The 135,509-nt window shown below is 39.1% G+C and overlaps 3 protein-coding genes across 3 annotated transcripts; 2 read left to right on the top strand and 1 right to left on the bottom strand.

Moving 5' to 3' along the window:
- The first annotated feature begins 35,680 nt into the window (after positions 1-35,680).
- Positions 35,681-51,314, top strand: LOC140241754 (coiled-coil domain-containing protein 142-like). The gene is made up of 6 exons (XM_072321503.1): positions 35,681-35,830; positions 38,273-38,452; positions 39,201-39,315; positions 44,371-44,548; positions 46,436-46,641; positions 49,918-51,314. The coding sequence occupies exons 1-6, from the start codon at positions 35,789-35,791 to the stop codon at positions 50,262-50,264; spliced, it is 1,068 nt and encodes a 355-aa protein (XP_072177604.1). The 5' UTR covers positions 35,681-35,788; the 3' UTR covers positions 50,265-51,314.
- An 11,240-nt stretch (positions 51,315-62,554) lies between these two features.
- On the top strand, positions 62,555-86,936 carry LOC140241758 (retinol dehydrogenase 8-like). Its single transcript, XM_072321509.1, has 6 exons — positions 62,555-62,804; positions 64,254-64,528; positions 82,955-83,134; positions 84,334-84,427; positions 84,717-84,972; positions 85,580-86,936. Exons 1-6 carry the CDS (start codon positions 62,704-62,706, stop codon positions 85,682-85,684), a joined length of 1,011 nt encoding a protein of 336 aa, XP_072177610.1. The 5' UTR covers positions 62,555-62,703; the 3' UTR covers positions 85,685-86,936.
- A 6,284-nt stretch (positions 86,937-93,220) lies between these two features.
- LOC140242034 (5-hydroxytryptamine receptor 1D-like) lies at positions 93,221-94,354 on the bottom strand. The gene has a single exon (XM_072321784.1). The coding sequence runs from the start codon at positions 94,352-94,354 to the stop codon at positions 93,221-93,223; it is 1,134 nt and encodes a 377-aa protein (XP_072177885.1).
- Positions 94,355-135,509: the final 41,155 nt, after the last annotated feature.

Below are 135,509 nucleotides of genomic sequence, written 5' to 3'. Positions count from 1 at the left end.
ATGGCACATTAAGAGTTAAATATATTTACGTGTATGGCTCCAGTGTAAATCATCTTTGATAGTCTAAGAATGTCCCAAAACTATATGCCGCATCTTTTGCGAGTCTAATTTTTCACAAATCGGGACTTCCCCGCGAGTGGTTAAATTTGCAATTGTGGAGTACAGTACTGAACAGAAAAATAATGTATGCCTGTACATCACATTCAAGTCGGGATGAGCGTTGATATTTTGGTGTGTTTTTTAATTCGCGAATAGCACCGACACGCAAAATTCATGAAAATAAAAACCTCGCGAAATATATTCAACATATACAGTATATGTCAACAGATTGGAGTAAGAAAAAAGTATGTCAATTAGGTTGTCATGTTTTGAGTCAAAGTATCCCAATAGCCACTTTTTCTATCTACTATATGATAGACCAAGTTAGAGTAAAGAAGGAACTGGTGTGAGATATGAACCCCTCTGCAGTACCAGTTCAGGTCAGACTCAACTTGTAGTCTGCAGATATTTTGTCAGGCATTTTAACACAACTGTCAGTGAGAGGAGGAGATAGCTGATACAGGTTAACTTTGCTATTTTATCTACAGTAGTTCATAAATCATATTTTGTTAGTCTACATGTGTTACAATTCTTTTTCTTCTTCTTTTGATGTGAAACTAGTTCACTGTATGACTTTTGAGAAGACTTCTAGGCCTTAGTTGCAAAATTGAAATCAAGAGGAAGATGATTTGTATTGAAAAAATGATAATATTTTATTTGAAAGCATGGTTGTCTTGAATCTCTGTTGTATTATTGGTGACCTCTGGATAAGTCCCAGTACTCCTATAACAATTATGTATTGCTCTTTCAGTTTCATCACGTGTCCTGGTGCCAATTGTTGCTATTATAGTGTGGAACCTGTATATGAAATATTGTCACACATGCGAAAGAAATAGCCATTTTTACCATTTACAGTTTGCAGTGCAAATTATATGGAATGGAGAAAATTGATGCAAGTAAATGCTTCCTGTTAGTGCCAAGACTTTTTCTGAGCTGGATTTTTCTCTGTTTGTTGGTCTGGATGTGTCCATGACATACGACGGTATGCATTCTGTTAGTGGTTTGCATTGTGAAAAGAATGTACATGTAACATCCATTCTCTGGATGATGCTCGCAGAGAATCCTGAGTCCTATTTTTGGCCTTTTAAAAAGGGCCGGTAATTGTATGCACGGTGGTGTCAGGTACCACCCATTGTTGTGTCTCATTTAGAGTGATGTGCGGGCACCAGATGACAACTTATCAACATCTGACTGAGGAGAGTATGAAGCTCGCTCTCTACAAATGTCAACAGCTCGGAGAGGGGGACAAGTCAAATTGAAGTAAAGTGACTCCAGAGGTGGAAAACACTTTCCCAATACTGTCCAAATTTCAATCCAATGAGGGAAAAAAATTAGGGTTTTAGATATCAGTTTGTGGAGAAGTGTTTTCCACGATGGCATATGGTGTTACACTGATTATGATAGTGGTGAGATGCAGTGTACAATGTAGATATTCTGTGCAGTGAGATGCACTGTCTAGATTGTTTAGGATCCATTGGATGAGTAGAATCAAAATGAAATGAGAAACACAGACTGAGGATGATTTCCTTTGAGATGTACAAGTTTGCTTGTAGTATACCTGTTAGACTTCTGTGTGGTAACCAGAGGGCAAGGTTTACATCTTATCAAGATGTTGATTCAAATTGTTTTCTTGTCAATCCTTGCTCATGTGCAGGTTCTGGTAGAGGTTATCTCTACCATGTGAAGGAAAAAATGCAATTTTGATGTGTACATCTGTGGTGTGTTATAAATGGATTGAATTTTTGATATTATCGTAGAACTTCTGTTTTGCTGTTTGACCCATGACCTAAGTCGAGCCCAGCATACACACATTTAACTGTACATATTTTCATCCATAATTTGTATACTAACAATTCTCAGGATTAATAGATATATCAAATACGTGTTTGTATTTGAAAATCAGACAAAGAAGCTGAAATATGAATGCAGTGGCATGGATTTTTTAAAGTAGAATGGGGATTGAAATATTCATGATATTAAGGAATTATACGGAATTACCATTGTTTGAAAATGTGCCATCACTCATTCAACTGAATTATGAAGTATGAAGCTTTAATAGTAACATTTGTGCTAATGTCTCTTTCTGATCTGACATGTTTTTATCAATAGTGAATAGAAAGATAATGTTTTGAACTTTGTCGTCATATATGATTTCGTCCTGTAACTTCGCATAGCTGCATATTCCTTTGCACTGGTTGATGTTGCTTATATATGTACATGTATCTCTTATCCTTTTTGTGATTATGCTTTTCAGTGAGAGCCATGACAGTTGTAAGAAACTTTGCAAATGCATGCAAAAAAAGTTACATGCAAGCCTGCCATGCACATAAATACATCCACGAAAAGGAAGGAAGAGCACATTGGTTACGTTGTATGAATACATGTTGCAAAAACGGCCCTTTTTCTGTAATGCAGTCTTGTGCATCTTATAATGTTCTGCCAGAGGAATTTGCAACGTACACATTGTACGTTGCAGTCAGTGAATGTGCTTGAACACATTGAATGCATAATGATGGCCTGTGCACATGCCACAGTGTGTGTTTTAAATGACTACATGATTTCAGAGTGTCAGAATGTATGACTAGTCTCTCACGAGGTAAACTGCCCTCTGAATGAGATAATGAGGGCGCTCTAATTTACTGCCTACGTGATCGTCATTTCGTCTCACTACTTCTGTGACACTTGCCTTCCAGTCGAATCTAGCTGTCCAATTTATTATCTCTCTTTTTGCGGGCGGAGTCCGGCTACCTCTGCTTCGCGCATCTTCTCGGCAGACGCCCTTATTCACCCGAGTCTTATTAACAATGATCAGAGGATTGCCCTTTACCCAGACAGCTAAGATAGGCATCTCTGGTCTGCGACAGTCTGCCAGATGTAGGTTACTCCCTTTGTGCATTCTTGGGAAGTATCCCCTAAAATCTGTCGCTGCCTTTCCTCCCGCATGCTTTTCTTCCTGTCTCCCCTTTATGCATAGGAAATGGAGGGGCAGCCTATGAGTGCTTTTGCGATGCACTCTTGTGACAGGGGCTGAGGACTTGAGATACATTTCAGGAATGTATTTCTGCCGAAAAATAGAATTGAGTGTCGTACCATTCCTTCCTATTTCTGTCTTCCTCCACACTGTATTTACGAATAAATTTCAAGCAGGGAAAAAAGAAATAATCAAGAGGAAAAATCCCACCATGTGATTGCTCCCAGTTTGGTCCTGTACAATGAAGAGTTGCAATCCACTTTGCACAATTCTTGTGAAGTAGACATTTTGACATCAAATTACTGTAGACGTCAGTCTTGCCATAAGTGGTAGCTCTTCATCTCGTTATACCCTTGTCAATCTTCAGTCATGACTGTCACATGTTCAGTCAAAGGGATGGGGAGTGGGGTGGTCGGAAATGAATAACAGTCACATTCTTTCTTCTAACGACAAATATTTGAACTCAATGAAGGTAAGAGAAAATACAGTGCTACACTTTCTAATCAATGCCATGCCGTTCTTTGTGCTGTCACAGCGAGGCTACATCATTTGAGATCTGAAGCAAGTACGGTATAGAGTCCCACTCCACTAGTATTAATGTTTGAAGGCCCTGCATTGTGACTCTTGTGTTTCATATGACTGCCATCATCTCTCTCCTCTCATTATGGTTTGCCAGACTCAAGATTAGCTGAGTCTATTTCTGGATCCCCGATGATAGATTTGCATGCCATAATCGAGATGAGATCTTGAAAAAAAAAAATGGATTTGGTGCCCACCTGTTCGATAAAATAGCAATGAAATCTAAGATATATATAAATATCATTCTTAACTCTTCCAGAGCTAATTAGTTTAACCCACTGAGGACAGACTGTTTTTGCCATAGCACACATTTTCCATAGACCTGCCTGAGTATTCTTGGGACTCGTCTTCAATGGGTTAACATGCTAATCAAACACATACAGTCACAGCATACCTCTGTGGTTTCGGGAGTGTGATATCTTTGTTCCATATTCCAAGATGAGAAAATCCAATAGAGAATTGAGGCCAGTCATAATTGATTTGTTAAGTGCCAATCCATAATAGATTAATCTTCCTTGACTGTGGAAATACCACAGTAATTCTCACAATGGAGGAGTTTTACATTGACCTTGAACACAAACAAAGATGACATTTAAGACAGATCTCATATTCGCTGTCCAGAGATGTCATTCTTAATGGCATCCTCCATTACCATGGCAACTCTGCTTGTGAGTTAGAGAAGACGTGAAAGGCTGCATCTATTTGTGAGAAAATAAACAGATCTATGCTAATTGTTTGTATTATCTGGAGGAAAGCTGTTATTTGCAATCTTTGTGTGGTGAATTTGTGAGTATGGCAGCATTTATTAGTGATTTCAAGAAAAAGAAAGTCCCACATGTATGTGAAAGATGAGATTTCTGTTGTAGTAATGTAAAAGAAAACAACAAAGATTTCATTTAAGATTGTCCTCATAATCATACTGGTGAATTTTGTATCTATTCATTTTTTATGTCCTTCAAATTCAATTTGATGTCATGAATTCTCTCTCGTTTTATAATAAATCAAGAAAGAATTGCACAGCTAGCTGTAGTTGCTCGGAAAAAAACAAAAACAAAAATGTATTTCCCCATACAAGTTTATAGCTGAGAGAAAAACACCAATCCAGTGTAAGAGATTGGATTTTTATGGTAACAAAAATATTTTTATCAAATTATGAAAAATGCCAAGGACATCTACTACTGTTGAAAGTATTTTTTTTAACCTGCTTTCTGCAACATTCTGAGTGTAATCACACTTGTAGAGGAAAATTCTCAAGATACTGTTGGCTATGTTGTGAGCTTTGTAGGTTTCAGCCACCGGTTTCTTTGTGTTATTTTGATAGACCTACGCTTTCCACATAATGTACACACAAAGATGTGAAATGCATATTATAAGTAAATTTGTTTATATTGTCATTTAGATATTTACAAGAGCATGTGCCTTTGAAATATAAAGTGAAGACGTCACATAGGATAGAGTGGAACTGAGATAAATGTTCAGGGTAAATCCATTAGCATAGTGATCAATTGTATGCCAATGTGAGGCGTGTGCTTGTCTCTCGCTAGGCTCGCAAACTGTTCTATTCAACATGAGGAGGAAATGGTGCCGAGTAGCCCTACTACCGTGCATTCTGCCGAAAGGGGTGATTTGAGGCGTTCGTGCTCCTTTTCGCTTGTTTGCATTGGATCAGGCAGCACCCTGAAGCGTTGAGAGCAAGCCAGCCGCAAACTGGATGTCTTCCATGCTGAAATTGGATATTCTTTGTCTGTTCACGCTGAGTGAGCAATGAATGACCTTGGAAGAGCTTTAACCTCGGTTCTATCAGAATTGATGAGAATCATTTATACGTAGGTGGTAATGATTGATTAATCATCTATACCACCGAGATGATTGATAAAAAAAGAAGCAACTACCTAATATCTTCAAATGCAAGTTACATGTATCTGCATGAGTGTAAGATGCATTATGTTTAGGGCTGTTCCATAGAAGATCAAAGTCATTTTTAAAGTGTTCATTTACATGCACTACTTACTGATTACCATTCATAGAACTTGGGAATGTAATGTAGACTATTGTCAATTCAGTGGATTTTCTCAAAGAATCATGATAGCCTGATGCAGAAGAGCTACATGCTAGATCTTACAGTCAAATGTTGAAATCCCAGACATTATAAAGTTGTTGTTTTTTTTTAATTCTGATGTAAAAGTCAGATGGATATCATTGAGTTTTTTAATCTTTTATCTATAGCCTTTCCTTTTTCTATTACAGAGAGAGTAAATGCATACATGTTTTTTTTTTTTTTAATGTCATATGAGGAAATCCTACTTTAAAAGATATTTATTTTTAGCTGCTTACACTACTATCAATTATTATGTGTACACAAACCTGTACATGTAGTTGTCCTATTGACCAAGCATGTCACAGTCTACGGGATAGACTCATTTTCATGTAGGCATGTTTGCAATTTCCCCCTGACTAATAAGATTAATGATTGTTAACACATTCGGCCTTGTCTCCCCCAGCAACTCCACGTCACTGTGTCACACAGTAATGCCGGGTGACTTTTAGATGAACGCTGGCCCCAATTTATCTAATAATGAGGAAGACAATTAGTTTCCTCTAGCATCAAAATCAATTCATTGGGAAGAGGTGCACTTCATAACTCAATTCATAACTCTAAATCGTACACAGGTCGACCTCACGGTATCACAGTCCTGATTGAGACAGGAAATGAGAATGAAACATGACAAAACAAAATGAAAACAAAATCAGACATGCATTTGTGCAAAATGCAGAGAGAGAGAGAGAGGGAGAGAGAGAGAGAGAGATAATGAGAGAGGAAGATGGGAGTAAAATGAATCAGGTGAGTTGCAGAGAGTCGCTAGTGTAATATTTTTTACCTTTGCAGCACATATAACAAGAAAATAATGACCTAAGGAGAGTTTTTTAGTTAAGGTCAAATGTTGAAAGGAGGAGTTCTTCACCTCATGAAAATGCTCAAAATTGGATGTTCCTATACCATGGAAATAAGTGATAAAAATGTCAACCTCTGGGAAAATCACTTCCGAAAGGTTTTTAAAGTTAATGGGCCATTTAAAGTACAATGACCTACTCCATATTCAGTGTAGGACATAGGAAAGGAGCTGTACAGCTCTAATAGAGACTCTTAGGAAGGGATTATCAAATCAACTTCAGATATTACACACATCAGTTTACTCTGGTAGTAATTCACAATATTAGCACCACTTCTGACCATTTTAATGAAAAGTTTTTGGAGGGTATTCATGCACTAATATCATCTGTTGTTGACCACATATTTCATATGTGATATATTGGTAAATTTTGGTTCTTATTATTGCACTATAAAAGTTAAGAAGTTGCAGAGAAGATGGCTTGAATTGGTTCAGCATTGAACTTAGGTGCTTTTATCAAGGAAAGCATAACACTAGATGATGTAAGCCACGGCCGTGTAGTGGTGCGTAAATCATTAGCTTTTTAGGTTGCCCTTGAATCCAGCCGTCAAAATGTCAAAACAAGATAACTGAAAAAATAGATAGAAGGGATGAGAATACCCGTCAAGAGGATCACATATTGATGATAGAAAGTTGAAATTATTTGGAGTTTTTATTCAGCTAGATAGAATAGGAAATATTGAGGATGGTGATTTTGCAAGACATGAGATGACTCAAGAATGTGCCTAATTGAAAATATGCTATGACCCTCAAGTGAAAGCCTTGCCAGGTTTTTGTCATTTTTTATTTGTTTGTTTTCTTTAGACTGACTCAAATCTCATAATTCTTCCCGTACCAAAAGACTTTTACAATGGTGTTTAAATAGAAATAAAGCACGATGAGCTAACCATTACTCTTTCTTCACTTGGATCCTTCATTCAGAACAACAACTGTCATAAGAAAACAATTTGCCAGTGATGCAATTTCATGCACAAGCTGTTCTTTCAATATGTGTTTTCATTTTGACTTGCATGAAAGGATTTTTAGGTTCTTTGAACAAAATGTAGCTTGTGTGGATCTAGTGCAACTCTCTAGGCCTACTTAATATGAAGGAAAAGGGAGTGATGGTATTGTCCTCAAAATGAACAGAGCAGTATTAATTACTGAGTTTGGCATGTGCGCAACAGCTTGTTTGTGTGACTCCAATGAAAGAAATTGAATTAACATGTCATAAACACGTGAAACCACTCCTAGTTGACTTGACATTGGTAGTAATACAAAGGATGATTTGCAGCACAGAACCTCAAATGCACGTCATGAGATGCAAGTTTGCTCTCATGTATTAACCCGTTCCATACGGGAACCTGGTGGCCTGTGTATTAAGTCTATGGGGATTTCAGAATTCAGTATGGAATGGGTTAATGGGAGTAGGGCGTGTGCTTGTAGTCTTTGAGCAGACTGCATAATGGATGCTAATTGTAGCATATAAAACTTGACAGCGGTGATAACAAATACAACTAGGATTTGTATGATATTCATCTCACCAAAAGTACAGGGTGGAGAAAGGTCAATGAGAATTTCTGCACAGCAAAGCAGAAGTGGAATGAATACATAAGTCAATATCTTCTCTTGGCTGAACTTTGTTATTTGCTGCAAACGTGGATTAGAATATCCTGATGAATAAATATCCTCCTCGGGAGATTATTTCAGCGAATTGAGGCTTTACTCCAGTATTTCAATGAGTCTGGCGTTGATGAGATCGTAGCTTTCTGAGGGAAATTTGCGCGGCTCAGGAGAGGATGTCTGAGGGAATTTTACATGCTGGGGGAAAGAGGAAAGTTCAAGTAGAGGGTGATGTACCTGAGCGTCGTGTTGAGGTAGGAAGACATGATACACGGGACGTTTAGCATAGCGTGAAGAGGGATTGTGAGTTGTGGCGTGTTCATGATGCTCCATCTCACAGACACCCACCCTCATGCTTGGCCAATCTCTGTACTGGTCACCTGCTGAGCATATAGCAGTGGCAAAAACTAAGGTGTCATCTGTCCCTACCTATCTTATATGTCAGCACTCTTGTGTTTTAGCAAGATTTGATGCCGAAGCTCTGCCATTAGCATGCTGACTCAGTGGTAGTAAAATCACGTGTAAGATATTAAAATATGTGATGAATGGTGTGGAAAATTATGATCTCATTGATCGAGAGCTGTGTGTTGATTGTTACTTTCTGCTTGCTGCCTCACGGAGGACAGCCACCGTAAACATATCAAAGTACTGTGCACTTGTAACCAGTGTACACGCACTTATAGCAAAGGTTCGCACACTCAATAAGAGAAGCTTATATTGGCTTGAAAACCATGCATCAAGTAATGACTGGATGCATGGAGTTTGAAATAATGGATGCATAATTTGCAGGCTTTTGTCTATGACAAGCCAAAAGGAAATGCATCCAGTAAATTTGCTATCAGGAAACATGATCAAAAAATGGATTTCTGGCAAGAAAATTATCCCCATTCTATAACACAGATGATGCACATCGTATTCATTTCATGCGTCAGTCGGATTAGTGTGCATACAGTAACTATGGAAATTAGCCGAAACCCACTCGGCTTTGCCTTGTGGGTTGAGCATTCCATAGTTACCTTATGTACACAATTGCGACTGACACACTCCGACCTGTGCATCATTTGTATATTATCTCATTCATAACAAATTTGTCATGTACCATAAAAAAGAAGGGACATGGCGGTCTTGATTTATGCAATATCCAAATTGGAGTAATAATAATCATAGAAATAATGAAGAAAAACAGAATATTTCACTGAACTGCCTCTGTCTTTTAGCAAGTTATTGCCATCAATTTCTTGGTGCATATATCCCAAGAAACTAGGTATAGTTGCAGTGGAGCAACTCGAAGTGACAGAGGACGGAGCTATATATTGCCTGTGTAGGAATGAAAAGCATCCGTCCTGACGTATATGTAGTTTTTTGTTGTTGTTGTTGTAAAGTTCAGGTTGCTGCTGTGATTGAAGATCTTCCGTCCAATCAAGACGGCTTGCCATTTGATCCCTAAACAAAAGATTGGCAATAAGCATGCCCCCTGGGGCAGGCTGAGACAGGGACTGAGAAGGAGGGTTCAGAGACATTTGTCTTCTGCTTGGAATGAGAGATTAACCCCTTTAAAGGATCTAAACAGACATGGCCTCCAGTCATTGGAGAGAGAAAAAAAAGAGAATGGATATAATGCGCTCACCTTTCTTGCTCTCTGGATATAATGCGCTCACCTTTCTTGCTCTCCATTGAGCATGGTGTAAGTCAGTAATGGTTTATCTCTGCTTTGTCTCAACAGTTCTGTACTCTGTCTAGGATTTTTACAGCATTGTGTCATTGTGGTTTTTTTCTAAAAGAATATCAGGAGCCTGATATAGCAATACTAAATACAGGTGAACACTGCTTCAAGTAAAATGAGATTTTATTAAAACTATATATTATTTTCCTTGTACTTTTTTTTTTTTTAGTAGGCATGTCTATGGCACAATTGACTCAGTATATTGAGCTGATGATGGAAACAGCCTCAAAAGATGTCAGTTTGAGAAGATTTTCCAGTAAAACAGTTTACATGTATTTCCTTCACTTTTCTTTTCCTTTTTAATATGTTGTTTAGATTACAATATTTGATTAATCCAGGCAAATTGAATGTTGGTAGGAACTGAGTTTGATGTACCCTAAGTTTTTTACTTTGAAGGGCAATTTAAGTTTTATGAGTTTATTTTGGAGACAACTCCAAATTCACCTAATATGTTATATTTTACTTTTGAAGAGATACCACAGGCTTATTGGAAAGTTCAGTAAATACTGTGGTAGTAGAGGTTTTTGTTAACACACACACACACACACACACACACGTACAAATTAACTCTTGCAGTAAAAATTGCAGTGCAAAAATTGGTCCAGCTTGATTTTTTTAAAGCTCACGTGATAATTTACACTCTGCCACATTTGTGAAAGGCAAGCAAAGAAACCAATATTGCTAATCCGATAGCAACCCTACACTGTAGCTCCCACTCAACACACAAGGTTCGCACACTTATTTTAATGCGTAATAGTACCCAGATCGCAGAATTCCCACAAATAACCCCAGGAAAACAGGTACGGTATGAAGTCTCATTTATAAAGATTGTCTTTTTATGAGTTTGAGGTGACAAAAAATGATTTCAAGTATCAAAACTAAATGCAGTCGTAAAATTCGCTTTGTGTTTGCTCTGTATTGTGGGCTGCTCAGGTACAGCCCTGTCGCGATTTATACAGCGACTGGGCTGTGTATACGTGTAGTTAGTGTACAGCTAGTGTATTTACATATATGTATGCACAGCCCTGTACAGTGTATTTACATAATATGTGTATGCACAGCCCTGTCACATCATTATCACAGCAAGTCAAGACTGGTACTCTTTGTGGTCTCAGTCTGGTGGCCCCTGGCATCCTGTACCCCCAACCTCCAGCCTCCTGTACCCCCTTAGGCTCCTGGCCTCGGCCCGGCCTTGGGCCCCTGGGCCACTGGGCCTGGGCCCACTTGGGCTATGGGCCCCTGGGCCTGGGCCCACTTGGGCTCTGGGCCCCTGGTTCCGGGCTAAGGCCCGTGGCCTTGGGTCCGGCCTTAGGCCCCGCCTTTGGCCCGGCTGTACTTTGTACATGGTCTATGGAAATCAAGCTTGTCTATAACTGTATAATTACAAATAATTACAAATAATCACAAATAATCAATCAGGTCCGTACTACATACAGGATTATATGAATATATAAATATATGAACATATGAATATATGAATATATAAAGATATGAACATATGAATATATATGCATATATAATATATGAATATATAAATATAAATATAAATAAATAAATATAAATGCATGTATAAATGGCATACATTCATGTGTACAGTATGCTACTTGATTGAACCAGCCAATGGAGAAGGATCACACCATTGAACAATACTTGAAAGACATGTACAGTTCAATGATTCAATGCTTGTTATTATGAACTCTGTAGAGGTATGCAGCCCTCTTCAGATGGAAAACATACAGTTGGCTATCAAACACAGCTTGCAAAACCATCAACAATTCATAGAGGGGGATTTGTGTGTGTGTGTGTGTGTGTGTGTGTGTGTGTGTGATAGAGCTATTTGGCTTGTTTCCTTTGCATGCATCATCACAAATTCCCAAAGTCTGAATAAAGTGAAACCAAGACCTTCATATAGATGTGCTGAATTGTACGGTGCTGGATCAGAGCACTACCATAAGATTGACACCATGGCGGGAATGGTGCTAACAGTGTACTATCCTTCCTGTGCATTTATGTTAAAGTGTACCAATACCCTGAAAATCAAATTTGTGTACAGCTAGAATACACATACAGACTATATGTGGTAGTATTTCTGGTAAATTACTGACATGCAAAGTCAAAAGTATATCAAAATGGTGGTCATGGTAAGGTATGCCATGCAGGGAACTCCAAGGATAGTTCGTATATACAGTATACAAATAATGACTGCTATGAGGGGCACAGTTAAAATTATGGGCCCAAGGTGATGTCAAAACCGTAACTATGCCCGAAGCGAAGCTGAGGGCATGGTTATGGTTTTCACATCACCGAGGGCTTACATAATTTTAACTGTGCCCCGAATATCAAGCAGTCATTATTTGTTTTATATACCGAAAATAGTTTGAAAATTCAAAACACTCAATTTACAACCAAGTGATTTTTGTAGTTGTTTTGCGTGAATGGTTTGCAAATCAAATCAATGTTTGAATTGCTATGCAAAAAACCTGAACTCCTGTGTGTGACTGCAAGTAGCAAATCTTGAATCATTACACCACCAGTTGCGGAAGAGCCTCAAGCTGCAATTGACCCTGTAAATATGACCCTAGTATTTCGGTCTAGTAGTGATGGGCAACGCTATGAAAACATCTGTGTCATGGGAAACCCAGCGAGGTGGTGGGGTTATTCATCACAGCGCAATTTGTGTTGTCATTGCAGTGCTCAGCTTCTTGTTTGTTTTTATGTTTGTTTGTTTTTATGTGTGTTATTATATGTATTGGGAAAATACTTAGTGCTATAAACATGCTCTAATTCTACCTCATAAACAGATAAGACATATCATGCTTATTAGTCGAAACTACAAAAACATGGACAGACATACAGGTTCTGTGCTACACAGTGCATGTGCACATGATCAAAGTTGAACAAGGACATTTGTGGAGCCTGAGCTCAGGCCCTCTGTAATCAACACCTGCAGCATGATTTATTAGCAGCTTTCACCTGCCGCACAAATTAGGGGCAGCAAATTCCATCTCCCAGGGAAGACTGAAGTAAGATCCTAGTTCAATGGATGAAACTAAAGTCAGAGGGGGGGGGGGGGGGTGGTGGAGAGATGGCTTCAGCGAGAAGGAGGGAAAGAGGGAGGAGTCATGGAGAAAAAGAGTGAGGCTCATTTCACAAAATATAATATCTGAAAGTTTTGTTTGTTTATTCCGTCTTCATTAAGCATGGATGTTTTGGATGGACATGCAGTTGAGAGATAATTGTTTGTTTCGTGCTTTGTTTCTGCATTTTTTTTTTTTGCTATGAAATTATAACTACAAACACAAACACAACAATCCAACAAATTAATGTTATGTTTTAACGTCAGACGTGTGATCTCATGAGAGTTTTCCTGGTAGAGGTACTATAAAAGTATATATTTTTGCGTGACTAATTTTTTGCGCTCGGACAGTTATGGAGAGTTGCGCATGTTTTTAACTTGCAGAATCAAGACATTCACTACTGGAACATTATGGCAAGCAAAAATATTAGTATGCTTTTATTTTCACACTAGCTTCTGGTTGTGCGAAATGCACGAAAATTTCTACTTTTACAATTAGTGCCCTCACAGGGCATGATTTCTATTAAATTTTAATTCTATTATCTATTTGTTTTTCTTTTGATGGCATGTGCATTTGCTATTAATTCAGAATGAAGTGCCAAAACATATTCAGGAACAGATGAATGATTTTCACCATCCTAATCAACAAAATTTGTATGAAACAGATCCATTTTATATCTACTTCTCAACTTCCCTGACAGACCTTTAGTTTACCTTGAAACTCTGAAAAATATTCATAAGAATGATAACCTTGCAGAACCGGATATTCAGTATTCATGGGAGAAAATTTCTTGGGAGTACTGCTTTACGTCACATGACGTGACTTCTCTTTACTGACTCTGTAAAAGTGTATCAACTCGTCCTTGCTCCTACATTTGTACATCAAGGAAGTTATCAATTCTAGTCATCTGTCATAACATTTTTTGTTTTGGTAGAATGCTGGTCGTATCAAGGGTACATTGTTTTTGTCTTCGTATTATTTGTTGTTGTTGAACTAAATGAACTTCTACTACTCTGTTTGTTTCTTGTTTGCTCAACCTACAAGAGTAACCTTTCAAACAAAGTAAACATAAGAATGCATGTCACTTCAGGCATACTGCCTTCTGCTTGCCATATTCATAGCTGTTATGTTATTAGACAACTTTTGTTTGTAGTTTGTTACAATGGCAACATTCTTTTTTTTTTTGCAAGTAATTTGTAATCTTGAAATCATGGTCCAATGCAATATGTGTAATGTATGAATTGGTTTAACCTATCGCAAATGTAATGACAATTTTGAAAAACAATATCAACAGTTTCTACAGCAGTTTGCTTCAGTAGTGTGTAGAGCTTTTTTTTTTTTTTTTTGATTTTCTCCTTTTTTTGGCATATATATATTTTCCTTCACAGAAGAGAGAGGAGCAGTATGATGAACATACTTTAAAACATGATATTTTCGCAGCATGAAATTTTTGTGAATTGGAGTCGACGGTCTTTTTCGCGGCATGACATTTTCATGAGTTGCCTCTAACATTCAGTGCATATAGTGTAGACAAGAACTTTCGTGTGCATTTTAATTTCGCGAATCTTGGCTCTCACGAAATTTGCGAAATTAAAATGCACACGAACATTCTTTGTTTTACAGTACATGCTTGGGGGGATTTTTTTTTTTTCTTTTTTGGCCTCATTGATTTGCATGTAGTGTATAGCCAGTGTATGTGCCTGACTGCTAGGGAAGAAATGTGTATATTTCCATGCAATAGGGAGAATTATGTAGACCCTGGCTTCATGGAAATTCTGCACACCAGTTCTTATTAAAACAAACAAACAAACAAGAAACAATACCATATGACCCACTCCGCTATAGATGAAGATGTACAATATATATTTTTCGGTTCCCCCACCCTTCTCCCTAGAAAGACTTGTTCACAGATGAAGTCGTCTGAACTGTACACTGTTTTTTGAGTTTTGCGTAGAGGCCCTAATTGGATATTTTATAGGTAAGGATTTTCATGCAACAGGGATAAAACCAGCCAGGTCACACTACTTTGTATTTTGGGCTTGTTATTTCTTGGAATGCATGAGCAGAAGTGGATATGTGTGACTTTCCAATCTTTTTAATTTCATACTTTTATCCTTAGACTTTATCCTTAGACTTTCATACTTTTATCCTCACACCCGCACCCCACTCCCCATGATCACATACTTTTCTGTGTGGTGCTAATAATTTTAAGTGTGAAATTCTAGATAGATTTGATTTTGAAATTACGTTATTTATCATGGCAAGGGTATTGTGTATCCTAAATGATAAACTGATGGAGATGAATAATCTATTGCACGTTAAACACAAAACCTTGTAGGCCTACATCACTGACATTTTATGCCTGAAACAGCAGTAGCTCTGCAGCGACAGAGGTAGAGCAATGTTTCCGTGGCGACAGGTTGCTGCAGAAGTATTGCCAGAGAGGAATAAAATACCTGCATTATGTAGACTTGTGTAACAATGGAGTTGCGTGACATTAGCAGCCGAGTGTTGATTACACCTCCCCCTGAATTCACTCTGAAAGAGGGCTCTGTGAAGGAGGAGAGTGGAGTCCTAGCTTGCAGGAAGATGTGGAAGAGTCAGCAAGTGAAACAGATATGTGTGCTGGAATTGCAACATGAGAGATATATGACTGAAAGGGAAGCCTGGCGATCATAGACCAAAAATTGCCTTTATGGAGGTGCCGACACAGCTTCCCTTTTTTTTCCCCCATCTTCTTTTTGGATAACAGCTAGGCATCTCTAACATGTGATAGCAAAATGAGGGCAAGTCATACAGTGGAGTGTGGCAGAAGGAGTATCCGTATAGCAGAACCAACAAAAGGCAGATATTTGCAATTCTGCATGCCAACATACTGCATCTAGACAATTTTTTACATACCCCAACGAGGAATCATATACAGATATGAACAAACAGAATATTTGAAACAAAAAAGGAATGAAGAGAGAATGAAGTATCTTTCATTCATAATGCTCTTGTGTATGACCCCAGTTTAACATTTACCAGTGGAATAAAAACAGGTGCATGCTTGCATATTTTTACCAAGAAGCAAGATTGCCCAGTGCATCCCTTTTTGACCACACCCTAGCCTGGACCATCAGTCCCCCCCCCCCCCCACACACACACACACCTCCAACCCTTAATGTTATTAGTAATAAAAGTAACAATAGTAGTGATGATAATAATGATAATTATAATAATGATAGATCATATTTATAACATGCTTAATGCAATGTTTGTGAGCCCCTCCCCCTAAAAGGATTCTAGCTACACTCCAGTTGTTAAATGTACTATTTTAAAGGAATGACAATATCTGCTTTGAAGATTATCCAGATTACATTAACCTTAGAGGCTGTTAGAATGTTATATGAAATCTGGTAATCTAATTTATCAATCCATTTTAAGAGTTAAGTCATTGATATGCACTGTAATTACCCTAAGTGATATACATAGATAAATATAGCTCAAATCGAAAAATGCTCGCATGACCTAAATAGAAAGTGGAAAAGAAAGCTGAGAAGTGATCAAACTCATTTCGTATATGCAGAGCAGTGACGGTGGTCTTCTATTCAGTCTGACCCTACGCCGCTAATGAGGGGGATTCTATGTTGGCCGTATTTGAAGAGTCGTAGTGATGTTGATAATGGTGCAGGTGTTTGCATAAGCTCCCTCCTTCCACTCCTGACATGCAGCAGCATTGGACAGCGACTGTCTACAAATGTCTCCTACAAGATGGCCCTGCTCTCAGGCATCGCATTAGAATTGAACAAGGAGTCATGATATTAATTAGAATGAAAAAAAAAAGGTGTAGAGAATGGAGGGAAGAAATGGCGATATCTGAATCTGTGTTCGTACAGCCTGACTATGGGTGTTGCCAGCAACATATGTTGTTTGAGGTCAAGAGAGGATGGAGAAAGGGCTGGAATTATCCTGAGGGTATTATGACTGTAATGAAGTCCTCTGGTCCTGTTTTCACTTCACCGATGCCACAGGTATCTCCAACATGGGCAAAATGCATTCCATCTCCCAAACCAGGTCATCCTTCAAAACCACTTCCCTGCTTGCACTAATGAGCCATACCAGGGTTTAGTCTCCACAAAGCAGACTCACTCTGATTTTGTTTTTCTTAATACAAACCATTTGTCATTTACTGTGTTAATATGCAAAAAAAGCTGAGAGACATTTCTTCGTCAAACAGTTACCTTGAACTACAGAAATTAGTTTATTCACTTTAGTTATGATGTCTGTGTATGCAATTATTAGAATGCAATAGAAAAGATTGTCTAGTGTTGAGTAAGTGCACAAAAAGACATTCTGTTGAGACTATAGTGGATGGGTGTAAGGCAAAATGCACAATTCTCTTCATTAGGCAGAATTCAAGTAAATGAGTAATGAAATTCTCCCAGCAAGCATGAACAATCATTTCATTGAGAACTCAGTGTACCATTATATAATGAAAAAGGAATACACACAGACAGACAAACACACACATGCCTACACACATGTACATTTATTTTTTAATCAATTTTTATTCCATTTCTCTTTTTTTTTTTGGACATAGACTGGTCAGCTGAGTAGAGTTTGTATAAAAAGTGCACCATTATCTCCTCAGATTTGGATGTGTGGCTCCACGCGATATCACTATTTGGTGTAAACAAGTAAAAAATCTAATTTTCATCTTCTTGTTTTGGGTTTATATTATGATGAAACTATAATACCATATGTTTATGTGAGTGTGCTTCCATATTGAAGTCAACTTGGACTGAGGTGTGGAATAGCACTATAAAATCACTTGGTGGTAGTCTATCCTGCCAGACACAGTGCAACAGATTGTGCATGGACCTCCTTCACTAGTGTGCAAAATGTATGTATTTGCATCCATGACCATCACAAGGTGAACGCATTCCAAATACAAGTTTACCAAGTTTTATTGCCGATGGTTGCACAAACATGAATTTGTATAGTGGTTTAAAGCAAGCCTGTTAGATGCATACACATTTACTACACATTTTTTAATAGAGAGTGCAAAGAAGAAGAAGAAGAAGAGGACTAGAATGAGAGAGAATAGATAGCAGGTACATTGTACATCAAGAGATAGTGACCAGGTACAGATGAAAGAAAGAATGTACTGTATAAGTGATTATTTTTGAGAGGGTTTAATTTTTGCGAATTTCGCGAATCACAGTTGGATCGCGAAATTAACGACACGCGAAAATGTCGCCATGCACTAGAGTAACAGTACATGCAAGATAGCATTGGTATCAATTCGCGAAATCAACATCTCGCGAAAATGTCTGTCACCTTCTAATTCGCGAAAATATCTGTTCGCGAAAATAGCAACTTACACAGTAATCTACTATCAGCGGTAGATGTGAAAACACAGCATTTACCTATATGCCATAATAGGAGATAGCGGATACAAACTGTTTTCTTAATCTCTTTCACAGACCATACTTATCAAGAAATGAAAGAATGAAATAGGATTTCTATTGTTTTCTGTGGGTTTTTTTCTCATATCAGTGCATGAGAGTATCAAAACAGAATAGAAAAACTTTGCTCTTACTCAATCTTATGTACGTAGAGCGAAATATTTATTTCAGTAGAGACTGCTCATTACATGAAACAGTGCTGTGATATTTCTTATTTCCTTTGCTTTTGAGAACTGCAGAGCATCACAAATTATTTTCACCATTCAAGATACTGTTGTGGGCAAATGGTTGTTTAAGTATAGACATACCAGAGAAGTAGACATTCTTGAGACTTGACTTAAGACTACCAGCCTCTATTTGAATTCACCGCTGGGCTGTAGTAAGGGTGGGCAGCTCATTTTGTGAAGTTATTATCTACGGGACTTTCTCCTTCTTCTTCTTCTTTTGTGTAGAATCTCAAAAAGAAAGAAACATCAATTGAAATCAAATCAGTGGATAAATCAATCAAATTGTGTCTGCGTTTCTGGTCAGATGCGTCGCACTAAAAGCTGCCGGAGCATTCATAAACTTGTCTGGTGTGATGTCAAATTACATTTGTCCATTATTATGTGCACAATTCATGGCTGGAGTGCACGGATATTGCAAATTTGTTTGACTTGCTGTCAGGACTTTTTCTCAATGTAGCAAGCAGGCATGTGAAGAATGCGTGATGCCTGTGACGTGTGCAAGATTTCAGTGGAGATTTAAAAACAAACGAACAGAAAAAAAAAACAAAGTGGGAGGGGGGTGGTTAGGAAGGGTGGCATGGTTTATTTCCTCTGTTCAGAAGTTCATTCCCACTTCTCACCCATCAGTGATGTGATGCAGTGTTCATTGGCCAATTCTGATTCCCTTTCTCCCCAATCTTAAATAGTATTGTGAGTTGTATTTTGCTTGTTTGAAGAGCTTTCTTTCTCTGTGTATGCTTGTTTTGCTTTGTTTTTGTCCTGTTTTGTTTTTGCCTATATATGTCCAAATTATGCGAAGGTAAAAGCTGTTGTGCAGAGAATGGCAGATGAACTTTAATGTTAGAGTATGCAAAAGTTTATATTGTGGTTCTAAAGCATCTTTAGGGCTTCATATATGTTTAAGTTTCTGTTGGTTGTATTTAATGAAACATCACAGAATTTTTTTATGCACATTGTGAATCTATCTTTTTTTTCTATTTTTTTTTTTTTTTTTTACATTCCTTTGGTTTGATGTGTTGTGCTGGAACTTTTTGTCCAGCAAGTCCAGTTAAAGACATGAGACAGTTATGCCTAGTCAGCATTTCACATCACATGGATTATAAATGCTAGTTGTAATGTATGAATATCAATTCTTTCATATGATTTTCATGTTAAAGTAGCACCATGCTGTGAGTGATTCTCTCCCTCCAACTATCTTGAATAGATTCCCTCTCTACGGCAACAAGGTTGGGTTTTTTTTTCGCTTAATTAAAATGGGTTGGAGAGCCCTATTTTTTCGTTTGTATCAGCAGTACACCATTTTACACCTTTTATCATTTTTTTTTGAAAGAGGAATATGACAAATGTGAATTTTGTTGATTGTGTTGATGGTTTTGAGGTAGACCGTGACATTTTACATGATACACAAGAAAGGTCTTGATTGTGTCTACATGCAAAAGTGAACATACAGCAGTGAGAGGGTGACTTCTAGTTGCTAATATCTTGTGCAGTGCAGAACAAGATGGTGGGTAGAAAAGGGATACATAGAGGAGATGAGAGAGGGAAATGTTATGGGGGAGATTCTTGTTGATCAGGAAGGAAAACCTGTCGCTTGTTGAGATGGTATCAATCATTGCAAAGGACTAGGAATTCAGAAAATGCATAAGATATACCATTTTTTTCCAAATGATGATGTTTCCTGCACTGCATTGTTAGTCTCCAGTCTGCAGCAGGCAAAGAAAGAAAACCAGACACAATTGCAGAAGAAAGTGTGATGAATGAGTAAACTCTTCCCAGTGGCTGCTGTCTTCAAGACTAGTGACTGAATCACCCAAGCCTCATAATCAGCACCTTATTGTCAAACTGCAATTTCCAGAGAACATGTTTTTTGTTAGCTCCTCATAAGAACTTAAGATCTTTGACTGCTACGATTGAAAAAAAATGACTGTTCCATGAAGATAGTGAATGGAATACTGTGATGCAATTTCCATTAGGATTAGATTAAAAAAAGCAGAATGAAGCTAATGTATTTTTTTGCCAAGATTACCCCATGCTATGCATGAAGAGTTGTGAATAGTACTCTTAGAGGGAATCATCTTTGCATTATGAGAGTTTCATTTGTGACATGCAGTACGGGGCCCCTAATCGCCCATCTGATAAGATGAGAGTAGTCGTCATCACTCGACACCACCGATAATGGACGTTTTCATAAATACCACAAACATTTCAAATGTGACACACCGACTGACGGCAAAGATCCTTATAGAGCCTGCTCAATTCCTTCCTTCCTCCTTCCAGGGGGAACTCTTCATCTCCTTCCTTTATCTCATTCAGTTTTTAATATGACATGTCAAAGGTTACCTTATGCATTCCAAGATAAGGTTATGATCAAGTTGATCCTGTTATGAATTTGTGTCTGCCTTGTTTATATTCAGGTAGTGCGCTCATATAATTGACTTGCTGAAACACCCCCCACATGTTGTAGAATTCTGATGATCATAATCAACATCTCCCATGGCTTGTTGGGTAGTGAAAGTCAAGGAGTGCTTCCCCTTCTATGATAGGAAAAAGTGATCAAGATGTTAGGATGCTACAGCTGAAAACAAGCAAAAGGATGCTGCAGCTGAAAGCAAGCAAAAGAAAGCCAGGTCATGCTTTTGCATTTCAAATCATCTGGAATGTACTTAAAAACCATAATCTAAGCTTGCCATTTAAGAGGAATAATTTTGGACTAAATTGCCCAGGTGGAGGAGGGGGAAGGGGTGGTGAATTTTTAATCATTGTTATATTAGGAGACCTGGCACAAATGTGTTATCATACACACATCTCAGGTCTTCATGTAAGAAATGGAATTTTTAGGCTTGTATGGCAAGGAGGTTATTCTAAAACCCAGAAGAATGAATAAAGTTCAGGGATACCTCCGTGTGTTGCGGCAAAATGGAAGGATACAGTTCCGGCGACAACTTGATGAATGCTATGCTGAAACCAAGTATCGCCGTCATCATCATCATCGTCAGACGATGCGGCTCTGGGGTTCGGGGGAGAAGCGACTCCCTTTGAAGCGAGCAGAGCAGCAGAATTATATTTTCACTAGGGATGTGTTGTAGCAAGGGTTAGAGTCTTCACACTGAGATCTGGCAGCCATGTGCCCCTTGCAGCAATTTATTCTAATTTAAGGAAGCCATGGCTCTCATCCATCACCTTCAGTTATTTGCTTTCCTTTCTAGCCTCCAGTATTTGTCTGGCAATAAAGAACCCCCCCCCCCCCCCACACACACTTTCTTTTCTCTTTCCCTCTCAGTGCCTTCTAGATGTCATGCTGACTCTTTGTCAAATAGAAATGAGACGAATGTGTTTCTGAAAATGACAGATATGATAATGAGGGGTCTTTAAAGGTTTCAGTCAGCTATCTCACAGAGCATTAATGTCCTGGTGTAAATACCATTGTCTTGTTTTGTATCACTTGTATGAAGAGGTTTCGCACAGAATGCCAAACTAGTGCCTGTCAGCAAGAATTCATACTCAAGATGGTGCCATGTAGCCGGGGAGGGGGTAAGAAATGGGGGAGATGTAGCTTTGAAAGGTTCATTGAAAAATTCAAATGAGAATCTTTCTGTATTAAGTATAGATGTTCGCAGACAAGATGACAGTTTGGTTACACCAGATGATTTAATGTAAGCTCTTAGAACAAATCGTATCCAGCAAAGATTATAACCCAAGTCATTGAAAATTCAGCTGGCTCACCATGGAAGAAAGACAAATGTACAAACAACAAACAAACTAATGAAGTGCCTCAGTTATAAGACAGTACATGTACTTTCAACAAAGAGGGCAATGGGAGACTGATTATGGCTAGCAGCCTCGTCCAAATGTGGGCCAGGTTGAATATTTCATGAATGTGGTGGAGCGAAAATTATGAGACGTACAGCTTTTGGAACTCCGCAGCGATGGCGTAATGATGCAGGTTGGGGAAAGGAGTTCCCCCCGTCTCGTTAATGGCATGCGGTTTAAATGGGAATGTTGTGCATTGGGACTGAACATCCTCTATGCAACATCACAGGGATGGATTTTAGATTGTGAGAATTCGTAAATATTGCTTGTATGCTCACGTTCAGAGGTTGATACCCTTTATATCCTTAGCCTGCTGAACATGAGTGTGTGGCTAGAATTAAGAAAAAGCAGGTGATTAATGCCAAGTTTAAGAGCACTGCTCTTCATCATGATTAAAATGTGCACCTGTTGATGTCAAGCTCATAAAGATAATACTGACATGCAAAATTATGACAATACTCCAGAGTTTTGATGAGTTTTTCTTTAGTGAGAAAAGTCCTCAAAAAAAAAAAAAAAGGGAAATGAATTTACAAAGAATAAGCTTAAACCCTTCAGGTACTCAGTAGCAGCCCCTTCCCTGTATGAAACATGCGTGTAAGGACAGCAACTTCTGTATACAAATCAGGATAAACACTGAAATGAGTTTATCCACAAATAAATGGTGGGGATCGTATTTACATTTATATTGAGCTCCCGATGTTGTCAAGGTATGTAGATTATGACAAGTCAAGCTTCTTATGATAGGGGCATCATGATGTGTCAGTCATACTGATATTGTTGCCCACACAATATTAAAGCACAACCCTATCTGACTCCACATCTAAAACTTACATTTATGTATCTAGTTTAATATATTTCCTTGTTTTGAAGTATATTTCTCTTTAAGGGAAAATGAAGATTGGCTGATACTATTGATGCATTATGGTTATAATCAATTCATCAGGGAAAAAATGCAAATATTAAATCAGGAATTAAAAATCACTTCACTATCTATAACAAGTAGCACATGGGCATCGAAATTAGATGCAGTTGAAAGTATTGATGCCAGTGATTACTTGTATGTATGAGAAAATCTGGAATCAGGATTGAACAATTTCTGTTTAATCTTGACCTGAGTTTACATTGCATACAGTTAAACTAGAAAAAAAAGTGAACACAAATGTAGCAAATTGATATAATGTTCAGAAAATTATGCAGCATGCTAGTGATGCTAATGTAATTCTAAGCAGAATGCTGCCAAAATGTCTGTATTACACTAAATGTTGACAGTTTAGTGTTTTTCATGTATATTTTGTTTCAACATTTTTTTATTTTTTTTTACATTCGTTTTGTGTGAGTTTTTCCCTCTATGTGTTGCTGCATGCATGCACTGCTTAGATTACAGTTTGCAGCTCAATAAAAAAACAGGAGGAAAGAGAGAAAAGCAAAGCCTCCATCTATTTAGTCTGCCACCCTGTCATGTTTAGAGATCCCGGCAGCAGTGGCGATCAATAAATTAGAGATCACAATGTTAGTTGGCGCGTGTCTTCAGTACTTCTGCTATTACATGCTGCCGCACTCGTGAGGTTACGGTCTCCAAAATATGTACATATCTCCGTGTTACCTCGTAGGATGTAGTTCTTATCATGATGCTTATGTTGGATGCTACACACAGTTTGGTGGTGTGTAGTCTCACAGTTCAGACTCGCCTGTTGCATGACAGGCAACTACTTGTAGTGTGACATGTTAAATTGTAGCACTACGCGTAGTTACCATTGGCTTAATTCATTGCCTGATATCAGTCTTCAAAAAAGTTTGAACACAGAGTACATGTGAAGCTTTTGGCTATGGTGTGTGGAGTGATAGCTAAGTGAGGTAACATTTTGTCCTTTCATGAGTGATGATTGGCAAAGTGATGAATTAAGGTTCACAATACAACCCAAGACACAACTCTCTGTGCTCTTTGTTCACTGAGGAATAAATGTTACTTGCTTAATCTGTATACCTAAGAAAACCATAATGAAAGCGCATGATTATCAAGCAGAAGGGTGAAGACGTGATATGATTTATCATCAGTTTGCCTCCCTCTGTACAAATGAAAGTTGTTAGATCACAACTGCTGATTTACATTTCAGACGTGTCCATTAAAAATGTAGATCAGCAGTTGCAATCTTACAAATTCATATGTACAGAGGGAGACAAATTGAAGGAAGATCATACCACAAAACCAGAATGTTCAGCAAATTTGCAGATAGAGAAAAACTTGAACTTGAGAAAAATTTGAGGCTTGGGATGGAAAAAGAATACTGGCTCTGGTATTTCCTATTACGGCATGCATATTGGGGCAAACCCTGACTCTAAGGGCATCACTTTGACTCAAAACTTCCCTGGGATGGAGACACAATCTGCTGCTCAATCATTAGCTGTTGAAACTCGCCTAGTCTACAGCCATAGGCTGCTTGGTGTGATGACGATTTCACAATGCTGTGTAACCATGGCAACTGTTTAGGTTAATCATTACCCTAGATATGTAGAATCTTCAGGATATATGAGTGTTAGTGAGCAAGTGACTGATTTGATCCTACAAGGTTGGCATTTTTCTTGACGAGTAACTGTGATGTATGTGCTGTCTTTGTTTTTAAAATACAAGTAGTAAACTGGATAGGCCTCTACACATTTTGTGCATTATTCAGCATGCATTTCAGATCAGCATCTTGACTGAGAGTAGTGGCCAAAATGCAGGAATGTACGTCAGAGGGACAATGGCCATAGGGACTGATTATTTGCCATTGGGGTCATACAGTTGGCTGTTCAAATACTGGGCAGAGAGGTATGTCCACTAGCTCGTGATGGTACTTTCAATAGAAGCGCATGTGCCTGCATTTTCAACTCCCCAAATAGCTCATAATGTGCACGGATGCCTGGTACGATTGCTGGGGTACAATTGCTGAAATGAAGGTAGCAATAAGTTGATCTGAGTGAGCATAATCACATCACATGACAAAGCTTTGGAAGTTATCAATGGACGTGGAAAGCCCCAAATTTTACTTGTCAGTTAAAAAATTTGAGATGCAATTTGCATTCACTGACGGGAAGGCAATCCAATTCTCTCTCACTCTCTTCTTTCTTCACCTATTCGATAGAGACCTGCCGAATATTTTTGTTTGTAAGACGATGTCTACTTTGTCCTTGTAGACATTTGGAGGAGTCTTTTGCCCCCATGCTGCCCCCAAGAACTTGGTGCAGTGATGTTTTATTATTCCTACAATTTAGTAGCTTTCAACCTTCACTAGCAGAGGGATCTTGGCCTTATGGCTCTGCACCTGAGGGATGTCAGGTGAAGGGGGGAGGGGGGAGAGTGGGATTGGGGTGGAGCAAAAAGAAAATGCTCCACTTTTTCAAACTCCTGGGATTGATAGCAATAATTCATGGTTTCTTTTATGATGATGATGTGTGGAGTAACAGTGTTGTGTGAAATTCTCGTTTGTGTGGCAGTGGAATTTTTAGCTCAACTGTGTCAGTCTATTCAAGAAGTGAAATTTTCTTGCCAAGTTCTTGTCTGCACATTGAATCTCTCCCCCCCCCCCCCCACACACACACACATTAGGTCTTAAATGGTTTGTTTTTTTACCACATTCCATGCCTTTGTTCAAATCAATTTGGAAGAAGGGAGGAATGCTAGTGTAATAGGAGAGACCATGCCAAACAGTGTTGTATGCACACAATATGCTTCTGATTTGATTATCACCAATCACAATGGGCAGCGGTTTAGGTGAATGCACTCTTTTTTTTTTCTTTTCTTTTTCTTTTTAACCAGGATGGTTAGCCTTTCTTCAACCCTGCTCCAGGTATATCCATAGAGTGGAAGCTCACTTTGTACAACCATAAATTGCCATAATCTTAATTTGCATTGTCTCTGTATTCATACAGTTGTTGTTGTTGTTTTGGTTTTTTTTTTTTTTTAACACTCCAGTGCATCTGTAAGCCTGCAGTGTGGGTGATTTATTGCTTGGCAAGATGTGACTATTTTTATAATTATCCAATTAATGATAATGCATTCTTGTTCACATGACATTGCAAGTAAAGTTTCAATTATCTGTGACACAGCACTGCAAAATTCATGGTCAATATTCACTCTATAGTATTAATCAATCATTGTATATTTATTGCATGAATTTTTAAAGTTTTAGTGTTATACTGTTTTACTGTTATAGGCTTCTCATCCAGCAGTGGCGACACTGAACTTTGATAATTAATAACCTTTGAAGAGATTGAACTTTCACCGATGTGTTCTACTGATATTACTGCATTCACTCAATCCACACATATATTTGAGTGAACTTGTCCTTTAACAGTGGAAGGAGTCATGAGTGTAAAACAATCTACAAAGATCAATAGCAACAGAGACAAGGGACTGTATGCTGATTGCAGGATGTAAGGTATCCATGTGTGGCACTTAGTCTGGAGGCAAGAATACATTAATGTGGGCACATTAACCCTTAATGTGCCCAGGTTTTTAGCTTATCTTGCCAAGCTCTTCCATCAGCATTCTACAGCCCATCCAAACTTTACCTAGTTGTGAAGTTATATGCCCACTCAGGTGTAACAATGTGCCTCTTTTCACAACAGAATGGCCATAGTGACACAGTAGGAATTAGGGAGATTATGCAATCTGCCTGCATAAAAAAAAAAAAAAAAATTACTTTCCAGATGTCTGTGCCAATTGGCACAGAAAGTCACTCTAACCAAGCAGCAAACAAACCACATTAAGGGTTAAAAATGTGTACCCATTGTTTAACCTGTGTATCCGAGGCCCTAATCTAAAGTAGATGTGGTATTAGCCACACAAGACTCTGTTGGTATCCAAAGGACTAAATTGAGGGAACTAAGGTCATGCCACTTCTCTCTGATTGATGAAAAGAAGCAGTAATTAGGTGATCCGAGTATCCTCTCGGATCACCTTCTGTATCTGTACAGATTCTTTATTTCTTTATTTCTGGACAAAAGTTGTGCAGAGGTTAGCTCAGAAAGTGCATTGCCTATCAATGTCAAACTTATACCATATATGTATCGTGTCCCAAAGACGACAAATCTAGTAAAATCACAGTGATCAGTCCACCGTGACGTCACTATGACGTCATTATATGAAAACACATTTTCATTCATATCTCATTAATGGAATGGAAATTTTCAATGAAATTTACGTCACATATGTTTCAAGTCCAGCGCATTCTACTCATATTATCAAAATTCATATTTATTATTAAAACGTGCGCGTACGTTGAAATATTTGTATGCTTCAATCGAGCTCAAAATCTTTTTGCACACGTTTCAGACCATTTGGAGCATTTTTTGAAAAATTGAAAAAATCGGACGGATGCGTACGCGCGCGCACATATACGCACGCACAGCTCATATGCAATAGAAATTTCCCGTTTTTTCACACTTATCGCCTGCCTGAAATGTCAGGGAATATGTCTACCAAGTTTCAAGTCAATCCGACTCAATATGACGTCATACGGGCCCGTCAAAGTTGAAATTCCGCGCGCGCGTCAATGGCGATATACAGTGCAACAATGCCAAAAAACCGCCAATTTTAAATCCGATTTTACTCGTCAGGATGGACGGTGACCCCCCATTTTCGTTACATATTCTGAAAGCTGATGAGTTGTACATGTCATTTCATGCGTTGGCGATACTGAAAAAATGATTAAAAGATATCAAATTTCTTAATAAAGTAAAAAAAGTAAATTTTCAAAATGACGTCATCAAATTTCAAGTTCACTCGAGCATATCTCACTTATCCTTTGCCAATTTTCACCCAGTTTTCAGTATGTTGTAGCTTATTAAATGTACTTTCATATTTGTAACTACAAAATTTTGATTGGATGACGCCATCACCTCGTAAAAATGGATTGAATGTATCCTTGCAAAATTTGACCAGTTTACGTGTTATCTCTATGGGAGTGCTGTTTTTCTGGAAATGAAAACTGACATGACTATCTTTATCGAGCACTAGCTCACTTATGCTTCGGTGAATTTCTCCCAGATTTTAATATGTTGTAGCTGGGACTTTGGGCTATCGCTAATGTCCCCTTTATTTTTTCATGCGATGTCGAAATCACGTCAAAAAACTTGGTTGAAATTAAAGCTTATCTTAGATTATTGAAATATTTCGTTCTTTCTGCAACTTTCTTTGCAATAACTTAGGAAAACATACCCTATCACCACCATATTTTGCGTATGTTTAGTTCATGTCACGAACATTATTTCACAAAATAACAACTACTTGATCAGACGCCATCTTGGGTATGTAAATTAGGGTCAAAGGTCATAAATGTTTCCTCATGTATCTTGGTAAATATATGTCCTATCTTTCCCATATTTTGCACACGTAAAGACCATGTTACAAGGATCATTTCACAAAATAACCACTAATTGCTCAGATGCCATCTTGGGTGTGCAAAGTGGGGTCAAAAGTCATATGTACTTCTTTCTCAATCTTCGCTATTACGTGTTATCTCTATGGGAGAGAGTTTTTCTAGATGTGAAAATTGACATGACTATCTTTATCAAGCACTATCTCACTTATGCTTTAGTGAATTTCCCCTAGATTTTAATATGTTGTAGCTGAAACTTTGTGCTATAAGTGCCGTTTGTTTTTTCACACGATGTCGGTATCACGTCAAAATACTTGGTTGAAATTAAAGCTCATCAACGAAGTATTGAAATATTTCTTTCTTTGCGCAACTTTCTTTGCAAAAACTCAAGAAAAACATGCTCTATCACCACCATATTTTGCACATGTTTAGTTCATGTCACCTGCATTATTTCATAAAATAACGACTTCTTGATCAGACGCCATCTTGGGTATGTAAATAAGGGTCAAAGGTCATAACTGTTTCATCTTGTATCTTCGTGAATACCTCTCCTATCTTTCCCATATTTTGCACACTTATAGACGATGTCGCAAGAATCATTTCACAAATTAACCACTTTTTCCTCAGGTGCCATCTTTGGAGTGTAAAGGTGGGTCAAAGGTCATATGTATTTGTTGCTGTATCTTCGTTATCTAGTGTATACAGAATTTAGTACCAAGGATGGCAGATATGACTCTCTTTTCTAAATGAGAATCCAAACATCACACGGCCAATGTCTCTAAACACAGATGAAACCTGTATGGTCATGCGTATTGCGATCAGGACTCGAATCATTGATAAAAAAAAAATCGGATCACCTTAATTTGTCAGTAATGACAAATTACAATCTCTAGTTTTTCATTGTTTCAGATCCAGCCTCTCACTGCATTTATTTACATCAATACAAATAGATTTGAAAATTAGATTAGATTTAATGAACATGAGTTCTCTTTGCATCTAGACTTTAAAAAAGAGATCTTTTCTTGAGAAGATCCCATCCTTTGTGGAAAACTGATTTTATCAGGGATATCTCAACATTACCCTCACATAAGAACAACAACAGTGAAACAAGACATTGAGAGATGGGGGTCAATCGTATGCAATAAACATTGTCAGTCTTGACTCAAATAATTATATCTCATTTACCTGATTGGTATTCCTATGTAACTTCCAAGGCATGCCATTGCTTTAGTGGGTTTGGAAGACCATCCCGTAATATATCATCCAATTGTACTAATGCATGTGACCTAGATGCTGATTATGGAGAGGATGTATGGTATGACTTGTCTTGATAAGGGTTTCACATACATGTAACTGACACATTCCCCACTTCTCTCTCTGGTATAAGAGGCACCGATCATAATAAACCAATGTGGTTAGCCTCAAAGGCCCCATTCACCCTATTAAAGAGAGAGAGAGAAAAAAAAATGTGGTTTAACTGGTCTATCTTCAAAAAGACTACTTGAACATGAGTACTCGGATATAACCCTCTTCTGGGTCAGCTTATTGAGCTTGTGTGATTTGCTGGGCTTCGAAGTCTTCTTGTTTTTTGAAATATAGACTTTCGCACTCCACTCTGTCCCTCAAAGATGAAATATGAATATCATTCAATGAAAAATGAATTCTATTGTCCTTTTCAAAACATATCATTCTGTTTTATGGATATCATGATGATCAAATTTTTAAGGATATAATGTGCATGTTTTATCAATTTAGATTTCATTCATTTTTAATGATAACTTTCCAGCAGTTTTGAATGTTGGAATCATGTAATAATGTGTGTTTTAGTCTCGGTAAGTCTCATAAATGAAATATTGATCGTTAATAGATCTCCAATCATGTATTGTGTCACAAATCTATGTGGTTTCTGCTCAGCTCTGCAACTGCTTGTTTTTTGAAATTTCAACAGAATAACAACAAAATATCATTCCTAGTGGCCATGAGCAGGATTTCCTTGATGCAAAACCCCAGTTTATCACCATCCAAGTAGTCATAGGGCACTAATTTAACGATGCTAGCAACCAGCCCACCTACGTCTGTAGACTTGCAGAGAAGAATTGGAAGAGGGGAACTGAATGAAAAGGCCAGGGAAGGAAATTGCTTGGACTTTCTCTCAATTATTCTTAGAGAGTGAATTGGGTCGAGGGATGGTTGATGGGAACTGAAGTGACAGAAGTTGGAGGTAAACAGTGTCTCTGATCTTTCTGGAATGATTGATAAACAAAGGGACAAAACATGCATCATTTGTTTACAAACTGATGCTGAAATCTGCAGTAAACGCTGTCAGAATTGTATGAGTTAAAATTTGGCAAGATACGCTATCATCAACTCCTTTTTTTTTTTCCTTTTTTCTTTTGCTGCAGAATATTCTAGTTAAGTTTAGTTGCAAAGATCTGCAAATACAATGTATTTTGTGAAAGCATGCAGCTATCAGAAATCATAGAGGAATTTTAGATAATCATAGAGAAAATTATAGAAGTTTTGTGCTAACTTGCTTTCATTAAAATCCAACTCATGTGGTGATGCAGGCTTATGAAAAAAGACTCTCAAATGCTATGCATTTCCTATGCCTTTGAGTTGTTCACTCAGGTGGATGGTGCATTTAAATGCTAGATTATCATTGTGATTGTTGAGTATCAGTATTTTTATACAAGCTGTTGCTATTTAGTTCTTGTTGTCTCCAGGTGACCAAACAATGTCATTTGTGCCCAAAGAACGTTAATAATTATAATGTTCTGTTCTGCTTGTTGTAAATTTCAACCAATATTTTGTGTCCTACCATGCTCTGCAGCCAATGTGTCTTGAAACAATGTATGGCCTGATCTGTAGAGTTTGCCATAGAGGGCCAACTACCCCAGTACCCCCATGCCTACTATAAACAGCCCTAGTGCATCGGGAATGCACAGATGTCATGTCTTGTCACTGTTGGTTTTTCTGCAAAGATCACATCCATCAGGGAAAGCATCACACTGGAAAATGTCGGCAAGAAAAAGGTGAAGCAAGCTTGTATGGCCTTGTGTAATCAGCTGTCAATCACACAGCCATGGGGTGTGGCTAACTGTCTGCTGGGGGCGAGGATGTGTTAGTTGAATTAAAGGGAAGGGAAGATACCTATAGACTGGTGATACCCAGTACTCCTTTCTCCAGAGCAACATTGCCTGTGTATGACACTCCTGGAGATTTTTGTGTAGAGTGAAAATTTTGTCCCAGTCTAAATGATTCAACCAACAACAACAAAAAAGGCATTGTGTTTGTACTGGTTAGATTTGGAGGGAGTCAAATCTGTGATATTAAAGTTAAGTGGTCTTGATGTGATTTTAATTTGATGAGTCTGTTATTTCCCTTTGATTTTTGTTATCAAAATATAGAAAGAGGTGAGTTATGAAATTTTGTTGCATCATTACAGGTTAGACATGGAGCTGCAACTACCTGTATGGTTTAGAATAGCAGGAGCTTTGAACAAAAGTTGATTTTATTCAGACACTCAAACAAACATAGCAGAATAAATTCTATATATTCACCTAGAGCACACCTCACTTATTCTCGATAATTCTCGATCTCGATGCTGAAGCTTTCTGGTTGTGTCCTAAAAATCTTTGCCCTATTTTGCCCTATGTTTCATTGGTATATGCAGAGCCACACAGTCAAACATGGCCGTAGTTCAAACATCACAACATGCAGTTGATGACATGTTGAGGAACAGACGGCGCATGTTCGAGCTCTAATCCCAAAAACATATTCCTCGGGCAGAGCAGGAATTGGCAGTCTTGTGTTTGAAAGCTGTCAGTATGGGGGATGTAGTCTAAACATACTTGAGACAAATGACTCCTGAGACATGGATCATCAGACAGCAAAGGAGAGTGGGGGAGGGAGTGGGGATTTGAGAGAATAGTAGAGAGGTGAACAGAAAAAAATAGAACAGAGATCTGTAAAGACCAAGCGTTTAGAGACACGAACATATAGAATGAAATTAATATTAGGATAGACATGGAGAAGCCATAATGCTGCTAGAAATAAGAGATCATGAGCTTTGTGGTGAAGAGTGAGCCTTTGTAAGCTATGTCATCAGTAAGCGGTTTGCTGTTGAAAAGAAACATTACATGATTTGAAGTGAGTGGTTCTGTTGGATCAAAAGACAGGAAATTAGTTCCTGCAGTAATTTGAGACCAGTCATTAGAGGGTTAGATGAGAGAAGACCGGTATACTAAGATGAGATGTTGAGAAGACAGCATCATTGCTCATCATGTCAGTGTCACTGATTCTATATAAATCTAAGTATGCTGGGGAAAATTTGATCATCAGTACAAACGGTAAGAGGCAGATGGTCAGAGAAAGACTGACATATTAAAGTCATATTCACAGCATCAGTCAAAGATAATCTGGGCTGCATTTCATGAAGAGATGTTAGGATAGCAACTCTTGCTGGAATGGCAAATGTCATGGTAATGACAAGAATCCAGCGTCCTGATTCACAGATTGGCTGTTGCTACGGGAAGATGCTATTCTAGCAAGACTTGCCATCATAACATCTTTTATTGAACAGGGCCCAGGGCTCCACCCAAGAGCGACTGACTGCTGAAGGTAATCCTAGTGGGATATTCTCAGTTAATCATAATGTGACATTCAGCAGTGTAATGTGGGTATAGTCAAATACAAGAAACTGTTGAGTGTTCATGTGAAAGTGGACTATATAAAATGTTACTCCATAGGCAGAACATTATTGGCGATGTATTCTCATCCATGGGCAGAACATGTATGTGTACACATATGACAATAAATTGCAAACAAAGGAAGCAGTCAATAAAAATTGTGCCTTGCTGGCTAGTTGTTGGCTTGTTGGCAGTGCTGCAAAAATAGCTACTGAATATTCAAGTTGAAGGCAGGTAATTCTCTCAAAGTACTTGGACAAACCCATAGTTATATAATAGGTGATGACTAAATTGTTGTTGGGAATATACAGAAAGTTTCATATCTCAAGGATTTTAAATCTTATTTTGGAAAGGTTGTAGGTCCTTTAACTTTGTTTCAAGACCTACAATGTATAACCTCTTCCAGTAGCAGGTCTGATCCTTCTGATGGATTATTTTCTATCTTCCTTCCTATGCAAGTCTTCATCTATGCAAACTTTGACCTCTCTTTTTGACAAGAAGGGACTTTCTTTTAAAGAATCTGCCAACACACACGAAAACATCAGTATATAGATCTAAACTCATTCAGTCTATTCTTTACATAACAATAAGGAAAACCCAACCACATGTCTGTGTGATTCTTATTGCATAAATTTTCATTTTGCTTATTTATAAGATTTCATAATGCTGTTTACTATATCTCAGAGTGATACAAGCCAAATATTGAAAAACCTTAGAATGTTGTTTGAAGGATTTATTGATAACAACTCCATCCCTGCCCTTTGTCTAATGAAGATTGTTTGAAATATGATATTTCCCTAAAGTTTTTTTTAAATATTATTTCAACCACATTACCAAATTTTATTCCTCAATCTCATTTCAAACATTCACATAGGTAATCTTATATGATTACATTTTATTACCTTTTAATTCTTTTAAGGAGGTTGAATATTATTCCAACAGAAGGATTTTGCTCAATGGATTCATCAAATGCACACGTTAGTATGGTTTACAGTATTCTGGTGTAGATGCTTGTCATGTCAAACTTAAACTAAGGATCACCCTTTCATTACCGCTACTGACTAATGGGAATCCTTAACTTCTCATGTTATGGTGATAGCTGTCTTCCATATTGCCTTCAGACAATTCAAACGGAGGATGCAGCAATAATAGCTCTTGCTGTGCCATAGTGAAGTATCTGCATGGACGTCGGAGAAAGAAGATGTCCTTGTTTCCATACTGTACTTACTGTGTCCATATCGAGAATGAAGAGTTATTTCTGTCTTGTCTCTCAATCGATTGCCGTAAATAAAAATGTAATTCCCATTATTTCAACTCCTCCACATGGTTGTCAGGGAGAGGTCTAGGTTTCTTGAGTAATCCCTTTAGCTTGCCTCCTGCCGTATTTAATGTCTGAACGCTGTATGAGGACGAAGTCATGTAGAGTATGGCACGCTCTGTCTAAGATACCTTCTTGACATTTTGTGCTGAGGGTATGTATAATAGGAAAGATGTAAGATGGTAATTGCTTGGTTTTTTGAAGGCAGACTTTTGCATTGTCTGAGCTTACCTTTGGAATCTATTTAATTACCTCTAGATGTACAAAGTGTACAGTATGTTGTATTTGAGCTTACTACGGAAAAATATGGTTGTAGGAGTTTGCAATAATTCTACAAAACCTACAGTATGAAATGAGCTCCATAATGTCATGGAGACCTTGCCTTACTTGTAATGCCCTACTCATGCGACATGGCTTCATGGTACAAGTATCAATGAATTAAATTTCACACAAAGTATGCACTTGAACTCGTTCATGATGAAGATGTCTAGTTTTAGCAATCTTTTCCATTAGTCAGATTTTGAAACCAGTCCATCAAATCTGTGCTGCAGATGATAAAACTTCTTTATAACTTTTATCTTAACCCCCTCCCTCTCTCTCTCTCTCTCTCTCTCTTTCTTGCTTCACTCTCTGTCCCTTTCCATCCTTATCTCTTTTCCTTTTTTTCTGTGTCTTCTGTCTCATCCCTCTCTGTCCCTTCCTTATTTCTTCTTTTTCTATCATTCCTTCCTCTTTCACTTCATCGCTCTCCACCCCTCTATGGTTGACTACTACTCCAGGCAAGAATGGACTAAACCTGTTAGCCCATGGGGCCCAGTCCCAGGTGTCCCACTGCCAGGCAGGTGTGGTCCAAGCCCTTACCCGACTGGCGGACAGTCTTGGCACGGCTGCCCAGTGGTGCCAGCTCAAGAGCCAGGACTTCCTTGTCAACGGGATGGTAGGGCCGTTTCTGCTCATCTGCTATGGGGATCTCAGGGTGAGTCGGTCTGTGTCTCTGTGTGAGCATGATGGAGCAAAAAGTTGAATTTCATGTATTTACTGGCCCATTTTATAAAACAAATGATGCACAGGCCTTTTTCGTGGATCAGTGACAATTGGATGCTCTTGTTTAAAGGCATAATTTACCATTTGCAGATGAAACAAAAACCCAGCATTAGTGATTTAACATAGTTTAAAAATGTGAGTTAGGGATAGAAACAACCACTGTAAAAATTTTAATCCATATAATTGATGTTAAGTATTGTTAAATACACAAAATATGAACAGTAGTTACAGTAAAAATGTTTCCAGACTAAACCGTCTACAGTTATGGTCTATTGAGAAAAGTACTGATATCTCCTTATATTTTAGGCTTTATTACAAAAATTTTATATGGTAGGATGTTTTGTGATACAACAGACCTACACATATGCATCAAATGTATTGTCTTGAACATTTTTTAAATCACTGCTTCCAAAGGTAAACAGGACGTTTCACTTCGGAGGGTAAACAGTTCCAAAGTTAAATTCGTGCATCTACGGTAATTCTCACCGATCCACCCTGTCCCATGCATCATTTGTATATTATCCAACTGATAGTAACTTTGGACAAGTTTTTGGACTGTTCAAATGGTATGTAGGATGGATAATTTTAGTAATGCCCAACTAAAGTAACGCACATTATTTGTTTTATAGAATGGAGATCTGATTGAAATGCTGTGGCAAGATCCCTAAAGGCCAGTGCCTGCTCCAGGCTAAGTGAATAGCACACACAAGCAATTCATTACGATGGGTTTGTAATTCAGGCAATGCAGCTGAGTGCAATTGAGGGATTGTTAGTGCTGGTCATTAGTATACTATTAAAAGGTCAGTTGAAAGGTCAAGTTGGGCCTTTAGGCAAAACTGAAGACTATTCACGTAATAGCTCTCAGCCCATCATTTGATTCGGGTCCATACCTCCATTTTGCAATGTGTTCTAATAACAATCACCAGTGATTTCCCCACTGGCTTGCCATGGACTCACTTTAAAGGCATAATTTACCATTTGCAGATGAAACAGTGCTTTAAAATGGTTCTAGAATGTGAGTTAGGGATAGAAGCAACCGCTGTGAAAATTTGAATCTGTAAAATCGATGTAAAGTATTGTTAAATATATACAAAATGTGAACAATAATTATAATATAAATGTTTCCAGACTAAACTGTCTACAGTTACGGTTTATTGAGAAAAATACTGATATCTCATTATATTTTAAGTTTTATCGCAAAAATTTTATATGATAGGATGTTTTGTGGTACAGCAGACCTACACACATGCATTAAATGTCATATCTTGAACATTTTTAAAATCACTGTTCCCAAAGGTAAACAGGACCTTTAAGCATATATATCTTCAGTTTCTGAACAGGAGTGTAAGGCTACAGATCATGGAAAAACAAATTTGATATTGATCAATATTTGTGAGGCTGCAATGTGATCTATGGTTCATACATGCAATCTTCAGATGTGAAAACTTTAAGGTTCAAAATCTCTTAAAGAGTGGTTGGATTTGGGATGGCCCAGTGAGTTGTCAGTGGTAGATTCAGTTATTGTCAGCTGCAATTGCCTCAAATCCCTCTTGATTGAAATACAAGTGAGCTGACATGGTGGAAGTGAATATCACAAACAATTTAACTCCAACACAAATCATGCATACTGTGAGTGTGTTAAAAGAATATTGCTGTCTGTAGAAGAGTACTGACCAGCACTTGCAGGGGAATTCCACCCAGAAACTTATTTGTGTGAATACCAAGTAGAAGCAGAAAATAAGAGGAATAGGAGAGTTAAAGTTTGGGCAAGTTCCAGTCAAAAACAAACAAACAAACAAACAAACAAACAAACCTAAAGAAAGGTGTTCAAGTTATGATCAATCAAGTGCAAATTAGCAACTCCTTGATGTAGCATATGACCTCACCTTCCACTTGCCCTCTACAAAAATTTTATAAAAGCTCTTTTTTTATGTTCGTGGTGACAGACTATGTTTGCATGCAGGTGTAAAAAAAAAATATATATATATATATATTTACAATGATTTCATGAAGGGTGCATGTATAATTTAAAATCTACTTGATGGGGAAATGAAAATTTCTTATTGAATATTACATATTTGAGGGGTGAGTTTGCATGTGACATCACAGTGTTGTCAATTTGTGTTTGATGATCACAACTTTAAAAAAAAATCATAACTTTCTCAGTTTGGATTGGAATTTGCTCAAACTTTCACTGTCATGTGTCAGTAATATTTCTGCTTCTATTCACACAAACTGATTTTCATGTAGTAATTACCCTTATTTGAGCCTTTGATGATCATTACTTTAGTACATGTATGCCATAAGCTTTTTTCAGTGGAATGTATATAGGTATCAGTGGAAATGACAATGTTAAACCTCTGACCCTGAGCAGGTGGTGAGTGACCACGCCATGTCTGCCCTCAAGCTCCTACCCACCCTCCGTGCTGGACTGACCACAACGCAGGGTCCGGTCAGCCCTCGGCGCCAGCAGCCCCAGATAGCCATCGCCACCTTCCATGCCAATATGGAGGCCTTGCAGCTTAGACTCAACGGTGAACTCAGCCGTCTACAGGTAATCATGCTAACCAACAACCTTGTGTACCTATGCCATGAAAAAGAAAAGCCCTTTACAGCAAGATGTGTTGTATGTTGAAGGACTTTTCAAAAGAATGAAACATGTTAGGATCAAGCAGGTTGTTGATTTTGTGTAGCATATTATGAAAAGTTTTAATTTCAGCTATTTCCTGAAGTGCGTGGGTTGACTTTTACTGAATTACCGATGAATCTGTGTGATTTGGTTCACGTGTTGGTACCGTAAATATCCTCCAAGGAGCTGTGGCAGTAATGATGTTTTCCAGAAGAGTCAATTCGACCCTCAAACCCACCTCACACTGTGCGATATCCTGCTATATGATGGCAGAAGATTTCCAGATGGCGCACAGTGTGGGGAGATTTGCGATACAACAGCTGGTGATTTTTTAACATTTTGCAACAGAGAGCAATGATGCTCAATATTGTTCAGTGTTGTGTTGAAACATATTGCAAGTTATCAGTAATCAAAGTCACACATTGTGAGGCAGGTCTTGCTAATCAAATTTCAGACCTTTGCAATAGTTTTGCCACAGAGATTAAAAAATTGCTGAAACTATATTCCTGTTCATGATTTAATGAAAACATATGATTGGACATCGCAAAAGAGAACGCTTGAGGAATTGTTTGCAGTCTGCATTACAGCCAAAGTGATGATATGCTGTTTCCATAGCAACCCTTGCATCATCCCTTGTTTTTCCTCCTTTTGCTCCTAACTCTCAAACCTTCAGGGGTTGTCGAGTCACTGCAGTAGGCAGTTCTGCAAGGATTGTTTGAGGATCAGCGATGAGTTCTGGCCCAAGAGCATGCCTATGGGCAAGGTTTGGCGGAAGAAGACTACCGATGGTGAGAAATGACAGGAATTTGCAAATGGATTTTACTGGGAGGAGAGTCATTTCCCTGTTGTTATTATTAGAAAGTCATTACATTTGGTAGCAGGAATCATATATGCTAAAGTTGAAGTGTTTATCTCAATGTCACATGCTTGCCTACTGTTCCCATTTAATAGGAACATTAATATTTCTTAGGAAAGAAGAAGCTTCATTTACCCTTGTGTTCCTATTTTTGTCAACACCTACTGATAGTTGCCCATATGAGATTGATGAAAATTCCTTTTTTGCATTATTTTCTCCCAGTTATACCTAGTTCCGGAATTTTAGGTTTGGCAGGTATGCACAAACACTTCAAACAAATATTCAGAGTGAACTTGTAAATGTTTCATGGTTCCAAGTTGATGTTTCAGTTCTGACTTGAGTTTATTTCCATTCTTCTGGGAAAAATATGAGTGAAACTGTAAGCAAGAATGTACCGCATGGTAATACAGAAATTATTATGATAATGATATTGATAAAAAAAAACATTAAACATTGACACAGCTTTTTCACCATGTTGAAAGAAACTGCCAATAGTAGGGTGGTTAAGCCCTCAAAATCATGAGAATTGTGCAAGATTTTACTAAAGCAAGAAACTTTCACCAGTGTTAGCACATGCCATAAGATTCATTTTAAGATTGGGAGGTAAGTCTGATTTGACCTCTGATGACCTCCAGAGGTCAACAAACTTTTAATATCAGAATACTAAAGTTTGGAGACATTTGTGAATGATATACTGTATATGTTTAGGATGCACTAGATGTGCATTTATACTACAAAGGAACTGTCTTCCGATTCCACCGAGCATTGACAGATTTCTACCTTTTACCTCTGATGACCTTTAGAGGTCAATGACCTCAAAATATCATAATATTGTTCTGTGATGTCATTAGTTAATGATAAACATGGTTAAGGTGTACAAAAGAAGCATATCTGTTTTACAATGAAATTTGTCTTCATATTCCAAAGAGCACAGACAGGTCTCTACCTTTGACATCTGGTGACCTTTCGAGGACCATGACCTCAGAGTATCATAATATTAATCTATGATGTCATTATTTTTATGATAAACATGGTTAAGATGTACAAACGAGCATATCTGTTTAACAATGATGAAATTGTCTTCATATATTCCAGAGAGTTAAGACAGGTTTCTACCTTTGACCTCTGATGACCTTGAGAGGTCAATGACCTCAAAGTATCAGAATATTGATGTTTGGCATCGTTGAGTAATGGTAAACATGATGATGTTCTAGAGAGCATTGGTAGGCCCTATTTATTAACAAGCTATTACCTTTGACCTATGGAAAACACATAGGGTCAAAGACCTCCAGATATGAGAATAATATTGATATTGCGATAGTTAATTGTTTGTAATGTAGGGCCTACAAACCATGTATTTCTGTTGCAAAAAAAAACAGCAACAACAACAAAACGTGACTCATTCCACAGAACTTTGGTAATTACTGACAACAGGTATGTGCACATAGCAATTAAGGGGTGTCAATCTGTTTTCACTTGGAGGGGGGTGAAACTTGGAAAATATGTGCAAGGGAACAGAGCGGAGGGGGAGGGTGTGGGTGGGGGGTCGGATTTTACATTTATAGACCTGAAATTTAGCAATTTGGTACAGCTCGTGTTTAGCATGTGTGTCATCACTTATATGGGAGTTGACAGGGTGTGGGAGGGGGCATCCCCCCCCCCCCCCCCCCCCCCGACGGAAGTTTTTCAATTGTTAGAATCTGATGCATACTTTTGGTGGAATATTCGGAAAATATTGATCCCCAAAGTGTACCAAGTCTATATAAAAGGGAACCCAGCATGGGCAGGGTTGGAGAGGATATGGTATTCCACTCCCAATCGAGAGAGCTTTTGCATTTTTAGAATTGAGATTCAATGAACTGGCACACATACACTTTTGGAGGAATATCTCGAAATCTGTATCAGAGAGGTGTGGTACATCAGCCATCTATGGAGAGAGACCAATTGAGGGAAGGATATGGGTGGAGGTATCCCCCTCCCGCGTTATGGAGCTTTTGCATTGTTGTGTTTGCAATTATCAATCCCCAAAGTGTGCTACATCTATGGAAGGAACCAAGCAGAGGGAAGGAGGCTATTGGATGGAGATATGCGTTCTTGGTAATTCTTTTGCAGGCAAAATGTGTACATGAAAATTCCAATGTTAAAAGCATGTGATGGGAAATGTAAACAGCATGTGCGAACGCTTCTATGTTTCCTACTAAACTTATTTGTTAGTGGGGAAAAGAAAAGAAAAAAGAAGTCTCGCTTCAAGAGAGATGTTAAGATCCTGCTCTACACCACAAAGCCTACGGATGTCTAGGCTGGAGGTGGGTTGGAATGTCTTGTATAGAGCACCAACCATATGTGGAGATTAATTGGCACGCTATCTTTTGAAGAGAGACAATACTTTGTTTCACACATGATGATAGCAGAAAGACAATTGATAATCATCCGCTCATGTGAAATCAAGCAGAAGCTTTTCAAAACATTTCAAGAGGCATCTTAGTGAGTTACAGTCTGTTAAACATGTCAACATACTGTGAAAAACAAATTGAAGGCCACCTTCAATACAACCTCACATTTCCGACATCGCACCAACTTTGATCAACACAAGCCATGTTTACTCGTGATGGAGAGGGAAAATAGTAAACAACAACATTACAAGATTGATGCATTTCTGCATTGTTATAGCAAAGCATCATATCCTTATAGACCCAACCCTCCACGCCCAGACAATGTAAACCACCCCAAGGACTTACTTTGCCAACAGAGACAGCCAAACCTTTGCAATGCCAACTAAGATCTACCATGACACTGATTTGTATTGGCTCTGCATCATTGACAGAAAATCTCTTCTTCTTCTTCTTCTTCTTCTTCTTCTTCTTCTTCTTCTTCTTCACTAGTACAGGCCACCGTCGGGTGTACTCTTTTAATATTTTGCCGTGAAGGCTTGCCTTAATTGGTTAAGAAGGTTTATGCAGCAAGAAATAAGAAAAATAAGAAAAAAACAACAAAAAGACAGACATCTGTATCTTAAAAGACCTGAATTTTGGGTATCTCTCTCCTGGAGTGTTATAAAGAGATATAAGAAGCAGTGGCGTAGGGTAGAGATTTCCAAGGCCTGGTTGCATCTTGGAAAAAAAAAAGAAAGAAAAAGAAAAAAACTTCTTTGGGAGTAGGCCTACTTAAAGGAAACCCAAACCCAAAGAGAAATGTGGATTGAGTGAAAGCAGCGACACTAGTAGAACATATCAGTGAAAGTTTGAGGAAAATCAGACAATCGATGCAAAAGTTATTAATTTTCAAAGTTTTGGTGTTGGAAAAGGTGGATGATTAGACTACTGGAGATTATGACGTATGTGTGGACAACAATATGAACCAATGCTCTGTGGAATATGCATACATACTTTGATTACAACGTCAAGGCGTGATTTGTACATGATTAATCATTTAGGATTAAACCAATGAAGCCAAACATCAATATATGTAATCCTACACAAATTCTGATATTCTAAAAGGTCATTGACCTCACATTGTCCTGAGAGGTCAAAATTGGACATACACAGGATAATGACCAATGTTCTGTGGAATGAGAAGACACTTCTATTGTAGCATAAATGCTAATAGCAAAATGCATGATTGCACACCAGGTATACAGTTAACCATTGAATGTACATCAAATATTCTGATATTTTGAGGTCATTGATCTGTCACAGTCGTCTGAGGTCAAAGGCAGAGACATGTAAATAGTTTCCTTTGATCTGAGGAATAGGAAAACAATACAGTTGTAACACAAATTAATTTTTAGGACATCGTTATCATGTTTATCATCAGTCAATTGCACCAAATATCATATCCGATATTTTGAGGTCATTGACCTCTGGAGGTCATCAGAGGTCAAAGATAGAAACCTGTCAAGGCTCTGTGGAACATTGAGGCAATTCCACTGTAACAAAAATGAGTTTTTAGTATATCATTGCAGTGTTTATCATCAACCAGTGACGCAAAATATCAATATTCTGATATTTTGAGTTCATTGACCTCTGGAGGTCATCAGAGGTCAAAGGTAGAAACCTCTCAGGCCTCTGTGGAACATGAAGACAATTCCACTGTGACAAAAAATAGTTTTAAGGACATTATTACCATGTTCAACATTAATCAATGACACAAAATATTAATTTTCTGAAATTTTGAGGTCATCAGAGGTCAATTCAGACTTTTCAGACTTACCTCCTGATCTTAAAAAATGAATCTTCTAGCATGTACTAACACTGGTGAAGTTTTCATACTTTAGTCAAATTTTGCACAGTTTTTTGGCTTATCTGCTCTACTACAAAATACTTTTTGAATAAGAGCATACACATCAACCCATATGCTCATGATGACATGAAATAGCAACATTCAAGGATGCTAGAAAACTAAACACAGATATATAGTATGTGTGCTAGTGGTTTGATTGTCAAAATGTTATTCTTCAAATACCCACATACATAGTCTGTGAGCCTTTTAGAATCTTGTGAGGAACAAGTTACAAGTTTGTAAGATACTTTAAACCAAAAACATTGGTGGGTTGAACTTTCGTGAATTGCTGATCATGAAAAACGTTACAAGTATACTAGAAATGCAGGGTTTTGTTGAACACACAATGCTGGTCAATATTAAAATGCACAACAAAACTGAATGCACACTACTAAACTCACTAGGATAGCAGTTTTACAGGTCAACTTACATATTTGTACTGTATATGGCATTGTACCGACTTTCTGTGCATTGTGTCGAGAAAAAAAAAAAAACTTTCGCGTGCACTTTACTTTTCCAAATTTTGGCTCCTTTCAAAATTCAAAAAGTGTCATGCACACCAAAATTTCTGGTTTTACAGTATTTGAAGTGTTACTAAAAATGGTGATACAGCTTAGCAAAACCTGTAGATTTTTGGTGGATTTCATGAATGTAGAAGACACGGAAGGTAGGGTTGACCCGTTATTCACACCATGTTGCCAATTTGCAGAACTCCCCAGCGTTCACAATCCCTACGCCGCCAACATCGTGGACATCCTGCTGATGCCCATCGCGGAGGGTGTGACCAAGCTGAAGACGACGGCCCAGATCACCATCATGTCCATCGCCGTCAAGACGATGCTAGAGAGCTGGATGTCCTTCATCCTCAAGGAGAAACCAAAGTTCAGGTTAGGGTGGCATCTTGGTGTCCTAAGACAGTCATCAATCTGAAGACGTGCTAACATTTCCGTATTCTGTATTTGTGCACTCTCAAGGGGAGTGACTGTCCCTGATATAAAAACTCTGATTTTAGATGGGTGAGGCAACATCTCTCTCGGGGGAGGGGGGAGGGGGAGTGCATGAGGGTGCATTAACATTCTTCAAAGCTAATTTGATAATCATGTATTTGGTTTTTGATAAGCTCAATTATTTGCTCACAAGATATGATCTTTTTTTTTACGCAAGCAAAACAGCGCTGCAAATTTCACAAAATACCGTAATCAGAAAATCACTAAATGAATTTATGAATGTTGATGACTTCAGATAGATTAAAAGACAACTTATAAATCAATTTAGTTTTAGAGATAGAATCAGAATGAAGACTATCATTACAGAACACTAAAGAGGTATGGTGTATATGTGAAAGTTTTTATTTTTCCTCAGACGATGTGTGTCTATGTGTGTGTTGATTAAGAGGGGGGGGGGGGGTGGTGGTCAAGAAAAGGCGTCTCCCATGTAGTTGAACGGATAAATGGTACCCACTTATTTACAAGATGCCTTACTAAATGGGATGTTTCTTCACCATTGTCTGGCTGATGTCTCCTTACCTTCATCACTGTCTTATCTTTGGAGTGTTTTCTATCATTCTGTAAATATTTAACTGACGCATTGAACAGAAGTGTGGAATTTTGAGTGAGGCGCGTTTCGGCTTGGAGGACATAAAAGCGTTAGAGATTGATGAGAGTGGCGTGTTTAGATAAGCATGATGCTTATGTGACATTTACTGCCGGAGTATAGGGTAAACATCCTGACACAACTGAGAAAAACGCATCAACCGTCATGCCATAAACTTTGCTACTCAATGAATATTAATGGCTGATTGGATCTCGTCGCACCACCCATGCCCCCCCCCCCCCCAGCAGGCACACACACACACACACACACACACACACACACACACACAGTCAAATGTTCATCTCACTTCTCAATGGATCAAGCTGTTCATAAAGACAGAATAAAGGAAGAGGCTTGTTTAAACCTTGTATGAAGGTGAGCATGTACGTTGGATGTTTGTTGATTGGCACATACGTCTTGTTGTTAACCTTGAATGAATGTTGATTATATAACCACCTACTCTGTCTAGCGAGACTTCATTGAGGTGATTTGCTTTTGAGCGACAGACATGTCACCTTCATTTGCTCCATCCCCCCTCCCCCCCACAAAAGAAGAAGGAAGAACCAAAGAAAGAGCAAAAACTCACAAAACATCAAACCAAGCTAGGAACAGTGTAATAACAAAACCAGCTCATCCTCAACAGGTTGATAGAAGTGATATTTTTATGAAAAGGAGGGTCAGAATTTCCTGCTAACATTTTGCCATTTAAAGGCATAATTTACTGTTTCAAATGAAACAAAACCTCAGCTTTAGTGCTTCAAAATAGTTATAAAATGTGAGTTAGGGATAGCAACAACCAATGTAAAAATTTGAATCAGTATAATTAATGTTAAGTATCGTTGAATATACAAAATATGAACAATAGTTATAATAAAAATGTTTCTAGGCTAAACTGTCTACAGTTATGTTTTATTGAGAAAAATAGTGATGACTCCTTATATTTCAAGCTTTATTGCAAAACTTTTACATGATAGGATGTTTTGTGATACAGCTGACCTCCACATATGCATCAAATGTGATATCTCGAACATTTTTTAAATCATTGCTCCCAAAGATAAACTGTACCTTTAATGTGGATATGTTTAATCAATCTGCCAAGAAAAACAAAAACAAAAACATAAGATATGTGAAAAAATTGTCAAGTCTCCTAATGATGCCTTTTTCCACCTGTTTGGTTACAGTGTCCATGGCGCCCATCAGCTGGAGCAGGACTTTGGCTATGTCCACCAATGGCTCTCTTCGAGTGCCAGCAAGCTTGGACCAGAGAGCAAGCAGAGCGTCCTCTCACTCGATGCCATTCGCAACTTTGAAGGCGCCATCCTCCTCCTCAAGCAACAGCCAATGAGAAAGTCCGCCATGGCCAACGCCTCCTCCAAGGATGAAATCAGTGAGTGCCGTAGGAGGAAATGATGAATTCAAGTCTTGGTTTGTGGTTCACGTTGTCATCTGTGTCTGCAAGTTAGACCAGCTATTACCTTTTGTAATATTTGAGTCAAAATTCTTTATAAACTGAAGAATAGAAAATAGAAAAGCACTCGGAGAGCACAGACCTCCGCCAAGCCAGCAACTCATTTTCACCCTTACACGCATGCAATTTCCCAGAATGGAAGCCTTTTGATTAAGTCAGTGCACGGCGCTTCGCTTACGTGAGCAGAGCACAGGCTTTAGTGTGCGTATGTAAATCTTCAGTATGCGCAGTTTGAACCCCAAGTTTGTTGACCTTAATGCTAAAAGATGGAAAATTCTTTAAAAATCCATAAAAATTTCTGGATCACTACCAAAATTGAGTGAGGTGTCCCTTGTGCCAATATCGACCTTTCACGCAAGTTTCATTTTAATCCGTACACAACTTTTTGAGTTATTTTGCAAACAGGCAAACCAACGCTGATGATCACTTAACCTCCTCCTTCCTTGGCAGAGGTAAAAATTGTGTTTATTTACCGGTAAGGGCAACTCCTGTTATAACAAAGTACTCAGGACCAGCAGATTTCTTTCATTGTATTGAAATTTCATTATAGCAGGACAAATTAAGTAGTGAAAGATGTAGAGATTATGATTTTGGGACCTGAATGTTTACTGCACTATAATAAAATTTCTCTACGACCAAGTTCCTTATAATGGAAGTGCACTGTAGTATTTATTAGCTCACCTGAGCCGAAGGCTCAAGGGAGCTATTGCGATCGCTCTTCGTCCGGCGTCCGTCGTCCGTAAACTTTTTACATTTGTGACCGTGCACCTCAAAACGAACATAAAGTCGCACACACTGATTTTGCGTGAGGACTGAAAATAAATGAAATGGCTCAACCTAGCCGAACTTGACTTTTTCATATTTTCTGAAAGAGCGGGTCTTCTTTTACATTATGCTAAAATTTGGTATCATAAAACGGGCAGGAAAGTGTGTTTTTTTAGCACTTTATCTCGAACATTTTTGGTTGAATAGTGTGATTAGGTGTGTCTGTAGAATCCCTTTTTCATTTCTGAAAAACCTTGTCCTTACTCTTCACTTTCAACTCTAATAACTTTTGAAAGGATAGTGCCACTGCTTTGAAAGTTGGCATTAATTACGGACAGAATGTGTTAATGAGGCATGCTTAATTTCAGTTTAATCTGATAATCCCTTCATTGTTGTTACTCTGGTGGTTTACTTCCTGTTTTTTGTCCCATTCATCGCACAGCCAGCACGGTTTGGTAAAGATTAAGCGCTTGAGTAGACACTGTACTTCAGAGCCTCTTTTCTCAGTTCACACTTTTCCTGAGTTTGTGCTTTCTTCCCAATATTTAGATAGGTTAGGAGAGTCCATTTGATTTGAGTAATACATCATTTTAAAGCTTAAAGTCTGCTCTTTCAAAATATGGTCTAAACTGAAAATTCATGTCTGGCGACTTTTTGTTTGTTTTGAGGTGCAGGGTCACATTTTCATCTTCTTCTTGAGATCCCCATGACCGATTTTCACCAGACTTGGCAGGTAGCATCCCTAGAGGGATAGGATCTCAATTTGTTCAAATGGGCACCATGGCCTGCCTGGGGGCCCAGACCCCCTAAAATTAAGGAATCTTTAAAAATCTTCTTCTCTAGAACCAGAAGTGATAGGGCTTAGTTAATACTATGAGTTAGTACATTGATGACTGTAGTTTCAAGTTTGTTCGTGGGGGAATCAGGAGTGCCCCCCCCCCCCCCTTGGGACCCAGGGGAGGGGGTGGGGAGGGGTCCTTATGGGACCTAAATTGTACATTTTCATCTTCACTTTGAGATCCCCATGTCTGATTTTCACCAAACTTGGTAGCTAGCATCCTGAGGGGAATAGGATCTCAATTTGTTCAAATGGGGCACCATGGCCCACCTGGGGGCCCCCCCTAAACACCCTAAAATTAAGGAATCTTTAAAAATCTTCTCTAGAACCAGAAGTGATAGGGCTAAGATAATACTATGAGTTAGTACATTGATAACTGTAGTTTCAAGTTTGTTCATGGGATTTGCGGAATCAGGGGTGCCCCCCCCCCCCCTCCCCCTTGGGACCCAGGAGAGGGGATGGGGATGGGTCCTAATTAATGGGGCGTGAATTTTACATGTTCATCTTCTTTTTGAAAACCTCATGATGAATTTTGACCAAACTTAGCAGGTAACATCCCTAGGGGGATAGAATCTCAATTCCTTCAAATGGGCACCATGTCCCTCTTGGGGGCCCCTAGGGGGCCCACCCCCCCCCCCCCCCCTCACATTAAGGAATATTTAAAATCTTCTACTCTACATGTAGAATCAGAAATGATAAAGCAAAGGTAATTTCATGAGTTTGTACACTGATGACTTTAGTTCCAAGTTTGTTCATTGCAGATTCAGGGCTGCCTGTCCCCCCCCCCCCCCCCCTCCCTTCCACCCTGGAGTTGGAGGGGGGATCCATATATGCAGACCTAAGTTTCCAATGTTCTCAGGTAAGAGTGTGCAAGAATGCATGAAAGGTGAAATTGCGATACTCAGGTGAGCACGTGATCCCCAAGTCTGTTGTTTCTTCCTGTACCATTGCTTTGTTGGTGTGTACGGCAAGACAGAGCATTTAGTATTATGATTCACAATCAGTGAAGTAGTGTAAGAAAATTATGTGGAACAACAATGTTTTTCCTCAGGTAAGTGTTTATTACAGATTACTGAGGGACACATGTCTGCTTCTTAAGAATACTGGAACCTACCTTAACCATAGCATATCCCAAAATATAATGCTCTCAAGTGCAGGGCCTGACAGCCATCTTAGATGTGACAACCATCTCAGATCTAGGACCTGTTTTATCAAAAGATATAATCTATTTTGATTTTCCTTAGTACACAGGCTGCCATAGACTTATGATAGAAATCAACTTTATAATCAATTTGAACTCTTCATAAAACAGGGCCCTGATGACATTTTGAGCTCAAGATGTTATCAAGCTTTGTTGATACCCTCACCACACAAATATCATTGTTTGAGCAGTCCTGAAGAGGGCTCCAACTTCTCTCTTCTACAATAATTTCTTGATTGTATTCTTCTTTGTCTGTCAAACGTTCCAGATATAGTATGAATGGCCTGGTTGATAAGTGTGTGAGTACTGTCCTTTCATCCATTGTCAAAAGACTTCAAGCATTTCCCAATTCTCTCTCTCTCTGTCTTCAATCTCCTGTGTGTCTAAACAGACTCAGAGTACAGTACTAGCACAGCTCAGAGTACCGAGTCTCGTCGGGGAAGTTTTGGCAGCATGTCGGACTCTCCCCTCACTACTCAGAACCTGAATCCTCTCCCCCACCCCCAGCAGCAGGCTCCGCTTCCCCACCCCACCAATCTCCCCCTGGGTGGGGACTACAGCACCCAGACCACCGGCTCGGACAGGGGCTACGCTACCGACTCGGCCGACGGGGGTGCAGAGGAGGAGACCTACCACATCCCCCACCGCAAGGAGTGGTTGAGTCTGCGTGTGCACACAGGGAATCGCTGGAAGAGTCCATTTAGCTGCCTGAACTCACCGGCAGGGATGGAGAGCTGAATGGAGGAGTGAGGGAGAAGAATATTGGCATATGAAGTGGAGTGAATGGGTTGTGGAAGAGCCTTGAGAAAAAAGACACCAGTACTGGTACAAGCTAATTATTTACATAGAAAGGGGTGCAGGATACTGTCTTGACGGAGGAAAAATAACTAATGTAGTTTTTACAAAACTTTTGAACTGAAGTGACTTTATAGACAGCTGTGGCCAGTGAGAAAAAGAAGAAGAAATTGCTGCATATTTTTTCTGGATAAAGTTAAGAATGGATGGAAGTATTATTCATTTAAATGCAGAAGTCCCATTACTAGTTTGGACATCTTCCTTTGCAGAGTATTTTGTAGTATTTATTTAATGCAGGGAAAGGCTGATGTACTGGTTTATATGCATGAAAGTGTACCTGTACAGATGTAACTATAATCAGTGGTCTAAGATGTTGACCAAGTGCAACTGAAGTTTGAATATGGATGTTTCTGTGGTAATGGAATTATGTATATATCTTCACCTTTTTAGTACTTTGTCCTTTTGACTCACACACAGAGCATCTATGGTGCACCACACAGAAAATGAGTGGCAAATGCCAAATAGAATCAACATCTCGGTTTTTATCTTTCTGCTAACAAATTTATGACTACCTTACGAGTTTCAGTGCTCTTTGATTTGCAGAACCGACAAAGTGTTCTGTTTCTAGTTATGACTTTTATTTTATTTTCTCTTAAGCTGTGTATTTGACAACTCGGCCTAAATGCGAGGTGACATAAGCCTTCATATTAGCTTTATTCTAAATGTAGTCTTAATCAATCTCATTTAGTTTGCTGTCTCTATCACACTTGTGTACCCTGAGAGAGAATAATATTTCAGGATAGCTCACAATTATTAGTTATAAGTGGAACAAAGTGACTGGAGGTGTACTATTCTTGTGTATTTATCCAAGTGATACCAAATTACTCAATGTTCCCCTAGAGAAAAATATGCAATAACATCCATGATCACAAAGATGGTAGCAAAGATGACATGGACATTGTTTTATTAGAATAAAATATCCACTCACTGTTCCGTGGGATACACCAAGTGGTTTAACATCCTACCCCCCCCCCCCAAAAAAAAAAAAGACTACTGTATAAGTGGTTATTTTCGCAAGGATTTGATTTTCACGAATTTCGCGAATCACAGTTGGATCGCGAATTTAGCAACACGCGAAAATGTCGCCATACACTAGAGTAAAAGTTCATGCAAGATAGCGTTGGTGTCAATTCGCGAAAACAACATCTCGCGAAAATATCTGTACGCGAAAATAACAGCTTACAGTATATCATTCAAAAAATGGATGGGAACGGGGGGATATATAAGGTACAAAGAGCTATGCAAAGGAAAACACAATTCAGATATAGGGGGAACTTGCCATCCAAAAAAAAAAATAATAAAAGTCAGTAAAAAATCTTCCTAAACTTATCCCTTTCCCTTTGTCATGTGTAAACCCCTGTGAAGTTTATCCCTCTTTGAACATCATTTACATTCTGTGCAAGCATAAATGAAAAAAAAAACAACAACAACAACAACAACTGAATTGAGCCACTGAGTCTCTGGACAAAGTGGAAACACCCAAAGTGACATGAGCACATTGATAAAATGTTGCTTTCATGTCATTGCGGCTGCTGATGTGTCAGAGGCTAATCAGAGGCAGTGTTTGTGTGTTTTTGTCTCTTGTAGACCGAGCTTTATCATTGGGGATAATCTACAAAGAAGAAGCCAAACGTTTGGGTCTGAAATACTTATATAAGGGTCAAAGGTCAAGTAAAAATCCTCCTGTCCCAAATACTTGCTCTCTTAAACAGTTTACCCCATCATCCAGTTATTAAAACCTAATTCAAAGAAAATGAACACTCTACACATTTGTGACAAGCATGTCATTTTAATCTTTTGCCTAACTATGTGAAACTGTTGTCTCACATTGACAAGACGTACTAGACCTATGTTGTATTGGGAGAGCCATGCATTATGGCGGAGGTATACCACTCGCCATAGCACGACATTTCTATTTTGTTTCTGGATTTGGTTTGGAATTCAGATGGATTTATGTGACATATCCTGACCTGTGTGGTGTTTGAATCTGTACGAATGACATGTGTACTGTTATGCAGCGTAAAAGAGTTGACTGTATTCTTACCTTATCTGAAAATGACCAAATGATTCTAAATAGCTCTGTGGTTTTACACAGGTATATGATCATATTGTTGTAATGCATGAAGGTGAAAGTAGGAATTGACAAATTAGTGCTGTCTAGATTTCATCACATGATAAACTGTGGACCAATCAATTGTGGTGACCTTGTGAAAAAAAGATGTGGTTGATGTATTTTTGTAGATTGACATTCTTAAGATGCAGAAAAGAAAAAGAAAAGTGTTATTGGTATGCTTTAGAAACTGCCCCCCCCCCCCAAAAAAAAAGGGGGTAGGAAGTTAACCTGATATGTACTATTTCAGAGGTCAAGGCAAGTATGAAGTGCAATAACTGCCTGGTTCTAATTTTCTGCTTTATTTCAGGGTGTGTGTGGAAGTCCCTGGTTTTAAATTCTTTACTTACTTTCTTATTCGGCAATGATTTAAACAGCAAATAACAGAATAATTACAGAGCACTGCAGTTAATTCCCTTTAAGCAGAATAGCTATACCTCTATTGACGGGATGTACTAGTCATTGTGTATGTGTGTAGCACCAAGAAATTTGAAGTTCCATGTAGTACCCAAATTTGAGACTCACAATACTGAGTAATTCTTGCTGAAAATAGTTAAATCTATTTTTGAGAGTTATGAATATTGTGCTTCTTGCTGGTAAACTGTGTCAATCAATTTTGATTTTATTGTATAGTGCTGAGTCAACTATTGCTATTGTCATATTGTAAGATCATGTAATTGAATAAAGCAGAAAATATGTGGCTTTGATTACTTGTTCCAGTAGGATTAAGGATTCTAGAAATTTTGTGCCATTTCATGTGCCACAGATATAATGCTTTATAGTATCAGCCCTGTCCCATGTTTGAATCTGTTAAACCTATGCCAACTATGTTCCAAGATATATGATGTTGTTTCTTATATGTTTGTTTACATTTTTTTTTTCAGATGGTGCAGTGGTACCCTTGCAATTGTTAAAAAGACTTTCTCAAAATGGCAATGTCGGTCATAATTCTATTTTCCAGTGGCAGTGTATGTTCTATGATGTATGTTTGCTTTAGAGGCAGCATATAATTTTGTGTGTCATATCTATATGATGATATATTAGTTTGTGAAACTTTTTCTGATGGATGCTATAGGATATATTCATATACATTAGAAATATTGTGGTCAAATGATGCTATATGTTTTGTGTGCAAGTAGTGAATACTCTTCCCTTTTATTTTTTATTTGTTGAATTGTAGTTCTGTTACTATATGTAGCTAAGAATGTTGATGATATTAGGGACAATTGTTGAATGTACCTTATTCTGGAGCTGTCTTTTCCTGCTTGAAAAGAAGAATGATTATCACAATGACATGGTGCATGAGGTATGATATTGTGTTGATATTGACTGATCATATCACATTTATATTTTCATCTGCAGAAAAAGGAATGTTATCATTTACAGAATAGCGTGCCAAATCGTGGGGATACTTCTGAGATAGTCATTAGCATTGTATCATTACTTATAAAGCAGCAGGACAGTTAGAAACTCTCGTTATCACTTGATGGAGTTTTATAGAAGTGAAAGGTCCCAGTGGGTTTTAGCAGTGTTTTCTCCTGGCTAATACTCCTTTACACAGTGTGGTATTGGTAACCTTTGACCCAATACCTAGTCATGCTGTCTTGGTGGTTTGTGCAGAATATGTTTAACAGTTCTTAAGTGACCCAATGTAATACCTGGATATGACAGTAGGCCTACTGCCCACCGAATCTGTATGGTTTCGTTCAAAGATATCGCAAATGCTAAATAATCGTTCGAATGTTTGCAAAGTTGCAGTTCCCTTATCTTTTGTAATGTGACTGCCATATGTAATGTCACAAATTAGAGTGACGTTGAGTCTGCATGTAGTGCTCATATGAGGTTTCTTGGTATTTGTGTGGCTTAAGATAGTCACTCATGAAAAGTTCACCAAGAAAAGTACTTTGTAGGTGTGGAACGAGGGAGTGAGTTTTATATCAGCAACCTTGCCATGAGTTGGATCAATTCTCCTCAAAGCCGTCCCGGTTGAAGTTTTATCACTCCTTCCTTACTCCTACAACCCACAACCTTGAAAAGCTGTGAGATGTTTTGGGTGTTAAAGAGTTATTATGAATGTTAGATACATACAAGGTGTTTATCTACTGGTATTTAAGACCCAAATAGGTTACACATCATGTCCTATTGCTCATGGTGGCATACTCTTGCGGTGTAGCATGTACATGGACAAGGCAACTTGAAACATTCAGGCTTTATGGTGGATTGAGCATCAACTTATACCAGTGAGGACAGATGTAGTCTGTTATTCTATACACCTGTGCTATGTAGTACATTAATTAACTGAATTGGGTGAGTGATGATGAAATCTCTTATAGTCTAAGTACTGTGACTGAACTCATTTGATATAATCGGCATACTGGTATAACATTTATTGATATTACTTTACCGAGCCGTGAGAATGTGTGACTTAATGATAACAATATTCATCAGAATGTGTATTTTTCTGTAAATCCAATAGTGAAAACAAATTACCATGTCATTGTGTGTTAGCTATGATGTCATAGCATGTTATCTATGATGTCATAGTGTGTTATCTATGATGTCATAGGGAGTTATCTATGATGTCATAGTGTTAGCTCTGATATCATAGTTATCTATGATGTCATAGTGTGTTAGCTATGATGTCATAGTGTTTTATCTATGATGTCATAATGTGTTATCTATGATGTCATTGTGATGGATAAGAGAATTAACTCGTAGCTGTCTGTCATCCATTCTTATGATATGTGTACTTCAGGAATCACCCCAGCACAAACAGATTATTATTTATTTTCAGGTAGTCCAGATCACTTGTAGTGAAGGCTGACTCCATGATAGTCTAGTAGTAAAATTCTGTCAGGATTATAGAACTCCTGACTTTTTATCATGTAACATTTCATTGTGAATAATGTCACTTTTTGTAGCTGGTTTAGAGTGTGATCCTTCTTTATCAGTTGAAAATTGTTTCATGCTTGAGAACTACTACCCAAGCTGTTCTAAATCGAGAGGAAGCACCATAGCTACATTTAGTCAAATGACTAACGATAAAGGCAATGGAACTGCCATGGTTTATTGTAACAGTGACTTACAGGTATGCATTCATACATGTATCCTGACTTGAACTCTAGAAACACCTTGAAAGGCAGACATTGTTCACCAAAGCTTTACTTTTCTCATTATTTAAATACTTTTAAAAAATGTCTATTAGGATGAATGTGAGAATGGTTATGTTCAGGAATTCTGTGAAATCATTTGCTATTGACATATTTCAGGAGTACTGTGTGTTTTAGTGAGTCTATATGGTGATCTTAGCATTTTGTAATGTTTGACTTGTCTATGCTATGATGCAGCCAGCATCAGAGCTGTTTTTTGTTTGTTTGTTTGTTTGTTTGTGTGTGTGTTTGTTTGTTTGTTTGTTTGTTTGTTTAGGAGAGTGTTTGGGGTACATCTCCAGTGATTCTGTCTTTAATCTCAAACAGTGCAGCTTCTCTCCTACAACTTGGTAACCCTGTGTCACTTTCTTGCACTCACTAATAAGCAACAAATTCCTGTAGAGGATGTCCGTAGCATATGATTGTGAAGGAGCAACATGTGTATGCAGAAGATGCAAAAAATGTGCAATTATTGGCCAGATGTGGCTTAAAAAAAGATTACTTGTGTATTTTGTGATCATAATTTGATTTTATCGTTCATCTGTAAATAAGAGATTTTCTTTTTTTGTTTGTTTAAAAGAGACATTTTAATTACTATATGACTTAATTCGTGATGCGATGTGATATGATAGTACAGTGACAGCTGTTGTCTATTTTTTTTTCTCTATTTTTGTTGAGTGCATTGGTAGTAAAATGAACAAGAGTAAAATCAAAGTGTATTGTATTCCGTAAGGTCATTGCTATAGACTCCTACCCCTCCCCATGTTCAGTATCTTCAGTGCATCAGTGAAAATAACCGAGATTGGTGTGTTCACAGTAGACCCTCTTTGCTGATGATTAGGAACGATGATCCATAATGTTACTTACTGATTTTAAGTCAGCACTTCCTCTGTACATGTATTTAAATCTTAAAGTGTCAGAAAATGCTCACCTCCTACTTATCTTGACTAGGTATGATGCTTACGTATAGCATGGAATGGGGTACCTCTGTGTTCATATTTGTGGTGTTGTTGTATGACAAATCTTGAATGTCACCTATTTCTGCAAGGAGTGACTGTCGTTGGTACCATACTTCTCCAAATACCATCAGTCGTAGTCCATTGTTGGGACTGAACATAGTGCAGCAAGCCAGTGTAATCATCCATTTTGACTCTGCCTGACTAGAGAGAAGACCTTTCAGACCAGTTTTGATCTGTATTTTGTGTCCGAGTCTTTTTCTCTCTCTTCACAGTGTCTCCTCCTCCTCTTACTTGCCAACTTTTCCGTACATACTGGTGTATCAATGATCTATATGATTATGTATATTGCTATATCTTCATGAAACATGCATACATGTTTGTCGATCCTTCTATCTATCCATTTCTCTTTCATCCATCCACCTGTCATCTTCTCAATCTCCTCATCCATTAGTTACCCTTCTATCTATCTCTCCAAATCCCTCCACTCCACTAGCTGAGGATTGTATACTATAGGTAATTACTAGAAACCAACTGAAATGTGTTTCCCTCAACCATTCCACGAAGCAATGGAACGTCTGCACTTTGAACTCAGTGTGACTGTTATATAATGTGTGAATGTGTTGTTTGTGTGTGTGTGTGTGTGGGTATGGGTGTGTTCGTGCATGTTGGATGCAAAGACTCACAAAACCACAGAGAAATCAGATGCAAAATGTTTAGATAGGTAGGAGATGATGATAACTATCGATATGAATGTACTATTAATGTGATGGTAGTACTATTTATCAAATAAAGAAAAAAATATTTGAAATGTTTTAGTGAATACTGTGTTTGCCTAGTGTCTTCTGTTTTTGTGCATCACAAGATATGCTATTGAAGTTTATGTTTGATGATGATTGATAATGCTGTGTATGAGATGAAACAAAAGGCAAGTTTGTCATGAAATTCTGAATTGTACGTGTGAGTGCAGAACTTAGGGCATGGGGTTGCATATGTTATCTAATATGCAGGCCTGTTGTAAGGACATTGGATATCTGGGCAAAGAGAGCAAGAATGCACTGATGCAGTATGAAGATAAAATAACCTTATTTGATTCCTCAAGCCAAACTGCCCATCTACTCGGACAAGAAAAACATAAGTATTTGTTGGGCTCATTAAAAAAGAATAAAGGAAATATTGCTCCCCACTATAATTGATTCTCAGTTCAGCAGGGATGACCCCCCCCCCCTTTTTTTTTTTAGAATGTGCAAAGAAAAAAGCAAATGTGCATGATGATTAAATGAGATGAGGAAGGATGGAAACAATGATACAAAAAGAAATAATCCTGTACATTGATTAGCAGCTGGCTGACTGGATAGTGAAAATATGGATAGATCAGCTGATGGAAACATACCGGTGGCGGATAAATGGAAAGAATGCAGAATGAATAGCTGTTTGGATTGATGAATAGCCAGAAATGAGAGCATACATTGTAGAAATGAAAGGTAGCAACTGTAAAGGCAAAGGTGAATGAAAGGGAGATAAATTAAAGAAGTGATTATTGGAGAGAAAATATTCAGTGCGCAACAAAGGCAAGTAGCATAATGTATGTTGCATAGGACAGGACAGTGTATGGCAGGGGGAGATTCATTGATGCAACACAGAAATTAATGAGTGGGGCAGTCTGGAAAGAAAGGAGAAAGGAGTAGGGGTGAAATATAATACAATGTAGTAATTCATATATTCAGGATTTGGTAATAATAACACTAAGTGGTAGTAGTGGTAGCAGTACCAGCAATAGTAGTATATAGTGGTGGTGGCGGCGGTAGTAGTAGTAGTAGTAGTAGCAGTAGTAGTAGTAGAAATACAATAGTAGTAGTAGTAATAGTAGTATACCCCAGGTAACATGCCCATATGGGTCCCATATGGGCATAGACTCTGGGCCACCTGGGGCATCTGGGTAAGGGGGAATCTCGTATGGGTATCTAAATACTAGGCGTGTCCACATGGGTATCATATATATGGAAATGAACTGGGCAAACCCATCTGGGTAAGATTGTTGATACCCATATTGGTTTTAGATGGGAGGTAAATGGGTAAACCCATCTGGGTGAGACACAAATGCCCATATGCATGCCATATTGGAATCAACTGGGTAAATCCATTCATGTATTCAATTAATGTCACAGTCTTATGTCTTTCAATAACTAAATCCACACCAAATTGTGCCAATCAACTTTTGGGTGCATATACTCAAGGTCAAAGGTCAAATGTCAAGTCAAATGCTCAATATTTCACTATTTCCCCTTATTTTTTCTATATACAATGTTGGAAGATATTTTCTTGAAACTTAGTGTATACATGTACTACCAAATAAAGATTCTCTAGACAGAGTTTTGGGGCATGAGGTCAAAGGTCAAGTGAGAATGATAAAATTCATTTTTTTTTTCTCCATTTATCTCAGAAATGGTTTAGAGTATCTTCATGGAAAGTAGTACATTATGTGATGCATGTAGTGACTGGTAGTAATTATTTAGAGAATTTTGGGGTCATGGGTTCAAAGGTCAAGGGTAACTCCTCAAAATTACACTTTTCCCTCATATTAATGCAATGCCTGCACAATAGAGATTCTCTGGGAAGTTTTCAGCCAAAAAGTTCAAAAGTCAAAAGGTCAACGTTCACGTGAAAGTGCTAAATTTCACTTCTTCCGTATCTAGGAAGTGGCTCCAGGTATCATAATGGAACTTAGTATAGGCCCACATACTTATGGCTGTTCTGCCTGACAGTAATTTTCTTGGGAATTTTAGGGTCGTAGCAAAGATCCTGTGTAGGATCTTTGGTCATAGGGTCAGAGGTCATGTGTCACATGAGTAGTATTTTTAGACACCCCTGGACATTGTGAAGCCAAAGACCAGTACATGTTGAAATGTGTAGTGCCAATATGCTGATTTTTATTAGCTACGCTGTTAAAAAATCACCGCCATAGCAGTGACTCGCATGCGGTAAACTACGCTTTGGTTAGAAATTAAAGATGTTATCATTTCAAGTAAACTCCTTTGTGTAAGCCTATTCGATCTGTTCAACGTTCATTCTCTTTTGTCTCTCTGGGGGTCTTGTCTTTGCATGTGAGTCTCTTCATATACATTGTACACTGATTTGTGTTTGTATGTCAGTTGGAAAGTAGAGACGGCATAGCATTGTTTAATTCATTGTCCTTTTAAAATTGTGTTTGATTTCGTTTGTGTATGTGTTTGAGATGATTTGATAGTTTAGCATTCTGTGAAGAGAAGTTAATGAGAGAAAGTAATATAAGTACAGTGGAAGAGAAGTTGATGAGAGAAAGTAATATAAGTACAGTGTATAAAAACGGGCTACACATTACGCAATATACAGACATAACAAGTCCATAAAGCTGCGTCACACTTGAGCGTATTGAGCCAACGAATGCTCAATTAACTCGTAAATTTGAAGATGATCCACTTTTTTTTTCTTTTAAGCCAGCACTGCCTCTGTACATGTATTTGAACTTTCAAGTGTCAGAAACTGCTCACCTGCTACTTATCTTGACTGGGTATGGTACTTAATAGCATGGTAAGGGGTACCGCTGTTTCGCACTTTGTGGTGCTGTTGTATGACAAATCTTGAGTACATTTTATTACATACATTATATATTTTTTTAATATTTTTTGCATGACAAATCTTGAGCATTACATATTTTCTGCAATAAGTGACTGTCATCATCAGTCGTTGTCCATTGTTGAGACTGAACATAGTCCAGCAAGCCCAAAAATGAAAAGAAAAGATCTTGATAAAGGTATACATATAATCAAGCGCGCCGGAACTGTGTCTTTTAGTATGTGTGTGTGTGTGTGTGTGTGTGTGTGTGTGTGTGTGTGTGTGTGTGGTTTTTTTTTTTTTTTTTTTTTTGGAGGGGGGGGGGGGAGGAGGGCAGAATCTCGACGGGGAACTCCACGATCGGGACTTTTTGTAAAAACGGAGTATAAAAGTCGCGTTCATAGAGCATTTAAAAACAAATTTCTAGTGAATCTAGCATAATAAAAAAAAATCACTGCGAAATACTATGATCATAAGTTATGAAAGCTATTCATTTAATTGAGTGCAGGAACGATAATCCATTATTAATGAGCCAAAACTGTTGGAAATTTTCATAGTAAAGTCACTGAAGTGTTACTCGATCACCATCTTGGGATTGGCCATTAATTACCTCTAAAATTTCTTAAAGGGAAATATCCAGTCCAAATATAAGTTAGTCTGATAACAAAGAGTAAAATCTAACGAGTTCAACTGTAAAAATTTGACTGAAATCTGATGAAAAATAAGAAAGTTATGACATTTTGAAGTTTTGCTAATTTTCGTAAAACAGTTCTTGTACAGTGTATATGAATATGCAAATGAGTGAGCTAATCATGTCATACCCTCACAATTTTCCATTGATCGTGTACAAAAAAAAAAAATGACGAAAATTCAATGTTTCTGTCATTGAAGTCTGAAACATGATGTTATTCCTGGTTGAATAACTTCAGAATAGTGATCAGTTAGATATAAGAGGAATTGAGTCTTGGGCTTGATTGCGTTTGAATGAAAAAAAACTGGAAATTTCAAAATTTTATGTACAAACTATATGGTAAGTTGTGAGGGTATATGACATGCTCACTTTGCCATTTGCATATTCATATTGACTGTTCAAGAACTGTTTCCTCCCAAAATAGCGAAACTTCAAAATGTCATAACTTCCTATTTTTTCATCCGATTTCGATCAAAATTATACCGTTGAACTCGTAATATTTAACTCTTTCTTACCAGACTAACTTATATTTGGACTGGATTTCCCCTTTAATGTGGGCGAGCCGCTGGGTGCATTGCGTGCATAGGCAAGGTCAGCGCCACCATACATTGGTGAGCCGCTTTCACTTTGCTATTCGGTTTTAGTCTCAAAATAATGTATTGGTTAACATTGTTCGAGCAATGAAAAATATTTCTATATTGCTTGAAAGCTAAGAAGAAAAGGGAAAATGAAAGGGTTTACTAAAGGTATGTTTCAGGGGGCACACTATCTATATCCTAAATTTACTATACCATGTAGGTGCCCCGTTAGGGGCGAAAATTTTGCATTTTTCAGTTATGAAATTGACCATTTTTAGACAAGAGCCTCTATTGTTAATTTTGGTTTTTAGATAATTGATCAATTATTTGTTACATTTGGGGGGGGGGGGGGACTCGTTCTGTCCCAAATAAATTTTATTGGGGGGGGGGGGGGGAGTGCCCCATATGCTCCCCTGCTTCCGGCGCCCTTGTGTGTCATGGACAGAGGGAAAGAGAACGGGGACAACACGACGCAATTCTATATGTATAATCGCTGTAATTATTTGTGATCGATCGAACATGTCTATTCTGGAGAGTGATATCTAATAGATTGGTTGGAAATCGGAGCTCAAAATCGTGACGTAGATATAAAGGAGGTTCCAACTAGGCCAGTCAAAAGCTCGGCTGTTGCAGCAACTTCACCATTTTGTTATCCTGTTCAAATAAGGCCTGTCCACCCCCCCCCCCCCCCCCCGCTTCGTGAAAATCAATAATTTAAACGTAAAATGATAGCAGAGGGCACATTGATTTAAGGTCATCACTGAGGTTAAAGTCTGCCGTTCAATGACTGATAGGTTCCAGTACAATAGGTTTATTATCATAAACGTATCACTCTCGCGCTGTACTGATTCGCTGAATCAGCATTTTGAGAGCCACATAAGGTCAATGTCTGAAAATAAGTTGTAAAAACATCTGGCAATACATCCGATGATGAACAAAGTCATACAGTACTTTGTGTTTGCTTCAGCAACCTCTTCATACTGCCTCTCACACGTGACGTTTGAATTGCTGTGATTAAGTACACTGAGCTGAGGTACATGTATCATACTGCTGCTATACGTGTTATTATGTCGATTCCAGTATTATGTTGACCGACTGAACCGGAATCTGGCGGCACACTAGCTCACCCGTCCGCCGCGTGGGTACGGGCAACTATTAGCGTATTTGGTAGGTCTCCGTTGAAGCGCGAACCGCTCAATGAGCTGGTCCACTTGTGAAAGCTGCCGCTATCACGAACATACGAAATGTTGTTATCAACACTTGGGAGAATGGCGGCGGGGAAGCACCTGCCGTTACCCCTGGTCATATTTCAGTCTTCCAGGAAGCTTAGTTCATCCATACCCAGGTGAGCTTTTGAGAGCTTCTACTCATTATTAGCCGGCTTTGTGCTGCTCATAATTTATATCTACCCCTTTTACTATAGTCTATACTACATGTACAGCGCGCGAGACACGATTTGGACGCATCGGTGTCTCGCTATTTGGGGGGAGGGGCATCTCTGTGTTTAGGTCCTGTCTGCGCTCTGTGGATCATGGAGCACAGGGGTCTCGTGTTACCAGGGAGGTGAGACGTCTCACTGGTGTTTACACGTATTATAGTGTACACCAACACGAGCCTCTACACAAGTCGTGCACTTGTCCGTACAGCGGGCAAGGTGCTGCGACCCGCGTGAACTACAATGGTACGTTGCACACTACGCGAAACACCACATAGAATTTGTGTCACCAGAGAGATATATACCAGGGCAGGGAGATGTCCCAGGAGGTCCGGAGGTATACATCCTGGTGTCACGACGTACCAGTGTTGATATACATAAACAGGTGGCCCACTTATCATCACTTGGATAATACAAGTAGAATGTATTCATACCTGTCACCTTATTATATAAATTGTGTTATGAATTGCTTGATAAGTCATGAGTAAGTACGGTCAAACCTGCCTTATCGGCCACCTGCCGTATACGGCGATTACAAACAATTCCCCCAAAGAGGAAAGTCATGTTCATGACCCTGTCTATAGCGGCCACCTATCTGTTACGTCCACTTTTACGTCTCCCTTGGATGGCCGCTATAGACAAGTTTGACTATACAGAGGGGCTGTTGAATGCACCTCATTTGAGAATGATAGTCTGCTCTGAGTGTACGATTTTCCTTCCCAGAATATCAACGCCCTCTAACGACAAAATATATATATTTTTTTAATTTATTGTCTTCTTTATAAAAGCAGGGTAGTCCCATTCAAGCCGCAAGGCCTGCTTTCCAAGGGAGCCCTGCTGTAACAAATCACATTTATGATACAATAAAATATATACATAACAATCATATGCAAACATAAACAATAATACGTTTCATAAAAGTGGAGATCCTCTGTAGATAGATGGAGCGAGAGAGAGAGAGAGAGAGAGAGAGAGAGAGAAAGAGGGGGAGAGAGAGAAAGAAAGGTGACAGAAAGAATACATGTGTACAACTTTCAAAGAAACGATAGAAAACGATAGAAAAAATAAGTAGCATTTAGCTGAATCGTTAAGACTTCAACGGGCGCATTTTGTGAAAGAGACTGCATCTTGCGCAAAATATGGAAACCAGACTATTGGTATAGAATTAGGCCTATGTTGCTAGAAGATAAATGGGCATTCTATCGTTGTTGAACCCGCACTGCTTGCACCTGCGCTTGTTCTGAATTGATTACAGATTTGAATATTTGGGTAGTGCTGCTTGTTGCTAGTTTTTCTTGGCACCATGCCGTGGTCTTTGACATAACTTCAACATCTTGTTCCCTTCTTATCCAAACTAAGACGGGCTGAAAAGCCGCAAGTCGCTCTGGTCACCGGCTGCGCCTCTGGCATCGGGCTAGCGACGGCCGTCCTCTTGGCCAAGGACCCGCAGAGGCGATTCCTGGTGTACGGCAGCACCCTTGGACCCATTGAGAAGGAGGACGCCCTCCGTGATGCCGCTGGGCCCGCCCTCAACGACACTCTCTTCCCTCTTCAGATGGATGTTACCAAAGACGATGATGTGGAGGAGGCTGTTGCCATGGTGATGAAGGAGCAAGGACGTATAGATATCCTCAGTAAGGCACATTGCAGTACAACAATGTTATGAAATATTATCCTATCCTGAACGTCATAAAAGATGTTGTCTTCCCTTTCTCTGCATTTGTGTTTATTTATCAGCTTTTATGGAGAAATGAAGAGTACTAAGAATATGTTTGATAGAGTTAAGTATTTCAGTCACTTACCACCACAGCCAGCCGTATCACTACCTTGTCCAAGGTATAGGCAAAGAATCCAGTAGTCCTAATTGTATGATGATTTCATGTGGAAATATATATACCATTAATATATAGTCATTAATGATTATCATTTCTTGGCAGCAGATTTGCTCGCTAGGACTCTCAACGGGAAACCCCCCCCCCCCCCAAAAAAAAAAGTGTTTGGTTGAACCTTCTTTTACTGGAGGAATTGTGTTCTTCTTAGTAGCCACAGGCTATAAATAAATAAATAAATATATATATATATACATATGTATTGTGTGTGTGTGTGTGTGTGTGTGTATCCGTTGGGTATATATCCATCGGGAATATAACATAGTTTGTTAAGGTCCGCTACCACCGGTAGCGGACAAGACGCCAAAGCACAGGCACGCCTATATAATTATATATATAATATAAATTATTATTATATATATATATATATATATATATATAAGTAGATAGGGGTTAGAGACTGACAGCCCAGATTGCGCAATTGATTGCGCCATCAGTTGTATTACGTAACAGGGGCTATATTAGGCAAATGATGACATCATTTTTTGCGTAACAGATGACCTCATCGATTGCACCATATAGGGTGACATCGTGGCCGCGTAAATATCATGAACTCATCGATTGCAACGCATGGCGCAAGAAAATATTAATGATAGATATCCGCACATGTCGCAACATGTCGTGACATAGTATGAGATCATATAATGATCGATGATTACGTGGGTGTTTTGGGGGGATGAGATAATCGATTGCAACGTGGATGGAATGACGCTGCATCACCACATGGCGCAACATAGCGTGACGGGCGTGGACATACATAGTGACAACATGAGGACCTATAATTCGGGATGATAGGGTAGCTCGCAGCAGCGCCGTTTGATGATATGATGAGGATTTCGCAGCATCCCTAGCCGGTGCATTGAAGAGAGTGAGCGATGTATAAGTGAGAGTGAAGGAGAGAGGTCAGGAGCCATTAACGAGGTCGGTTGGGTCTGCTTCGGTCTCGGTGCGAGGGGAGAGGGAGAGAGGATTGGTAACGAGGTCAGGTGTGCTTGCTACGGAACTGGGACAGTCGCGTGTCGTCTAGGTCTGAGGTCATGGTGGGAAAATACCGGTTTGTTTACTTTTGGGAACATTGAAGTCGCGTTGCGTACAGGTGGCGCAATTGCGTGTATTGCGAAGCGCTTAGAAATATATTTTTATTGTTTTTAATGTAAGTATAAGCGGTTATCAAAAGGGAGTATAACGGTCAATACCATTGAGGTCCAATCGTCGGTCAATCGCTGCAGCGGACGCGTGTATTAGGATCTAACCTATAATAGAATAGCGAGTACAAGTAAGATGATCGATGGAGTGTGTAAGATGACGATGGTATCAATAAATATAGGCCCTAGATAGATGTGTGAGTATAGTTGATCGTGAGCACGAACATTTACGACAGTTTTACAACGACTACGGAATTTCTGTCGGTGTAATCCCTGCTGGAATTTTATATTGTTTCATAGATACCATGAGAGCGTATCGACCCATTATTCGTTTTTTTTTTTTTTTTTTGGTTTTTTTTTTTTTGTGTAGTGGCTCTTAAAAGACCCTTTGGCTTACGAAAGCCCGAGAGATTTAGGCGTCGAGTTTCCGACGGTTCTCGTCGCGTAGTCCACTAGGTCCAGGAAGAAGAGTATGAGACCACCCTGCCTAGGAAACAAGAAAGTCTTGCTTGTCGCGCACAGGACACGGGAGACATTATGCCGAGGCACATCGTGAGATGAACGATTCCAAGACATAACGTAGAATAACATTACATCATCCACACATGGCGCAACATAATTCCATCATTTGGTTTGATTGTGGATAGTGTCGTGGCTCGCAGAAACGCCCTTACATACTGCCTGATGGGGAAAGTGAATTGAAGAGAGTGAGCAATAAGTGAACGAGAGAGGGGAATTTTTTTTTTCAATTAGGATATGAAGCTACAACGGAAGCTCCATAATACGGAAACCTCTGCCCCAAGTCGCCTGCCGCTGAGGTCAAATGGCAACAGAGAAATGAGCGAGAGGAGGTGGGTCAACAGGTCAATCGTTACACCGGTCGCGTGCCGCTGCTATTATGAGCTTTGACCGTGAGCCAATGGGGGAAACTGATGTCATGGCGATGTTTAATAAGGAAAATTACCTGTTTGTTTACTTCCTGGGGACATTTTGCAGGTGTTGCGTTGCGTACAGATGGTGCAATCACAAATATTAAGAGGCACGGAGAAACAGCTCAGAGAGAACAAGGCTTTATCATTTCATCGATGTGACTGTGTTGTCGGCTGCATTGGCCACTTTCTAGCTATATCAGTCAATTTACCGGACAAAGGTAAGCGTCGTATGTACAAGTGAGATGATCGATAGGGGAGCCCACAAGCTGCCGATGATGGTATCAATAAATAGATATAGATGCATGTATATCCCAATGACGAGTTGATAGTAAACACGAGCCTACAACCTTTATACAATGACTACCGGGGAATTTCTTACAGGATCATTTAAACATAGAACTTACCATTTATCTTGCCCTGCCATAATAGCATGCCACGATAGTTCATCGTTATTCGTTCTTTCTTGGTGGCTCTTCAAAGAATATTTGGTTTACCAAGGGGGAAGTTTGGGCAGATGGTGGTATCAATAAGCAAATACAGATAAGTGTCGGGATGACTAGTTGATGAAGAGCACAAGCCCACACCATTTTCATCCGACACGTGCCGCAACTTTTAAAAACGACATCATTCATTTCAATATGTGGTGCAATGTCATAGCGATGTCAAGGTTGAGCTAAACGCTCTGCAATATTAATAGGATGCCATCATTTTCCTAAAAGCTGTGCAATATGCACGTACTTAGGTCTTGAGCTCGCCAAGAAATAAAGGGTATCATATCGTGTCAGACGCGTGCCGCTGACTTTAGAATAGTGAGCAAAAAGTGATCGTTGGGCCATTTTTGGCTAGGTTAAGCACTGGCTAGTACGATTCGACGGGGAAATGAGAGTAACTTCGAGGGCGGGTAGTTTTTTCTCTGCATGTGTGTATAGTGTGTGTGGCAATATCGTTACTTCTAGGTATAACAGAACAAGTAATTCAAATCGTATAGTTAATAATTACAAAACCTAACGTTTGGTCCGAATTAATAGCAACTCTCGCTGATGCTAAATCCAACATCCCATTGGATGAAGAAAACGCAATGAAGTCTCACGACCAATAATAACTTAATATTATAGACTCAACCTTACGCACTGGTCTATCAACGTTGTCTCATACGAACCATCATCACCGGTTCCCTGGGTGTCGATATAAAATAATTTCAAAAGGATGATATTCGCCCGTAAATTTGCTGTTAACACGCCTTTACTAGTCCATTTTTTCTTGCCGGCCACAGGCACTTTTCAGAATGCTGCGATGGATGAAACAAAACGTGTATGGTACGTGTACATGGTAAAGTTACATGCCTAAATGGGCCGGGTGAAACTATTGGTACAAGAACAGGGGCGTATGATAGAAACATGTTGTAAGAATCGGTCTAATGAGAATTGCCAACCGAAAACCCTGATGCATTCATGTTAATATTGCTAAATGACAGGTTCACGTCACAGAGGTTGTTTATAAAACTATTTGAGCGGAATATTTGAATACTGCATTGACTCACGAGGCGAATGAGTTGTAACGTATAGCCATGTATACAGTGATTACGATGGCGCCATGATTTTATGCACAAGTTATACACGAAGAAAAAGTTTATATGTATGGGATATTACGTGATTATGTATGCCTTGTTTTCAATGGGAGGTAGATTTAATATAGATTATACAGTATGTACGACAGTCATTTTGTGGCATGGAGAGTTTGTGATTATACGACAAGTACGCCTTCTAAATCGTGTGTCCTGTGGTGACTGATTAATCAATACATTGGAAAGAAACAGTGAAGTCGAATTATAATACACGAATAATCAGAACACCAAAACATATTACATTCAAACATACATTTTCAACTGTAGCTTCTGGTAAGAATAAAGATCTTTTCAGAGAACTTTAATCCTTCCTTTTTGTCTCACGATTCACTTTAAGACTTTGAATGAACACAATTTTAACCCCGATATGCGTTCATTTTCAAGCTGTCATTAAAGACTCAGAGTAGAAATCAATCATGAAGGGCTTCGTCTCCTTTCGGGGAATGTTGGGTCAGTGGGATCATCATTTTCATAACGGCGGACTGGAACCTCAAGGAAGTAATAGCGAGTTTTCAGCACCTCAGCTTGTCTACAGCCAAGCATGTCCACTGCGAAGAACAGGCGCGTCATTGCAAAATACTGTTAGAGAAAGGATAGGAAACTATTTTTTTCTGACAGGGACATACTAAGTATCCAATGATATTACAATAAAGGGGAAAATGTAAATCGTTGACATGGGTGTGTCATCTGAGTAGGTCTTTGGCAGGAAGAGCAACCGACACGAGCGATGAAGATGTTCTTGACTTGCCCGGCAAATACATCACACTCCCCTGGCATGAACGCGGCAATTCGAAACAACAGTTCCAGTCATATACCTGCGTTGTCACTGGTGGGCATGTTCGCAGTTAGAACGATTATACCTGTAAAAGATAGTAGGTTAGGACGTTTCACTCTTCAAGTTGAAGTAAAGCGTGTTTGTTTTGTTTTTCATAGTACAGTTATCATTACGGATAGAGTATCGCTAAGCAATCACCTTAAACTCTAGGAGAGGCATTTCAAAAAGTGTTACAGAACAATTTCGCATTGCAGAAATGTAGGCGTATGAGAGGTTTCAAAGGTGAAAGGGCGATGTGGAAATCAAGGTTTTGAAAATCCTGCGTGATACACATTGCAAAACACGACTTGAAGTGGTAGGAATCTTGACCAACATAACGACGGAATAGCACAGTTATCGTTCGAGTATATGCACACGTATTATTCCGAGGTTAGTTCATGTTTGATCAATGACAATTGTGAGCGACACAATCATTTCATTTAAGAGTGTTTTCATTAACCGCAAAAAGTAGAAGTCGCAGAGATTGTGTTGAATGTCCCTTATAGAAACGCATGCACTTTACAATAACTCAACATATTTCCAGTCATTCGTAAAGCTTGGCAAGGTTGGTTTTTGCGACTGATGCGTTAAACTTTCTCAATGGTATGGTATCAGAATGAGTATAGCTTTGTGCAACTTTATTGGACATATTTCTATGCAGTCTTTGATGTGTCTATCTGTTAAAACAAAAAGAATTCATATGATTCGCCAGAGTTCTTTGCTTATCTGAAAACAAGAATGTAACCCAGCATTGTATTTCTCTAGTTTGTTTTCTGAATGCAACAATAGCTGCGAAGTCAGCCTGACGGGTATAAAAGGTTTCATTTACGTACAAAAAAAAAAAAAAAAATCAGTAGAAGGAAACAGACGTAGCCTACCTTATGATTAGACTGGCATGACCAGTTAAATGATAGTAACAGTAGAAACACGAAAGGCAAAAGTTGCATTGGGTTTTGTTTTTTGCGTTTATTTGATTAATATTTCTCCCGAAGTCAGGTAGCACCAAATTTAATGTCCTTGCAATTAGATGAAATGATTGCTGTATTACTCTGACACGGCGTCTAACGATTTGATTTATATCAAAGTTATTTCACGTTAGCCAACAGAAGTAGAAATCCTATAATAATGACAAACGTAATCTTACATTTAGCCGCGTCAATAGCTGATGACAAAAGATTCGATCGAAAGTATAGTTACTGCCTTGTACAAGATTTAGACACGCATTGCATTATATAGCATGCTCGTCGGTGGTTCATGATTATTACGTTTGAAATGATGATTAAACCACGCATACTTTGATCTTCAGTCACCTTTTGCAAATATGCTTTTCTGCTTTTGTGCTTCAAAATACTTATAATGAAACTTGTGATAGAAAATCCAGTTTGTTACTGCCATAAGAAGAATGCAAATACAAATTGACAGCATTCAGATTAGTAACAACACCCACTTCTTTTTTTGCATGAGTAGTTCAAAGTCTGCTTTTTTTTTTTTTTGGTGTTGTTGTTCTTTTGAAAGCAACTCAACACTGTCTCACATGAAATTATGTTATACACACTGAATTCGAACGTTAAAACCAGCGGTAACTTCACATATTACTCGGTTTCATACGTGTAGCTATCATCAGTTGTTCGCTCCTATTATACAGATGGAATAAATGTATTTCAATTTCCTCGCTCGTTTGAATAAGATATATACGCGTCCATCGAATTTTATTTTAGTGAAGCTCTAGCACTGCAAAGACATTCGTCAACACACACACACACACACACACATACACAAAAAAGCATTGATCAAACGTAAAGTAGTTGCTGAAGATTTCCAAATCACAAATCGCGCTAAAGTACAACTTTGTTACAGTTTACAAGGCCTATGATTTAATTCACAACTGATATCATTATGAGAGATAAGATATTTCTCTGTTGAAAACAGAAACTAATAATTGCGGATGTATTTTTCAAAGTGAACTATTCATTGAACATTACTGAAAACGTAAAAAGTGCATCCTGATAATTGATATTAGTCTTTAAAAAATGCAAACGGTCAATGTCAAATAAACGTTCACCACGGTGCACCCTGCTAGCTCTGTAAAGCAAACATCATTCTGCTTGAAGTATTCGATATTTAAAGAAATGAACAAATCGCTTGTCATTGTTCCCATACAGCGATGAACCATTAAACGCCTTTGCAACGAGTCAGATCATTAGAGTGAGAGCATTATTACTGCATGCTGCTGAAAGAAAAGACAAGTATAGCTGTGGTTCAGTTATCAACATGCAATGCACGCATAGTTATAAACACAGATTGCAGGTCTGACTTGACTAAATAGTGTTCACATCGATGGGTTGGCATCCAAAGATTTAATAATCACGCATTTGAAGACATGATATCTATATGATTAGGTGAGTTCGTTCTTCAGTTTTTTTATAGTTTATAAGTAGAAGAGCTGGTGTGTAAATGTAAATACTTATAGCATAATGATGTAATGGTAACGAGTGATTTAAGGTTAGGGGATACCCGCAATCATGCCACGTTGCAATGTCAGAACAAGTTAGGGTAGCGAGAGAATGATTTGAGATGTCTTGTGAAAAGAATTTTTTCGTAGGATTAAAAAGAAATCGGTCATTCATCCGCGGGAGAGCTGTAAACAATAACGGTATCGTAGTGGCTGATATGGCTGGAGCAGAAAAATGTTCCAACGAAGCCTATGTGTCAACTGACCCCCGGTCTCCCGTACTTTCAACATGTTAACCAGTATTATTAAACATCTGTACTTTTGAAGGGGACGTCAAAACCGTATCAGGCAATACACGCAAGCGGCATCATAAACAGAGTTTTTTACTAATCATACCTTTCGACTGATAAATGGAGTGTTGTCATGTATATTTTCATGGCTACCTCTTCTTCTAATGGGTATATACGTCAAAATGCCTAACAGAAGATGTACTTTCATTTGACCCCAACAGGCCATAATGATTATCAATACATCTCTGAAAATGAGGTAACTCGATCAGAGCATAATATGTGTGGTAGCATCAGGTTGGTACTTCAAGGAAATGGTACTCCAAGGTAAGAAAGTGACTCGTTGAGAATAGACATGCAGGTTCATGTAATATCACCTTCAGCAGCACTCGTGGACTTAACCTTTTTCACCATCGTTGCTGTTGGAAGGAAATACCCAATTATTACAAAACACGAGTGCAATAACCTTATTTTGCTTCACATTATTTTGGTAAGGTTACTTGAATAAAGGCTGGGCGGACTCATTTTGCTAGGAAAAGCTTTCGATAGCGTTACACTTAATGGACTTTAAAAAGATAACTATTACACTTGACGTATTGAAGAGGATCAATTTTGGAGACTTGTGGTGTAAAGTCGATTGGCGCAACCTATACCGCTATTGGAAAATTACGTTATAAATAATTCTTATTTTCTGTTGTGGATATAAGAGAGCATAGAACGAATGTACGATGATTCTATATTTGGTGGTTTACGTACTGTAATTGACGCTTATGATATTTGGGGGGGGGGGGGAGTTTGTGTGTGTGTGTGTGTTGGGTTTTTTTTTTCATTCACCCAGAAGGCGCAATGGGTAACATATTTGGTATATCGTTGAAGTTAAAGTCGGTACAGTAGATTCTTCAAACAATTTGCGCCTCGGATGGAGGGTTAGGAGTTGTTACTAGCTTTTCAAATCCCCCTGCAGGATGTCATTAAGTCTGATTTTATAGTTAGAAATATTCCCGATGCATGGACACAAAATAAATTATGAAATGATAATTTGGATTTAGAAAATACCCAATACAATATTATTCCCGGGCTGGACTCATAAAGATCAATTCTGTAAATAATTAAGGTAAATCATAACGCATCTCTCAATCCCCGTTATACACGTACGCCTTGGAAATCATATACCCTGGAAGTGGACTTTTAAAGTTATACCAAACTTATTTACCCCTCTGCATCGAAAAAGATGAACAACTTCTGGGTGAAAGGCTCTGTACAGCTGGGGCATTTTAGTGGAACTTGTCCATATTTAAGATTTATTTCAAATGTGTCAATGGAAGAGCTCACTATTACGTAAGGTGTTAGACTGTTCCATTCTGTTATCACTCTTGGAAAAAAAAAAAGAGTGTAGCCTGAACTTTGTCTTGACATGCTCCTTCGAGATCTTAAATGGATGAGCTCTTTGTTCGGCCGCTAGTAGATGAAAAGCCAAAGAAATCAGTTGACCGGAGAGCGTCAATTCCCTGTACACGTATCAAGGTTTGTTCCATGTCTGATCTATGACGTCTGTCATTGTCTGTATAGGCTATAGTGAAGGTATGTGTTCATGCCCTGATGCGTATTGCAGACGTCGCAGGAGACACATTTATGAGATAGACTTGGTGCTCGACGTTGCACGTGAATCTCTATTTTCACAGCATTTTTCTTGAGGATGCCACACGGAAAATATTGCTATAGTCTAAGTATGCATGTAGTCAATCCTCAACTTGTTATCCATAGCTTCGGACCTTCTGTCACTTCCAGCGGTTGAGTTATACATGATTTCCTAAAACCATGTTGGTCTTGAGAAAATAACTCGTTCTTTTTCATGTATGCCGCTATCTCATTTCTTACAAAGGTTTCATTATCTTGCATACTGTACTGGTTATGTTCAGAAGAGTTGTTAAGTCATCATAATGTGTTTCATCCTATGACTTTAATACCTGTCTGGATATAATCTTGAACAACCTTAAGTCATCTTGAATTTCTTCGTGTGTTTAAGCCTCAATGCTGCCGAATGTGATAGAAAAAAAAGGGAATCTTTGTATGTCCTCTACAGTCAGCCACGCTTAATCTTCGTACACAGTCACACATTGCATGATTATTATACTGACGGTAAAAACGAATGGCTGCGTTTTACAAGTGAAGCTGTATTCAAATCGTCACTCACAGGTCGACTTTCAACGTGTAATCAATAAACTCGATTCGTTCTGCCAGAGGGATATAATTATTATTTCAACTAGGTTTGGTGTTATGATTTCCAATACATGCGCGTCACATTTCATGTATCTTGCCTTTACTTAAGTAAGAAACCAATCACGCCAAAGAATATGAACAATTAAACTTTCTTACGCTTGTACATGAACGAGTCAAAATGATCATGACCTTACTGTTTTAATTCGCACCATCTCACAAGCCCATCCTTGGCTAATTTTATCTTAACTTTCGCATAGTTTGCTTTAACGCACAATCCCGCAAAAACCGATCTACAAATCGCCAAATGCCGCAGCGGCGGTACAATGAAAACTTCATTCGCAACTCCATGTCTTACAGAGAAATGGAGCAATCTCCGTTGCGCTGTGACTAAAGATGGGTTCTTCCAAAGACGGTTTCATGATAATTGTAACTGTACCGACTTTAACTTCAACGATATACAGATATTATTGTGCAAAACCACGATGTTACATAAAGTTTATTCAGTAAATATGTTACCCATTGCGCCTTCTGGGTGAATGAAAAAAAAAAAACCAACACACACACACACACACACACACACACAAACAAATACCATAAGCGTCAATTACAGTACGTAAACCACCAAATATAGAATCATCGTACATTCGTTCTATGCTCTCTAATATCCAAAACAGAAAATAAGAATTATTTATAACGTAATTTTCCAATAGCGGTATAGGTTGCGCCAATCGACTTTACACCACAAGTCTCCAAAATTGATCCTCTTCAATACGTCAAGTGTAATAGTTATCTTTTTAAAGTCCATTAAGTGTAACGCTATCGAAAGCTTTTCCTAGCAAAATGAGTCCGCCCAGCCTTTATTCAAGTAACCTTACCAAAATAATGTGAAGCAAAATAAGGTTATTGCACTCGTGTTTTGTAATAATTGGGTATTTCCTTCCAACAGCAACGATGGTGAAAAAGGTTAAGTCCACGAGTGCTGCTGAAGGTGATATTACATGAACCTGCATGTCTATTCTCAACGAGTCACTTTCTTACCTTGGAGTACCATTTCCTTGAAGTACCAACCTGATGCTACCACACATATTATGCTCTGATCGAGTTACCTCATTTTCAGAGATGTATTGATAATCATTATGGCCTGTTGGGGTCAAATGAAAGTACATCTTCTGTTAGGCATTTTGACGTATATACCCATTAGAAGAAGAGGTAGCCATGAAAATATACATGACAACACTCCATTTATCAGTCGAAAGGTATGATTAGTAAAAAACTCTGTTTATGATGCCGCTTGCGTGTATTGCCTGATACGGTTTTGACGTCCCCTTCAAAAGTACAGATGTTTAATAATACTGGTTAACATGTTGAAAGTACGGGAGACCGGGGGTCAGTTGACACATAGGCTTCGTTGGAACATTTTTCTGCTCCAGCCATATCAGCCACTACGATACCGTTATTGTTTACAGCTCTCCCGCGGATGAATGACCGATTTCTTTTTAATCCTACGAAAAAATTCTTTTCACAAGACATCTCAAATCATTCTCTCGCTACCCTAACTTGTTCTGACATTGCAACGTGGCATGATTGCGGGTATCCCCTAACCTTAAATCACTCGTTACCATTACATCATTATGCTATAAGTATTTACATTTACACACCAGCTCTTCTACTTATAAACTATAAAAAAACTGAAGAACGAACTCACCTAATCATATAGATATCATGTCTTCAAATGCGTGATTATTAAATCTTTGGATGCCAACCCATCGATGTGAACACTATTTAGTCAAGTCAGACCTGCAATCTGTGTTTATAACTATGCGTGCATTGCATGTTGATAACTGAACCACAGCTATACTTGTCTTTTCTTTCAGCAGCATGCAGTAATAATGCTCTCACTCTAATGATCTGACTCGTTGCAAAGGCGTTTAATGGTTCATCGCTGTATGGGAACAATGACAAGCGATTTGTTCATTTCTTTAAATATCGAATACTTCAAGCAGAATGATGTTTGCTTTACAGAGCTAGCAGGGTGCACCGTGGTGAACGTTTATTTGACATTGACCGTTTGCATTTTTTAAAGACTAATATCAATTATCAGGATGCACTTTTTACGTTTTCAGTAATGTTCAATGAATAGTTCACTTTGAAAAATACATCCGCAATTATTAGTTTCTGTTTTCAACAGAGAAATATCTTATCTCTCATAATGATATCAGTTGTGAATTAAATCATAGGCCTTGTAAACTGTAACAAAGTTGTACTTTAGCGCGATTTGTGATTTGGAAATCTTCAGCAACTACTTTACGTTTGATCAATGCTTTTTTGTGTATGTGTGTGTGTGTGTGTGTGTGTTGACGAATGTCTTTGCAGTGCTAGAGCTTCACTAAAATAAAATTCGATGGACGCGTATATATCTTATTCAAACGAGCGAGGAAATTGAAATACATTTATTCCATCTGTATAATAGGAGCGAACAACTGATGATAGCTACACGTATGAAACCGAGTAATATGTGAAGTTACCGCTGGTTTTAACGTTCGAATTCAGTGTGTATAACATAATTTCATGTGAGACAGTGTTGAGTTGCTTTCAAAAGAACAACAACACCAAAAAAAAAGCAGACTTTGAACTACTCATGCAAAAAAAGAAGTGGGTGTTGTTACTAATCTGAATGCTGTCAATTTGTATTTGCATTCTTCTTATGGCAGTAACAAACTGGATTTTCTATCACAAGTTTCATTATAAGTATTTTGAAGCACAAAAGCAGAAAAGCATATTTGCAAAAGGTGACTGAAGATCAAAGTATGCGTGGTTTAATCATCATTTCAAACGTAATAATCATGAACCACCGACGAGCATGCTATATAATGCAATGCGTGTCTAAATCTTGTACAAGGCAGTAACTATACTTTCGATCGAATCTTTTGTCATCAGCTATTGACGCGGCTAAATGTAAGATTACGTTTGTCATTATTATAGGATTTCTACTTCTGTTGGCTAACGTGAAATAACTTTGATATAAATCAAATCGTTAGACGCCGTGTCAGAGTAATACAGCAATCATTTCATCTAATTGCAAGGACATTAAATTTGGTGCTACCTGACTTCGGGAGAAATATTAATCAAATAAACGCAAAAAACAAAACCCAATGCAACTTTTGCCTTTCGTGTTTCTACTGTTACTATCATTTAACTGGTCATGCCAGTCTAATCATAAGGTAGGCTACGTCTGTTTCCTTCTACTGATTTTTTTTTTTTTTTTTTGTACGTAAATGAAACCTTTTATACCCGTCAGGCTGACTTCGCAGCTATTGTTGCATTCAGAAAACAAACTAGAGAAATACAATGCTGGGTTACATTCTTGTTTTCAGATAAGCAAAGAACTCTGGCGAATCATATGAATTCTTTTTGTTTTAACAGATAGACACATCAAAGACTGCATAGAAATATGTCCAATAAAGTTGCACAAAGCTATACTCATTCTGATACCATACCATTGAGAAAGTTTAACGCATCAGTCGCAAAAACCAACCTTGCCAAGCTTTACGAATGACTGGAAATATGTTGAGTTATTGTAAAGTGCATGCGTTTCTATAAGGGACATTCAACACAATCTCTGCGACTTCTACTTTTTGCGGTTAATGAAAACACTCTTAAATGAAATGATTGTGTCGCTCACAATTGTCATTGATCAAACATGAACTAACCTCGGAATAATACGTGTGCATATACTCGAACGATAACTGTGCTATTCCGTCGTTATGTTGGTCAAGATTCCTACCACTTCAAGTCGTGTTTTGCAATGTGTATCACGCAGGATTTTCAAAACCTTGATTTCCACATCGCCCTTTCACCTTTGAAACCTCTCATACGCCTACATTTCTGCAATGCGAAATTGTTCTGTAACACTTTTTGAAATGCCTCTCCTAGAGTTTAAGGTGATTGCTTAGCGATACTCTATCCGTAATGATAACTGTACTATGAAAAACAAAACAAACACGCTTTACTTCAACTTGAAGAGTGAAACGTCCTAACCTACTATCTTTTACAGGTATAATCGTTCTAACTGCGAACATGCCCACCAGTGACAACGCAGGTATATGACTGGAACTGTTGTTTCGAATTGCCGCGTTCATGCCAGGGGAGTGTGATGTATTTGCCGGGCAAGTCAAGAACATCTTCATCGCTCGTGTCGGTTGCTCTTCCTGCCAAAGACCTACTCAGATGACACACCCATGTCAACGATTTACATTTTCCCCTTTATTGTAATATCATTGGATACTTAGTATGTCCCTGTCAGAAAAAAATAGTTTCCTATCCTTTCTCTAACAGTATTTTGCAATGACGCGCCTGTTCTTCGCAGTGGACATGCTTGGCTGTAGACAAGCTGAGGTGCTGAAAACTCGCTATTACTTCCTTGAGGTTCCAGTCCGCCGTTATGAAAATGATGATCCCACTGACCCAACATTCCCCGAAAGGAGACGAAGCCCTTCATGATTGATTTCTACTCTGAGTCTTTAATGACAGCTTGAAAATGAACGCATATCGGGGTTAAAATTGTGTTCATTCAAAGTCTTAAAGTGAATCGTGAGACAAAAAGGAAGGATTAAAGTTCTCTGAAAAGATCTTTATTCTTACCAGAAGCTACAGTTGAAAATGTATGTTTGAATGTAATATGTTTTGGTGTTCTGATTATTCGTGTATTATAATTCGACTTCACTGTTTCTTTCCAATGTATTGATTAATCAGTCACCACAGGACACACGATTTAGAAGGCGTACTTGTCGTATAATCACAAACTCTCCATGCCACAAAATGACTGTCGTACATACTGTATAATCTATATTAAATCTACCTCCCATTGAAAACAAGGCATACATAATCACGTAATATCCCATACATATAAACTTTTTCTTCGTGTATAACTTGTGCATAAAATCATGGCGCCATCGTAATCACTGTATACATGGCTATACGTTACAACTCATTCGCCTCGTGAGTCAATGCAGTATTCAAATATTCCGCTCAAATAGTTTTATAAACAACCTCTGTGACGTGAACCTGTCATTTAGCAATATTAACATGAATGCATCAGGGTTTTCGGTTGGCAATTCTCATTAGACCGATTCTTACAACATGTTTCTATCATACGCCCCTGTTCTTGTACCAATAGTTTCACCCGGCCCATTTAGGCATGTAACTTTACCATGTACACGTACCATACACGTTTTGTTTCATCCATCGCAGCATTCTGAAAAGTGCCTGTGGCCGGCAAGAAAAAATGGACTAGTAAAGGCGTGTTAACAGCAAATTTACGGGCGAATATCATCCTTTTGAAATTATTTTATATCGACACCCAGGGAACCGGTGATGATGGTTCGTATGAGACAACGTTGATAGACCAGTGCGTAAGGTTGAGTCTATAATATTAAGTTATTATTGGTCGTGAGACTTCATTGCGTTTTCTTCATCCAATGGGATGTTGGATTTAGCATCAGCGAGAGTTGCTATTAATTCGGACCAAACGTTAGGTTTTGTAATTATTAACTATACGATTTGAATTACTTGTTCTGTTATACCTAGAAGTAACGATATTGCCACACACACTATACACACATGCAGAGAAAAAACTACCCGCCCTCGAAGTTACTCTCATTTCCCCGTCGAATCGTACTAGCCAGTGCTTAACCTAGCCAAAAATGGCCCAACGATCACTTTTTGCTCACTATTCTAAAGTCAGCGGCACGCGTCTGACACGATATGATACCCTTTATTTCTTGGCGAGCTCAAGACCTAAGTACGTGCATATTGCACAGCTTTTAGGAAAATGATGGCATCCTATTAATATTGCAGAGCGTTTAGCTCAACCTTGACATCGCTATGACATTGCACCACATATTGAAATGAATGATGTCGTTTTTAAAAGTTGCGGCACGTGTCGGATGAAAATGGTGTGGGCTTGTGCTCTTCATCAACTAGTCATCCCGACACTTATCTGTATTTGCTTATTGATACCACCATCTGCCCAAACTTCCCCCTTGGTAAACCAAATATTCTTTGAAGAGCCACCAAGAAAGAACGAATAACGATGAACTATCGTGGCATGCTATTATGGCAGGGCAAGATAAATGGTAAGTTCTATGTTTAAATGATCCTGTAAGAAATTCCCCGGTAGTCATTGTATAAAGGTTGTAGGCTCGTGTTTACTATCAACTCGTCATTGGGATATACATGCATCTATATCTATTTATTGATACCATCATCGGCAGCTTGTGGGCTCCCCTATCGATCATCTCACTTGTACATACGACGCTTACCTTTGTCCGGTAAATTGACTGATATAGCTAGAAAGTGGCCAATGCAGCCGACAACACAGTCACATCGATGAAATAATAAAGCCTTGCTCTCTCTGAGCTGTTTCTCCGTGCCTCTTAATATTTGTGATTGCACCATCTGTACGCAACGCAACACCTGCAAAATGTCCCCAGGAAGTAAACAAACAGGTAATTTTCCTTATTAAACATCGCCATGACATCAGTTTCCCCCATTGGCTCACGGTCAAAGCTCATAATAGCAGCGGCACGCGACCGGTGTAACGATTGACCTGTTGACCCACCTCCTCTCGCTCATTTCTCTGTTGCCATTTGACCTCAGCGGCAGGCGACTTGGGGCAGAGGTTTCCGTATTATGGAGCTTCCGTTGTAGCTTCATATCCTAATTGAAAAAAAAAATTCCCCTCTCTCGTTCACTTATTGCTCACTCTCTTCAATTCACTTTCCCCATCAGGCAGTATGTAAGGGCGTTTCTGCGAGCCACGACACTATCCACAATCAAACCAAATGATGGAATTATGTTGCGCCATGTGTGGATGATGTAATGTTATTCTACGTTATGTCTTGGAATCGTTCATCTCACGATGTGCCTCGGCATAATGTCTCCCGTGTCCTGTGCGCGACAAGCAAGACTTTCTTGTTTCCTAGGCAGGGTGGTCTCATACTCTTCTTCCTGGACCTAGTGGACTACGCGACGAGAACCGTCGGAAACTCGACGCCTAAATCTCTCGGGCTTTCGTAAGCCAAAGGGTCTTTTAAGAGCCACTACACAAAAAAAAAACCAACAAAAAAAAAAACGAATAATGGGTCGATACGCTCTCATGGTATCTATGAAACAATATAAAATTCCAGCAGGGATTACACCGACAGAAATTCCGTAGTCGTTGTAAAACTGTCGTAAATGTTCGTGCTCACGATCAACTATACTCACACATCTATCTAGGGCCTATATTTATTGATACCATCGTCATCTTACACACTCCATCGATCATCTTACTTGTACTCGCTATTCTATTATAGGTTAGATCCTAATACACGCGTCCGCTGCAGCGATTGACCGACGATTGGACCTCAATGGTATTGACCGTTATACTCCCTTTTGATAACCGCTTATACTTACATTAAAAACAATAAAAATATATTTCTAAGCGCTTCGCAATACACGCAATTGCGCCACCTGTACGCAACGCGACTTCAATGTTCCCAAAAGTAAACAAACCGGTATTTTCCCACCATGACCTCAGACCTAGACGACACGCGACTGTCCCAGTTCCGTAGCAAGCACACCTGACCTCGTTACCAATCCTCTCTCCCTCTCCCCTCGCACCGAGACCGAAGCAGACCCAACCGACCTCGTTAATGGCTCCTGACCTCTCTCCTTCACTCTCACTTATACATCGCTCACTCTCTTCAATGCACCGGCTAGGGATGCTGCGAAATCCTCATCATATCATCAAACGGCGCTGCTGCGAGCTACCCTATCATCCCGAATTATAGGTCCTCATGTTGTCACTATGTATGTCCACGCCCGTCACGCTATGTTGCGCCATGTGGTGATGCAGCGTCATTCCATCCACGTTGCAATCGATTATCTCATCCCCCCAAAACACCCACGTAATCATCGATCATTATATGATCTCATACTATGTCACGACATGTTGCGACATGTGCGGATATCTATCATTAATATTTTCTTGCGCCATGCGTTGCAATCGATGAGTTCATGATATTTACGCGGCCACGATGTCACCCTATGGTGCAATCGATGAGGTCATCTGTTACGCAAAAAATGATGTCATCATTTGCCTAATATAGCCCCTGTTACGTAATACAACTGATGGCGCAATCAATTGCGCAATCTGGGCTGTCAGTCTCTAACCCCTATCTACTTATATATATATATATGTATATATATATATATATACGTGCGCGGTGTCTATATTAAAGGAGAATGGGACCCAAATACATCGTTATCTAATAAACTATTGCGTGGATTGAGTGAATGCAACAATATCGTTTGTTGAACACAATACAGAGAAGTTCGATAAAAATCGCTACCCCGTATGAAATGACTACGGCAGTTCGTGACGTCACCACAGGACAATGATGTATAGAAAATATGAAGAGAACTTTACGTTTGGTTTTGTTTTTTACTTTGCTAGCATAATGATCATGATATTGTGTGTATTACCAAAAAAAAAAAGGTCATTTTTCAAAATGATGTATGCGGGATCTTTGATTTGATAGGGGAGGTAGGGCCTACATGTATTATGTTTGGCTAAAAACTATTTTTTTTAGCGAAATGAGCTGAGAAATTCGCGACGGTGATGCATTCGACTGCCTTCCGGTATTTTGATTGCAGGTAACAATGCTGGTATTGCAATGAAGAAGGCGTTGGAGACGATCAGCATGGAGCACATCAAGTTGCTCTTCGAGATCAATTTCTTTGGCACGGTTCGTCTCATGAGGGCGGTGTTGCCAATCATGAAGCGTCAGCAGTCCGGTCGAATCATCAATCAGTCCAGTCGAAATGCTATTGAAGGTTGGTATGTCTTTTTTGTTTGTTTGTTTGTTTCACACGGTAATGCCTCCACGATCAAGTAGACTCCAATAAATATGGAACAAACAGAACAGTGAAAATTTAAACAAAATGTAGTTGCATCGTTGCGTTTTTAGAGTCATCATTGCCATAACATTACAAATTAACCCGTTGAGGACGGACTGATTTTGCTACAACACGCATCTCCCATAGACACTTGCTCGAGTATACTTAGGACTCGTCCTCAACGGGTTTTAAAAGGATTTGATATTTTAAATGTAGTTGTTAACAGGCAATCACTGCAAGACGATGTTTTATAAATGAGAATGTTTTAAGCAAGTATGGCGATGACGTGATTATTTCGTCTAAATTGCTAATATTATGATTGTGATATCTATCGTTGTATCTAAAAAAAGGATACAGATATAAGACTTTTTAAGGTCCAATTTTAATCACAATTTTCACGTAATTACGTTTTACGTACGCATGCATATGCAAGGTCTTTGTGAACAGTTTGGTTGCTTCTTCGTCATAGATTTTGTGTGTGCGTTTTTCACAATGTCATTTTTACCTTCTGATCTTCTCGATAGATTTACCATCTATTGTACCATTTTCCCCACTTGGTCGTCTGTGCTTCCTTTTTTTTTTTAATTACCTTTAGTTTCCGTTTGTTTTTCACTGGAATGAATATGATGCATGTTATGTTCTGTTTTAATACTTGATCGTCTGTGTTACATTTTGTAATTAGCATTAGTTTACATTTGTTTTTCACTTTCGTCATGAATATGGGAAGAGGTAATGTTTATATCTGTTAGTGTTTTCGTTACTCGATCCGTTTCTGTTTTATTAACGCCATGAATTTTTACGGCACTTTCAACTTGTCCAATTTCTTGTTACGTCGTTGACTATCTCAGTAGGGCATTAATGCTATAAATATGCAGACTGCATGACAAGCTGATGAGTACAAACAGGATAATGATGAGTCTGTCATTACAACAGTTTAACCATCTCAGGGTATAAAATCAATTACCTTGAAATAATCGCAAACCTGCCAGAATTGAGTAAAGTTCTTTTCTAATTACAGCTCAACTTTCTAAGTATGCCATGTTAACTGTTACCACCTTAGTAAGAAATCAAATTATTGTTCTGATTTATGCGGCTAATTATCACGATTAAGTTAATATTTTTGGCGTTCTAATCAGGTGCACCGTATATGAATATGTATACGGCATCCAAGTTTGCAGTGGACGGCATTAGCGAAGAGACAGCAGTGATTGGTCGATTTTTCAACATATGGTAAGCCCTTTTAAATAGCATAATTGTCTAATCTCTATACAATACCATCCTGGCCTAAATCTTGTGCAAGAACATGACCAGAACTGGATGTCGGGGACCCTTTAATCTACACTGGAGAGGTTTGACCTATTTGTGTGTGTATTGTGTTTGTATTTGTGTATGTACAATTTTGTTTGTGCATGTTGCATAATATTGTGTGCATGTGTCTGAGCAACGAGCTCCTTGGTCTTGAGTGTGTGTTCATCTGTCTGTGTGTATACTGTTAATCTGTCTCTTATTTTCCTGTCAGGGTGAGTGTGATTCAAGCCGGAGGTGTTCGGACATCGATCATGGACACTATGGTCAAGATGGGCATGGGAGGCCCGGGGTCGAAAGGCATCTCCGATCACCCCGACGTGCACGAGATCGACCGCCGGCTGAGCACCTATCGGGACCACGACCTGGAGTGGTCGCAGTGCCCTGCCGTCTCAGCCGAGGAGGTGGCCGAGGTCATATTGCGAGCGGCCACTGAGGAGAGACCCCACTTTCGCTACCAGGTGTCAGAGGTAAGAGTTCAAAGCCGAGATTAGCTGGAAAATGTAAAATGAAAAATAATTCCTTGAGCAAGCACCTGAACTGACAATGCTGTTCCTCATCTGAAATTAAGACATGTTTTAACGGTTTGCTGTACAAATCATATCAAAGCAGAAACAAAATACATCAGGCGCACACACATCAAATCAAATCAAAAAAGCTACATCAAAACACACACACACACACACACACACACACGAATGTGATCTATTTATAATTGTTGCGTACATCAGATTGCTACGTACAAATATCTAGGTTATCATGGAATGATACCGAAGATTGATGCTTACCCATCTTTTACTTCTGAACTTCAGGTCTTATTGATTCAAGAATTAATTCGAGATAACGAAAGTCTGGATAAACATGCAAAATTACTTGTCTTTTGGACGAGACGGAAATGATTATTTTGAATCTATGTCGAAGTTTTTTCGAGAGTACGTGGAACTTAAGATGCTAAACCTTCAACCTCAGGTCTGCAAAATTTCTCGCTACATGTCACACTACTTGTACTTTGATATTATTTTGATGTATTTTCTCATACTTTCGTTGTGTGTGTACTGTCTATGAATAATTTCTTAGCCGGTGGAGGCTATTGCCAAGAGGAAATACCGGGACCACACCGGGGACGAGTTCGTACAGTATCAGGTGGATCGTCTTGTGCCTTTCGTCGAAGGAAAGAAGTGAGCGCAGTGGGGTTTGTCCTCTCTTTTAGACAAGTTTGGTTCCTTCATATTGCACCACTCCTGGGCCCAGGTCCCGATTATCACCACTTAGTAGCAACAGGTGCCCCGGAGTAGTCTCAAATGATTGGACTACCGAACTCAGCTTCTGAAATCTCCGCAAAGTTTACACCCAACAACTCTTGCCCAAGAGTGGAACCAACAGGGAATGTTGCAAACTGCATGCTACGATGTAGTAAACTTTCTGCTTCATTACACGTACATGTTTCTCTGAATGTTTAACATATATACTCAGAGGTGATTGGTGATCAGTAAGCAAAGTAGTGACGTCACAAATCGATAGTGCAACTAATTCTGAGACCAATATTGGTTAACTGAGGCAGCTGACAAGGAAGTATTAAACGTTTAGATATCATTTTAGGATAAAATTGATACGACATTGCGTGCAACTTAATTTTTCACAATATATTGTCAGTATTTGCTTGTTACTGTCTTGCAGTTGTATACTGCTGTTTTGTGTTTGCTTGTTTTTAATTTGACAAGTTTTGATTTACCTCCAGTTGAAGGCAGAGCGTGTATAGCCTAATGTGTACCGATGTGAAAAATAATACAACTTACAATGCACTGAAATAAGTTAAGAACATTTTCTCTATCTGGAAGTACTGTTTCGTCGTCTCATGTATTTAGCAAAGTTTCATGATGAAAACTGAAGTACTACAAAACGTAAGAGGTTTATATCTGTGTGTTTTGTTTGTTGTTTGTTTGTTTGTTTGCACCTTTTTTTTTTGGGGGGGGGGTGGCACATTTTCAAGGCAACTTTGCCTTGGGATTATGTAAATGTAATCACAACTGATTTTTGGTATTTCGTTAGTTGGTTGTTTGGGGTTTTTGTTTTCGCCGAATCTGCTTCAAAATTGATTCTTCAGGTATTCTCAAACCATCTCAGGTGAAAATGTTGAACTAATCATGAACATTTTCCAGAATGATGGTGATGATACGATTTTTTTTTTCATGAATGAAGCCATGATAAGTATTGGACAACCCCAGGACATCGTGTAACCAAGGACCAAAATATGCTGAATTGTTTAGTGCAACAATATGCTGGTTATTATCGGATACACTGTTCAAATATCACTGCCAGTGAATTAATGCATGTGGTAAACGCTTTGGATAGAAATTAAAAATGTTAATTTCGCAAGTAAACTCCTCTGTGTAAGCCTACTCCATCTATTTAGTGTTTGTCTTCTTTTATCTCCCCGGGGTCCTGTCTTTACATGTGAGTCTGTTTATGTACACTGATTTGTATTTTATGTCAAGTGTAAAGTAGAGACGGCGTAGCACTCTCAATTGTATTATCCTCTTAGAATTGCGCTTGGGTTTTTATTGTCGTTAAATAGTTTAGCCTTCTGTGAAAAGAGCTGAGAGGGAGTAAGTAGAAACAAAACAGTCTACCCAATCTACACGCGTGACAGCTCCATAAGGCCACATCACATTTTAGCGTATCGAGCCAACGAATGCCCGATTAATTCGAAAATTTGAAGATACGCTCGCATCCGTTGCTAATACTGGACGTTCTTTGTATTCATTATCTATTCGCAGAGATACGCTGAAGCCGATTTGATGTCAAAAAAAAAAAGATCGGCTCCAGCGTATCTCTGCGAATAACTACGAACAGATAATGAATACATGTGCAAAGAACGGCGAACATGTTATGAAATGCAATTACGCGAGCGTATCTTCAAATTTTCGAATTCTTTGGGCATTCGTTGGCTCGATACGCTTTAGTGTGATGGGGCCTTAAAAACCTCCGATTGTCTTGTATGTTTACACATTTTATTGTGGTTGAAATGTAAGAGTATAATTCTATGAACACGTGTATGGCTCGAGATCACTGATCTCTATGGAGATACCAGTTCCAATATAGAGATCAGTGGTCGGGATCCTAATGGCTGTCTACCCACTCATCTCTATGGAGATGTAGAGCTCAGTGTGTCTGCCATCATGACCATTGCCAGTAGAGGGCGTTTTCTCGACGATCCTTGTCTTCTCTTGGGGTCTGACTAACTTTTGTAGGCAATTAGGATGAGAGCCCCGAGAGGTATATTTATTTCTAATAATTGCAGCTATTTCCATGTTCACAAGGGGAAGGATTCAAACGCAGCGATTTTGATAGCCGTCATAATTGTAGTCTCACAGATTCACGTTTGATACAATGAGTCACAGTGGCAACTTGAGTGTTGTAGCAGCTGCAGGCCTCACGGCCTTCAAGTTGGCCCTGTGGGGTTGATCATAATTTATTAATAATGCTTCCCGTATCGTTTTCTTCACGTACAGAACCAATATGTAATCACTCTTTAAAGAGTCATCCCTAAGATCTTTGTCAAAGATCATGATCATCACCAAGCTATACCTTGTTCACATAGATAGACCAAAATACAAATTATTCTTATTTGATACATTAAAGTAGTTGGTATAATGGTGTCTGAAGCTCGCCGCACACTATATTATACGACTTTTGGTCGCACGACTAAGCGACTTTGGATCTGAAATAAACAAGCGTGTTTATTATGAGGCTATTGTGAATTGTTTCGGATCCAAAGTCTGTCAGTCTTGCGCCCGAAAGTCGCATAGTGTGCGGCGGGCTTTAGAGTTACTACGAACTGTACTACATTGTACTTTCAAAGCAACGGAATGAAGGTCATGTAAAAACCTGACGAAAAACAGCATGAATATGTGCTTCAGTGAAACCCTGAATATAATTCCAAGGATTTTTTTTTTTTTATCTGTGAGTTCGCTTTTGTTTGATTTTTTTTTTAAAACAGAAATAAATGAAATTGTGTCTGTGACAAGCGACACACCATGTCATGGATATGGAGAAAATGAAAAATATGCTGACATGTAAGGAGTTCAAGGAAATGTTGCAAAAGGAAAACGACGTGAAAGGCAAATTGATAAAGGTCGACAGCAGAGAAGGGCAGACCATGTGTGCTGATGATTACTAAAACACCGTCTACTACATGTATTTTTCTCATTAAATATTTTATTCGTAAACTCTCCACATCAAATCGAGTTCCGTTGTAATAAGGATATATTACATTATAAAGCATTCAAAACAACAAAACAAAATGGTACACTCTCCTGTTTTACATCTTTCCCTCTAATTTACATCAGTTTAAAGTAGATTTCCTCAAATTTAAACGCAACAAGAAACAAACATCAATCTTGAACACAGTTTAAAATTGCATTTCCACCCAGGAAATGTTACGTACACCGTAAATTGCACTCTCTTTTCCTTGGTTCAAAGTACACAAGACTTAAAGGGATGGTGTAGCTTTGGTTGAGATAGGGATTCAGATTTTAACTTTTTACGAAATACTTTGAAACCACTTATGTTCATGTTAAAGAGCATACAATTCTAAGAGGAATTCATAGTTTATTTGATGAAAATTGGTTTTGAAATGGCTGAGATATCCCAAAACAACATAAAACAAAGCGATCCTAATAAAAGGTGAGTCCCACCTTTTACAAGGATTGCTATGTTTTGGATGTCTCAGCCATTTAAAAACCAATTTCTGTCAAATAGAATTGAGTTCTTCCTAGAATTATAATTACGCTCATTCATATTTTATAAGAGGTTTCTCATTTTCTCGAAAAATCATCGCCAAAAACACTGGAAACCTGCAGCCTCATTTCAACCGAAACTCTACCATCCCTTGAAAAATACTGCGTAAATTATGATTATTACTATTATTAATAATACTTTAGACACAACAGGAAAACATTTGGCAGAAGTAGCAATACTAGGTAGAAAGGAGGAGTCGTTGAAGTGGTAGCACCAGTCGTGGTAATACATGGAGTAAGAGTAAGTTGTGAAAGTAGCAGTAATAGCATCCCAACAGTAGATGCTGCAGTGAGTAAAAGAAGTAGCAGAAAAAACAAAAACAAAAACATAGACTGCAACAATTGTACTACAACCGGTATGCATCTCCGTAGATATGATGATACTGATGTGAGTGCAGATGTAGTAGTAGGAGTGGTATAGCGTGAGAAATTCTACATTGTTGTGTTCAAACGTGCATTAGTAAATTCATGTGCAGTAGTAATTGGTACTATGAGTGATAGTAACTATGGAAGTAAATACAAGCAGTAGTTGTGGCCGAAGTAATGGTAGTGGTAGTAGTAGTAGTAATAGTAGTAGTAATAGTACCAGTAGTGTAGTAGAAGTAGTAGTAGTAGTAGTAGTAGGCCTAGTAGTAGTAGTAGTGGTAGTAGTAGTAGTAGTAGTAGTAGTAGTAGTAGTAGTAGTAGTAGTAGTAGTAGTAGTAGTAGTAGTAGTAGTAGTAGTTGTTGTTGTTGTTGTTGTTGTTGTTGTTGTTGTTGTTGTAGCATTATTACAATAAACCTCACATAAGTCGAAAAACACGCAGCGTTTGTCCAGGAGTTACCTACACTCATGTCAATACACAAACATTATTATAGAAGTACATATACCTGCACGGAACATGTTGACTCAGATTATGTCAACGCATCAGAACATTGAGCCACACTACCAGTGACCGAGCATTCTTGTCGAGTTATTCGTTGTTAGCTGTCCAAGCAAAAATACCTTTCCACATACGGGAGGCCATAAACACAGGGTTTTCCTAATATTAGGACCAAGAAATCATGTCAATGTAGGCGATTTGCCCCCTTTTAGAATAATGTCGACCTACAGGATGAATTCTATAGGAGATGATATAACATAAGTAACGAAACGAAACGAAGCATACATAAAAATGGGACGTATGATTGCGTCGACTTATGCGATGTTGACTTACAAGATGTTTACTTTCCCCTCCCTGTTTATTGTAATAGCGACTGTGCTTGTGAAGTAGTGACAGTAGTGGTAGATACAAGTAGTGATATGGTGGTTGCTGTTGTTGCAGTAGTTTTGTTATTACTAGCAGTAGTAAAGAACTACTAACAGTACTTTTTAACTTTTTTGGCTTGTCCGCCGATTTGGAGAGAGAATTGTCATTTTGTCAACTCCCCAGCCCCCCCCCCCCCCCCCTCCCCAACCCAATTCCGTAGTAAAAAGCTCGATCCGCCCCGCTTGCTCAGTGACAGTCGGTAGCGCGTCTCGGGGCGCGTCTGCCTCCAGATCCAAAGGACTCGGGTTCGATTCTCGAGTCTCACACTTACTGAGCAATGTTGTGTGTAATCATACCGTCCCGCCTTCACAGAGGCACCTCGGATACGACATATGGGATAGAGTCATAATTTTTCTACTCGTATCAAGAACCCGCTTCATTCATTCATTACAAAGAGTAGGATGCTATTAAAGGGAAGATAAACCCCAAGAGCAATGTGGATTGAGTGAAAGCAGCAACATTGGTAGAACACATCAGTGAAAGTTTGAAGAAAATCGGACAATCGATGCAAAAGTTATGAATTTGTAAAGTTTTGGTGTTGGAACCGCTGGACGAGGAGACTACTAGAGGTTATGACGTATGAGTGGACAACAATACCAAGAAAATATAAAGAAAATTCTACAAAAATCAATTTTTCATGAAAATTACAAATTCCATCAACTTGATATTGACATATGTTAGGGGTAGCAATTATTCCCCCTGCTTTCTGAAAGAGGTTGGTCCATTGCTCTTTCATAATTCTAGAAAAGTGAATTTTTGTTGAATTTCCTTTATATTTTCTTTGTATTGTTGTCCACTCATACGTCATATCCTCTAGTAGTCTCCTCATCCAGCGGTTTCAACACCAAAACTTTAAAAATTCATAACTTTTGCATCGATTGTCCGATTTTCCTCAAACTTTCACTGATGTGTTCTACTAATGTTGCTGCTTTCACTCAATCCACATTGCTTTTTGGGTTTACCTTCCCTTTAAACCCGGAAAGTGGCCACCCAAGTACCTACACCCACACAAAGAACAATACGTTTATCTTCGAGCAAGCAGCCTGCACTTTAACGGAATAATAATGATGATGATGATGATGATGATAATAATGATAATAATAATAATAATAACAATAATAATAATAATAATAATGATGATGATGATGACGATAATAATAATAATAATAACAATGATAATGTAAATGATAATGAAGAAGAAGAAGAAGAAGAAGAAGAATCAACTATACAGTCTACTTTAATAAGCTTTGTGCGTCACAGCGAATTTCTTTGTGCGTTCTTGTTTTGTTTTTTTTTTTTTCTTGCCGTGTACCGACGTATCACCGGCAACCTGGAATTGCAACGGAAATTGCTTAAGAACTCATAAAAATATAGTGCTATACAAACAGTAACTTACACTCATCAGTAATAAACATCGTTACCAGAGAAACCGTTTCATCAGCTCACACATTGAATGTGATCTCTAAACATTAATGGCGCAGGAGATATCATCACTCGCATGCTTGTCAGTCATCAGCCAATTAATAATGATTTATGAACCACAATCAGGAAACGTAATCTTCTGCAGATAAACAGTTTTGAGTGTGTTAATGTGTCGCTCCCTGCCTCTGTAACTTCCTATCAGCATAAACCATACACGTACAACCTGCTTAGCCCCAAGCAGCATTTCCTTGCGTATGAGAAAAAAAAAAAAACTACAAAAAAGAACAATGCGCACCTGCGCTAGAATGATATACACCATGTAAGGAAAATTAAGAAGGAATTTAAATCCTTTCAACCAATCATGGTGTCAAATAAGATGAGTGTAAACGGGTTAAAAATCAACTGCTGGGGAAGTTTTATGGACACCACAGGTGTTACATGTACATTGTCTCAATAAAAAGCTGAAACAAAATGGTCGGTGAATTCGATGGATATATATAAATAAATATATATATATATGTATATATATATATATATATATATATATATATATATATATATATATATATATATATATATATATATACATTGACCCAAGCGTGATAGTCACACTATTGGATCAAGGTGTTGGGATGTGTAACGATTTGGGGTCACGAATAGTAAAAAAAAAAAAAGACACTAAAGAAAGAAAAAAGGAGGTGGGGACCACTCAACATATCTTTGTATGTGTCTGGATTGCTTTTTTTCGATTATTTAAGATTGGGTTTTATGAAAACCACACCTAAATAAGCTTGTGTTGTGTAGTACGTATTGTTAGCCACAAGTCTGCGATCGATTTATTACATCAACCCGTAGGCTATATCATAGGACAACTCTAAATTCTAGGGCTACGAGGGTGTCGATCTTTTGACTCGTTGCACCTGTCTTTTGTTTCAAGGTCAAAAACAGTCACGAAGCATTTACCTTGGTTCACATGACTTATAATAACTGCAGACTTTTTATACAACACGTAGCGAACTATGGCATCACTAATGAATAGATCAGTAATCATTGACCAAATTCAAACCAAACATTCAAGACAAATTGACTGCTCCCATGGCAAGTCTTTGTAGGCTGATTACATTGGTGATCAGTGCGCATGCGCTTTATCTCGAATGCAAGTCTGTATTGACCACCCTAACATCTGAATGAACAGACAACTTGTGTCTCTAAGCAACCGTTGTTGATCTGTAATCTTCTTCAATGAAGGAATGTCCACAGCAGCTTGTCTTCCCCTGTAATCCCAGAACTTTGATAAACGCTGCACGAAACGTGCGGTTGAAGAATGCGTAGATGATCGGATTGATGATGCTATTCACGTATCCAAGCCATAGGAAGGTATCTAGCATAGCTTGCGGGAAGTAACAGGTGCGACAAAAAGCTTCAACGACAAATGTCACAGCAAATGGCATCCAGCAAATGATAAAGGCTCCGAGCACAACAGCCACAGTTTTGAATGCTTTTGTCTCACGCGAATTTCGATGCGTAGCGTCTCGCGTAGACAGACTGAAGTCGACGGACATGCGCGATACTTTGTGCGCGCCGGGCGAGCTAGGTCCGTTACTGTTTCCGTTCCCGTCACTGCTCTGTCTGCACATGTGTGACCCTGAGTGGTGTGACGTTTGCAGCTGTTCGCGCGTCGCGTTGATCTGACGCGCCTGTTTATACGCGACGCGAAAAATGCGGATGTAGAGGATGATCACTACAGCAAATGGGATGAAGAATGACGACGACGCCGCGTACATTCGAAAGTACTTATCCAAAGCGTACGGGCAAATTTGAAAACCAGGCCGTATCTCGCTGACTGGTTCGATAATTTCTTTCCAAATCAGCTGCGTCGTCGCAAGGAAGGCTGAAAAGAGCCATACGATACAGATGATGCTCAGAGCTCTGGCGCGCGTCATGGTCGTGTGATATTTCAGCGGGAAGGTAATCGCGATGAAACGGTCGCCACTAATGGCGCAAAGATTTAACGTGGACGCCGTACAACAGAGGATGTCCAGTGATGACCAGACAGAACAAAAGACCTGTCCGAACAACCATCGTCCACTGAGGCTCTCCGTGACCACGGCAAAGGGCATGATACACACACTGACGAAAAGATCTGCGCAGGCGAGACTGACGATGAAGTGGTTGGTGACGGTGTGAAGTACGCGGGTCTTGTAGACTGCGACGACCACCAGGGCGTTGCCGAAAGCCCCGCATAGAGCTAGGAGGACCAGTATGATGCTGACCACCACTTTAGCTTCAGGGGCATCGGCTTGGGCGGTGCTTGTTTCTATGGTTACCAGACGATCGGACATGATGCAAAACGGGAATTCTTCTCAAGTCCACATTCAAGTCGATGAAATTACCTGGACATTTGGGGGACAGAAAGTAAATATGAACCAACTAAGACTTTTCGTCTACTATCAAAGGAATCGGGTTCTTTCCGAAACTCTACCAACCTGTCTATTCACACTATACGTCACTCGGATCTCTTCCAATACTGCACGTACACCTATAGCATCGCTACAAAAATAAGGAAACCAAATCATCGAATATAAACAGTTTAATTTCAGACGGAGTATCATGTAACCAGTACAGCTGCTGTATCACCGTCACTCCCTTGGGGCTCATATTTAAAGTCATATAAAGATAATTATTCAATTGACGTCACCGAAGACATTCACTAAATAAAGGAAATTATCTTACCCAATACTCTATAGAGTTCAGTGCCATACGCTTATACCTCTTCTTTTTCCCGTGAAGACGACACAGATAAGGAAATTGTATCATAGAAACTATGATACCCATTTGATGATTCTGACAGAAACGTTTTGGGTAAGGCCACAGCTGTCACGTATCATGATGTCCAAAAAGGACGTACTATTATCCCTGTATTCTGTACCAAGTCCGAGAGGAAGATCGAGGGATTACGTTTTCATGTTGTCTGTACTCTAGGCGAAAAAAAAAAATCGAAAATGACAGGACTGGTAGTAATTCTGACTGGTAAGTTAGCCTGAAGTACTTCAAATTATCTCCTGCAGAACTAATGCATTCAGACGGTTTAATCCGTGTAACCGTAATCAGACATGATTATATTCTAAACAAAAAATGTACACTTCTTCGAGGGTTCACGAGACGCAAACATAGAGAGAGAGGGGGGGGGGGGGTGGGTGAGTGATCTAGGGGTTGCTAAAGAGAATGTAAAGGGACCAGCACTTTGGATATTACGAAATGATGAGAATTACTACCGCGTTGTGAGTGCGCTGATATCGTGCTGCTCACAATATGGGTGATAGGAATGCTTTTTAGGTGCAGGTCTTACGCGTGTATGATCGCCACCACTAAGTAGAACCACAGTTCCTGACAGAAAAAGGGGAAAATCATGGCAAAATCAGGTATCAGACTTTTCTCTTTTTGGTTCTTTGGGGTCTTATCTAAGCATTCATGTCATAAGTCTTCACAGGAAACGGGTTATATCAAATGATAAAGAGGACTGTGCAATCATGATATTTTGTGTTTTTGTATATGTTATTGTTTCTGTAAGTTAGAGCGAGTGTTAGAGCATTTCGAAGACGTGCAAAGTCACTCCCAGGGCCACACTGACTACGAGGGGCTCTGTGGGAGGTCATGAGCCAAGGTTCGTGGTGCGAATATTGAAAATATACACACGATAATCAGAGACTTGACGTATGTAAAAAGGAGTTTCGACAGTTTCGGAAGCTACAGTCCCATTCATCAAAATTAAGGTTTAGAATACCGAACACTTACAACGCGTTCTAACGTAATCAATCTGAATCCACAACTTCAAATTATCGGGGTTTGTAGATACAATAATAGTCCTAAAAACACAATACATTCAGTGTAGGTACCTATGTATGGAACGCGTTAAACGACTGCAGATTATTCACGATGTACAAAAAAATATCACGGGTGTATTCTAGCAGCGCTAAGATTCACTTCAGAGACGGCATTATTTGTGACGATGATGGACTTTTGAACAGGAGATGCTGGGAACAGAAGCATCGTAGATTTCTACAAGGGAAGCGCGTAGGCTCTTTTACTTTGAGTAGCTTTTTTCCCCTAAGTCGATGTTTCACGGTGTAATCAGGAGCGTTTGGTCACGTTTAAGAAATACATTGGAATCATCGTTAAAAAAGTAACGAAAGAATGTTGGTAAAATGCAAAAATGGTTTGCACAATAAGACAGAGGACGTAATAGACTTTCATAATCATGTGTACCACCACACTTAGTTTCTTTACGTTAGAATAATCTTTTATGTTCACTTAAAAACACATTTGTTTCTCTTTTGAGGGCCTTCTTGAACTCACTCCATGTAGTGTACATCAATATCTATAAAACAAAACAAAACAAAACAAAACAAACCAGAAAACAGCTATAAGGAAGGTGTATTCTTTGCGATTCTACTTTCTATTAAATGATTCACTGGTTTAATTGAATTATATAATAAAAAAAAAATTCGGACGCAGTTAACTTCTGCTTTACAAGTCGGAAACTATTCAGTCATTTTGGTTTATTTCATTTTTAGATACCAGCTAGACATGAATGATATACAGACACTGTATTGTCCTCACTTGTTCGGTGTTGTTGTAAGCCGGTTAGTCCATCAATAATTGTCGAGTTGACGGTGGTAGTCTATTCTTAAAGTCGTCGAGATGTGTAGCCAGATCAATGACGTCATCAAATGATATTCCGCATAAGAAGCCTGTAAGTAGAAGACAGTGCACGAGTGTGTTATACATGACGTACTCGTTGTTTTACTAACGAGAGGCTATAGGTATACCATATTGTGAATGCTTTCGACTCAAGACAATCTGTGTCAAGTAACGCTGAACTGAAGGTATGAATTTTTCCTCGCTATATAGTCGGCATAAAAAAATGGCATGAGCAAGCTTTAGACCTGTGATGCTGATCCTACGACACAGCTATTCAACAAACAAAAAAAACAAAAAAAACAAACAAACACAAAGCAAAAACAAAAAACAAACAAACAAACAAACAAAACAAGATGCGCGAGACGGCTGTTCCCATCGTCCAACCCGTGAAAAGGCTGTGGAGAGGAGGCGCGTCACAACCTGGTCCCTGTTTCACTAATTCAAATGACCACTAAAACGAGCCGAACAAAATGGACTCAAAGTTGAGACAGCTTGAGATAGGCCCTATAGTTGAGAAGGATCAAAGTTTACTTTATAGAACGGGACAAACTTGAGGTGCAATGGGCGCAGGATATCGTTCCCCAATGGCTTGGTGAAACAATTCCTAACTTCTGACGACTGATAAAATTAATCAAAAAAAAAAGAGTCCCTAATATCAGTTGAATCAAACTTAGGATTGATTTTAGAGCTTAGTGAAATAGGCCCCAGATCCAAAGCTCGCTATTTATTCAAACTTGACGGCATGTCTATACGTCTCGGTATATAGCGCGTGACAATTTACTCATTACTACACATGTATACATGCGCCGCATTTGTTGAAGTTCTTCGACTGTACAGAAATGAAACGGTGATCGAGTAACATCCATAATTTTCATCTCCAAACCACGGTGACCCTTCAATTTAAATATGAATCTTGTCAGCTGGATATCAAGTGTAAGCTCTGGAAATATTATTATTATGCAAATTGTGTTAGCTCTAAGGCTTTGCTCTTGACAGATCACCCCTGAATAGGCCTATATACTTTGCCCCAAATCACAAGATTTGTTCTGTTTGTTCATGCATGTAGGAGAGTTGATCGTATCACCGGACACTTTTTTGCGTGGTTCTGATTTCCGTACTCAGAGGACGAAATTTCGGCCAAAAATAGCACAAGTTATTCATAAAGTCCTGAAAATTACAAATGCGGCAAAATTATGAATTCCGACTTTTGGAAAATAGACTTCAAATATACCCCTCTCCAAAAAGTTGTCTTTTTGCGCGGTGTAAAATCGCATTATAATTCCGGACACGATTTTCGCAATGGAATAATCGACGTCTTTCGCACCTTGGCATTGCACCGGAATCACAATTCATCCCACGAATCACTGTACACATTCTTACCAAGCGGACGACAAAGAAAAAATCGGTAAATGAGGCTCAATTTTCGTATTTTTCGGTAAAATGTCTATCTTGAACATTTCGGACAGTTCACGCGATAAAACCTTATTGAAAAATCGACAATCGAATTTTACATGCTTTGTCTATGGGAGCGCGGGTGACGAGTTGCGGGCCTTGCGGGCCCCTTCCTTAGCGCACAACTATTCCGCATCGTTCGCGTTTACGACGATCAGTTGACGATAGCTGCAAATTTTCGGTATCGATCAGTGAACTTGTGGTTATATTGGAATCTTCAGCATTTTTACTGTATGTGAATAGGATTTCATAGAATATCAGTGTCGAAGTGTGATTCAAACATGCATAAATATTAACTATGACGAGGTGCGGGTCACTCAACTATAAATCTGAGGTAAAATGTGAATTTCTTCTCGTTTTTACATTTTATGTCGCGTTTTTCGCGATTTCGGTCCACACAAGGTTCTGTGAGGCTAATCTACGAAGTCTCGCGCGTACTGAATGTCATTATTATAGTACGCAAAATGTGCGTGTCCGGAATTACCATGCTGTCCGGTAATACCATACCTGTATATACAGTAAGAGGAAAAAAAAATATTGATATGTACCACATCCATGTGAGGATGTTTGATAGTGTACTACATATAGCTTTGCTTTAAATAGAAAGTGACACACAGAATGAAAATGTACACATGGTGACCACAAGTCACTACAAACGAGTTAGCGAGGATTACACTCGTTGCGAATTTCATAATATTCGACGACATGGGTTGTCATCAGAGAAGTTTGATTGAATTTCTCAATCTAGGAGATTGACTAGGGTTGCATGATCCTTGACCCTTCTACAGCTCAATTTCAAGGATCCTTTACCGGTCTTCAGGCCCTCAGATGGATGGGGGTGCGGGGAGGGGCAGGGGTGTAAGATATCACTAAAATTTGGAAAGCGGGAATCTCAATCTCCTGTACTTTTCCTTGGACGCGGGAGGCCGTTGCCCTTAACCTTTGACCTCTAAAGGCCTATATAGGTACAAGGGAAAGGAGTGCAGCCACAGAACTCTTACACATAGAAGAATCACACCCATTCACAACCCGCTGAGCTCGGTGTCGCCACTGCGCACCGCTTTCAGTGCACACGCCGCCATGTTGCTTAGCAAAACCTCCGCAGCTCCTCGCGAGTACGGTACGGTCAACTCACTGATCGGACAGTATGGCAGCCCCTAGCCCTTGATACTTACTTGAACTTGTAAACTGTCAAACTCGTACTTCCCAATCCAGCGTTGACCTCAGCTTCATGTACTCATTTATGTTTTTTATTTCACACTCTTCCCTGAAAGTAGTCTGTATTGAAAGAGTTGTTTTTTTTTTCCCCTTTCGGATAGATCTATTTGACTTCGGAGATGTGATCTGCTTTGGTATAAAATTCAAGCTGCTTGTTCTGCCCTTTTTCCCATCCCCTCCCAATCCCATGTCTTGCTCTATGTGGTTTCCCTCCAATGATATGGTAAGAAGGTGTGTGTTTATGCTATTATTTTATTTTCTCCCATAAACAAGTCAAATTAAATTTTCCAGTCAGTCCCGTAAAAAAAAAAAATCAAAAAAAATCAAAAAAAAATCAATGATTTGTGGATATGATACGTGCAATACATCTTCCCAATCTGACATAAATGATTATACTCAGCATATTACATATTTGGATGACAACACTATTTGATTACCTATATTCTTGTTACATGTACATTGTATTATCATTTTTATCATTATTAGTAGTACTGTACATGTATATGTAGTCAACACGAATGCACAACACACAGGAAGCAAATTATAGGCATACATGTGTGTCTGTATGAAATAAACCAGAAACCAAGTTCTTGCTGACCAACACCAATTTATTTCAGCACACAAATTTTCGAGCAATTCGCAAGAACACTTGAGAAAGAGCAAAATTTGTGTGCCAAAACAAATTGTTGGGGATGAGCATGGACTAATTTTTTTTTTTTTTTTTGGTCATGATATTGATATCATATTATTGCACCGACATGTGGACTACTTATACTGTGTGTGTATTCATAAATCAAAATATGAAAGTTCTGCGTCGGTGTGTAGTAAATAGATATCAAGAGTAAAATCAGTCGTATAAACACCACAGGAGCCAAAAAATTGGACTGATGTTTTCAGTCAAAGACCTTTATCAAAGATTTTGATAAAGGTCTTTGACCAAAATGTCATTCCAATTTTTTGGGGGGCTCCTGCGGTGTTTATACAACTGATTTTACATGTATATATATATATATATATATATATATATATATACACACGTACATATATATATATGTATAGTAAACAAACTTTTTGCACTTATGATAAAGCAAAAACAAAACTGGAACAAGTTCATACTTTATTCACCATGTTTATCTCTGCAGAAAATTTTTTGAGCGATTCGCTCTTTCTCGTGTTGATACTTTCTACAGAAAGAGTGAATCGTTCGAAAATTTGTGGAGAAATAAACTGCTGATGAATACAGCATGAACTTTCTTCCTGTTTTGTTTTTGTTTTTGATCATCATGTTAACATGTGGACTACCTACTCAATATATATCAGGGCTCGACCTTAGCGGGAGCCCGGGGACCATTGGCTCCCCAGAATCGCTACGGGCTCCCTAGAAATGTATGAAAAAAGCCCGGCTGGCTCCTCAAGTTTTTTTGCCGTATAGCCTCACGTTTCAAGACAGAATTTAGTTTATGTACACATCACATTTTTGACGAGCGCGAGCGGCCCCGGCGCGCGCAGCGAGCCCTGACGCTCGAAGTTATTATCCCTGAAATTGCAATATAGACTACACACTGTACATGTTTCATTCTCCAGCCGGCCCGCGTTGCCCGCATGTGTGTGTGTGTGTGTGTGTGTGTGTACCCGACGTGTGTGTGTTTGTAATCTTCTATCATAGAATAGTGTGCGCGCATGCAATTCGCTGCTTGCGTACTGTGTACACCGAACGGAACTTCGCGCACCTGAATCCCTGTCGCCTACGGACCCTGGATGTTTACATCGATTGCCGTGGTATCCCCACGTGTGGCCGGCTGGGGAGCGTGAGTATAGTAGCTTGGCTACTCACTGTAGTCAGCTGCCACTACAAACAGTACCCTATTTCGTTTTGAGTCGGGGTAGAAGCGCTCCGTTGTGCAATGTCTGCTTTTTTTCTCTACTTCTTCCGCTTTTCCCTTGCCTCCCAAGTACGAAATGATTTTGAGAGTGTTGTGTGTGGTTTTTTGTAACGTTATTGCATCATTTTTCTGCAAGAGGTGAGTTTCTGTTCGTGTATTGATGTGCACTGCAGTATAATGCGCAGGTGAAAAGCGTTCGAATTTTCTTTCCCGAGTACTGTTTGATATCGTTGAAACTCGGTGTATTTCTAGGCCTATTATTAAAGGAGATCTCATATAACAGAATACTTATAACAAACTATTTTCCGGTCAAAATGAATTAATTTCCTTTGTTTTGTATCGTTTATTGACGATCCCAAGGATCCACATCTCGTCGCAATACAGAGTTTCCAATGTGTATTAATTTTCGCGTAGCTTTTGGTGCTGCAAACTTTTGCTAGGGCCTAATCCTACTACTAAACTTATCGTTCTATTTCTGTCGTTTCTCACACCTCGTTTGGTACGATTTATTCCATTTTATATCACTTTATCCGTTCCCTTTTTACTTTGAAATGTTTAAACGTAATTCTTTCAAGTGTCTCGCACTGTTATTTTCGTAACGGCGATTTCTCCGCTTTGCTGCAATGCTTTTTCGAATCGAAGTGACGTGTGTTGTCTTTTCTAAATATTTGTGTTGTTGGGAGGTGTTGATACTTGTTATTTGTATTTGTTATTTATTTTCCTCGGTTTTTATCTCCAGGGACTGTACGTGTTTCTTAATGTTGATAGGAAAAGGCTAAAGTGATCTGAGTGATGTCTGATGGTGATGATGAAAACTATGCTGGTACAATTGTATAAAAAGACGGCTTACTGTGAATGCTGTATGAGCGTACGTGCCGTTCGTTTTATTTCACTTTCCCTCTTTCTTCTTTCCCCTTACTCTTCTTTCCCCTCCAAAGAATGATAAAAAAAAACAAATTATATACACCTCACAACAAAAAGATCTACGATCTACCAACCCTCGTAAAGTTAAATCTAAATGTTCAATATCAGCAAAGAAAAAGGGGAAAGCATGAATTACAATAAATCAGAGCGAAGAGATTGTGAAATACTGAATACATGCGCGCAGTCTCTTCGGCTCGAAGAAACTTGACACCCACCCTTCTCCCCTTGTGGAAATTTCCACAAAAGCAGGTGCCACACCCAGGTGCGTGCCAGACGAAAGAATGCGCGCATTGGAATAAACACCGTGTAAATATCCTGGAAATATCGATCGAAGAACCAGCTCATTAGTAGAATTAAAGGAATCATTGCAAAGATATCGTGATTCTATAGCCTTTCTTTTGGCGCATAGCAGGAAACATCAAACAGTCGAATATAGTGTACTTAATCGAATATCTTATGTTCCCTGAACAATAAAAAAGGATCGATTAATCAGTCAATTAAAAAGGCAATCACAGAAATACTTAAAAGGTCTCGTATGCCCAGACAAATTCACTACGAGTAGGTCCAATGAGATGCAGTCATCACCTGGTTAGACAGCAAAATTATGACGATTAATTTAAGTTCATGCTCATCATAACTGCTTATTACTTTTCAAAGTTTTGGCTATCAACAATCGTTCGTAGGTGTTTTTTGTTTGTTGTGTATGTTTTTCCTCTTGAAAGACGTAATGACTTCTTCGTATCGAATGTAAACTACATGTTTACCGTAAACAAGCCATCAGCTCAGCTGTGGCGCATTCGATCCATCGAACTTGCAGTAACCTCTTAGGCAGGAGCACATGGCGCATTCCTTTAAACTTGAAAGTACAACCACGTGTTTGCACATTTGCGCAACCACACACAGCGCGGCATTTCGAGATCATCGTTATAGCAGACTTTCCGATTCCAGTCAGGGTAAAAGAAATTGGAATACCGGTACTTTCGGAAAATATTGATGTTTAAAATCCAGTAAAATTGAAAAGCCTGAAAACAACGCATGATTACGTTTTATAGTAAACAATAGTTCGAAACACCGAACAGAGTTTTGCATTCGCTCACACAGAAGCTTTCTTGAGAAGATGAAAACATTCCCCCACCCCTGCTAGATAGTGGAAGCTTCCATAACCAGCCTAGCAAGTTTCTGGAGGTACACAACATGCACTTGTAGTCTTGTACACATGCATTGCGAGAAAGCAATCAATCAACTCTGAACATTGCGTAGTTTGGATTCTTTATCGTGCTGGTGACCAGCTCGATACTTCGGCATGTGTCGTAATGTTTTGTTAAGAGCCTGTAGGCCTTATAAGTCGACGAGTTTAATTCAAAATGGCAAAAAGAGGGAGATGGAAAAAAATACGGATTCTGGTGGAAAATACGGATTATGGAGCTGCTGAGTACGGATTTGTGCTTCCAAAGGTTGGCAGCTCTGCTGATCAATCAACATGTGGCGTTACATAATATTTCTAACCCACACCTTGCAGCTAAAAAAAGAAGAACCGAGAAAGAAAGACAATATGAACAGACCAGGGTAAGAAATTACACAAGGGAATGGGAGAGGGACCACACAAAACACCTACACACACACCACGCAGGTGCACGGCAGGCACAGGCACACACACACACGACACACGCACGCACGCACACGCACACACACACACACACACACACACACTGTGACTGTGCTAAAACCCGTTAGAGACTATCTCAGACTTGTGTCTGTGGAGAAATGCATGTTATATCGAAATGAAATCTTCTCCACCAGGTTAATACATGTAATAGACCTCTACTGCCGATTGTGACTGAGGGAAACATGGCTCTCTAAAACTCAATTTGGCTCCCTAAAAAGGTCCCCGAGGAGCCCGGCTGGCTTCCTAGAAAAAAAGTTAAGGTCGAGCCCTGTATATATATACATGTATATATATATATATATATATATATATATGTGAATATACTGTATATATATATATATATGTATGTATATGTATATATATATACACATGTACATATATATAGGCCTATATATACATGTATAATGAATGCAATGTATATTCACATGCACACACACACAGACACACACACAACCATGAACTCCTTTTAAGATTTTTTCCCATATAAAACAGAAAGCAAAGATAAACAGTTAGTTTTACTGATTTTTTTTTTAAATGTATTTTACAATTATCAAGGTCAATGTTGATTGCTGAGAATCAACCACAGAACAGTGACATACAAGTGTACTACTAATTTGCCAGAAGTACCATTATTATACATAACACACTGTACGATGACTATAATCACAGGCAATACATGCCTTGGAAGCATGCCAATAATAAGCCAGTTCGGGGTTCCGCTGTGAGCATGAGCAGAAAAAGGTAATAGCTCTGTACCGGCAGAGCATGTTCGATGATGGTGTTTTTATTCACTAAGATAAGCATCTGTGATGTAATGATTAAGTGATCATTATGAGTGGTGCTTGCCAGCACATCCACCTGACAGCAAAAGTGGTACAGTGTACTAGTAGTTGACAGTATCAATAGAAAAAGATTGTTAATACATTTGATGCAAAATAATGAAATGGATGATTTCAAAAGTGCTAATTGATGGCTCATCCTGGTCACCTGGTCTAGGCAAGTTCATTCTCTGTTTGAACACGACTGATTAATTCCATAAATTTTTACGTCGGGTAAGCTGAAATACCTTCTCTCGTTTGAAAACTCATGAAGTGCCTAATCAACTGAGAAAGAAGAATGGTCATTTGTACCAATGTGCCAGTGAGCTAACCCTGAACTGGCTTATACACATAATGTAGGTGAGACAACCAGTATCGCAAATTTCTGACAACTATTATAATCATGAAAATCAATATAAAATCCATGAACAATGGACATTGTCCAGCAAGAACATCAAAGGCATTCTTGGCAACAATATCAAAGGCAGTACATCCGTATAGATTTTCACTTGCTCTTGTTAGCTTCAAGGGTGATTCAAAATGAAATCCTTGTGAAGGCCTATGAAAACATGCTACCTCATGGTATGAGAAAATAATGTGGTAACAATATGTAGGCAAGAAAAATATCACAAATATGACAACTATTACATATCACCAATTCAAATGCATGTACCATGTATACGGTAATGAACTAAGATGCAATACATGGCAACAACCCAAAGTCCATGAATAATGGACACTGGCTGCAGCCTTGTTGTCTGGCCTGAGTAATCGAAGTGTTTTCTTTGAAGTGGTGGGAACACTAGGTGGAGAAGGGCTTTGGAGTCCAGTGGTCTCTTCTCATGTTCAGTCCATCTTTGGTGAAGAGCAACATCACTTTTTGGAAATCTAGGATTTTTAACACGGAGAGAACATGTGTACACGTGAAAATTACTACCATATCAGAATTGCAAGACCTCTTAAACATGTGCAACTACAATATTAAAGGGACATTCCAGACGATTTTCATAATTTCACATCATGTAGTACAAAAATCGACAACTCCTTGCATAAATCTCTGGAATTCATTTTGGTTCTTGAACAGAGAAACAATATTTTGAAAAATCTCAAACAAATTACACTGAACAAGGATGATGACATAGGAGGTTCACATATTTCAGAAATGTAGCAGTGTAATTCCATTACAATACCGCTTGCTTGCGAGTTCACCTGTGTATGTATGCATGCCTTCTTCTTTTGTTCTGCTTCCTTGAGCCCCAACTCATGCATTCTTTTGGTGACTCTGCCATGTCATCATCCTTGTTCATTGCAATTTCTTCTAAATTTTGAAAATATTCTTATTCTTCATCCCAATCATCACAAATTCAGAAACTCTGTCCTCAGTATAACTAACTTATAGTTATTCAAATGTAAAAATCTGAAAATCATCCGGAGGTCTCCTTTAAAACTTGATATGCAAGATGATTGCTCCTGATGTGAATGTGAATGCTCCAGATAAGATTAAAAATATGCAAGTTTTCTATAGAATTATGTACCAGTACCCATAAGGTACAGTGTACTACTGTGTAGCTAAAACTATTAAACAGCCAAGAATAAGTTGGTACATGATGAAATAGTACTAACCCCTAGAATAGGAGTCTTAGGATTAAAGATGAATTTAACTTTACATATCGGCACCCTTGCACATGCCAAGGATAAGGTTCAACTGAGCACAAAAGCAGATAGGTTTCTACATCGCACATGTACAGCTGTAGCAGGTGAATTCTGGATGGTGCAGCTATTAATCAATGGAATGCAGTGTGGTGTGTGTAGTTGAATCATACAAACTGCACAGTATTGATAACATGCACGCGCACCCAGAGAGACCACCTCCCTGGTTCCCCGTACAATATATTAATCATATGATTACCCCTAACTTTGTTGTATTCGGAAGAGACTCACAACCTTTATGTCCTTGGGGTGGGATCTGGCCAATTCAGAGGTAAAGTTTAACAAAATTTTAGCCCATATCCTTAACTAATAACATATTTTAGTCTATAAAACAAATCTACATGTACATCTTAAATCAGATTTACATGAGTACGTTTACATGTAATTTACAATACTGTTTTCCCTTCCACACAACGTAGACCAGGCCCTAGTTCATTTTTTTTTAACAGAGATAAACAGACAGCATACACGCCAAACACAGAATCGAGTGTTTGGGACTACGTAATGATTGAGCTCAAGTAAGCCAGATCACGATCCGCCTGAATGTATAACGTAATTTGGGGCATTAATTCACTTGTCATTCTCATCATGGCTTACCAGTGTCAAACTCACCTGTGAAAAGTCTTTCAACATCCTCCTGCCAAACGATTTGTGTAGTTTATAGCCGCACAATAAGGCATTTTAGTGCCTGGCTCAGTTCGAAATGTCAGAAAAGCACGGTCAATGAATGGCGCTACGGCCTTCCACACAAAAAAGTGTTGCTAAGCAAAATGGCGGACGTCACGTGACACCAGTCGAGCGACGGCGACAGAACGGGTGGCTAATGATTCTTCTATGTGTAAGAGTTCTGTGAGTGCAGCATGCTGCGAGCATCATATCTTTCGATAACACAGCAAACGATGACTGTAGGGTAAAAAGAGGCTGCAGTTGCTGTATTATTGACTAAAACATGTCTTTCATTTGTCTTTGTGTTCAAACCGATGACAAAGCAGTGACGTCATAACATCATAGCCTCTTTCATCTGATGTGTATGTGTAGTTTAAACTAATATTACTAATCATTGAAAAGTGGAAGTTTAAGTGTCTATGGGATTTCCATATCATGTATTTTTTAAATGAAAACCTCTGCCTTTCTATTCTCTTTCTGATTTTGCACTATCTTATGTCAAGTTATGGCGTTGAATTGCACTAGAAAGAATATCATCTGCTCTATGAAGGTACCACATCATGGTTATAGCTCGTTATTTCGAAGGTTCGTTATTCCGAAGGCTCTTCAGTCCGAAGATTCCTTATTCCGAAGTTTCGTTTTTCCGAATTTCATTTTCGGATGAACAAATCTTCGGAATAACGAACCTTCGGAATAACGCCACAAATGTTCGGATTAACGAACCCTTCTTCATTTTCGGATTAACGAACCTCTAGGTATAGGGAATTTGCGTGTTTCGGATTAACGAACCAGTAGTCCTTCGGAATAACGAACCTTCGGAATATCGAACCTTCGGAATAACGAACAGCACCCTCATACACATTATCATGTCCCACATCATGCTAGGTAGCCTTGTTGGGAGATTCTTATATGTTTTTATTACTATTATTATTAACTTATGCCTAGGACTTATTCTAGTTCTTATTCTACTTTGGAATCAAAACTTACAATGTATGAAAGAAAAGTATTTGTGACGTACCATTTGTATAGTCTTAATGTGTTTCGTGCCTATGTCATCAACTTCACATTTCTAACAATAGAGAGTTCATAAAATTACATTCTTGATGCTTCGCCCTGTACGTCAACGTAAAACATTATGAAATTGCAGTTCCCAAGGGAGAATCATATACTTGCTCAAATGAGAAACAAACTCTGAATCATTTCGTGCTCATAAAAGTTTTCTTCGTAATGTGAGATTTAGGGCAAAGAAACGTGATTGCCATAATATGGCCTCGACCAGGTAAACGGCTTTTTATTGTCTCCATTATTATATTGGACGCTTTGCTAGATGCCGGCTGATGAGGACCAAGCTGTCGTTGTCCCCTAAATACCGCTTCGATTTCATCGCAAAATCCTCTCATTTCATCTACTTTATTCAAATGACTTCCTCTATCAAGTTCATTGACCCTCCTACTAATGTCTTTCGCTATATTTTACGGTAGGGCCTAACTGAGAGCCAAGAATGCTTGGGTTTTCCCGAAAAAAAAACCTAAACTTTGTTTCTTTCTCTTCCTGATATTCATATATCTGCTTCCGTGTTTCCGCACTTTTGAAACGCTGCATCTTTGCTTATTCTTTTATAGTAAAGTACATCACACATGGCAATTTCATCTTCTCATAAAACACACACTACCTGTAAAACAGCACGTAGGCCTATATACATCTGCGCACAGAATTCCTCGTGTTCGTGTGTATAAAGTAATTGCAATGCTGCAGGTATCGTGCTATAAGGCATCGCTTACAAACACACCAGACGGCTGACTCGACTTCAAGTTCAACAAGGAGAAAAAGGCAAGCTTGATTGAAGTGAAAAAAAGATAAATAAACCTAGGAAAAGTCTTCGAACCATCCTGTGTACCAGATGGTATAGCACATCTCTCAAAGTGGAGTGAACGTCATAAACTTGTTTCGAATTTACGTGCCTCCATGCAAAATTTCAACGGACTGAAAATTTACTCTACGTCAACACCTGTCACGCCTGCCCATTGATAAGTATCAAGCAAAATGTAGAAATCAATATAACCGTGCTTAGGCGTGCAAAATGGAGCTTTACTAGCCTTTTTCTTTCTGCAGCAGACGCCTGAAATTGACACAATGATATGAAATCAATAGCTCCTGATATGAGGGGGGGGGGGGAGAAGGAGACTGGCATTTGTGTGTGTGAATTATAACGTTGTTCTGCCTTCTTTTTAACAAATGACACTCTGTCGTTTGCGCGATACTGCTAAAAGCAAACGAAGAAGAAAAGAAAGGCAACTCGTGTGCCGCGTGTCAACCATGGATGGATGTTATTCCGCTTCGCTCTAATTTTATAATACCTCCCTCTCGTTTGGATAACAGCATCTTACTAATTTCTAAATGTCGTAGACATCAGTAATCTCACAGATCTGTGATTTAAATTGTCTATCACCCATGAATTCCTGTCCAGGAAATGTTTGCATACATAGCTCACAGACATTGTTCCACTTTGTGTAAAGTGGGGACTCCCCCGGTAGACTCGACTCATTTCTACCTTCGCCTTGATCCTGTGTCTATATTTCAGTACTTTACAATGCTTGCCCTCCGGATGCTAGTTAATGTGTTAGATAATATAACGTATAACATTTGGTCTTACCAGGGACGTGGGAGGGCGTCTCCATCTCCCTCCCTCATCTTGCGTTTGCACGTAGGCGAAAGTTCATTACAAAATTCTTTGTTAGTATCACCTCAACTTCGACGGTGATGCGGTGAATATAGCGATAAATATAACAATAATCGCGCAGCACAATCCGTGAAGACTACAATCATATTTTATTTGAAATAGTTAGAGGCAATCTTATCTTATGTAGATAAAGCACAACTTATATACAATGAACCCGTGTTTCGGGAAAACAAGTAGCGTCCCATTGACCCATTCGTTCGCTTACGTGGAATACTTTGGACCAATCATCTCGCGTGGTTTACATTCTGTCATCAAAAACATCTCCACCCCTATCAAACAGGTGCTTTACCACGACCAGGCTTCGTAAATCACACAGCAGCAGTGGCCTTTCAGGCTCAAAATAGAAGACGACCGCCAGTCTGCGTGTAAACGACGGTAGATGTTGATGCCTCGCCACGTTCCACAGGTCGTAACTGTTGCCACGTCGTTACCATTAAACTTTAGAGATGGATGACGGCCTCTCAATCTCATCTCACGAGCCGATGAAAGAAAGGTCGACTTGTATTTCATCCACCAGACAACTCAAGGAGAGATTCGGTCTTCCTGTGCAGCTTTTTATGGAGTTATCATAACCACCTTCCTTGTTCTGGATGGATAAATAAATCTCCAGCGTTGGTCAATGTCTGGACTGCGAGTCCAGGTCCGTGAAAACGGGGTTCTCTTCGAATTTGCCTTTGAACTTTCAGTCGGACTATAGCTTGTTTTGGCTTTTTTTTTTACACAACGAGCTGTCATTTATCCCAGTTTTGACAGGAGAGCACGAGTTCGTTCTATGTCATCACAAGTTACTGTGTGATTTACTTACGACCGCCATGGATTTTATATCTAGATACTGTCACTGCCCCACAAAAATGATCCTCAAGGCATGCATGGGGTTGCAGTGATAAAAAGACTGTTGAAAACAAAGCAAAATACTATGAATCTGACGCTTCAGTTACGACTGTATGAATTTCATTTGAACAAAAATTGATCACATTATAACTTTACGTCATTACATGAACTTTAAGTCTTGACCCGCACTAATCTTTTCGGACAAGTCTATAGTAATATCTGGACAAGGCAGACAGCTAGATATGCTTAAAATGGTGAGACGGCATTTGCTCCTGCGATAATGGCTGCGGTTTAATTTTCTCAAAAGACTTAGGGTTGGGGTTAGGATTGTGAACCCTGTAAGGTTTTGAGGACTAGGATAAGGTTTAGGGTTATGTTTGTGGGTAGAATTTATGTTTGGCTTAGCGGGCAGATATTTTGTGGGAGCAATTTTTGCAGGAGCAAATGTAATGGGACCTCTTAAAGCAGGCCTATCAGTCAGCTAATTTTCTTTAGTTGTTAAACTCACACGTCATGTTTTAAAGTAACATGCCATAGCAACGTCTAACGCTCTTCATTCCCTGATTGAGACGACTTCTCATATTCACTAAAGTTAAAGAAATTCAGAATCGTGTACATGTTAGCCGAAAAAATGTTTGGCAATATTATCAGTGACTCATGTTATTCACATAATATTTCGTAACGAAGATTGTGGAACGTGAACATTTTGGCTACTTAAATTTGGTCAAATTTTGATAAAACGTATACACTCTTTGCTTGTACTCTTTCTGTTAATTGTACGTGCAATGTAACGTCACCTGACCACTTTCTCTCTCTCTCTCTCTCTCTCTCTCTCTCTCTCTCTCTCTTTCCCTCTCCTTTATCTGTTGTAAGTCTTTCCTCACCGTAAGAGTGGATCGAGTACCTCGGAGCCAGTTCACAGTTTCATTTTGCGCACGTACGAGCAGGAAAGGTCATTGTTAGGTACAAAAAGGCATGTTTGTTTTTATAGATTCAATGAGATAAGCATCCGTATAACGTAATGATCATTCATGCAATCCTTACAATAAATGGTGCTAGCTAGCACGTGACATTTACTTGACAGCAAGCCTGGTATTTGGCAATATCAACAGAAAAGGGTTCTTTATGCATTCGATACAAAACGATGAATGGATTCCTGCCGAAATGTCAGTTTACGGACCATTTTGATCACCTGGCATATCCGCAAGTTCATTCTTTGTTTGAACATGAATCCCACAAATTGTTACGTCGAGCAAGCTATTGCATAAACCCAACTGAGAGAAGAGAAATGTCATTTGTATGTCAACGTGCACATGAGCTAACTGTGAACTACCCCATTATTGATTATGAAACAGATTAGCAGCCAAATAAGGTGTGAAACTTTAGATAATACATAAACCTATTTCGTCACGCAATATGTTTCACATTTGGGCGCATTAGTAAAGTTCGTATCAACGGTTATTGATACCACAAGGATTCTCTTTCAGACCTAACATGCATGGTGTGTATATCCTTTATCACGAAACCGAGATTTTTTTTTTTTCATGTCCAAACGCTTCCTTCCGTTTAGACAAATACCGGTCACGTGATACGTTATGGAACACAAGGATGATGTCTTTGGGAATTTTGACGGAACATTCGCGTCACCAGTCGCAGTGGTGGAACCTGATTTGTCACCTACTGTGTCTGACGTGATGTGATAACACTATCTCGGCGCGTATAATTCCGCGTCAAAGGAGCAAAAACATTTATACGGTCTCCTATTCGACGTGCCTCTATGCTTCCCATCCTCACATGAAAGTGATGCTGAATGCTCGCAAAAAAAAAAAAAAAAAAAATCTAATTACACCGTATCAGATGTCATCACATACAAGGGCAAACGTCGCTGAAAATATCGTGCTTCATCTTCTGTTTTCCCTTCAATTTGGGCCGAAATCACACCTGCTCCTCAGGCTCCCGTAACGATCCAACGGGGTGTCCGAGGGGACGGTGTTGGGAGGGTCTCATTTATTTGAAGGGAGAGGAAGCGAGAGATTGTGATTGAAGTGTAAATTACGAGCCCTCAAGAAATGGATTGGTTTCTCAACCCTGGAGACCCGGACTCCCGGCGCAGTCAGCCCTCAACACTTCGGGAGGGCGACGAAACTCTAGCTCTTGCAAGAATTGTACCCATGCGAGCTATAGATTAACATTACATGACCAACAGACACTCCCCCGAATTACCCCCCCCCCCCAACATACTTCTCTCCTTTCATGTATGTAATCCGACTCGCCTGAGATGTTGCTGTATGTGTTTGGACTGCAGTGTGATGTGTTCTTTATAAAATTGGGGTGGATAACCTTACTTTCGAGGGCCAGACAACTACCTTTCAGATGCTCTCATGTAATAAGTTCAAAGGTACGACTATACGTTCATCGATCTAAAACAAACCAGCTTTGAAACCAGATAGCTAAATGAGGTAATGTATTGGCCTGGTTGCAATATTACCTAAACCAAGGAGCTAGCTCCTTGCCTAAACGCACTATTGTCGAATGATGTTTTACTAATTTTCAGATGATGGCTAAGTCCCAACCAATTTTGTTTCTTTGGTTCATAGCACAGGGATATCCCTACAAATATTTTCCTGCGTCACTAACAATACGTGTAGACCTACTTGAACTAGTGTGCACTATCTCTATACACGGTGTGAACTATATCAAGACGAGAGTCTCGTATCGTAGAGTGATTTATATGACAATATCAAATTATATCAGCAATTGTACTACTACTACTACGTACTGCTGCTACTATGCACACTATGACAATACATGTATCAAACATAAGGAGGATGAGGAGGAGAAAAAGAACGAAGAAGAAGTCGCGGCCCTGCCAGCGGTTGGGCGCATTGTGTGGGTGCATGTATGCGTGTGTTAGTGTGGGTTAGTGAGTATCTGGACTAGCCCCAACATTGCCCGGTCCCTTGGAGAGCGTCACACCCCTGGGTCAACAGGGACAGTGAGGGTAATAGCATCTTGTTCAGGGCTGAACGCATCGCGCTGGATTCGAACCCAAGACCTTCTGTTTGCAAATCCAGATCGTTTTGCAATACAGCAATATACCGCGCCCATCATGATGATCGAGAAATAAAAATTGCTTAGAGTGAAAAACAGGATACAAAGGATAAAAACATACGGCATCTAGTTAAGTGAGTCTTCTAAAGGAATATTACGTGCATCAGTTTGTCATCACAATCAGTCATGGTTGTTTTAATGCAAGCCATATCATGAGGACAACTGAGATGTTAACATAATATAATGAGCGATTTACGTGTTTTGGGGATCCAGCAGTCAACTTCCATGAAAGTGTTGCTGAAAAAAAAATAGTAAAAATCAGTAAAATGATGACTTTTGACTTAACTGCTGACAAAGAACCTGGTTCTCGCTAATCAAGCCCTCGCACTTATCACATGGCCTTTGGGAAAATATTGATCTCTACAGATGAAATTTCAGCTGTCCGGAGATCTCATGGAGCAACAAAGTGGACTACCAGGCCACGCTCTTCGTCAATCCAATTTCCCGCGCTTCGGTTTGATCGCACGTGAAGGCTATGTTGCTATGGAAACCTCTATACTCGGAGAAGGCTGTTCGATCTTCAGAGAGGCATGAGGAAGGTTACACCTTCCTGGCCTATCCATGGGAATAGCACCACCTTCTAGCCTCTTCTAATCATTGGTCATATTTTTTTTAATGAAAGGATTCGAGAAAACAAGGGTGCAACTTTTTGTAGCAGCTAACAGATCACTGAAACTAAAGAGCAACAACAACAAAAATCAAATGTCATCAAAAATCACTACAATGTAAATTCCAACGTCACTTTAAAGAAAAAGGGCAAAATCAGTGTAGTTGACATTAATCCTAAAACTGGAACGGAATAAAGGACAATTGGAACATCTTAATTAGTTACTTCACAATGTGCTTGACACCTGGAATTCTCGTTTACATTCCGCAATAAATCGAAAATCTCGACCAAATATACCATTTAGACGCCTACATTCAGGATGGGAGTTGCTAACCAACATCTGTCCTACTTCTGCAAATGGGGAGGCAAGTGACAACGCATTCAAATCTGAGTTAATTTTCAGTTAAATCTGAGTGTTCCACTGAGATGCTCAACTGAGTGGAAATCCTCATCCTATACTACAGAGAGGCGCGTGAATCAAGACGTCGTAACACTGATGGCTGATTGATTGGATGCACGTCACGAGTTCGACACCCACGAATTATACAGGCCACGAGTCTTACAACCCATGAGTCATACAGCCAACGAGTTATACAGCCCACGAGTTACAGCCCAGGAGTCATACAGCCCATGAGTTCGACACTAGGCAAGCAAAGCCAACGAGCATAGCAAATGTCGAACTCGTGGGCTGTACGACTCGTGGGTGTCGGTCTCGTGGGATGACATCGATTAATTTTGCTCATTCATTGAGAAATAGCACTTCAGTCAAAGGCTTCCTTTGGCCAAAGTAGGGCAATATGGCTTGTCTTACTAAGCTCAATAATTTCCTCGAGTGCTTGCATGTTTCACATAAATTACGATTGTATTTTTCTCCCTTTGTACGACCAGGGAGGTGGAAGAGAGCCTCTCTTCCACCTCCCTGGTACAACCGTCCACTTTTCAAATGATAGTTTAATAATTACTTTGAATATCTCAATTTTGTAAAGCAAACTTAATTTGAATCGCAAGATCACCTTTTACAGTAAACTATAGATCTGTAGTGGGTAAAGACCATGACACTTTGCAGGCAGTGTATTGGCCATTTGAAGTGAATAGTCTGACGCTATGACTGTTACTGCAAATTGCAATATAACTTACCCACCGATACCTTGAACTTAGACCCCTACATAGAATCATGGGCGTCACGGGGGGGGGGGGGTGCCTTTTTTGAGCTTGTCAGCTAAAAAAAAAACCCGGAAGTGACATCAGAAATATAAACGCACCCCCCCCCTTTAAAAAAAAAAAAAAAAAAAAACTGGTGACATTACGGCATTAACCCTTTCTCTGCCTGTGAATTCAATGTGCACAAATATTACACACATACCTTTATGGAGAAGAAAATAAACGTGGCACACAACGGGTTAATACCTTGTGTGTCAGGATGACGTATAGCGTCAAACCAAGACTACGAAGGATTAACAATTGAACATGAGATTTATTTTCAACATCAAGGCTTAAACAAGAAACTCATCTATTCTTATTTTTTCGCTTAACATCATCGGTTAAATGTCATCGCAAACAGAAATGCCTGCAAATCGATGATCGTTTTTGCTCTGCACTTTTAACTTCGTGGGAAGCAAAATTAGGGCGCTTTTCAATATTAATGATAGTTTGATAATCAGTTTAAATATCTCAAATTTGCAAAGAAAATGTGCAACACAGAGTAGTTCCAAAAAGTCGACTTCGCTCTTCGGTTCTTTGGCAAACTTCAGTGATCTCTTTCGGAGAGGTTCCTCTATTTCTGGGATTGTTTTTTCCCTCCTCAGATTTTCCTGCGCCAGAGTGCACGGCAATGAATGATTTCTTCCATCATCGGGGTTGGATGTTCCCCGCGTGGTAACACTATACCTGTAAATAATGAATACGGGGGTCACTCCTGCCACGCAGCTAGAAAAACCAATTATTTTTGAAAGATGGAGAAATGTGTAGTGAAAGAGAATGTGCGAACGCGTGTGTGCGTATATGTGCATGAGTTTCGGGTGGGGTTGAAGTTGTCCCTGAACTAGGAATTCAGATTCAGAATGTGATCGTGTCGTTGCTTCTAGTCGTCAAACATGGACTGGCAGAATGGCTGCCCCTCCCCCTTCTCTCACCCCCACCCCGACTTTTAAGTCTCACTGAAGCTGGAATGGGCCAGGATGTCCCAGTACCTCCCTGGGATGGGTAGGGATCCTTGGGGGTGCGTAGGTGGCAACTGAAGGAGGTGTGACGCTTCATTGCATGTCTTCACACGCAATTAGAAATAACTTATCTGGTATATCCTCCCCCCCCCCCATTACATTGATGCTGAATAACGATATACAGACATTTATCAGCCAAGAAATTGCTCCCTCAGACTATGTTACCAGAATAGTCAATCTTGTATACCTTTAACCACCATGATGTAGAGTAACCCTCTTCTTATTTCTTCCTCTCTATCATTTTTCTCTCTCTTTCTCTCTCCTTCTCTCATTTCCCTATCTATGAATCCATTGAACGTGTATAATACATTTTTTAATGATGTTTATGTACATAATATTTGTACGCTATCCATACTGGACGTCCCAGTCAAGCTTTTCATAGCTTATGACGATCCACACAAATGTACAATAACATATTTCGTGTACAAACTATGTGCATTTTTTTTTTTTGTGAATAATGTACGTACATACGCATTTTGCGAATAAATCAAGTCAAATCAAATCAAATCAAATCAAATAGTTTGTCTTGGATTATAGTAACAAAATCGTAATCACTATCATGGTTCATCTCAATCAACGGGAACAAGGAGGTATCACACAATACCTCCTTGACGGGAAGTACACCCACTGTTAGCGGGTGGGGACGGACTCTGATAAAGATCAGGAAATTACACAGTCTAACATATCATGATCTGACTGTACAGATGTCACAATAATTCAGAATCCATAATTTAACATGGTTGTTTCAACCTTACACGAAAACATGGAAGATGCATTTCTTCCTCCAAACCAGACAGTGATTTGAGCTCAAATTTGACGAGGAGTATTTCGATATCTAATGCAACCGTTTTAACGAGGCGTTACCCCCCCCCCCCCCCCCCATGAAAACACCCCCGGATATTTAAGGACTTCTATAGCAAAGGGCTATACCTTGCTTGCTTGAAAGGAAATTACACAATTTACGTTTCCAATGTAAATCACTATGGACTGGTTTCAAAATGGGTGATGTTCGTTAATCCAAAGGTTCGCTAATTAGAAAGTGAAGTAGGGTTCAATATTCAGAAGGATCGTTAATCCGAAACACGCAAATTTCCTATACTGGATTACTAGTAGATATTTCTCAATCCGAATGTATGAGTGTTATTCCGGAGGTTCATTATTCCGAAGGTTTGATAGTCCAAAAGTGAAATAAGGTTCGTTATTCCAAAGGTTAGTTAGTCCGAAGAAAAATAGGGTTCGTTATTCTTAAAGTTCATTAATCCGAAAAAAAAAAGACTAAGGTACCATCAAACAAACCTTCGGAATTACAAACCTTATTTCATTTTCGGATCAACAAACCTTATAGGAATATCGAAACTTATTTCAATTTCGGGTGAGCGAACCTTTGGAATAACAAACCGTATTTCATCTTTGGATTAACGAGCCTTTGGATTTCGGATTACCGAACCTTCGAGATAACGGACCTTCAAGATAACGAACCTTCGGAATAACGAGCTGTAGACCGAAATATGTCAAAATTAGAAATCTCACTGTCCTTCATTATTAGACAACGCTATGATTGGATGATCATACCACACACTCTAGTCATTATAATTATACTATTGTCCGTTTGATCCCTCGCCTTGTAGGGTTGGGTAAATTTTGTAAGCTACTTAAATTTACGGCACACATCGGCGTCGTACTATCAATATTATTAAACACTAATTTCCCCAGGTGAATACGATTATTCTGCTGCAACTATGGTATTACTATATTCTGTCAGCGAAGACCCTTCATATCGGAGATTCACTCGTTTCAATGTCTGGCACCTGGGGGATCTGCTCCAACAGTCATACGGAATGCAAGATGAATCCCCTGCTATCTTATGCTACAAAGGAATTACTCACCAAGGGGCGATAACTTTATTGGTTTAGAAAAGCCGCATCGCTCAAAAATTTCGAACGCTTTGATTGCGTTGCTGAGATTGACGGTCGAGCACGTCTTTCATGGCGCGCGCATTGCTTCATCGCAGTGACCCGCAAACTTTCTCGGCATCAAAGGTCACTAGTACCCTACCTCTTCCGAGGCGAGGGTAACAACTTACGCAAAGTTTTGTTTTTATCCAAACAACAACAACAACAACATCAGCAACGGATACAGATCGAGCCCATGATACTAGTCGTCAATACGCCATTATCTTGCAAGGCAGTGTGAGGAAAATAAAAATGATTCCTTGATACAATCCTACCAATCGTTGGTATTGAATAACTCGACGTACTGCTGGGAAGGTTAAAATCGTAAATCGCCTCGAGAGGGATTTGGCATGAATAACAAGAAGTGGTGACTTGGAATAAGTGATGACTTGTTTTATTGCATCTGCCATCTTAAATTGCACATTTTAATAACGCCACTGGATGTATCGCTGCTTCTTGTGATTAATGTGACGATCAAGTTTCATGAATTTTTGTTTGTTTGTTTTCACGGTTTGCCTCTTATTCACTTACAGCACATACCGACTGCAACTTACTGTGAGCCATGCAGTAATCAGCATGAAAACAAGCTGTGATGGTTTACTTTATGTTATTCACGATTTATTCTTAGAATGTCTTAACTTTGGGCAAACCTTTTCACCGCAACTCTATTCTGTGTATTTTGTTTTTTCTCCTGCTTTTTCCCCAAGCCCTGAAGCCTATTCAGCTATCATATTACGCTGCTTTCTATTTCCTAAAAATAATTCGGAAGAGAGAAAAATAACTACGCCTTCACGGTGTTAGCCACGCAGGAACGCGGTGGTCCGAAGCCACCTGCTTTACATCTCGGTTTCCATAACACAAAGCGTCTCGTCACCATAGCAATCACCTCTCTTTACCCATGGACGGTCGCTATGGCAAGTGTGCACGCCCGGGTGTTTGACTGCGATAATCTCGCTTGCTTTGCGATTGCGAGAAGAAATGTCATCTAAATGTTGTTTGCATTAAAATACCGAACGTCGATCGCTAACAGGGTCCTCGTTAATCTTGAGCGAGGCATTAAGAATTTAAAGGACTCTTCAGAGAATCAACCAACCTTCAAAAACCCTTTAAATATTGTCTGAAAATGACACTTGTGTTTTGAGAGCTAGAAAAAGTCAATTAAAACAAACGAAACAAAACAAAAAAACTCTATATGGCAGTGTACAGTAGACCTAAGTGCATTTTGTCGTTATTGTTTGTAAGTGCATGGTCACTAAGAACAAGCAATGCCTTGTACTGACTGTATTGTATTAAACAGACTTTGTGTATGTGGTGTACGTGTGTGTGTGTGTGTGTGTGTGTGTGTGTGTGTGTGTGTGTGTGTGTGTGTGTGTGTGTGTGTGTGTATGTGTGTGTGCATTATTATGTGTTTAGGGATGGAGAGTCTACTTTGTCAATTTCACGTGTTTTCATCATTTTTTCTAAGTTTGAAGAGGCATTATAAAAGCATCACCTCACAGCTCTCCATAGGTCTGTACATTCAAAAATATCTTTAATCTTATTGATGTCTGCAACTGCAACCGCTCTCCCCTGAAAATATAATCGTTTCCAGGTTCACGTGAATACAGTCATTAGATGCGAAGGATATATCTTATTCTTGATATCATGTCAACTAAATACATTTAGTGCAAATTCATTTATAGAGTAATACTAGTATAAGGAGACTTGCATAAGGTGAGACTACCTCATCGAAATGAATTTTGATACATGGAATATCAGAAACAGCATGATAATATCCTAATTTCTTGCGAAGGGGTTCTTACAAAGATACTGACACGGACATCACCATCGTATAAGACGGAGAAGAATGCACTCACGAGCACAGAAAAGATGTGTACAGTGCAGGATATGCTTTCTGGGGAGTGTGTTATTTGAAACAGATCAATAAACGATAAAAAAAAAACAAGCAGAATTTAGTATTATGTTTGGAAATACTGATCGTTTGAATACCGTTTTCTTTCATGTACATTGTATGGCATTCCGCATTCCAGGCGGATTGTAAAATGCGTAAATTCGAGCTCCTCACGCTCCATGCTTTCTGCTTCCAACGCGCCATATCTTACATTTTCTCGAAACTTTTCTCCAGGGTTGTAATAAAGCAGAGACAAGGGGCTCTTTCTTCTCTATAAAGTATACATCAACCGAGACAGAGCTAAGGCAGTAAGGTAAAGTTCTTCGCAAGGATCCAAGAAAATACCATATTGGTTCTTCAAGGCAGAGAAGTTTTATTCCTGACACAATAATGAAAGTTGCGCGGCAAAAATGTGAGCCATGGTGTGCAAAAAAAAAAAAAAAAATTGTATACTAAATCCCTTTGGTGGTGTTCAAGAGAAGCTGTGAAAGATACGGTGAGTTAGTGACAATATAACATGGTGTTGATATTTTTCGTTTCTATTACACAACTTCTCAAAGCTCAGTTGTCTGTCTGTGTGTATGTGTCAGTGTGTGTGTGTGTGTGTGTGTGTATGTTTCTGCATTGCACCCATCAAAACACGATATGCTGACAAGTATATAATATCGCATATAAATAGTACTAGTATAGTTCCCAAAACACATAAGTCGTATTGCTACAATGACATCTCGATCGTTATATCGGTTTAAATTGGCGCCTTTTATTAAAAAATGGAACACACCTGGAGATTCTGTCATCTTTATGGTTCCTACCATGAACAAATCAGGATAGCTAAACCTCTCAACCTCTCTCTCGCGACCGGAGGTCTGGATGTCTCTAAACATCTAAAAAAAAAAAGAAAGACACCAAGAAGCTGATGGTTTGATTTGAAAACACAAACTACTTGTCTTGCAAGAATGTGCAAACTCAACCATAAGACCAGTAAATGAGGGCTCTGTTTTGATTTGTTATTAAGTATAGTTTTAGTGACGCACAATGACATACGAATTTTACAAAACATGCATGAAAGTGTGGAGCTCAGATCTAAACGTCTCCACAGCGTAAATATTTGAACCGGCGTTGTTGGTTTTTCTTCCTAGATTACCATTACCAGCTCGAACTGTCCGTATACGTGCACATCGGCCTTTGCAAATTGCGCTGATATTTGAACCTGCACGCGACTTAATTGCACCCTGGAAGGAGTAAAACAATTCCCTGAGGTTCCTGGGGTTTAATCACCCACCATGGAACATGAGATACATGGGAGAAGAGCTACAAGCGGAAGGAGGAGAAGTCTTCACAAAGCTCGTGATAATCACGTATTGATGACAATGTCAGGTGAAGACAGTAGCCATTTTTAGTCTCTGGTCAAAGTCAGGAAATGAAGTTTTGCTCTTCGTCAATCGCAAAGCTTGATTTTCTTCTCACCTCCCTGATTTCACTGAAGTCATTTAAGAGTATGTTGTAGTTGTTGCGTTTTGATATTGTAGCTTAGCGGTGCCACAGACACTTTTTATGCTGATGTTTGCTACAAGACGGTGTTCCTCTTCCTACCTACTACATCAACAGCTGCTACTTCTACTTCTACTACTGCTATTACTATTACATTGTGCAGTATTGCCACCTACTACATCAACAGCTGCTACTTCTACTTCTGCTGCTGCTATTACTATTAAATTGTGCAATATAAAATATACCTCTCATAACTTCATGACAAAACATCTAAATCTTCTTTATTTCATCGTTTCTCTGTCGAATGCTTTCCCAGATGTTTCCGACTATTGTGGAAATCAGTGGATATTGAAATTTGGTATTTCACTGGGCCTTCGTTGTTAAGTGGTAACACATGGTATATAACGTGAAAGATAATAGATATGAATCAAGGTTCTTCATGATGTGCATCAAGGAATCCAGGGCTCAAACGTATTCTATGCAGCGATCGCTGCCCCTGCATTTACGGATAGACATATAACAATTATGTACAATTTGTGAGTGGAATAAAGTTGTCGTGCTGTTTAGCCATGGCGAAGCTCTGCCTAAGAAAGCATAGAAATACACCTGTGGGGGTGGGGTGGCCTGAAAGGTTTTAAACGGGGGATTTAAAGCTTTACCATCAAGGAAAATACACAGGAAAAAAAAAAACAACAGCTTTAGATTAATGGTGTCCTCGAATGATACTACAATAGTCTTCAGTTGAAAAACAGTCAGTTTAACTGAGTGTGTCTTATTTGAATAAAAATTATAAATACTGTAAGACAAATGACATATCGGTTCTATACGGATTCCACCTGTATTCAGTATATAGAAAACACCATTACTGTATCTGTAGCTTTAATCCGTGTTCTCTTTGCAATACGTGGGCTGATAGGTCATCGACATCGATATCAATGACAGGAAGAAAAACTACCTTAAGAAATGATAACAATAAGACAACAAATCAAGCCTTAACGAACCCCAAATACCCGCAAACAAACACTCGAGCCTTTGCGGAAGTTCATTTGTCCCATTTTTGGCAGGCCATCCAGTAATCAGACCGATCAAGTCTTGCAAACTTGGTCATGTTTCCACATTCGCCGAGCGACTGAGAAACATTCATAACTGTCAGAGGGATACACGGAAGTCATCCCACATCTCACAAATCGGCCAGTCGCAGGGCAGTGACTTCGCCAGAGTCGCACGTACGCCGATCGCGCTCAATTTACTCCATCCAAGTCGATGACGCGCTCTGCCGTATCGTCTTGACCCATATGCTGGAGAATACAAGGCGAAATCCACGAAGTATGAATCAGTATCATTTGTGGTTACAGTAGCAAGACGGGCAAATAAAAAGCATTATCATCGACACAGCTGTTCTTATTTTTTGGTACACGAACATGACAAGGAAGATTAAAGACAAATACAAAGATGCACTAACATCCACTTTACGTAGAACAAAAGACGGAGTGGGCAAGTGAATAAACATGGTTGCTGAACTTGCACACAATGTAGTAAAACCTTTGAAATTTGTACCAAGGCTAGGTGATTGCCACCTGTCCGGTTGTAACGTATATACCACACACCTGTGCGATTCGATCTTGGTTCGCCGTTTGTGCCCTTTCTGCGCTTTTCCTTTAAAGTCTATAACAGGGAGCGTCGTGTTCAACTCTTCATTGTTGTCGCCAACAAGAGAGCCAAATCGAAATCGAAATGTATTCCCTTCTAGAATTAATTTGCCAGACATAATATGCTTTCTGGCTGATTTTATATATTTCACATTTCTTTTCTTTTTTTTATGACAGAAAATCAAGGTGTACGAGGAAAGGACCGGCAAATGTAGGCATATCTCTAAATCCACACACCATCTCTTTGAAATGAAATGCGACATGCACGGAGATGGGACTTTCCAATCTCCTTGGTTTATGCACCAGAATGTTTTTATTTTTCACATCTCAGACAAAATCAGAACTATGACAAAAAGCATGCAGAAAGGGTATAACTGAGACATCTTCCAAACGTCCTTTATACATGCCGAGGAGCCTGAACAGATTATCTACTATTGACTGTTTGGAAGACTCGAAGGAGACTGCCTTGGAATCTCGGATATCAATACCAGGAGGATCGCCTCCCTGTTAATACGGTATAAGCACTACACAAGTCATGATCAGCGTGTTAAACTGAAGAAAATCACGAGACATTCGGACGAAGTCTTCCGGGTTCTCCGAGAAAAACAAAGAAAAAAAAAACACCTCTCACCCGATCCGTACCTCTTCATCTGGTTACATCAATTTGAATCTAAAGAGCTCTTCTGTACGAGTCTGATATGTGACTTGGAAGGCGAGTTCCAATACTAAGCACTTAAGATCATTTAGCCATTAAACGCAGGGCAACATATTATATTCGTCAGAAGTTGTAAAACTCTGGAAAGATCTCCCCATACCCTGGACGATCAAATGCAGCAGGACCTTTAAATCTACGCTTCAAAATTAATCCAACCTGTGTAATCATTTAAACTCCACTCTCGTCGTACCCCAAGTTAAAATACCAGTTATAGTCCCCAGAGGACCTTTCGGAAGTAATGAACACAAGGTATAAGGTCAAGTATGTAATGCTAATAATGTTAATGACAGCAACACGCGCGCACGCACTTGCAAATTTCCATTCGTCTTTAAGTTTGTGGCGTTGATAAGAGCAGCTCTGCATTTACTTGATTTCTTTCAGATTAAGTATCAGTGGCGGATCCAGAGGGGGCGCACCGGGCGCGCACCCCTTTTTATTTTCTTGTTTAAACAAAATAAAAAGAAAAAATGGGGGGGGGGGCGGGTGCGTCCCCTCTCTTTAATTTTGTGAAGGCGCCTCCCCTTTACGAAATTCCTGGATCTGCCCCTGAGTATCCCTGCTGAAGTGGAGTGAATATCTCTGAATCTTTGACGAAAATTTTATCTACTAGGTATGAAATTATACGGCTGATCACACTCGAGACAGACACAAAAGCAGCATGTGCAGATGTAAATGATTATACTGTTTGGATTAATTTTGAATTGTAGATTTAAAGGTCCTGCTGCATTTGATGTCCACGGTATGCTGGGGGAGATCATTCCGGAGTTTCACAACTGACACAAAAGCAGCACATGCAGAACGAAGTTTGTTCAAGGGCGTATCCGGGCAACTATACCTCCGGCTAAATACTAGTTACTGGTAAGGTTAGAGTAAAGATTAGGGTTAGGATTAGGTTAAGGGTTAGGAGTTTGGGCTAGGGTTAGGATTAGGTTCAGGATCAGGATTAGGATTAGGGCCATGCAGGGGATGGGTCTGGGGTAATTGCCCGGGGGTAATTGCCCTAGACCCGTTCAAGGGACCACTTCATCTTCTTTGGAGATGGACGAAGATGTCCATTGATACAAAAGCAGTGATATGGAAAAAGATAACAAAACAAATTGAGAGAGCTGAAAAACCTTTGTCTATGTTGTACTCTATGTTTTTCTGTACCAGGTTGACGTCACATCGCTAAAGTGTTCTTGCACGAACTTCTCTGTCAATATGCCTTTTAAAAAAATTGTGCTGTTCATGTTCCACAACGCTGTTGTAAAACATTGGCAAGGAGCCAGAGGGCCAGGCTAAGACATGATGCCATCTTTCGAAAATAAAGCTTATAAGTCTTTTGATGTTATACAATCATCTCGTTAGGGTCAGAAATCAACAGTTAAAACAGAATTGCTGCTAGATGTTCAGCACAAGACTGCGCTCTATTTCATCCAGCTGTCCGCTATTCATGGCAACTTGTCAATGTGTTCCATTATGAAGAATGATGGGGACATCCCACAAGACCGACACCCATGAGTCATACAGCCCACGAGTCCTACAGCCCATGAGGCCGACAATAGGTAAAAACCGCCCTCGAGTTCGACAGATACAACACGGGGTTTAATGTGTTGGTCTCGTGGGCCTTGTTTGCTTTTATAGTGCCGAACTCATGGGCTGTATGACTCGTGGGCTGTATAACTCGTGAGCTGTATGACTCGTGGGTATCGGTCTCGTGACCTGCACCCGGATCTATTCACATTTTAACTGTTTACTTCTCATACAGTGCTATGTGCATTTGTTTATCTGTGAATTGTTTCAAAGATAGATCGGACTTATCTGTACAGACAACCTGAAAAATAGAATTATTTTTCTGGCATAACAATAGTCTACTTACACAATTTGAACAGCACCTTTCTCTTGATTTTAGAACGATACATTGCTCGAAAGAAAAGTTGTGTCTCTCTGGTTTACTTTATCATATGAAAAGTTCCGTTTTTCTCTCTTCCCTCCCCTCCCTCTTTCTCCATACGATTAAGGTTATGACTTGAGATTGTGTCACGAGCCACCACACTGCCAAATTTACGGTCATGCGCAATCGAGTCAGATGGCCGCGAACTCGGCTATTGACCACGACACCCGATAGAATCGTTAGGAATCAGACCCTGAACTTGCCCTACAAAATATACCTTCTGACCCTGTAAGTTAATGTTGTTTGACCTCTCTGTAAAGACCACCATGAGAAGATGTCGTACCAATAGACCTATCTGCAGCAAAATCAGCAAGCACAGTTTTTGTGTGGGGGGGGGGGGGGTTGAGAGCGTCTCAAATTTCCGATGTATTATTTCAAATACTTCACAGTTGTTTTTAAGAGCTGTATGGTTTCATCTGCACTAGTGTCTAACAAAAGGAAGTGCTTAAAACGTGTTCAAATTTCATACATGTTGCGTTAGAGCCTGTCAGCACTTTTCCGACAAGACAATGACCTGTACATGCAAAAATGAACCTAACAACAGAAATTTGATCAAACGAGGCACGTGAGTGATCTTTAGGTAACCCTTTCTCGGCCAGAGATTTTGGACAGAGTACTGTACACAATGTTCATGGGTTTTTTGTGGTAATCGGCGGTCAAAGCATACAAAGGCTTAACTCGTCCCCAAAAACCACTCAGCACCGGAGCACCAACACGAGCAAAAACATGACTGCTATCGAAAGCAGCTTATTTCCGTCATCTGACAGTTTACAAACCCTTAAACGAATGTATAATGTTACCAATAACATAAATTTTGGGACGTAGCCAAGAAGTTTGATCTATGATATTCCCGTAGTATGGCCCATGTGTATTTGGGAGACAGTAAAATTTCCGTCCCGTTAGTAGGCTAAAAGTTTACGTTATCGCAGGGTTGTAATATTGCTAAGAATGTTTTTTCTTCAGGTTATCTGATTCCTTTTCTTCTACATTTTTTTTTTTTTGTGGGGGGGGGGGGGGAGTGGAGTGCGTCTTGCATAGGTGAAACATTAGTGTACATGTGTCTCTGTGTGCGTCTGCTGTTGTGCGTAATCGTGTTTGTTTAAACAAATGTTCAGGAATTATACCTATAACCCAAATGTCTTCTTTGCACAAAAAAAAAAAAAAAAAAAATGCGGACACGATTCTTCATCATGTATCATTATAGGTTCAAGTAAATCCTTACACAATCTATAGACTTCCCTGTCGATATCTGAAAGTGACCAACTATACGGGCATTGATGTTCCAATGAATCAGGAAAGTCTACGACCCTCTCAATTTTAACCACTTTGCTGTTGATTATGTTACATCATTACTGCTTTGATATACATTCAATATTTCAAGAAATTTTTGGTTATCGAAAAGCACTTGTCTCGAAATGCATTTCTTGAGGTTTGAATTTTCTTCAGTTTGTCTCGATCTAACAAATGAAATTTATTAGATCGCAACTGCTGAATTGTAATCTTAACAAACAGGTCGGAAAAAAGGAACCACGGGACTCCTTCCGGGCAGCGACACTACCACCTGGCTATCCGTTTAAAGCGATTTCGTCATTTACCAATGATGCTATAATAATCGACCCGTTTAAAGTCTGACAAACATGATTTGAAACTCTGCATTTATTCTTCTAATAGTTTGCAACGTATGTAGCTATATCAGCAGTCGCCCATGATTATCAATTTAAAAGTTCGTCAAATTTACAAAGCGAACCTCGTACACAACACATCACATTTTCTTGACGCGCTAGTATGCTATACGTCTTCTAAGATATATATATATAACATATTCTCGCATATGCTTTCGCATATGCTTTCGTAAAATCACAGCTGCTTGTAGTATATGTGCAAAACACACATACACAAACACATACTCACACACACACACACTCGGATCGAAACAGATAAAATCACATTCATAAAGAAATAAGTACAACTGGTCTCGTTTACAGGCTTTAGGAGATATCCCATTCCACACAATTTCCTTTGGTCGAATTATATCGATGGTTTGTGGATAGTTGGGCTTTATCTAAGCTAATCATGAACACTCATCAGATTCTGTCATAATCTTCCCCTTAAGAATGTAATAGCTATTTTCATCAATCTCGCTCATCACCATGATCACTGACTCCGCCACCGATCCGGTTCAGACTAACCTCCACATCTGCGGATTTAGGCTGGCTCAGTGCTATTTCCCTTAACCTGCGATCTTCACTGACTTTGTACGTGCATGTGATGTACACTTTTCTTGATTTATCTATAGGAACCTGACTCGTCTTTCTACGATCAGCTTGGAATTTTGACGACACTGTAGCGCTAAGCCGGCTTTGCAGAATCATAGCAAGAATAGTTTACAATATTATCCTCATAAATTGTTCGCCTTTTTGAGTACTCTAAAAAAGTGTGATACCCCCCCCCCCTTTGTATCCCAATAAAAGTCCGTCGCCGAATCTTTAATTCGTTTTACTCACGATATGTCGTATAAATGACTTTTTTTTCCCCTTGGCATATGAGGGGCGCCAAAAAAAGCAACTTTTCCAGTGCTCTCACCCTCAAGAAACAACACAAGATAATCTTGTATTTGTTACAATTGAGCACTTGAAACAGAGTAATCTAAAGTCCGCAGATATCATGAGGGTATACATTTCCTGTGGTCACTTTTCTTCGTTCAATAATTACTTAATAATTACTTAATCACTTGATTATATTGTAAAACTAGAAACACTTCCGCATATAGATTGATGCTCAAATTCGTATTGGCAGTGCCATCGAACGTACTCTATAATTCTAAATAATCGAAACAGACGCGCGCTACACATCATTTCCAGTAATATTTAATATTGGCCATTGATGTCGTATTATAAAGCACATAAGGCTAGTGTGGGGGGGGGGGCAATAAATCGGAATATAGCATACTTAATTTGATTAGCTGCACTTGTTTTTTCATTAACCACGGTTGTCCTGCAACAAATTTTTATAGTAATGATTACAAAAATTATAATCATTCACGATCATTGAGTATAAGGAGTGGACAAAGATTAATATGCAAGTCACATTTTGCCTGGCAGCAGCTTCGTTTTTTTTTTTTTTTGGAAACCTTTGCCAGTATCGGCCAACTATGCCGAAGGGCCTGATGTTAGGTTCAGGATGCACTCTTAGCAACCGGTTGTAAGAAACACCTCCATCGAAATAAATCAAACAAGAGCAAAGGACAAAATAAAAATGCCAGGAAGTGTGATGGATTGTACTGAGAGACGGCTGTAGATGAAAGAGAGTATTATGACAATGGGAGCAAAATACTCTTGAAGAAAGTTTGATGATTGAAAGGGAAACAGGTGATGCATTAATCCCTTTCTCCAGCATGAGGGAGTGTGTGTTTGTTGTATTTTGGCAGGACAAGAAAACAAAAGAAATCACCTTTTGGGGTTGCACTACACGACCTACATCTGACCAGACAGTTATATGGCCTTTTTCCAAAGACGCTCACTAGTTGTTCGCAGTGACAGTTAGCGAGATGCGAGAAAAACCGAAGCCAACATTAAGCGCGTCGACGGTATCTGGGATAGCTGCCACTGTTGTATTTATTCATGATCCTGGAGGACGTCTAAACCCACTCGCCACCCCAACTGAATAATTTAGATTTGCCAATCACCTTTTTCTTCTTGATTCTTCCTCTTTTTCTTCTGGATCACAACGACTGACATGTTTTGTCCTTACACAACTCGACAACTAAAACTTGACATTCAGATTTTATTTTTCAGTTCAATTCAATTGTTTTCTCAGTATAGCAAGTACATGGGCACAAAATACAATTATCATTCAGCATGTTCAGCCAAAAAGAAAACGAGTATGAACGTGACATTAAGAACGCAATTATATTTTCGAAATACCGAGGAGATACAGGCAATTAATATGATGAAAACTGATTAAGATCAAATCTCCTCTGTCAGTGCCGGTTGAAATTCAGTCATCATAGTCAGTGCGACAGAATACCAACACGATGTTTTCAAAAGGCGTCGATATCGTTCCAGCGGTTACAGTTCATATCCCGAAAGTTCGCTATTCCGAAGTTTCATTAATCCGAAAATGAAACAGAGATCGTTATTCCGAAGGCTCGTCTATAACGGCCATTTTTCTTCCTCCCTTAGGTTGCCGCTATAGACAGTTCTGACTGTGTGTGTGTGTGTGTGTGTGTGTGTGTGTGTGTGTGTCTGCCCTTCCCCCAACGAACTGAAATGCATCATGATTATTAGTTATGATGAGCAATGTACAATGACATCCTTACATTCATACGATTGGCTAGAGTAAATTTGATTTTGAAATGAAACGAAATCCAAGTCAGATACTGAGTAAAATCTGACAATATTATAGTAGGCCTATATGGAAGTTTCGTTACCACCTTCGGACGCGAAATTCAAACGATATACAGTTTCGAAGTTTCACATATATAATATTCACGAAATACTGGTGCTCATCAGATCCCATGCGCTATGTAAATATTGGCTGATATCACTCATGTATGCGTCACGTAATTTGCGTAATGGATTGTTACCGACATCGCTGTTTCGTCAAAGCATACATGTTCACACTTATATTCCATGCACATTAATTACCTTTTATTTCACATCCCATCTAAATTCAACTTTCATTTGTAATATTATTCAAACGTGAACACAGAATGTGTCATTAATCCCAAGAACCCTATTAAGACACAATTTGACACATAGTCCAAGGAGGTAGTAATGTGTGATACCTCCTTGGTTAGTCGAAAACGATAGTGTTCTCCTTTTTTATCGCAATTTTGAACTTTTTATCCACGCGACTCCGTTGAAAAGTGCAAGGCCCGCTCTTGGCTCTCCTGTGTGAGGTGGAATGCAATTTCTGCTTGCCGCATATGGGATACAGGTCACAGGGCCGTACCAAAAAAGTGTGGGAAAAGGCGAGGAAGAGCCATGCTTTAATATAAAACTTATGATTTATGTGAAACACATGGTCCACCGATTTGGCTCTTTGATTTGGTACGTCAACGCCGGACAAACGGACGAGCGACTTCTCAAAGGATGAGGAGCCTGTCTCGAAGAAAGAAAGAAAGAAAGAACAGAAGTGCATGGGGATCATTGATGAAGAATGGATTGGTGTCTTCGTGAAAGCACATACAACACGCTCCCTAACAACAGGGAGGTGGGAAGAGAGTTCTCAAAGCCCGTTTTAGTACACTTCTGTGGTCGCGAATACATCATTAAGTGGAGAGATATCGGAAGGCTTTTTTTCTCTCTCTCTTCTGACATAGCTTTTACACAAAGTTCACGATCAGCGTTCGCGCTCGTCAGGCAAACTTACGGTTCTTGTTTCCCCAAACATATAGAAAACGTCATTCGGAAGTGCGAAATGTTGTCTCGATTTCCCGTAATGTGCATGTTGAAAAATAATCAGTAAACATCAGCTGTTGAGATACAGTCTTGAGCAGGATGCAGGATTGAAAGTACATTATGGGTGATACGGTGATTTTAAATATTGAAAGCGGTCATATTTTGCACCCCACAACTTGACAACCAATTGCTTCCTTCTTTCTCCTGTGTTGAGAATACCATCATTATCATCTTAACAGACATTTCCAAGTTCAACCAAATCTTGCTGGTTAATCCAATACAATGACCAAATCTCGCAATAACTAACTATCTCGCAAGTTAATTCTCGTTAGTGATATTTCGCGTGATCTGATTATACATGTACCGCTAAGCGTGTTTCCACCTTGCGTTGAATGAAAAGAAAATTATAGCGAACTCAAGAATCTCAACATTACTATCATAATCTTCACTGTTTAAAAAAAATATTTAAAAGAGGTCATGTTCATCCTAATTTGCTAAGTGAGCCATTTTCTCTCAGTCGACATGCATGATTCATTTTGCTGCTGATAAAATAACTAGTCGATTTTTTTTTTTTTTTTTTTGGGGGGGGGGGGGTCTGACATCGGTGGACATCGAGCCTTCTACATTTCCTGGGACATGATGGACGTCTTACAGATACAACTCTGGATATCAGTCAATGACTACAATGCATGCCGGAAGTGGACGGATAGAGTTCAGACGACTTTGTCGAGCTACTATAATTTATCTATACGTTTTCTTAAAATATTAGAGCTAACTTCCTGCCATCAAGGGGGGGGGGGGGTGGGGGGTGGGGGAGGTGGTTCTATTTTGTAACACGGTCATCAAACAAAATCCAAACATATTTTGTACACACTGATGTGAGTGTGTGAGTGCGTATGTGTGCGTGTGTGCGTGATGTCGTATTCACAATGGATTTTGTTCCATGGGCCAGGCCAAAGCTGTCCCCTTTACCAGCCCATTGTCTGTCACAAGACACTATACTCCGTCAAAAAAGCAGAAACGATATCTGATCGGTGTCCGATCCATCATAATAATCTTGACAGCTCTATTTTTCTCCTTTGTGCAGTTGTTTAGTTGATTTCACCCTCCCCTGGATGAAATGAGCTCTCGTATTTTGACCATCACCATAGCAACTGGTTTCCATTTTGGAATCGACGACTGATATGCGGGGGAAAACATGCAGTGAAGAAGAATTTAGCAATGTCACGTTTGTAATAGAACATGTTAGGTCACTTGGTTTCAGTGAAAGTATTCATTACTCTGATGAAGTTTTTAAGGACATAACATTTTGATGCTAAAGATGCTATGAATAATATTACTAAAAAGGTGTCCTCAAGAAAAGGGACAATCCTTCTCTCCTTATATTTAAGGGCTTTTAACATCTTTTATGAACATTGTTCAAAGAGAAAGAATGATGTAGATTCAGATTGACAAACCCAATGTACTTCACTTTGTTAGAAGTATTCACCAAAATAAAAGAAATGAAGGCTGAAGTAAAGTGGTAGAGTATAAGAGGTTCTTTCTTCTATAGATTTCAAATTCTGCTTCGTATAAAAAACCCGAAAGTGCTTAAACCTTTTTCAATGTTTTTTTTTTTTTTTTTTTAACATAGCTCTTTGTACTTAATCTTGAAAGATGGTATAAAATACATAAAATATTTCGTGTGGATAATGTGCGGTCGTGTGTTTTTGTGCGTCTGCGTCGTTAGTTGAAAGAGATTTGAAAGAAATCTTTCCTATTCATAATTACTGCTCAAAGGAACTATATAACTATTTGGAACAGAAACGAGATCAGAAATCGCGGCATATTCTATTCCTTTTGATTTGATGTCTATTGAATTCCCTATTTTAATCCAACACTTTGAAATTGCTTCCCGGAAAGCTATAGAGCTTAATGCTTATAATAATGAGCTAAAGCCAGCGTCGGTTTTGAAGTCCTTTCATTTCGTCGTAATTTTCTCAGAAATTCGATAGCCTCAGATTGAATGGATCTAGGACATCAACTTTACTTGCATCGATTAACCAAAGTAAGTAGAACACATTAGCGTGTAAATAAGACGCTATCCGCCAGGATTGGCATGAAAGGGGAAAACTCATCATTCAGGATCAATACGTTTTGGTACACAACAGCCACATACTGCAGGGTATATAAAGTATTGGCGCACAAAAGTTGCAATCTGGAGACCTATAGATGGTATACAGAGCTCCAACGAAGTTTTCAAATAGATCTTTATAAGTCTTAAAGAGTTTCACTTCAGACATTGCTGTTGTTGTTATTCTTGTTGCATTATCGATTGTCAAATTCAATGTATCCTTCAAAACATTTAAAGATCGGATTATGATGGGGTGGGGTCGTGTCAATCGAGGCAAGAGAGAGGATGATGTATTGGAAGAGGAGAGAGAGAGAGAGGGAGAGAGGAGGGAATATTCAGAGGGACAGTCAATTCTAACGAAAAAAAAGGGAGAAAGTTGACAGAGTATACAAACAATGTGGCACAAAAACAAACAAGTACCTGACGATCAATGTCTTGATCACCTGCGTCTGACTCATAACGGATACTTTATGGCTTTGAATCTTGAGCAATGTAACATCGCCAAACAGTTTCAACAACCTTTAAAAATGAGTGTTTATTTCTTAGAAATGCAAATTGAAGTGAAATTGACCATTTGCAAGGGCAATTACAGCTGTTCATACAGTTCATACAGATCAACAAATTCAAAACCAACTATAAAATGTGGCAAAAAATCGACAACAAATTGTATACTTAATTGGTTTCTAATTGAACTATCATAGTTGAAATCCTACAATGTTATATAGTGATTGTTTGGTTTTGCCTTCCCTTGAATTTTATACTAAGTGGAATGAATGTCATTTTTTTTTTTTTCACGCAACAAGTTGGGGACGCCCATGGACCTTGCGGCTGATTTCGCGGGTTCCGCGGCTCTCAGTCCGGATATGTCCCGGGAGCTATACCCAGCTCCTGCCGTATCGTACGAATGATATTGCGCTCCTCAAGCATCGTGTACAGTAATTGTAATTAACCATAATTTTTAACTCCTTACCAGTCACTCTATGCATATGTGACATATACAAAGAATATCATATTAAAAGTATTTGTTATATCATGACAGAGCTTTAATGATTAGTCTTACCCGGGTCTTACCTTATATCCTTTAGCGAATCCCGGAAAAATACTTTCTCCTCATACCATCTTGTGACTACATATTCCATAAGTATGCACTCCTTCTAGACATGGCGGGATTCTTCCTTTCAGTTCATTCACAACATGCAGACTGATAGAATACAAAAATGAGAGCGAAAATATTTCCGGGTAGAATAATTACTGCCACCTTGCTTCCTTCTCTCTTTCGGGAAGTTCTTGGCTCCCATGCAACATCGAAGAGACCAACTCAGCTCAAGTAGTTCAGCTGCGATGTGGTGGCCTGGTACGAGTAGTTTTGCGATTGATGTTGTGCGTCCGTTCTATGTATCAGCAGACGATACAGCTAGTACGCATGCGCATATTATTTCGTAGCGCACTTTCTCGCTCCTCCTGGCCTGCATCAGTGCATGTTTGTCCGTGAGTTTGAGACCCTTGCGTGGTCCAATTTCAAGGATGCCCAGTTCATGCGGTTAGCCAACAACTTTTTAGTATCGGTGACGGATGTTAGCGATCGTAGTAAAAACCCAAAGTTCATGTAAACAAAAAAATCCATCTTTTCCAGCCTTAGGGCTTTAATTTTTAGGCATCTTAAAGTAAATCCTATCAAGTGTCTCCTCTTGAAAAACAAAAGTTGAAAATTTTGCAATTGACGATTTTCATTTTTTGCTTTTAATGCGATCTTACAAGCCTATTTTTTTTTCAGTCACTGCAATAAAAACATTTCTACACAGAAC

Source organism: Diadema setosum, chromosome 18, assembly GCF_964275005.1.
Source record: "Diadema setosum chromosome 18, eeDiaSeto1, whole genome shotgun sequence".
NCBI classification, from domain to species: Eukaryota; Metazoa; Echinodermata; class Echinoidea; order Diadematoida; family Diadematidae; genus Diadema; species Diadema setosum.
Note: the sequence above shows the minus strand (reverse complement) of the source record. Positions and strands in the feature narration are given on the sequence as shown.

Excerpts from the sequence above, each read along its gene's own strand:
- LOC140241754 (XM_072321503.1), top strand. The coding sequence starts at position 35,789 with ATGGTAGGGCCGTTTCTGCTCATCTGCTATGGGGATCTCAGG. Across the intron at positions 38,453-39,200 it reads GTGAACTCAGCCGTCTACAG|GGGTTGTCGAGTCACTGCAG; the intron begins GTAATCATGCTA and ends TCAAACCTTCAG. Across the intron at positions 46,642-49,917 it reads CTCCTCCAAGGATGAAATCA|ACTCAGAGTACAGTACTAGC; the intron begins GTGAGTGCCGTA and ends GTGTCTAAACAG.
- LOC140241758 (XM_072321509.1), top strand. The coding sequence starts at position 62,704 with ATGTTGTTATCAACACTTGGGAGAATGGCGGCGGGGAAGCACCTGCCG. Across the intron at positions 84,428-84,716 it reads GGTCGATTTTTCAACATATG|GGTGAGTGTGATTCAAGCCG; the intron begins GTAAGCCCTTTT and ends TTTTCCTGTCAG. Across the intron at positions 84,973-85,579 it reads TTCGCTACCAGGTGTCAGAG|CCGGTGGAGGCTATTGCCAA; the intron begins GTAAGAGTTCAA and ends ATAATTTCTTAG.
- LOC140242034 (XM_072321784.1), bottom strand. The coding sequence starts at position 94,354 with ATGTCCGATCGTCTGGTAACCATAGAAACAAGCACCGCCCAAGCCGAT.